At 38.0% G+C, this 120,338-nt stretch overlaps 3 protein-coding genes across 5 annotated transcripts; 1 reads left to right on the plus strand and 2 right to left on the minus strand.

The window, feature by feature from the left end:
• Positions 1-5,839: 5,839 nt before the first annotated feature.
• On the plus strand, positions 5,840-46,231 carry LOC5571433 (cholinesterase). The gene is given in 9 exon segments (XM_021845049.1): positions 5,840-6,601; positions 21,101-22,037; positions 35,324-35,459; positions 41,312-41,491; positions 41,493-41,744; positions 41,803-42,729; positions 42,785-43,219; positions 43,285-43,454; positions 43,695-46,231. Coding segments are annotated over 8 exon segments (2,982 nt in total). The 5' UTR covers positions 5,840-6,601; positions 21,101-21,735; the 3' UTR covers positions 44,275-46,231.
• A 5,780-nt stretch (positions 46,232-52,011) lies between these two features.
• Positions 52,012-83,020, minus strand: LOC5571432 (G1/S-specific cyclin-E). 3 transcript variants are annotated; one of them, XM_001659634.2, is made up of 8 exons: positions 82,786-83,020; positions 81,463-81,727; positions 65,610-65,700; positions 54,743-55,316; positions 53,810-53,997; positions 53,334-53,734; positions 53,043-53,274; positions 52,012-52,972 (listed from the first exon to the last, which is right to left on the minus strand). In XM_001659634.2, exons 2-8 carry the CDS (start codon positions 81,474-81,476, stop codon positions 52,793-52,795), a joined length of 1,680 nt encoding a protein of 559 aa, XP_001659684.1. In that variant the 5' UTR covers positions 81,477-81,727; positions 82,786-83,020; the 3' UTR covers positions 52,012-52,792. The 3 variants fall into 3 exon arrangements, with proteins under 3 accessions (XP_001659684.1, XP_021700744.1, XP_021700743.1); XM_021845052.1 differs by lacking the exon at positions 82,786-83,020 and adding an exon at positions 82,006-82,746; XM_021845051.1 differs by lacking the exon at positions 82,786-83,020 and adding an exon at positions 81,862-82,746.
• Positions 83,021-112,446: 29,426 nt separating this feature from the next.
• LOC5571430 lies at positions 112,447-114,174 on the minus strand. The gene is made up of 3 exons (XM_001659632.2): positions 113,174-114,174; positions 112,984-113,105; positions 112,447-112,910 (listed from the first exon to the last, which is right to left on the minus strand). The coding sequence occupies exons 1-3, from the start codon at positions 113,267-113,269 to the stop codon at positions 112,556-112,558; spliced, it is 573 nt and encodes a 190-aa protein (XP_001659682.2). The 5' UTR covers positions 113,270-114,174; the 3' UTR covers positions 112,447-112,555.
• Between the last annotated feature and the right edge of the window lie 6,164 nt (positions 114,175-120,338).

Consider the following 120,338-nt stretch of genomic DNA (forward strand, 5'->3'; position numbering starts at 1 on the left):
GGTTGTTTTTTTTTTGGGATTTTTCGTTGATGATGATTTTTTGTTGGGATTTTCGGTAGATGAAGAGGTGGAATAGAGGTTTCCTGTGGCGGCAGGGGTGTTTCCATATGGCATGAAACAATTAGAACGATTACTCGTTCGTAGTATGAAAAGGGGAGAAGTTTAAATTACCTGCTACGATATTGGTATAGAATTTTCCATTCGAAATTGAAAAATTCGAACGGCTACCCGTCGGAACAAATTGGCTTGCGAATGAGCATGATTATAGTTTCCCTGATGGGTATGAATATAAAGCAATCGATCGATAACTGAAAAATGAGCATTATTGTAAATTCTGCCTGGGGAATTCCGGGATCGAAAAACGTTACCATTCATCTATCTGGTATGAGCCTCGACAATTCGTCTACGCGAAGGGCAATCCCAAATGCACGCTATGTCTGAAGCAGATGATTATAAAAATCGAATGTATATCAGATTTTTTCGAGCTAGTAATCAGTATTTGATCTAAATTTTCATAATCGGAAGGTTTTAAAATATTCTATCGGTGAAATTTTTCCCATATATTTTGTATGAGCTGAAATGCGTCGAAACATGGGGTTGACATAGGTTTCAGTATGAAAAACAGCAAAAAAGTGGAATAAATCAATATTTCAAAAGTGGAATATTTTGAAACCTTCCGATTATGAAAATATGACCCAAATACTTAACCTTAGCGAGAAGAAACCCGATGTACATTCGATTTTCATAATCGTCTGGTTCAGACATAGCGTGAAATGTAAGACTTATGATTGCCCCCGCAATTTGCGCATACAAACTTTTTAGTATCTTCGTTCACAGGACAGACGTCTTCGGCATGAGAAGAACCTTCGCAAATCATGCATTTAGCATTCAAGCGGCAATGGTTTGTTCCATGACCCCACTTTTGATACCGACGACACTGAGTGTGTTCTGGAAATTTTCTCCAGGTTTCTGGAAATGTTTCCATATCACACGGACATCGAACATAAGTCTTGCTTTTTCTGAAGCTTTAATATTATTTAAATCACTTTTTTTAGAGTGGGATTGGTGTTATTAATTATTAACATAAACCATTTCACCCTTGGAAGAAAGCGCGCATTCCGAAAAAAAACGTCCTTTCTTCCATTTTTGCCACGTTTAGTGACAGGTTTAAATCCCACTTTTTGGAAGGAAGTTGTGAATTCAGAAATTCACCCTTCCTTTTGTTTGTAGTTGCAACCATGTTTAGTGAATAAATGAAAGAAGAAGAATCCTTCTAAGAGGTTTTTTTTATCCAAAAACGGTGTCGAAGAAAGATTACCACCGCTAGCTTTCACTAACGTGTCTAATGAAAAATCTAAGGCATGGGTCCTAATAAGGATCATAAAGGGATCAATGCTAAAACATAGTACTGAAAAGTGCTGTTTTTGTAGCACTGAAAAGTACCGGATTTTAGTACTGAAAAGTACTGTTTTATTCCTTTAGGTAGTTTAAAAAATAGTATTGTATCGACAACTATCGATGTTTTTGGTCCTCCAAGAACTCAATGGATAATAGGCGTAATCATGTACAAGCTAATTGAACGGAGTATTCCATTGATTTGTACGGTTGTTCCTGGTCCTCCAAAGATTCCATAGACTATAGACCACAGAGCCTATAAGCATATCACGTAAGTAAACGGAGTATTGTTTTGATTTATACCGATGATCTTTATCCTCCAAAGACCTCAAGACATATATTCCAGGAAGCTTTCGGATGACTCAGAATTCTCTTAAATGCAACACATCAATACAACAACAAAATCAATGCAACATATTGCTCTGAACTTCTTTGCATATACAACAGTTTTAAAGGTTCACAGATCACGCTTGCAAAACTGGAGACTTTATTCTAGAGTATACTGAAGTTTTCGGCAGGTATGACCTATAATATGTTATTTCATAGATTAAACACGTCTTCACTAAACTACAGAGCTTAAGTTGAAAACAAATCAGATTATTTCCACAAAGCTTATCATTCTAATACGTAATTTCCCATTCAATCGTCTCTACCCAATTTACAAACTTCGTTAAGGTGAAGATGAATCAAAGTCAAACCTCCAATTTTCAAGCACAACTCTAAAAAATTATATTGCGGTTCAAGCAGCGATTGTCCAATCGATTAGGTTTTCAGTTTGATCCAATGCTTGGTTCTCTAGATTTGTGCTATTGAAAATTTGAGGTTTGGCTTCGATGTACCTTAAAAAAACAAATGAAAAAAGCTATCAGGCTCGTAACAAGCTCACGGTGCTCCCCTGACCGTTATTAGAAAAAAATCTCCATCAAATCTATGCGCACCAGTCGTTTTCTATAGCTAAGCCGCATGTCTGGGCAAAATTTGGAAAATCTGAGATATTTAAACGGGTTTTCCTTGGCCGTAATTATCACAAGATGTATACACTCCCGTGCATAAGTTTGGGTGCACCCCCTAAAAAACATACAAAAGTGTTCAGTCCATATCTCTGTGATTACACGTCCAATTGAAACTCTTTAAGCCGCATTCGGAAGGCAAAGAGTTATTTTTACTTCGTATGTATTTTTCCAAAAACAGTTTTTGAACTTTGAATACTAAATTTTTACCTAAAGCTGTGACATTTTTCAAAAAAACACTCTGAAAAATCATGTCTAATTTCCTCAGCATTGGATCGACCAAAATTTTGAATCAAAGTGTCATTAGAATCGTAATCTTATATTCTTTGAAGAGGCCCCACGAAATGTTGGCGGAAAAATTTAAAAAATATTCAAAATCAATGAAACAGTCAGTCAAGTCATCGTGCAAAAGTTTGGGTTTGGATTCTAGAAACTGGAGCTTGAGATGAGAATCTTTGAAAAGATAAATAAAATATGGTAAAAACAGAGTTGTTTACGAATTCTGCGTAACTTCCAATTTTTGTTACCAAAAAATCATAAATTTTTCTATGGCCCTGTTAGTTACCGGCTGGTCTAGCTGCCATAACATGGTTTGAATCCTACATAAACTGAAAATTTCTTTCTTTAAACTTTCATTTTTTTCGATCGCAAACGTTAAGACTCATCAGCTGCTATAACCAGTGAAGACAACCAACCATGATTTGGGAGCTACACAAACATTTCCAAGCTGATGAAGACAAACATTAAAAAAGGGTTGTAAATGTTACGATTTATAGTTCCATTAAAAAATGTAATAATGAATGTTCTACACCAGTGATTCCCAAAGTGGGTGAATTCGTCCCCCGGGGGGCTATTTGCAGGCTCATAGGGGCGAAAATTTGTAAAATAGATTTTGGGGGGCGAAAAAAATAACACGGGAGCGTTTGAAAATAATTACTCATAACCTTTAGAGGACACATATCTGAAGAATAATCAATTACAAACTTATCTAATTCCCGGACTATTTTACCGTAGATCGTTATATCTCTAATTATGGTTATTTTAAAGTTACTAGAGACATTACTTAATGATTGTCAAACACAAAATGTCAGTGTTATGCATGCAGATTTTTTAAAATCGTGTGCAATTTAAAGAATGATCGATATTTGAGATTTTTACAAGGTCGGACTAATTAGTCACAGATAACAATTAAAACACCCAACATATTTTGGATGTACAAGACATGCTTCTAAGAATTTTTAGAAATATTTGCAAATGCCCAATATTCCATAAAAAGATTTTTTTTTGTATGGGGACTTTGAGGTTAGGAAAGCAACAGTACCCATTTTTAAGTTTTAATTGAAAAAATTAGCAGACAAAAATCGGATTCCAACGACAAAACCACTTGATTTTGAAGACGTACAACACTCTATTTAAAAATATATTTGAAGAAACATCAGAGATGTGTCGGATTTAAACCTCCGAAAAAATCTGAAAAAACGATATTGATTTATTGCATCGAAAAATTAGTTGAAAACCATTCTGGATTTTCATATATTTTTTCATGGTTTTGGATTGGATAAAAAAGCGTACCCAGAAACGTCAAGCATTTATTATTCTTAATTTCTGAAAATTGTTGAAGTAATCTTAGAAATATGTAGCAGATAAATCAGTATGAAATCGTAATGAAAGAATCATATTACGGACCTTTCAAAAACCCATAGTTTCAACATTCCCAAAACGCACAAAATCAATGCAGTTCACCCAGACATGACATATTCATGTGAACAGAAGTGCGTTTGCTCGAAAAACATTGCATTTGGTTCAACTTTGAAGAGCTTTAACACAAGTTAGCACCTATGCATACATTACATAGTTGAAATGGAGCCGAACTTGTAACGAAAACTTATTGCTTTTATTAATTACATTTCAGTAAATCATCCCTAATAATGGTGGGTTATTCAAGAAAATATTTTAAACTAGTGGTCCCGGCAAACTTCGTCCTGCCGTCAAGTAGGCTGTTGTATAACGTCATGTAATCCCCCTTTCAAAATGACACATTAGTCTTCCCCGGTTTTCTCGATTATTTCGGAGACTTTCCCCAACTTTTTCCTCACACGAACACGTCGCATCCCTTGCCGTGTGCAACTGGGAAAAACTGACGCCAATCCGTTCATCCGTTCCCAAGTTATTTCGTGACATACAAACACCACTCCATTTTTATTTATATAGATAGATGTACGTAATAGTTATTGTGATTTGATTCTATGGATATACGAGTCGCAGACATTTTTTGGCGAAGGCAAATATTTGAAACACATATCAGGGGAGTGATTCCAGATAAATATTGACCTCAAGGGGGCGAAAGTTTAAAAAGTTTGGGAAGCACTGTTCTACACTTTGCATTATTTTCTTCCATCGCTGCTTTCTACGCCGATATTTTCTTTTTTTTCATACACTGCTACCAATAACCGAAAACTCAAGTCCGAAAGTATTCTATGGCGTATATTTTCGCTTCGATACACAACAATACTTTGCTTGTACTTAAAGTAATCTGAATCGTGGGTACATGGGTTCACCAAACTATCCAGAATATTGTTCTGCAAAAACTAATTTGTTTTCATCATGAAATTGGCTCCGTAATGCCTTACAGCGCTTAAGTCCATGGAAAATCTGTTAATTAAGAAAGACTTTTGCGGCATGTAAGAGCAATGTGTCGTTGAAAATATTTGACAAGCTTATCAGCACTGTGATGCCTAATTAATCTACTTAATTTTTAAGAGTGTTTCAATGTTTACACCTTCAAAATGGCGTAACTAAAGTTTGTTGATCTTTTCATTGAAAACTCAGCCCAGAAGTTGCAGATAACTATATAAACCAACTTTGATTCCAATTTGGATGGTTACATATTTTCGGATAATCTCAGTCTATAGAAACCCAGCTTACTATCTCAGATTTCCTTTGAATTTGTGATCTTCTACTATCAAAAGGGCGTAAATCCAAAACGGACCCTAAGATTTTTTTTCTAATTTTACCAAGCATGCAGCTTACCTATATAAGACGACTGGTGAGCACAGATATGATGAAGATTTTTTCTGATTATAACGGTCAGGAGAGCACCGTGAAGCTTGTAACTCCGTAAATTGAATTTACGTACTTCGTAAATTGAGGCTTTAGTATAAATTTGATAATTTTTGACTTCGACACCATGAAACGAAAAGTTGCTTTCAAGCGTTGATAACCCAAAACGCAGGTGGTCAAACTGTCCCACTTACCTCTGCTGTCCGCAAATGATTCATTCATGCTAGCATATTCGCGTATCGCGTGTTTGGGTCACCCTTCGCGTATAAGTCTATAAGCACCCAGCTCATCGGCACTCAACACCCCCCATACAATGCTTAATGTGTATCGCTTATACTGTGGTTTGGTTTGTGTTGCCTACCGTTGACTTTCGGTCGGTTGCCAGGCTTCGTCAGTCATGAAGTTCATCGTTCAACCTGCGGACGTGTTTTCTCGTTAAGCTCCGCGAAGTGTTCAACTCAATCATCACCATTGTGGGACCGGGGCCAGTTTTAGTAGCTGGCCGTCGATGTGCTTTGTGGTTGTTGTGGGGTAGCCGTTCGTAGCAGCCCAGCGTATAAGGCAGTCAATGGTAGCACAGGGCGTTGGCAATACAACCAAGTGGCGTATGGTGGAAGTGACCGACATTTGCTCGGCGATCTCAAGCCAAGGGAAAAAAGAAGACCAGCACCCTTTCACGGCCCTTATAGGCGCAAGTTGTATTCAATGTTGGCGAAATGAGACGGAATCTTATCAGGAACGTCTGAGTTAGATAGCGAAATTTGCTGATAAGCTAGCTAGTGTGTATAGTATCAAGTGGAATACCGAAAAAATCGATATAATACAGGTGAATGAATAATCACTGTAGTGTTGGGTGTAGACTGGCTTGCATTGTTTTTTTTTCCACGCACTCCCGCGGAAATTGTGCAACAGTGATTTGAGAAAATAGTTTAGAAAATAAAAGTTTATTGTTCGATGCTGGCAGGCATTTTTTCAAGTTTACGCATGGAAAACTTCGGAAGAAAAGTGAATGGAGGCCCGATTCAAGACCGTTATGTCCCACGATGAATAATGTGCACTTCAAACAAACAGCCGTGAGAGGATGACTGAAAATTAATCCACTATAAGCGTGATTCAACGAATAGATAACCGCTAAGGTAAGTGCACACTATAAACCAGGTGAAATAAGGCCCTTTTGAAATTGGTGACGTCACTTGAGCCATCAACGCAGTAGCCTACATCAAAAACCGAAAACCACCTCTCGGAGCATTTTAATCTTAATCGAACGTGAAACGTTATTAAGTCGGGAAGAAAGGCAGAGATGGACAGCGAAAAAAAGGTTCATACGAGAGCTCTTTTTTTCATTGGTGATGGAAGTCAAAAACCTGTTTTCCACCTTTTTGCGCTTGGTTGCGGGCATCAGTATGAGTGCTATCCTACGCCCCACGCCACAGCCGACCCAAAGCATTGCTTTATTCAGTTTACTGTTCAGAGGTATTTATCTTTGTGTAGATGAAACGTTAGTTACGTACAACCAGGTTGACTTCTTGTAGATTCAAAAGAAGGCAAACAAAAAAATGGTGCAAACAGGAGTACAACAACTCAGCAGGTTACTCGTGGAATCAAAACAACGTACTGACTTTTTGATTAGGCTGGGATGATAAAATAGAGGCTCAATTTTTGGTGTCTGTGATGTTATGAACGTTGCGTAAGTTATTATTGTTTTATAAGATTGCTTCAACTGATTTAAACCTAACTTTACTAATTCATGAAATGGGTCTCGTACCCATCCTGTGGATTGTAACTCAGATTACAAAAGGATTTCTACAAATCTTGTTACTAAGTTAGCTCGTTTTTCTAACAAAATATGTCATAATATAAGCTCGTTAGTAGATAAAATCGCAAAAATTAAAACAACATTAAAAAATGGAAACAAAATATTATAAATTAATATTTTTTAAACTCAATAAGTTTTTTTTTTCAAAGAAAGCTATCAGACCATAACTGTTGAAGTGCTCATTTAACACTAAACTGAGTGGCAGGTTCTGTCCCAGTGGAAACGTAATACTAAGAAAAAAAAAAGATTATTTTTCATAACAGGATTACAAAAAAGTTATTTTTGCAATGCAAATAAAATTGTCAGCAATTGGTCTCAGATTTTCAAAACAAATAGTGTTTTAATAATGTTTCCATTTGAAACAAATGTATCTTTTATATTACCCTATAACTAATTTTGTTTGAACTGCGTTCAAATTTCGTCCATTATTTCAAAGTTAAGTTGAAAAATAACCAATGCTAAAAGTGCTAAAATTGAAAGAAAACAATGTGGTCACTAGTTGGTGGTGACCAATCGATTAAGTTTTCAGTTCAAACGGGTGTTCGGTTCTCCAGATCCGTGCTCTTGAAAATTTGAGTTTTGGCTTATTGGCGATTTATCTTCACCTTAATTTTCACAGAAATCATCCCCTGCTTAAGTTACATCAGTACGACTACAAAGCGCTGTGAGTGACTTAAAGAAGATAAAAATTCGCAACTAATATATAAGCGAATGTTTGCCAATAATAACAACACAAAAAAAAACTAAAAATAACCCAACTTTAGGACGAAGAAAAATTTCTTATGAAATACTTAAACGTCGACATTAACACACTGTTAGTAACCCAAAAAAAACAACTAAGAGACTCGATACGATGTGTGGAACTCACAGCTTCGTTCTAAACTATCATAAGCATATACTGAAAATATCTCTTTTTATTTTATTCAAGATCCATTTTGTACAACAATATTTCGTACTTGTTACGCTATTTTCATTTATCTTACGAATTATTTGTACTTGACAAATTTTTGCGATTAAGTTACTTTATGAAATATTCGTAAGATGCCCGATTCACAATTCGAAGATATGCTTTTTCGATAGTTTTGCTTTTGTCTTTCATTTACGCTACTCGCACTAGATGAAAGTTCTCGAATACCTATTCAAACAGCCGTAAGTTGGAAGATTAAACAAAAGTAGACGAGTAGACTGTAATTAGCACACTAAAATCTCGTTTTACCAGATCTTTGTTTACGTGATTTCAAATTACGTTTTTTTCATGTTTGTATATTGATTTAAGACGATTACCCGAGCAAAGTCGAATAACAATCGCATAACATAGCGATAACAAGATATTTATCATGAATTCATTTTGTTATTTTTTGTTATAAATAGAAAAACATTGTTGTCAACAAAGTTTGAGATGTCAGATCGAGGATGCCATCGACGACGGGTCGTCATTCATTGTTTGTTAACTAATTGACACCATAATATGTAATCCAAGGGCGCGTCCACGTTCAGAACCATGGGTAGGACAAACATTGTAAAATATTTTGTGCACGATGAAGCTAAGAAAAATTTTAATTCTATGGAATCTTTGGTTGGAAATAGAAAGTCACTATATTTTAGGGGCCCAAACGCAAAGAAGTGTAAGTGACATTTTGGTTGGTTTTGAGTTGAGAATACTAACAAAAATCTGCTGTTTCCTAGCTTTTCAACAATATCTTCAGGTGATTTTTCCGAGCAACAGGAAAAAAACCTAATTTTTAGATTAATAAAATTGCTGAAAACGCTCAAAGTAGATTTTCTCGAAATTATGTTTTTGTCCATGACGCCCCTTTGCTTCTAACCCCCTCATTCTCATGCCAGTCGTTATCACAAGATAAAGAAAGCTCTCTCAGGGTGTCTTCTCATTAAAAGAATTGAAATTCCCCGATATTTTCAGGTTCTTCCAGGTTGAATAAAATATAAACCTAAAAGGAACCACGACATATTGTTTTTACAATTTTTTTTGACAATTTTGACAAAAATCCTGAGATCCTTTGTAAAAATTTGAATTCTAGTTGAAATTCTTCCTAGGATTCTCTTAATAAATTGCTAAGATTAGGCCGATACAAATTTGAATTTGATTTTTTGTCTCCCCCTTTCAAAATTTTCGGGGGGCAGTTGAAAAATTATTTATAAAAATCTGTATGTTTCCACAAAATATCCTAAAAAATCCGATGAGTTTTGATATTTATTTTCAATTTTAATGCTTATTTTTTAATTATCCCTCCATCTGAACCGTCCGAATGTTGATGGGTCCAAAAGCCAATAAAATATGTGTGTCTACCTTACTGAAAAAACGACATTCAAATTTCGATATCGTGCACATTTCTATAAGAAAATCGGACAGAATCTTTTTAGAAATTTATCTTTTAATAATTACCTGGTTTGGAACCTTGAAAGTTTGGAAAAGTCCATTGGGTTAAGAAATTTTATTTATTTTTGTTTTTAAAGGAACGTTTGAACCGCAGTAATAATATTTTAAATAAAATGCTTGAGAAAAGTCGAGACAAATTTATGAAGGAACTTAATATCGAATCCCAGAGGAATTCTTGAAAAAGTTTATAATAGATTTCATCGGATAATGTTCCTATTTTTTTAGCAATTTCTAAGAGTAATCGTGGACGAAAATATAAAATATTCCTTATGAAAGTGCTTGGAATAAATGAGATAATCGATGCAAGAATCATTGTAGGGTTTCTTTGAAAATTGTCGATTTTTTTTATTTTCAACTGGAGAAAACGGTGGAAGAATCAGTGAAAAAATCTGTGTTTTAAAATTACTGGAGGTAGTAGCGTTGAAGTGCTCTGGTTTGCCTAAAAATACATTGAAAGAAATTTCAAACATACACAGTTCGAACGAAACGTGTAAATTTCTGAGACATATAATGCACATAATTGGAGCATGGAATATCATGGATATTTACATGATATGTCATGTAAACTTCAATTATATGTCATGTAATCTAGCAGGATTCTGAGTGATTACATGACATATAACACATTTTTACATGATTTCAAACTGAAATTTACATGACGTCATGTTTACATCGCATAAATGAAGTTTACATGACGTGTAATCTTCATTATTTTTAACTGTGTAGGACAGTTAAAGTTAGACCAAAAACAAGACAAAACGATAAATTAATTTCCCCTGAAGAAGACACAATCTCCGTTTCGAAACGTTAAGTTAAAATAGTGATAGTTCTCTATGGATGTTCCAGAAGCTTCACAAGAATTACTTCCAGAAATGTTCACGGCTATTTGTCCCAGAACATATAAAGGGTTTGTAGTAGATTTTTTCTTCATAAACTATACATTAGTTCTTTTAGAAATGCCATAGAGGGTTATTCCATTTGTTTTTCTAACCGTTAAAGAAGTTGCTTGTAACAATTCTTACAGTTAGCTTACCAGGATTTTGATTGATATTCTCAAAGATCTTGAAAAGAGCCGCCAGAACTTTCGGGGGTCAGCAACAAATCATGTCACTAGGCATTAGAATATAATGGAAAACCTTATTGTGTCATCCATACTCCATAAGAAACAGTATAACCCTTATCGAGTTTGTATGTATATTGAACAGGTGATAAATAGTTTCTTCTGAACATTATTTTTTTGTTGAATGATGGGTAGGACAATCCTTTGACTGTCCTACCCAGCTGTTTTTGTGCGTTGTACATGTCCTACCTTTTCTACCCAGTTCCCGCGCCACTGATGTAATCAATTGAGAAAATTTGATGTCTAACAGAACTTGTTATCAAACTTTTTTAAATGATAACTCAATAAGAAATTTAAATAATATTTTCAGTATATACTTTTTTTATCACGTTTGTTATGTTGCCTGCTTATTCAACCAAAATGAAATCGAACCCAGATCGGGCCCAGATAGCCGTAGCGGTAAACGCGCAGCTATTCAGCATGACCATGCTGAGGGTCGTGGGTTCGAATCCCGCTGGTCGAGGATCTTTTCGTACAGGAAATTTTCTCGATTCCCAGGGCATAGGGTATCTTCGTACCTGCCACACGATATACACATGCAAAAATGGTCAATCGGCAAAGAAAGCTCTCAGTTAATAACTGTGGTAGTGCTCATAAGAACACTAATCTGAGAAGCAGGCTTTGTCCCATTTGGGATGTAATGCCAGGAAGAAGAAGAAATCAAACTATGTTATCAAATGCTTGTTGTCGGGTAACTCAATTTGTTTTGTTACTCACATTTGCTTGGGTACACTTATACTTGATACTTGTTAGGCAACAATTCCTTAATGTTGCGTTTAATCTTCGCCAAATAAAGAAGCCTTCTCGATTGGACCCGGTCCTAGGTCAATCGTCCTGGACGTTTAGCCACCGTAAATCCTCCTCAACTACAAAAAGCCATGTTTGGCACGGTCTGCCACTGAAGCGACGGGCTCTGTCTGCTTCTCTGCTGACTATTAGTTTAGCTTGACGTTCGTCCGACATGCAAGCTACGTGTCCAGCCCACCGCAACCTGCCGTCTTCAGAAAATGGAAAAGTATTTCTATCGGAAATAATGTGATTTATTTTGATTTTCTGATTTTTAATGTAATTCAGCAATGTAACATCTATGAAATGGTAATACATATTCTTGGTCATACGTGCACTGTACTCCAGAAAGCTCTGGATCTACAAGTGTACTCCCTTGCAAAAGTTTAGGATCGCCCCCTAAAACCTCCCAAAAATGTTTTGTCCATTTATACGTCCCATCCAAGTTTTCTTGCGCTTGTTCTAAAGCCAATGAGTTAAACTTACATCGTAGGTATTTTATTCGTAGGACAAGAATATTTATTTGAATTTTGTTTACTATTTTTATAACTTAAAGTTGTAACATTTTTCAAACGTGGGCTGAAAACACATGGCTTATTTTCGAAGCATTGGATCCACCAGAAGTTTAAACCAATACGGCATGAGCCATATAGAGTTTTGATTGGACGTATAATCAATGAGATGCGGACAAAAATTTTCAGCATGTTTTTTAGGGGTTGACCCCAACCTTTTACACAGGAGTTAAAAATTCACATGCTCAAAATATCAAGAAAGTAATTTTTTTCGTGGACAACCTGCTTCATCCCATAGTTTTCAGAACTAAAGATCTTTTTTAAACATTTCAGGACAAATTCTAAAAGAATTTTCTGAAGCACCAATTCAATTTACAGAAATTCTTGAATGTATTTCAATGAGGATCTATATAGAAATTTCTCAGGAATAATTCTTGAAGGAATTCAGACAATATTTGATGGTCGTATAAAAAAATTCTAAAAGTATAGCCCATGTAATTATCTTGAGGATATGTACCGTCAAACGGGGTGACTTGCAACACTTTTCAACTTCAATCAACCAAAATCATGATCTAAACGTCATCTAAAAATCTAAATTCCTTTATGAACTTTTAATAGTCGACCCGCCTACAGAATGAGGTGACAGAAGATTGAATCGAATTATTTTATCATACCAAAAATCATAAAAAAGGTGAAAATTTTCAAATTTCCCTACGCAGGGTGACTTGCAACACTCTATGCTAATTTAGTTTTTGCCATCAAAATGTTGATATTTTTTATTAGTTGCACTTGTTAAGAATTATTATTCATGTATTTGAAGCATTCGAACCATTACAAGAGCATTTTGATTACCTATTTTCAAGATAATGATTGAGACATTTTTGTATGGGAAAATGAGGCGTAAAATCATCAAGGTCAAATATCTTAATTCAACAATACATTTAACGAGTGTTTGAAGATGATTGACCAATTATGACTCATTTTATTATAAAGTAGACCTAATACAAAAGTTTTCCACTTTTATAAAACTCTAAATTCCATGGAAATTAGGTGTTGCAAGTCACCCCGCATAGGTACATATTTATACAAAGTATTTATATTAAAAAGTTGTTACTAAAATTTCGTAAAATAAAATTCGTCATATTATAACTTATTAGTTGTAGAAACAACATGTAGAGTATTAGTTTTGTGGATTAAATCTATATCATGTTTTCAGGCCACGATTTCGAACCTCCATCAAGTATCAGTTTTAAAGGCATTTAACAGAATTATGTTCAATTTGTAAAAATATTTCTAATAGCTGCTTTAATTGTGGCTACTACATGAATTATAAGTGACACGTGTTGTAGTACCGATTAATAACAAATTTTCAATTTGAATGTTGTGTTTTATAGTGATATTTGGTTGTAAATTACTATGTGTTGCAAGTCACCCCGCCGTTGCAAGTCACCCCGTTTGACGGTAAATAAAATAGTTGTGTACAATTTGGAAAATTATCATAGAAAAATCTTGAACTGATTCATGGACAAATCATCGGAAATATACTTCAAATAATCGCTATAGAAATGTGTAGAAAGGTATCGACCGTGATGATTTTATTTTGAAATTGTTTATCGGCATATCGGTCTATTTTGCTCGAAGTAAGAGGGAGCATGGAGAAGAAAGCAATGAATACTAGATGGATAGGTACCGTAAGGGAACGGCGAGAGAAATTGGATTAGATGTTGAAGAGGGCATACCATATGAAACAGTATTACTTGAAACGTCACTTCCTTGTGGCTAACGTCCCCTATGGGAAGCCGTTCCCATAGGGGACGTTAGCCACAAGGAAGTGACGTTTCAAGTAATACTGTTTCATATGGTATGCCCTCTTCAACATCTAATCCAATTTCTCTCGCCGTTCCCTTACGGTACCTATCCATCTAGTATTCATTGCTTTCTTCTCCATGCTCCCTCTTACTTCGAGCAAAATAGACCGATATGCCGATAAACAATTTCAAAATGAAATGTGTAGAGAACGTCCGATTGTAAAATCCTGGAGGTGCCATTAGCAGAATTCTTAAGTAAATACTGATCGTAATTCTTGGAGGAATTCATGAGTAATTCTTTGACTTATTTATGGAACATTGGTGAAAATTCCTAGTAGGACTCATGAAGCCATTTCTTGTAATTTAAAAGCAACACTTTGAAGGAATATTTTAAAGAATACCTGAAAAATTTCTTAGAAGAGGCTTCGTGGCCGTCCGGTTAGTGTAACCAAGCATTTAGCCGCATCGAGTCAAGAAGTGTGGGTTGGATTCCCGCTTCAGTCCAGAAAACTTTTCGTCAGAAATGTATTTCGACTGTGCCACTGGGCGTTGCATGCTAGTTCGTTGTCTAGTGTGGTGCTTCCTTCAAAGAGGCAATCGTCCATTGGAAGCATTAACGTGTCAGTGTGTTTTTTAGGAGTCCGGGAAGTAATATTCTTCAGAAATACAGTAGTTCCTCGGTTTTATAACTGTTGAATTTTATCGCGCTTGAATACAGCACGGTTATATTTTAAATTATACGACCCCACGGTGATCGAATGAGTTTTACACAATTTATTGAACTAATAGAGTTATATATTTTCCCAGTCGAACTTTTTCTTATGTTCTTTCTACTTTATTTCGCTTAATTTCTTCTATAGTTTAGATAGATTACAGTGAACGACTTACCAAATCCCACTCCCGAGATAGTCATTTATGACTAAAACGTTATAGTGACGACTTCCTTCGGAAAGGGAGTAAAGCCGTTGGTCACGAAATGAACTAGCCTTACACCAATGTCGATAATAAAGATAAAAAAAGTGAAAGACTTATGGCAATAAATATATTTTACTTTTTAGTATATCATGCAAAAAATACATTTTTTCTTTTTCTTCACATAACGTCTTCGCCTCAGAGCTGGGATAGAGCCAGCGTCTCAGATTAGTGTTCTAAGAGCACTTCGATAGTTATTAACTGAGAGCTTTTGTCGACAAATTTATCAGGAATTTGTCCCCGATACCTTGACTAAAACTTTGTTTTATAGCCGCATACGTTACCATTAGGCTAAGGAAGGCTTTGTGATACATTATTTGATTAAAAACTACTGCAGTCAAAAAAAAAAACGGCGGAGGAATATATCTTATAAAACTCATTATTAAACTGTGTGAAATACTAATCCAATAATCGTGTGCAACATAATTTGATTCCAGGGCATTAGCTGCCTAGTCAGTGCGTCAGACTTTCTTCAGTCGGGTTTGTCCAAACCGTTACCTGGACCAGTTATTCAGCCGAACGAAGTCAAGTTTTGGATTCCACGTTACGCAAGGTTAATGAAAGAGGAAGATGGATGTCGTTCATAATGCAACGTAAGAAGCGAATTTTTGAAGTCGCCTGATGGAAAAAACTTGCTACGCGCTTAATGAGCACTCCAAAGTTTCAATATATGGTGTCATTGTTTGTATTCAGTATGTGGTAGACCCGATGAAACTACTTGTTCAGGATTTCCAACACTTAAAGCTCTTTTCTAACTGATCTGAGATCCCTTCATAATAGTAAGGTGGGACAAGAGTTAGACCTTAGTGGAATAATCAATATTTTCAGAGAAACTTTATCTGTTGAAAATAAATAAATTGCTGAAAAAACTAGTGTCGAAATATTTACCCATTTTTGTTATAACAGTTTTAAAATTGATTATCTTAAAGGAACTTTTGCCCAACCCGTGGGACATGAGTTTGAATCTAGTGTGGGCAAACGTTCGTTGGCTGGAACACAAAATATTGATACTTTTATGACAAGCATACTTTATGCCAGCCATAAAATTATGTTTGCAAAAAAAAATACACACAAAATTCTCATCAAAAAATTGCCCACAATAGGGTTTATTTAATATAATCAAAACTAGCAAAAACGTGAAATGTTGATGACTTTTTTTGCACGATCAGACTTATTTTGTGAAAATTGAAGGTAATTCATATTTTTAAGGCAATTTAACTCTGCAAATTAATATACTGATCGAGCTTTTGCCCCGCTGATTCACAAAAGCTAATACACCTCAAAGGGTTATTATGACAGACTTTAAAACGCCTTTACACAAAAAATCGAAGAATTGTTTTCCAAACTTGTTCAATGCAATGAGAGTTCGATCAATTAATTACAAGTTTTAAGTTTGAAAACAACAAATAAACATAACTTTTTCAAAACCCAATCGATTTCAGTAATATTTGGAGTGTTGGGGGATTTTGAACAACATTCAAAACACTATGACATTTACAACATTTGTTTTAAATTGAGCTAGAAATCTTAGAAAAAAAACCCAATTTACTATACGAATAATTTCCATCAGTTGAACACAACGGTTAAATTTATAGTTTTTTGAACGTTATTTGGTGAAAAACAATAAAAATGGAAAACTGGGAAACACTAATATGTCCAGCATAGTAAAACTTCAGGGCCTAATTACAGCGTTAATTTAAGAAACTGTTGACATTTGTATGTCGCTCTTTTAATGTCAATGCGATTAATAATGGATTTGTTTGATTCAAATTAGGCCGATACAAATATGTTTTTAATTTTTTGTCCCATCAACCATTGGGTGGTCGAGAGATGAGAATAATAAAAATAAACCATAAAAATAAATAAAAATAAAATAAAATAAATAAAAATAAAATAAAATAAATCGGATTTATGAGGAATTTTTCTAAAAACCTTCAAATGTTGATAAATAAATTCCAGACTGTCCCCTACACAGGAGGAAAATTTGGCCGAAAATTCTGAAGGGGAAGGGGAGAAAGCGTCAAAGCTAAATTTGTATTGTCCTTAATGGTTTCTGTTACGAAAAGTTCGGCTGTTGAAATTTCGGTAAAAAAAAATATGAGTGTGTAAACCAAAACAGCTGTACTACAAATTAAGTAACAAACTTTAACCTCTATATCGGCAGGGTTTTTAGGTCCGTTGCCAAACCAACTCTTGTTTAAATACAGGTGCCAAATATTTTCCTCACACTCGAATGTTATGTAAGACGTATGGCTCATTTCTTCAAAACAGTTTCGCTTTTACCTGCCCGTTTGAATCTCCTTCCGAAATATGCCAACAACGGACAAACCGCTGCTTCCTTGTTCAATATTTACTCTACTTCACGCTTTGCACATTTTGTTGCTGCTTCTCTAGCAAATGGTTGCATCGCCCATCTATCAGAACGAAATTCCACCGACGACCGTGAGTAACATTTCCGATTTCTTTCATAGAATAAACACCGCGCACTCGGTAAACAGCACCGCTAACCTACATTCCCCCTTCGGGCTTAAATAACAATCTACCGGCAAGGTAAACAGGGTTTTCTTCAGAATGCAGTTTGTGCACAGGTTGTTATGAGAAATCACACAGGTGCTTATGCTGGCCACACGTCTACCGGGTTTGGACGGGTGAATCACAGTCAACATCATGGAGGAAGTTTGATTTCAATTTGGGCAGCAAGTCGATTATAGACCTTGAACTAGTTTCAATCCAATTATGTGTAAAGATAACGACGGGTGCAAGTTTAATGTTGCTTGATGGACGTTTTCGGGTGTTAAGGTTAGATTGCGCTTTTCAGTGGCAAGCGATAAGAAGAAAGTGGACTTTTATCGATTGGACTTTCATTGTTTGGCCGAGAAATTTTGATAACAAAAACCAAACATTGTCTTAGATAGCCGGGCCTGGGCCACTAACACGTGGTCAGTAGCTGTGAAGTTATGTTCTTCTCATGTCAAGCATTACTTCCTTGATGGAACAGAGAAAACTTCTCAGCTTAGTGTTTTAAGAGCATTTCCACAGTTTTTAACTGATAGCTCTCTTTGCGAACTGACCATTTATGCATACCGTGTGGCAAGCACGAAGATATTCTGTGGTCTTGGAAATCGAGAAAGTTTCCAACCCGAAAAGGTCTTCAATCGGCGGGATTCAAACCCACGGCGCTCAGCGTGGTCTCGCTGAACAGGTACGGCTTAATTGATCCCTAAAATTATATTCTGACTTTTGGAAAGCTTTAGAAACGAGCTTCATTATTATGATAGATCGGGTGTACCAGTATTCGCCACCCTAAGGATTTTTTTTTAATAAGTCAAAAGTCCTTTGATAACTGCCAATGCGTGAAACGAAAACTTTCCATCCTTGTTTAGCAGGAAAATATAAGAAGTAGTCAGAAAATTTGTTTTTGCATTGAAAATAAGAGTGACAAATACTAGGGGGTGGGACATTTCGCATAAAGACGTTTCGCATGAGGACGTTTCGCATAAGGACGTTTGGCATAATGGACATTTGGCATAATGAGAATTATATGCCTTCTTTAAAATGCTGTTCTTGTATGAAATTGATTTATGCGAAACGTCCATTATGCCAAACGTTCTTATGCAAAACGTCTTTATGCGAAATGGGTCACCCCCATTTACTAGACCACTTGCACTAGTATTAGCCATGTTTTTAATTTCCGTTCCTGAATACGTCACCTACGTTGATTTCTTATGGAGGTTGTCGAATTAATAAAAACGATAACCAAAATATGTGCAAAGGAGCAAATATTTTAAGCAAACTTTTTTTTATTATTATTTTCTGAATAAATGAGATTAGCTAGCCTCGGGCTGCAAATCTCGTTCATAAAGATAAAAACTAACAAGGTGAAAACTCATTCTACTACTTAAAACCAAGATGGCGTCGTAATCCAAGATGGCCGCCAAGTTTTATCACTCAAAATAATACTCCTAGTCTTCATCTGTCTCAAATAATACACCAACGATTGAAAGCTTATTTCTTTGTTGTAAAAAAAATGATGTTTGCATCGATTGCACTCGCCATATACGTCAAAATAGTAGAACATGATTTAGAAAATCGTTCATATCATAGGGTAGATACCTTTGCTCACCTAGTTTCTGTAGTCTATCTCTATCGCAATTTTTCCTCAGCTTTCTGATGGTGATCTCAGAATTCAAAACTAGCGGTGCGCTAATGGTGAAAAAACGATGTTTCTAACAAAATTCAAGACGGCGGCCAAATTCATAACGGCCGCCAAATTTTTTACAAGTTTAAATGAAACCTATATCTTTTCTCTATACGATGCCACTAAGTTTGCTATGTGTTCCAAGCAAAATATGAGACATATCACGTGAAGAAATACCCTAGATTTATCAAAAAATGAGCTTTTTCGCAAACTGTTCAGCTAGCTGGCGTACGAGGGGTCCACCAATTTGAGAAAACAGAAAAGACAACCCTTAAGTTCATGGGGCAGGACACTAGATCCAGTATTAAAATATTAATATTTATTAATGATATTAATATTGATATTGAGAAGATTATCAAGTATGCATGGAGCTTTGCTGTTTGCCTGTTGCCGGAGTTGCCAAGGTAAATTGATTATTTATGTGTAAAAACAAGTTGTGTTTATCGTCAGATCGTCTGAGCAAAATATATGAGAAATCCGTCCTATGCAACATAGACCACACTGTTTGATGCCAACATCCATCTACCCGGCTAGAAGGAGACTGGCACCTTGTACGATGCATCACATTCAGTGAAGCTCCATTGTCATCAATGCCCCGCATCTTTCTACGGGCCATTCCGCAACTCGATTCTGATGCAATTTGTCTCCTATGGTATGTCAGATCCGCAAGACATACAATCCACGATCCTCTTGTTTATAAACCCCCACCATTGGTTAAAGTCAAGATACTTCTGTCAGATGTCTTTAGAAAAATCGTAGGTAACTCGATGATATCATAAAAATAATATACATTAATCCGTATTAACGAATATTAATACCAATATTAATGAGTGTCCTGCCCCATGCTTAAGTTTTATCGAAAACTAGCGATCAGTAACATAAAATTGGAATTCTAACGATGGGTGCCGATGGTGGCCTGGTTTCAGCGAGAATTGCTCATTAATTATAACAAATCATATTTCATATATGACATTCTTATTCGGATGAAGCGACTTAACAAAAAGCAAAACATAACTTGACTAATTACGGGTTTGCTATGGAGTTTTACAAATTCTATATAACACTTATAAATTGACGTATGGCAAAAAAAAATTAAGTCGTGATATTAAAGCAATTTGCTTCAGACATTTGAAAAGTCATCAAAACCTTTGAACTAAGAAATGATTAAAGATCATTGAAGGTATTGTAGAATATCACGCTGAAAATTATTAACAGAAGTTGAGGTGTGCATACTATCAAATATGCTTTCTTAGCCTGCAAACTTAGATTTTTACTGACAATTTACTGACACTCGGCTTTTATTTTCTGAGATCTCAGGAAACTTGTTTGCCGACTACTCAACTGAGCGAATCTCGGTTAAAACTAACTAATATTGAAGAAAAAAGCATTAAAACTTTGCAACTTGACAAATAAAAATATGTATTTCTTACTTGAAATTGACCTTTTCATGAAGATATTTACTCTTTTATTCACTGTTCATGATGCCTTTCTATTTTACCATAAGACTTGATAGTGAGGAAAAATGAAATTGTTTTCCTTTAAAATTTTGTGGTTTTCATCGAATTCCACGTACATTTCGGGAAACCCGGGATTCTCGAGATGTCAAAACTAATATCCCGGGAAACGGGAAATCCTGAAATTTGTCAAATCCCGGGATTTTTTGTCTCGGGATTGACATTCTATACATGACAAATGTTATAATTAAAAAACTGTAATATCTTTCGATTTTATGCGAGGTGCATGATAGATTTTTTTAAGAATCACTCAATCGTCCAAAACAGTCGATTTACTTTTGTGAGTAAGTCACCTACGTTTCATTCCCAAAATTATACTTATTTGTCCATCTCTATCCTCCTTACTCTCGTCATTAGTACTTTCTGATAAAAATAAACATGTTCTTTAATTCTGTTCAAGCACGTCTCAGGAAATACGCAAACGCCATCAGTTTATTCAAAGAAATTATTGAAACTATAAATATATAGATTAACTATCGTTAGCTAATTTCCATACTTGTTCAATTTACAGATTGCTCATCAATGGCCCGTCGTAGATTCTAGGAATTTTATGAATGAGCCTCTCCACACCAGACGACGACCTCAATTAACGCTCACTTCTACGTCCGAAAAAGCGATATGCGACGCACCTGAAGGGCATGGGCGATACGTGATAACGTGACAGTGGAATCCAAAGTGGTGTTGAATGAGTGAAACGATACCTGCTTGTAAGCAATGACCAGAATGTGACTCACAGAATCACCGTTGTGTTTTCGTCACTTTGTTTTGAATACGTAAGTTAGTGCTATATCGTGCATTCATTCGCTTATACTAAGGCGTTACTAATGTTGCGAAACATAAACAGTGTGATATCACCTTGAAAATGTTATAATAATAGTAGTGCGCTAAGTAATAACAACGTGAGAAAATAATACGAATACTCATTTGCTGTACTGCATACCCCGCTGTCGTGAATCGCGCCAATCGCGCACCTAAACACCCAAAGTGGGCTAAGCGCGGGTGAATCATACTGCAATTACGTACCAACCAACCGAACCCGGCATTAGCAGTTTAGTGAGTCGGAAACACCAGTCTTGTGAATGCTGCCATCGTATCGACAAATGTGTTGCACTGCTGCTGCTGCAACCCGTTTCGCATATTTCAAGAATGGCTTTAAATACCAACTGCGGGGCAGCAAAGCGTTACCAACAAGCCAAGCATTCGGCTAAGACTACCAAAAGCAGTGATGGCGGTGGTGGTTGTAGTGTTCGGAAAAAATGTGTTCATCTGAGTTCCAGTACCACCGGCAGTGAATGGATTCATGCGAAGATTAACGTGCTTTTCCTGTGCTTCGCCGTGTTCATAAGTTTAGTTGACGGACAGTACCACACAACTCGCGATCCACGATGGTACTCTCGCGAAGGAGACTTCAGCTACCACCTACCCAATCCGGGTGATCCCGACTATAGGTAAGGTTTTGAAAAAATGCTAGGCTTAAGTAATTAAAAATTGATACATTCAACTTACATTGCTTTCAATGGTAAGGAGTTTATTTGGAACTAGCTATGGGTAAGTTTCAAAGACACATGTAACTGAAGCAGCAGTCACTTTTGTATAGATGTTCGATTAAAACTATTATCTTTTCAATTATCAAATACACTCTAATAGTTTTCAAACATTTTTTATTATTTTTAAAAACATGACTAAAACCTTATTTTGTAAAATTTGGCTTTCCTAATTTTGAAATGATTATGATTGATGATGGGGCCTTCCTTAGCCGAGTGGTTAGAGTCTGCGGCTACAAAGCAAAGTCATGCTGAAGGTGTCTGGGTTCGATTCCCGGTCGGTCCAGGATCTTTTCGTAAAGGAAATTTCCTTGACTTCCCTGGGCATAGAGTATCATCGTACCTGCCACACGATATACGAATGCAAAAATGGCAACTTTGGCAAAGAAAGCTCTCAGTTAATAACTGTGGAAGTGCTCATAAGAACACTACGCTGAGGAGCAGGTTCTGTCCCAATGAGGACGTTAATGTCAAGAAGAATAATTTTGAGATGAAAGTGACTATAGAACCTTCTTTCAATTCCACTCTAACTTATTTTTTACAGAACTTGGCAAAAAAAACCAATGTCTCAATTTTTTACTCAACTGTTCATGAATTTAATTAGAATGTCATCCTACAACATTTGTTTCATTCAGTTGTAGAAATTGTTGATAATTGATTCCGAAACCAAACAAATTTTAGAAAACCAATCACTTTGGAAATGTTGGAGCATCAATGACACTACTGTATTTTAGAAATGCGTTGTGCAAAATAACAATTAACCTGAACGAGAATGTTTGGTATAATGTAGCTGAAAAAAATGTGAACTTGATTAGTATGCAGTAAAAGCAAACAACCTTTCCCATCATCTTTTTTTTTTCCTAAAGCCGCTGGTTGTACGACTATAAAGTTCTCATTCAAAAACTATTTAAGAACAACACTCAAAAATTATAACTCTCAGATGGAATAGTGAGTTCAATTAGGTAAAAAAAAAATAAAAACAAATTATTCGCAGTGTATACAGCCAACCAGAAAAATATTTAGTTATTTTTATTGATTTTTGACGAAATGCGTTAATGAAGCAATCAAAACTTGCTAAGGTAACAAAATAATTTCATAGAAAATCACAAAGCTAATGCCTACATGTTGAAAAATCCCTAAATTAATTTGGTTGGCGTTGGTCCTGAGAGACATTTTTCATATTTTGAGAAAAATTGGTTTAAAGTTTAAAGCTCTGTAATTTTTGAACTCGTTTAAATTTTGGTTCAATACTTCTACACATCTTTGTGTTACTGTCAAACAATATGATGGAAGTGCTAATCATAAAAAATCATAATCCAAACCTCTGATAAGTAGAACGATTTTCTGAAGGACTATGTGTTCTTGGTCCACTCTGACTGAACTAAAGACCACCGTTCAGTGAGTTGGTTCACTCTGACTCAATAATTTCTAGGAAAATAACAATCATTCAATGCTTGTATAGTCAAACTGGGTGCATATCCCGTCGACACCAGTATCGTGAATTCTTCAATAATCTATATCGTCAATACCGAAATCAATGGCATTACGATAGCTGGAAAATTAAGGTTTTGCAGGGTGAGGGTATTGAATGCCAGAAATATTCATATATGTGTTCAGTCAGAGTGGACCAAATGAAAATCTTGAGTACCGACCAAAATATTCTGGTCCAATAAGCAGGTCCTAGCACATTCCAGACATACACCAAAGAACTACCATAAACTTCTATCGGACTCTGAAATTGTCTCAAAAAATGCAATAGGGCAAACGCTCCCTTAGTGGAGGTAGCTCCAATAGTGGAGGTAGTGTGTTTTGGCATGTTTCGCGCTAATAAATGATTATGTGATATTTTTGTATTATGTACGATGCAAAAATGATACAAGTAATCGAATAATATTCATGAAATTTAACCGTAAAACTATTTAAAACAATTATTTTGCTTAATTTTTTTGCTCCTTTGCACCTATAGTGGTGCATCAGTACCCATAGTGGAGGGTCCCATAAGAAATCAATGGTTTGCGCCACTAAAGGAACCATCCTTAAAATATACCTCCACTAAAGGAACAGTGTACCTATTATTGGTGCAAGGCTTTTTGTAGGGAAATTTCAAATGAATCGTGATTTTTATACATTTGAATGATAGAAGGATTTGAGATCTATCGAATGATACGTTAAAATCATATATTTCATGATCTTAACACCGTGTTTTAGCAGTTTCCCCTTAGGTGCACCACTAATGGTACACTTGCCCTAATCAATCAGATTATTGCTTTTTGACACTTGGTCCGCTCTGTCTGCACAGAAATTGTTGCAAATATGGTAAATGGTCAAAAATCAAAATCAAATGGTGGGCTTTGTAGCCGTGCGGTTACTGTCACCAAGGCACTTAGCCGCATCGTGTTAGGGAGCGTAGGTTTGATTCCCGCCTCAGACCGAAAAACTTTTCGAGAGGAATGTTTTCCGACTGTGCCACAGGGCGTTGCATGCTAGTCCGTTGTCTAGTGTGGTGCTTCCTTCAAAGGGCAAATTGCCCACTGGAAGCATTAACGTGTAGTGTCTTTAAAAATGCATCGAATTAAGTAATATTTAGGGTAGAAGCACCGGTTTTGGCCATACGCCAGTTGTAGCCATAGGATTATACACCGTTTTACATATCCAATTCTCATGATAGAGCTACATTCATTTACTCGTCCAAATTGATTCAAAACATAAGAAAAACAATTCATTTTCCTTATAATTTTAACTCCCATAAACCTAATTTGGCCACTCTCATGAGAAATCAATGCGATTGGCCAATTTAGGAACCGAAGTTAAATCTCTGGCCGAAACTGGTTCCGTTGGCCTATATTGACCAACGGGGTTTTGAAAGCGAAAAAATAGTTATAGCTCAGTTTTGATATTTTACACACATAATATGGATTGAAAGCTTGCATTTGACATATTTGTAGTATAAATACGGCTTCCCATTTAATTTTTATTGACATTTTCTCTTAGGCTGGCCAAAACCGGTGCTTTTACTCTATACATTTCTATTGATGGAAAAGCAGAAGAATCATTCGATGTCAAAAAATCTGACAAATTTTTTGAAATGTTTTTCATTTCTTCGCATTCCTGAGCGCGTTGATCATTCTTGCTTATATGGTAATAAGCACTTGGTCCACTCTGACTGCACTATTTTATCGATTTTTATTGATCATCCAAAGTAAATTTGCTATATATCTCTCGCAATTCACAGCATTCATCATATCTGATCAAAGTGAAACGGAGGTAAAGTAATTTCGCATCTAATGACAGAATAATCCAATTTTCCCAAAATTAGTACTTGGTCTCCTCTGACTTAACGCCGACCATTTGATCTCTAAAAGTTTCAAAAATAGCTTATTTTTAGACACAATACTTGTTTTAATATGCAAATTTAAAATTTGATGTAGCATAGTACTCTTGAACAGGTAAATAGGAAACAGCATATAAAACGTGACCCCAATTTTTCGTCGTTCTATGGCATCAATAGCTGATGTGAGTTCTATGTTACATTCAACAAAATGTTACAACTAGGGGGAGATCCCCCAGTACCGGACAGCACCCAATACCGGACAAAGTCGGAACATTGAGAAATCATGGTCCAATCAAGATGAAGTATTAGTAGTAAAGAAAGCTAGAATAATGAAAGAGAATAATGTTTGCGTAGAATAAGACATCCTTGAAATATGTATGCCTTTTTAAAAAAGTGAAAAAGTTTGAAAATTTCAAAAAAATTGACGTATTGCCTTGATTTTGAGCCTATTTAGTAATTATTTCGAATATGAAAAAAATACTTTGGATCACGCAAGCATATTCGAACATAATCCTAATTTGATAATAGGAATGTATTTTGTACCATATTTGGACTAAATATGGACAAACTACAATTTTGGTTAAGCACCTCCTGTCCCCCAGTTTCGGACAGCTTGATTTATTATATGATATCTTTGTAATTATTGCTCCAGCGTCTCAAAATACATTCATTTTTCATGTATTCCGTCGATCATGGTATCAAACATGCAATAAAATTAAGAAAAATGAACATTCAGAACAACATTGTTAAATGTGCTATTTTGCATCATATAAGAAAGAGGTTTTTGATGGACATCTTTCAAACTAAGAAATACTCAAATTTTTCTTGTAAATGTTGCAAATGCATTGAATTGGCAATTAAATACTATTCATATAGTAAACACATTCAATGATGTTCAAATTTACAGAATTCGAGGCATTTCCAGATCGTGTCCGGTATTGGGTGCCACCATTCAAGATTGATCAATTTGGTACTAAAATACATCATCAAAATGCAATGTCAAAATTCATATTTATATTTTCAAATTTATTTTTGTACACTATAAAAATGATAATATTTATCATAAATGGGTAACACGAGCACATAAAACCATTATTTTTCGAATCATGAATTTAGTGGCTTAAATGTCCGGTACTGGGGGATCTCCCCCTATAGGTTGTATTCTAATGCATACTACATTTCTTTTCATGTTTAAGTTTTGAAATAAGATTTAGATAAAGTATAGAAAATTATCATGTTTATCATTGGCTGGTTTCAAACCGGGGACGACTATAGTACATATTCTATTTCGTGTATTAACAAGGCAATACGTCAATTGGCAGTGTCGGTTCTGTGGGGAATTCAATGAAATCAGTATGAATGACACTACCGCCACTATAGGAACACCCACAACAAATGGATCACTTACCCTATATGTAGCTAGAATTCATTGAACCAAATGGATGAAATATACTAATCTTTGCGTTACACCTTCAGGGAGAAAAGAGTTGCAAAAATAGATGGCTTTTCAAAAAGCGCCACGAAGAAGAGGACATGGATATTATTTGGACATGACGTTATTGTTGGATGTTGCCTGAGAGCATAGCTTCCCAAACTATCAGCATCAGAGGTATCGCGAAGTAAAATCAAATTTCGTAGTTTCGAAATGATTCATAGACACTTGTCAGCTGTTGCACAATAGTACCAAGACAAGAATTTTGAGTTAGGCAAGGAGTTAATTAAATTTGAATATACATAGGAAGTATACATTTTGAGATCCTTACATAATCGATTTAAAAGATTCTGGTGGATTGTTTTTACTTTGATGCTTTGCAAATTGGTATGTTTCTTCTTTGAAACTTGACAGTTCTCTAACAATTCGTCAATGAACGGAAAATTATCGAAGAACATAAAATATATGCAAATCATTTTTGTTGGAAGAATCATTCTGGAAGAAATCCACAGATTTCATAGATATCCAACATAAAACTAGTAGAATATCCAACAAGTATCAGACAACCCATTCAATTAAGTTGACAGAAAGATTCTCCAACAAATCCTCAGTACGACAGAAACAGACCAGAAATTTCTTCAATATTCAACATAAAACACGTGAATATTTCTAAGATTTACACTTTAATCTATTCGTTTATTATGTATATATCAAAAGCGCACCAGCTTTGGCCAGCTTAACAAGAATCAGTTTTTTTTTTCTAAAAAGTTTAACATGCCAAATTTTTTGTCAACCTAACATATGTGATCGTGTGTTTACTGGGTAATTTGTGCTACATTTTGATTCTTTAGAATTTGAGGTAGATAAATTGTAACTGTACTAAGGGCCGATTTCTTCACCTTCGCTTAAGCCGTAAACCACATTTACTCATACGATTAAACCAGGTTTAAGGCCTAAGCGGTGGTGAAGAAACCGCTTATAAATCAGTTTTATCTTTCGATAGGGGCGTCTTGGAAAAAATAAACCATTTACTGCAAAGTTGTTCATTGCATTATTTCTGACATTTCTTCTGAAGACACTTAGAGTAAAGGGGGCAAAAGTTCGAGTAGACTTTCGCTCCAAATATCATAACAATCGATTGAGATTTGGGAAAGTTATGGATATCTTCTTCTACGTTATAGACTAAATACACTAAGATTGAAAAATAAAGATTTTAGATTTATATTTAAATCTTTTAGATTAGGATTTAAATTTTTTAGATTTAGATTTAAAGTATTCAGATTTTTTTTTGGTCGATCTTCCATTGCATGGAATAAAATCTAAATGGAAGCTTCTGCAAATATATTGGGTATATTACATTTACTCTGTTTTGCGGAAATTTCTGATTGAAAATTAGTTTATATTTTTTGTAGAAGATATTTCGTGTTTCAATCAGTGAACTTTTATCCCACACTAGATACGAACTCATGCCCCACCGGTTGGGCAATAGTTCGATTAGGACATTCAATTTTGAAACTATTATAACTACAAAGTAAATATTTTGACATAAGTTTGTTCAGCAAAGTTGTAACCCATGTGTTGAAGTTCCATTATGTGGTACCGTAAAACGGGGTATCTTTGATAATGCGGGTAACTTTGATAGTGCGTAACCCACCACATACTAAACAAAATATCATAATTTTTGTTAATCGGTTAAGCAAAACGAATGCAAAACTGAAGAATATTAGTATGACACTCCATATTAAAGCTGTTTTCATTTGAATTGAGACCATTTGAGGCTTTTTACACGAATATTAAAAATTGACACAATTTTAGCATTTTTGAAACGCTTCCAAACAATCTGTTCTACGATCACTATTTGATGTACTTTTGAATAGTTGGCCACGTATATTTGGCAGCCTAGTTATCATAGAACTTGAATACTGTCTCAAATCTCTTAGCGAAAAGCATTTTCACAAACTGGGGCCATTTTTGTAATCTAAGTCAGAAATTTCCATATAACGTAAAACGCCTATAGGTATGCAATGCCCTACAAATGTTCGTTATTCATTCAATTTTGTTCGATGCATACTCCATTATCAAAGTTACCCCAAAACAGAAAACCGACTTTCGATTATATGAAAAATTCTACATCCATTCAAAATAAATCTTTTGGCAATCTATCAACAGCAATCGATAGGTAGGATGCCAGTACTTGTTTTAAAAATATAAATTATAATTCTTTGAAACAGCATGCATAAATATTCAAGTTTTCTTCGAAAAAACTATCAAAGTTACCCCGTTTTACGGTACCGTAAAACGGGGTAACTTTGATAATGCGGGTAACTTTGATAGTGCGAGACCCCCAACATATCAAACGGGATAACGAAGTTTCTGCCAATCAGTTAAGAAAAACGAATGCAAAAGTAAAGAGTATTAAAATTACACTTCGTGTCAAAACTATTTTTGTTAGAATCAAGTGCATTTGAGGATTTTTATGCAAATATTAAAAAATTACAAGATTTTAGCATTTTTGCAACACTTACAAACATTCTGTTCTATGACCACTATTTGATAAAGTCCTAATGAGTTTGTCACTTACCCATGACAGCCTAGTTATAGTAGAACATGAATTTGGTCTGAAATCTCTTAGCGAAACCCATTTTTACAAACTGGGATCATTTTTGTAATTTAAGTCAGAAATTTCCATATAGCTTTAAACGCCTAGAGGTATGCAACGCCCTATAAATGTTCCGTAATTCATTCAATCTTGTTCGATTTATACTCCATTATCAAAGTTACCCCAAAACAGAAAACCGACCTTCGATTATATGAAAAAATATAGAGCCATTCAGAATAAATCTTTTGGCAATGTATCAAGTGCAATCGATAGCTAGGATGCCAGTACTTGTTTTAAAAATATAAATTGTAATTCTTTGAAACAACATGCTAAAATATTGAAGTTTTCTTCGAAAAAACTATCAAAGTTACCCCGTTTTACGGTATTTGTTTTTTTTTTACAATTGTTGTAGTTTCTCTGGAAATTTTAATTATTACACAAAGGTCGAACTTCCCGAAAACACCCAGAAATATGCTGATGATTTTTTTCATGCAAAAATAATTGTCATCAGGTTTTAAAAACAATAGCAAAGTAAATTTATATGATCTTCTTCTTCTTTTTGGCATTATGCCCCCATTGGGACAGAGCCTGCTTCTCAGCTTAGTGTTCTTATGAGCACATCCACAGTTATTAACTGAGAGCTTTTTTTGCCAATGTTGCCATTTTCGCATTCGTATATCGTGTGGCAGGTACGATGATACTATATGCTCAGGGAAGTCAATGAAATTTCCATTACAAAAAGATTCTGAACCAACCGGGAATCGAATCCAGACACCTTCAGCATGGCTTTGCTTTGTAGCCGCGGACTCTAATGTCTGAAACTAACTTTTTATCGGGAGCGGCAAGTTTCACAAAAAGGCAAAATTTTATCTAACGAGTTTAGGTAAAAATCAATGTTGACGCCTAAGATTGATCTCTAGAAACCACTATATGTATAAAGGAATTCCTGCCAGTGATTCTCAAGGAATTGTGGTAATATCTTAAGATGAGTTCTAGCTTCATGAAAGAAAAATACCTGCTACAAAAATAATATCTAGGCGATTTCTTAGAGTTGCCCTTTGCAGTATTGTGAAAAACTCAATTTCACATAACTCACGCTTGAGATTTTTCATGCGTGAGTTGTCAATCACGCAACTCAGCATTAAAAAAAACCATGGATGAGTTGGCTCACTTTTTTGACTCATTGTCTCGTATTTTCACAGTTTACTCATAAACGGAAATAATTTCTTGTTAGCCTGGTAAAATTATAGTAATCCTTTCTAACGTGATCAACAACATTCGGTTTTCACGAGTTTTTGACGGGTTTTGCGACTGAATCATTCTTTACGGTTTGAGTTGATTGAGTGATTTTGCATCAAAATCTCAAGCGTAAGATTTGCAAAGCAGATCTCTAATGAGTTTGCTCTCACGGGAGAGCGTATTGATTGAGATTTGAGTGTGAGTCTATCAACACTGGTCCTTTGGAGTAATCTCTGCGTGGAATGGTTGAAAAATCCTTATTAAGCTTTATATTTTTGAAAAAAAAATCATACAATGTAATGCCGCATTACAGGGGAAATTCAAATAAGTGTTCTTAGATGACCTATTGATAAAGTTGCCTCAGGATTTATAAAAAATTCCCTTTTTTATTTTTAAAACCCCTGCAGAAAAAAAAATATTAATTTCAGAAATTGCCTAATGCTTTTTTGGGGAATTGCTTGGTAACTCCTTAGATGACTACTGAAGAGATTTATTGATACATTTTCTAATAATTTCAAGTGAAATAGCAGAAGAATACCTGAAGAAATCCCTGCATGTAAATGTTCTTTGCAAAAAAATCAAGAAATAGTTTTGGAAGACTCCGAGAAGGGATCGGATAAAAAAAGTTTAAGACGAATGCATAAATAATCTGGACAAAATTCTTAATAAAATGACGATCATATGTCCTCCGGTCCTCCCTTGGGCTTACAATTTCCTCCTTTTCCAAATTATTCGAATATTGAGTTTAATTCCTAGTTTTCATTAGAATCCCTTGGATGAGGATGAAGAGGTTATAATTTAGTCAATGTTACGTTGAACGAATTTTCACTACTTCATTTTTCTACACGTTTATATTTTACATCATTATTTTTAGATATGTAATATGCACAATTTCCAACACATTCAAAACGAGTATTAAAAGTAGTATAGTATTTTTTTATTACAGTCAAAGCTTGTTATAACGACATCGCAAGAGACCGTCGTAAAGTCGCTGTAGGGAATAGTTTTAACATTAAAAAATGTTTCAAGGGACCGAAAAATGTCGCTATAGAAAGCTTTTGTCACTATAAAAGTTGTCTTTATAACGAGCTTCGACTGTATTAGAAAAAATAGCCTTTGAAATGATACCTTCGTGGCTTCGCCTTCGTCATTTTGTTGAACGTTTCAGTCAGTTGAGTTTTTCGAAAAACATTTTTCTACATATTTTATTTTATGTATATAGTATTTTTTGCTTTGCGCATTGGACTGATGCAAATTTTGAAGTTTTTGCTCCCCTATGCTTAAATAGTGTCAAATACAGTCAACTCTCCCTTACTCGATATTGAAGGGACCATCGAGTTAGGGAGGTATCGAGTCAATGTGATATAGAAGAGGTGAGGAGAAAGTCTGTGTGTGATTGTATTAGTGCAATGGAAATTCAAAATATTGAGGGGAAGATGGGTGACGTCATACGGTTCCAATGGAATGCTAAGAATGGGTACAAAACGTTCCATATCGTAAAAACAAGCTAAGGCTAGACCGAAAAAAAACAGCAGCTAACACCTAGACGTACAAGTTGTACATGTATATTCCAGGAATATGTTTGTTGGCAATAAATTCGTGGTTTAAAGATACTTTTTTCCATTTTCCCAATCAAATTGAATAAGCACTACAGCACTACAATCACGAATGCATCATCTAACACAAAGTGTTAGTGAAATTCATGCACATCCACTAGTGACTAGCAACACAGCCCCAGAAACTTTCGATAACGAACTGTATGACGTCACACATAGTCATAATGCAATGGGTTGCTGAGTGAAAAAAAATCGGTGCACTAATACATACAAACAGTTGTGTGTTATACAGAATCATCTCCTCACCTGTATTATAGCACATTGGTATCGAGTTACAGAACACAAAACCAGTGCAACTGCGATCCAAAGGACCATCGAGGTAGCCATGAAAATCAACTTTTACTATGGTTCTCTAACTCGATATCGAGATACGGAATATCGAGTAAGGGAGAGTTAACTGTATGTCAAAATTATTCTCCCAAAATTTGAAGTAATTTGGAAGAAATTTGGTTGTGCACACGCCATTTGAAGTTTACATGGAAATTACTATGGAAAATGCAAACCTTTTCTATTCAGTCTTTTAACTGCTCGTAACAATAAGCTATCGAAAAATGAACAAACCCTTCTCATGTGAAATCTTCCCAGCTACAACTTTGCCAAAGAGCACATTTTGATGGGACGTAAGGATAATTTGTTACTATTGATAACAAAGTCTAAATCATGCTGAGATGATCATTGAATTACTTTCACAGCAACACTGCTTTTTTCCTGTAAAACATAGTAGCCTGGATGACTTTGATCTATTCTACCCGCCAGGAGCACCACTGTTGCATGCCGAGCAGTTGGTTACGCATGCAAAATACAAACCCAGTTATAGAATATGAATAGCAAGTTTTAGAATGAAAAATAGCAAACGTCAGGATGTTCAATCAAAATGTGGTCTGCGGCAAAGTTGTCGCTGAAAGGGTTTCACTTGAGAAGAATTTGTTCACTTTCACATAAAAAAATATGACGAAGAGATAGAGGGCTCAACACAAAAGGTTGGCGTTTTCTATAGTAATCTCCATATAAATTTCATATAACAGTCAAATTTCTTCCGAATCATTTCAAACTTTTGGAGGATGCTATTTACCATAATATAAATCGTTTAAGCATAGGGGAGCCAAAATTTTAGAATTTTCATCACTCTATTGTGCATTTATGTAGCATTTCTCAACAAATAATACAAAATTTTTAAACTATCATTTTTCATTTTATCAAAGTTCCTATTTTTGTTATGTTATGGAAAAACTTTGAAATGTCCTCCTTAGAAACTAGTAATGGGAAATATCTTCCTTTCTGACATAACCTTCTGGTAGGACTACACCACCACTATCGTTCGCCTGTACACCGTGGATAGTGATCGCACAATAATTTTCACACCTCTTCTGTAGATAAGGCTTGTCTTTAAGATCCAGACTATTAATCGGTGCGGGAAGATGGCCAACCAACCAATAACCCAAGTAACCACTAGCCCGCTTTTGGGCTTATAGGGCTATTATACGGCTAATACAGGGCTTGCCAGCTGTATAATTGCACTATATTAAGCCGCAGGATGAAATAAAGTGCTATTTGGTTACTTGGGAAGTCCAGCATCAATATCATCCTTCCCAGCTGCCTTATGGTATTTTCAGAAAAATCATGTAGAACGTATTATGCTCAAAACGGACCAATAAACCGTATGATGCGTCAGTATAATGTACATTGCGAATTCATTGGCATTACTATGTCCAAAGAGCAGCTTAAAACACGACTAAAGAACAATAGAAGTAATCCATAGCATGTAAGAAAGTATTGTAATTATTGTATGTAGTCTACCTATGCTAGACGAAATAAATTAAAAAAAATAAATAAATAAATGAGCTAATGTGGGAGCAGATTGATTTTCAACAGCCGCAGTGCTGATATAGTCATTTAATCCGCTTTTTATCTTAAGAGGCTAATGTACAATTCTGGTTTAAAACCTCTCTAATAAACGCAAAAAAATAATCCGCTATCTTGACACATTCGTACGTGCTTGCGTTACAATACAAATGACGCAGCTGCTTGAATAAATTAAACAAGTTATTTCTGAAAAATCCATGGCATTTTTTCTGACATAAATCTTTACACAATATTTAGTAACATTCGCACAAAATCAAGCTCTTCTGGACCAATACATTATTTTTATATTTTTTCCACGTTTTTAAAATGCCTGCTACTGTACTAATTTCTTTTTCCTTTTATCAAAATATATGACACTTAGAGAGGCTTTGCAATACTAAACATATTTGTGTGTCGTTAAATTTAGGAAAATCAAGCAGACATCAGCACAAAATCAATTTTACAGAATATAATAAAAGCATATGACAATTTCGGGCTGAAATCATTTAAATAAATGAGAACATGGGAGTGCAATGATGTCTTTACTCCCACATTCTTATTTAGTTCAAGTAGGATAATACTAAATATAAAAAAATATACATTGTGGTGGAACACCCATGAATCCTACCGACACCCCCACCTATTGTTACATGTGCCTCTATCCATGTTTTTGTAGCTTTTTCGTCTTAAGTTAAATAGAAATAATGTATTAAATCAGTTGCGGCCGATCGAGTTGCTTGAAATGATAAGGAACCTTGTGAACCAATAACAAATATTTTCCTTTAAATTAAATAAAAAAAAAGTTCACTGTTCACATAATACATTTTTGCTTGCTACTATTTTAGTTGTCACTATTTTTGTATTCTATAACGAAGCAGTTATTTGTATCAAATTCCAAACATGACTTATATTTCAAACAATGACGATTTCAAAGTTTAAAATTGTTATTTTTAAAACATGTAATAAACCTGTACCGTGAAAGATTAATCAACTAGTGAAAAATGGAGAGATTGCCTTGAAAGATCATTATTTACAGTCAAGCGCTTGAAATAAGAGTCACGTGCAGAATTTGAAACAAAACAACATATGCATAAAACCTAATAACTTAAAAACAATAAATCTTATTTACAGGACCTACACCTATAACAACCGAAGGTATGGCTACTATCAACCGAATGGATATGGTCAACAATACCCTGGCCAAAACCTACCTGGTCAGTATCCTCAAAATACCGGCCTTGGAGAAGATCGATTCAAGTATGACCCGGTAAGTGAAACAAAACGTACATTTCAATAAATACAAATCTCATTGACCCAGCTGGGACGATGAACATTCAGAACGAATGCATTCTTAAACCTTGCAGGCATCAAGCGCCACTTTTCTAATGTTCCATGCATAATTAGCAATCATTCATTTTCTTATTCATCTTCCACCATAATAAGCTTGCTGTACAGTCAATCCGCAAATCCTCCAGTAACTGCCCATCAACTTATAGTAGGTTGCATTCATATAAGCGGGTGTAAAACAACATCTTTAGCATCGTTTTGCGCTACCTTTCAATCCATCGGAACAATCTGTTTACCATTCGGCATGGTTGTTCAACATATGCATAATGCTTTCCATCTCGATTGAAAGTAAAAACTAGCAATCTGCGATAACAATGCTCTTCATTCTTATCGCACCGCATCACGTTTGAGATTGGCCGGTTTCCCAACGCATTAAGGCAGTGGTTTTCAACCGGTGGTTTGCGAAATCGTTACACAAATGTTTATTGTTTCTCGATTGATAGACAAATTTCAGTGCAACATCTTCAAGTAGGTTTCATCACCAGGTATTTTTTTATTCCTTTATTAGTATCATTTTAAACATTTTCAAAAATGTTTAATCATTTTTAACATTGATTGTGAACCCTCTGCAGAGCTTCCTTCCTGGTATTACAACAGCTAGTCCATATTGGTACAGCATATGTTTAAACATGTGTTTGAAAAGCAAAAGCTTGTTCTTAAGGCAAAGTGATTTTCTATTAATAATGTATCCACATATTAACCTTCCAGTCGTCGCGCGGTTTGCCACCGTTAGAACCACCGCGCTACAAGCTTAAATTTAACATTTTATAATTATATTACATTTGGCTTGAATGCCCTCAATGTGATTTATGAAAGTTAAATTTTTATCTAGCATGAGCCTTAGATTCTTAACTTCATCTGACCAATTTATTGGAACCCCTCTCATCGTGACAACATGTCTACTTGAAGGTTAAAAAAAAGCTTTAGGTTTATGTGGGAATATTATTAGTTGAGTTTTGGAAGCATTAGGAGAAATCTTCCATTTTTGCAAGTATGAAGAAAAATTATCCAAACTTTTTTGCAATTGACTACAGATGACACGCAGGTTTTGTCCTTTAGCGGAGAGGCCTGCATCATCCGTAAACAAAGATTTTTGACATCCCTGAGGTAACTCAGGTAAGTTAGATGTGAAAATATTGTGTAATATTGATCCCAAAATGCTACCTTGAGGAACACAGGAAGTCTTACAGACTTGAAGTTCTGATAATTAACCTGAAGTGTACAATTTGACAGATAACTTTGGATTACTCTAACAAAGTATGTTGGATTTTTTTTTATAATCAAGCCTTCATGCCAAACCCTGTCGTATGCTTTTTCTATGTCTAGAAGAGCAAAACCAGTAGAATCGCCTTCAGATTAGATGGAACGAATCAAATTTGTTACATATAAAAGTTGGTGAGTGGTCGAATGTCCATGGCGGAATCCGAACGTTCGTTGACAAAAATTGAATTTTTATTTATGTGGACCATCATTCTGTTCAAAATGACCTTTTCAAAAAGTTTACTCATGGAGGAAAGCAAACTGATTGGACTATAGCTAGAAGCTTTTGCAGGATTTTTGTCTGGTTTTAAAATTGGAACAACCTTAGCATTTTTCCATTTTTCAGGAAAATATGCCAATTGAAAACATTTATTAAATATAACAAAAAAAATGATAAGCTACTCTCTGGAAGTTTCTTGATGAGGATGTAGAAAATTCCATCGTCGCCAGGGGCTTTTATATTTTGATAATGTAATAATGTCTCACTTCTTCCAAATCAGTCTCCCAGGAATTTTTGAAAACGTTTTCTTGATTGAGAATGCTTTCGAAGGCCTGAGTTACTTGATATTCAATTGGACTAGTGAGTCCTAAATTTAAATTAGAAGCGCTTTCAAACTGTATAGCAAGTTTTTGAGCTATTTCGCAATTAGTTAGTAATATTTTTTTTCTTTTTCAAGGCCGGAATTGGCAAATGATGTTTTTTTTTTCAAAATGTTAGATAATTTCCTTAAGGGTCCAATTGAGAAATCTTATTTTCAAAATTTTTGTTTCTTAATTGAGAAAATATGTTTTTAATTTCTCATTGCAGATCCTGCCATTTATTTTTTATCGCTAGGACGAAATTTCCTTCTCCTCACGTTCTTCTTGACCCGAGCTTAAGATCATCGTCTATAATCACGGATTCAAAATTTACTTCACATTTTGGAATTGCAATGCTCCTGGCTTCAACAATGGAATTTGTTAAAGTTTCAAGAGCATTATCAAGTTTTGTTTGTAAAGAAATGTTAACATCAAGATTAGAGTCAATATATGTCTCATATATATTCCAGTCGGCTCGAAATAATTGAAAGTGGAGCTGATAGGATTGAGAATCGCTTCATGGGATAGTTGAAATATAACAGGGACAGGATCAGACTCAAAATCAGCATCAGTAACTAATTGGCTACAAAGATGACTAGAGTCGGTTAAAACCAAGTTAATCGTAGATGGATTTCTAGAAGAGGAAAAACATGTAGGGCTATCAGGGTATTGAATTGAGAAATATCCTGAAGATCACAAATTAAATAAAATTCTGCCATTGAAATTACTTTGCGAATCATTCCACGAGCGATGTATGACAAAAAAAGTTGACTTATTAAGCGAGTCAATTTCCGCTAGTTATTTTGAAGCAGATTAACTTTTTGCCCAGTATATTGATAAGGCAAATATGCAACTATGAAAGTATTTAAACCAAGCTGTGTTTCAACAGAAACACTTAAAATTTCAAAAACTTTAGTTTCAAATGACGAAAACAGTTGATGTTTTATACTTCTATGAAAAATGATTGCAACTCCCCCCCATCAAGTCGATCATTACAATAGACAAAAAAGTTAAGATCTTTTTTAGTTTGGATCCAGGTTTCAAATAGGTTTCAGTAATAACTGCTACATGCACGTTATTAGCTGTAAGAAAATTAAACAACTCCTTCTCTTTACCATTGAAAGAACGAGCATTCCAATTTAAAATTTTTTAATTTATTATTTATTGGATCCATTAGAAAAACGTAATCCAATAACAATTTGATAAGTAAATTTTACACCAACTTGGACTGCTTCAGTCATAGTGGTGGCTTTGAATATTGCATCAATCATTATATTCAATTGTTCAGTTAGAAAATTAAAATCAGAGGCAGACATATCGCTTGAAGTGAGTACATTATCTGATGATATTCCGTTAGAATTTTTGGTAGACGAAGAGGCGGTGTTGATGTTACCTGTGACGGCAGGGTTTTTTTCCATTCCATTTGAAACAATTAGAATAGGTACTCATAGTATGAAAAGGGGAGAAGTTCACATTACCTGCTACGATATCGGCAAAGGATTTTCCTTGGGTAGATACATTCGAAATTAAAAGATTCAAACGGCTACCCGACGGATTAAAATTAGTTTGTGAATGAGTGTGATTATAATCTTCCTGAAGGGTATGATTCTCGATCAAGCGATCATTAACAAAAAATGAGCATTGTTCAAAACTCTACCAGGGAAATTCCGAAAACGATCGTTATTATAACGGATATTACTGTTCATCTGCCTGGCACGAGTCTCGACAACTCGCTTACGCGAAGGGCAAGCCCAAAAATTTGACTTATGATTGCCCTCGCAATTCGCGCATATGAACTAATCGGTATCTTCCTTCACTGGACAGACGTCCTTAGCGTGAGAAGAACCTCCACAAATCATGCATTCAGCATCTCTGGAGTGGGGTTCTGGAAATTTCCTACAGGTTTCTGGAAATGTTCCCATGTCACACGGACATCGAACATAATTCTTGCTTTTTCTAAAGCTTTAATATTATTTAGTTCTTTTTTGTTAAAGTGAACTAAATAATATTCATGAGAAAGCCCTTTCCGAACAATGCCAGATTGGGTTCTCTTTTTCATAATGATTACTTGGACTGGGGAAAATCCAAGTAAATCATTTATACCATTTTTGATCTCTTCAGGTGACTTATAGTCACTTGAGAGACCTTTCAAGACAACTTTGAACAAACGTTCAGTTTTGTCGTCATAAGTAAAAAATTTGTGCTTCTTCTCTTCAAGATGTTTGAGAAGAATTTTCGCAATCTTTAAGAGTTTCCGGCAAAACGCGACAGTCTCCTTTCTTTGCGATTTGGAAGGAACCCTTGATTCCCCTAATGGAGTTCAAGAACTCCTGCCTAAATCCCACAAATTCGGAACAACTGACCACAATAGGCGGCACTCTTTGCTTCCTCACTTGAATCAAAGAGCCTGGGCTAGAGGCTGCTTCGATTTGGTGTTCGGAAAATGTGTCTAGAGCATCGAACTGATTGCTCATTTCGATGCAATTATCAACATTATCCATTTCACCCTTGGAAGAAAGTTCGCATTCCGGAGAAACGTCCTTTCTTCCATTCTTGCCACGTTTAGTAACAGTTTTAAATCCCACTTTTTTGGAAGGAAGTTGTGAATTCAGAGATTCACCCTTCCTTTTGTTTTGTAGTTGCAACCAGAGTCTATAAATGGAGAGTTGCGCAAAGAAAACTGGCAACAGTTCCCCCAATCACTTCTTCTTCTTCTTTTTTCTGGCGTTACGTCCCAACTGGGACAAAGCCTGCTTCTCAGATTAGTGTTCTTATGAGCACTTCCACAGTTATTAACTGACAGCTTTCTTTGCCGATTGACCATTTTTGCATATGTATATAGTGTGGCAGGTACGAAGATACTCTATGCCCTGGGAATCGAGAAAATTTCGTTTACTAAAAGATCCTCGACCAGCGGGATTTGAACCCACGACCCTCAGCATGGTCATCCTGAATAGCTGCGCGTTTACCGCTACGGCTATCTGGGCCCCAATCAGAATTCATTTTATTATTCTGGCCACCTATTTTACTGTGTGCGCTTTCCAGTGACTTCACTAAAATGCACTCTCAATTCGAATGTTTTTTTTTACAAAGTCGCGAAGAAATTGATCTCTGGTTTTGTAATCATAAAGTAATAACAATGAAATGTTTAATAGAGAATTGCAACAACACATACGACAAACAGCATGAACTCAAAATTGTGATCTTTTTCGGTTTCCACGCGACGAGCAACTGAAACAGTGAATTTCTTTTAGTCGTTTTCTCTCTAGGCATTGACCGAAAACAGCCGCCTTTGGAGCGTAAATCTGGGTTGAATAACTAATATATAGTTTCCAAACTATCTAATTTTGTATAGATTATTAAATTTCAGTTGCATTTCAACTATGAAACGGAGTTATATATTTCCACTGATGGAGAGAGATAACTTACATTACCGTTACATCACAAGTAACAAGATGGAGGTTCATTCACAAAATATTGCGCTTCAAAATGAAACTGTTCTATATTGCCCCCGGACCCTTCTTGCTCCTTCTCAACCTATCATTTCTTTTTATTATTTTTCTTATTTCAAATATACTTAAAATGATTGTTTTTTTTAATGTTCCACAAAAAACATGTTTGTAAGAGTTCGTGGAACGTTTGCAGAATTTTGAAAGGGGCCTACACTCTGAAATGGTTGGGAACCACTGCATCAAACGATGCCGTGTGTAGGTTCGGCTAACTCCGTCAACGGTATTCATGCCACCTCGAAATGTGCTTTTTTACTTTCATGCTCGCTCTCGATGATGCATCACGATAATTACCGCCTCGTAGTAGTTGTTTGCATTCTGATTAATTCCACATGTGCGCGGGGTTGTGCATGCGATACTTAAATGCGAAGCGATGCGGTGTTTTGTCTTACATTAACGGCTCATACACGTTTCCCCATTACAGACCAACCCAAACAACGTCCAAACGCCGTTCCCAGGAGTGCTGGGAGGTTGGCGCGAAGATCTGCAGGGCAAACTGCGACGTGACTCAATCCAACTGGATCGGGATGTTTTTGTAACAACCAACTATGGTCAGGTGCAGGGTTTCAAGGTACATCTGTACGACAATCCCGATCCAAAGTCGTTTTTTCCGACCTTGGCACAGCCCTGTCGATCGAGTCATGGGTACGTGTTCAACGTTCTTGGGTATTCCGTACGCACTGCCTCCAACATTCGAGGGACGGTTCAAGCCCCCAAGGCCGCACAGAGGTTGGCAATTACTGCAAGCTGTTGATTACGGACCCGCGTGCCCACAACCTGTCCAGTACACCGGTGCTACCAAGGGAATCCGCGATATGGACGAAGATTGCTTGTATCTAAATGTGTTTTCGCCAAATGTGAGTATTCTGAAGATTGAAACGTTAATTGAATTAACAACCTTTTCATTTTTCGTAGACTCAGTCTGGCGTTGCACAGAGATTCCCTGTAATGATCTATATTCATGGCGGCGAGTTTGTCCGGGGTGCTTCGAATGTGTTCCCAGGACACATGCTGGCCGCATTCTACGAAGTGGTTGTCGTCACGTTCAACTACCGTCTTGGTGCACTCGGATTCCTGTCTACGGGAGATGAGAACTCACCGGGCAACTACGGCATCCTGGATCAGATCATGGCCGTACGCTGGGTGTACGACAACATAGAAGCCTTCAACGGCGATCGGAACTCGATAACTCTGTTCGGACCTGGTGCCGGAGCTGCTTCCGCAGGATTGCTGATGGTGGCGCCTCAAACTAAGGACATTGTCACTCGAGTCATCGCACAATCCGGTGCTGCCGTTGCTGACTGGGCATTAATCGTGGATAAGTATCGTGCGCAAAACACGAGTCGAGTTTTCGGTCAAATGGTTGGATGCTCAATCGAAACTTCGTGGAAACTAGTCAACTGTATGCGGCAAGGTCGAAGCTTCTTCGAGCTAGGAAACGCAGAGTTCGCTCCACACGTAGGGCTATTCCCATGGGGACCCGTTCTAGATATCAATTTCACCTTCCCGGGTGATGAGTGGTATGAGGGATGGAGAGAACGGGATTGGCATTTCCTTGCTGAAACTCCTGAAGAGCTCATCCGAAAAGGGCACTATAATCGAGGGCTGCACTACATGAGTGGCGTGACTTTACAGGAAGCCGCGTTCGTGATTTCCCAAAACGAATCACTTGCACCATACTTCGAAGTTGACCAGAAGTTTTTCGAACAAAAAGTTTGGGAGCTGGTCTATCGATATAACTACACGCTGAATTTGAATGGCACGTACGAAGCCATCAAGTATATGTACACTCATTGGCCAGATCCAAGGAATACGACCTACATTAGAGAGCAGTACATCAATGTAAGTGCGATGCAAGTTTTGATCCGATCTGCACATCTAACTCCTTAATTTTCAGCTTCTTTCGGATTTCCTCTACCGCGCACCGGCAGATAAGATGACCAAACTTTTGGTCGAACGACGTGTTCCAGTCTACAGTTACGTTATGAACACCACTATCGAGGGACTCAAGCTCCCCGAATGGCGGAAAGTACCGCACGACATCGAGCATTACCTGCTGACGGGTGCACCCTTCATGGACGTAGAGTTTTTCCCCCGAAAAGCTCGTCTTGATCGTCTGATGTGGACCGATAACGATCGCAACATGAGTCACTTTTTCATGAAAACGTTCTCGGATTTCGCACGCTACGGTAATCCGACACCGCAACAGGTATTGGGACTGTTCTTTGAACCGGCTAGAAATGGTGAGCTGAAGTATTTGAATCTGAACACTACGTATAACTCGTCTATCAGAATGAACTATCGACAGACGGAAAGTGCTTTTTGGACGCAGGTAAGTTTGTTTTGCACGAATTCTAATCATGATGATGGTTCATAGAATCTTTCTTGTTCTTATAGTACATCCCCACAGTAGTCGGCGTAATGGTGCCAACGTATCCTCCCACTACGGAGTTCTGGTGGGAACCGAAGGAACCTTTGCAGATCGCCTTCTGGAGTATGTCGGCGGCGTGTCTGTTGTTGATCGTGATGGTAGTTATTTGCTGCATACTGTGGCGGAACGCAAAGAGGTACGGATAGGTAGGAGATCTTAAGATTCTATTAGGCTTGTGACCCCCGCAGTTGAATGGTAGTTACCGCACCTCACAACTTGTTCGAATGGGTTCCGTAGGTTGGCAAATTAATGGCTTTGCTCTTTGTTAAGTAGTTTTATTATTAGAGTTTTTTGAATTCTGCTTGTATTGTGCATGATTTCATTGTGCTTTCCTGACACATGACACTAAATTTTTTAACCTTTTCCTAACCCACAGACAATCCGATCGTTTCTACGACGATGGAGTTTTTGTTGTAGACAATCCAGAATCTGAACGCGACGTCGGCATAGACAACAACGTCCTGCAAGCTCAGCCCCTTCGAACACGAGATAACATCTACGAGTACCGCGATTCTCCGACAAAATATAAATCTCCGCCCACCGACGCCACTTCGATACGGGCTCCCAGTTCCCTGGCAATGACCCAAACCACTGCCAAGTCAATATCCGGAAGTCAAAGCTCGCTACGTAGTGCCATTTCGATGAAAGAATCGACCAACATAAGTCCCATTCCCAGGTCCGAGTCGAACTTTGATCGTAACATCAAGTACGCCGAACGGGGAGTGGACACCGAAATCAACAAAAATGGCAAATACCCCCGAACGGATTCGAGGGGTGCCCTGAGTGATACGAAATCGAGGGAGTTTTCCGCTAGTACACCAATTGAACCGGCTCCAAGATCTCAACAACCCTCTTCGCAGCCGGCCAGCCGAGGAGCAAGTCGAGCCGGGTACGATCGAAGTAACAATGCAAGTCGAACGAATTTAATCGAAGGAATCCCACAGACCGAAGTTTAGATATCGAAGAATAAGATAGAAAACGGTAAGTTTAGGATAAGTTTGTTTAGATCAAGTGTAACAAAGTTTACCAGTTACATTATGCCACGCGTCCCCATCACAAAACAAATCGACCTTGATAATCGCAACATATCAGGTTAGGTTATTATAAAGAGTAGATAAATTGCTCTACGTAGTTTTAAGACAATCGAAGCCGTACTGTAGTAAGTTTACAAAAAAAATCTACAATAGATTGATGTTGTCGGATAAGTGAAACGAAAGCACCAAGTGCCTTAAATTTTAGATAGAGTTTTAAGGTAATAGATGATTAATGGTCACTGGGATAGGGTTGCCATGCTGAAGCTAAGAAAATCAGTTTCATATAGCCAGAGAGAACAGACGACGAAAAAACATAATCAACTCATTTGCTACTTTTTCTCCAGAGCACGCTTCTTTGCTTTCTTATGAACATTTCCCAAATAACCACTTGCCCGCTAATAATTAGAATTATTCAGCTTTTTGGCATTATAGGGCTGCACAGGTCCTGTGCATGACAAGCGAGCATTTTTAATCAGTGTTGTACAAAATACAACGGCGTGGCCACTTAAGTGTTAAGATTTTCCCAGGGAAACCTTCAAGAACCTCCATGGAGCTGCAGCAAATATTCAATTTTTTTCTTAGATTTCTCCGTAATTTCTCTAGGAATTTTCTCAGGAGTTCCTCTGAGAATTCTGACAAAAAATCTTACAAATTTTTACAAAAAAAATCTGCGGATTTTTACGATTTTTTAATTAAAAAGACTTTTTGAATAATCCTCCAATACTCCATATAGAAATTTAGATATAAATTTTCTTCAATAATACTAAGGAAACTCTGGACATGGAACATGAACCTTTCCAATATTTTTCGCAAAGATTCATTCGAAACATATATTTTTTTACTATTATTAAGGATTCCTTCAAATATTCGTCTCCAAATCGTCCATGAATTACAACCTGAATCCGCCAAGGGATTTTGAAGTTACTTTAGGCATCACTTCAAGAAATTTTTCAACAAAGTCTTGAAAAAAAAATACATTTTTATGATAACTTTAGTAATTTGCTTCCTTCGAAATCAAACGTACAAAAAACGCCACACTCAAAGTTGTAAAAGTGACCTAGAAAATAACTATTCCACGCAGCTGGTAACCCTACTTCAACTGGTATTTTCTTTTGACTATATCGTAAGATTTTGAAACATTATAGAAAAGACTCTCAAACACAAACACGAGGTAGCGAAATGCGTTTGGAGTCAACTACGTACTGATTGTTATGCCTAGTAGATAAAGTCAGGTTTAGCCAATTTTATTAGCAGTAATTTTAGCTGTATGTACATAAATGTGCTGTGCATGTCCATATGTTTCAGTGTCTCCGTCCAATTTTGTTTTTAGGTGTACCGTGTCAACGTCCTTTTCTGTTGTCCGTGGTCCATTAGTTTATTTTAGATTAATTAGCCGATATATCTTATTGAAAATTCGATTCTACTTAGCTCCTAGAGGTACTTATTTCACTCTTATGTGTTCTTTCGCTTTCGCGTGAATCAAAGCAGAACAAATTTAGGCCAATCCGTGCAAATATTCTTATTAAGCCAACTTTGCGTTAGTTCGATGTATATACCTATACGTTTATGTTGTCTTCCATTCCATACATTCCCGAGCAACTTCAGCTTACTTCTTCATCTACTACAAAGCTGTCCATTGTGTTTCATTAGGTTAACTTACTTTGTGTTATCATGATTTAGAACAGCAAGCATTTAAAACATACTGTACATATAGTGATGACTATTTTCGATTGATTACCATTTAAGTATTAAAAGATATAGGTTTTACTGCACAATTATTTGTGAGATAGCTACGAGAATATTTTTAAAGATGTTTAAGAATAACATAGTTTTTAGTCGATAAACGATGCGAATAAAATAAAGAGCTCTTTTATTACAATCCTTTATATTTTCATCTGTCCGAAATGCCAATTTTATTTATACCTTCAGTAAAATAAATTGAAATTATATTCAATTAACCTTCAAGAGTCATTCTTCGTAATCATTGTCATCATCGAAACTTCAGAAACAGTTTTTCTGTTCAAAACTAAAAATTGTTAGATGAAAATGCGTGCACTGTGTTTTGGTAGGATAATAAAATACAGTGAACATATTTTCATGTTAGTTTTCTTGATTTTGAACGAAAAAACTGTTGAAATTCAATAACAGATTCTGTCTTCTCTGATATCAATTACACAGCGTAACAAAAATGACATTTTTGCGTGTCTCAAGGATCAAATTATGTGTCTCTAGTAGATTTGGGGTTGCTGAATCTGGTGCCATTCTCAGAAATGTTCCAGCACGTCACAATTTTTAGCTACAGGTCGCCAAAGTTGTACAAAACACTGGTTTTATTAATGTTTACATGAAATTTAAAGTACAATTTATCATACTTTTTTGTAATCTTATCCACCAAACATGCAAAATAGAACTTGAACTTTCATTTCAGACATAATTTGATTGAAATTGCGCGATTAAATTTCGATTAAACCGATTTTTTCAACATGTTTGCAGTCTCCATACAAAATTCTTCGTTTCTTCTATATACAACAAATACAACAATTCTCTAAACCATCAAAATACAACTTTTCCGTATCGAAAGTATTACAAACTTTGATGATAAGTATTGTTATACACATAAAGTTTGAATTCTGTGGCAAATTAAGCCAATATATTACCTTGCAAGCTGGCAAACTTGCATGCAAGTTGGCTGAAATAGTCATTTTTTGAATTTTCAACAGTCAATATCTCAAAAACTAGACGTGCTATGATATTTCTGAAAACGGCAATGGATTCAGCAACCCCTAATTAAGTGAATAGCGGTATTTTGGTGCTGGAGACAAAAACGTGTTCCGCAGTGTTATGGATCCTGCCTCCTCGAGGTAAAATTGAATCAGAGCAATGCCTCAAATATTGAAGAGCAAAAACAACAAAACCCCAATTGGGAATGAGCCGGTGGTAGGTCATTTGGCATCAAGTCGTTTGGCATAAAGCCGTTTGGCATAAAGTCGTTTGGCATAATGGTCATTTCACATAAATTCGTTTGGCATAAAATCATTTGGCATAATGGTCCATTTGGCATAAAGTTGTTTGGCTTAATGAGTCTGAAAACAAGAATTTCTTAAAATGGCATTCGTTTTTACGTTTCTATTGAATCTTTCTGATGGCATCAGGCTTGTTTTAGGGTCAATTGAAACAAAATAACACTTTATTGAACAATCATTTGCTCTTGAATTAATTAAAGCATATTGGGAAAGTTATTGCTAATAGTATCTTCTTATTTATCCAGAAATTACCCTTCTTTCAAATATTAATGCTTCTTTTGAATTTCACTTTTGGAATATTTTTTTGCACTGAAGATTTTGATACTTCTTCATGGTATTAACGTCCCCACTGGGACAGAGCCGGCTACTCAGCATAGTGTTCTAAGAGCACTTCCACAGTTATTAGCTGAGAGCTTTCTTTGCCAAAGTTGCCATTTTAGCATTCGTATATCGTGTGGCAGGTACGATGATACTCTATGCCCAGGGAAGTCAAGGAAATTTCCATTACGAAAAGATCCTGGACCGACCGGGAATCGAACCCAGACACCTTCATCATGGCTTTGCTTTGTAGCCGCGGACTCTAACCACTCGTCTAAGGAAGGTCCCATGAGATCCCAAGATTTTGATATATTTAGCACAAATTTCAAACATTATATTTTTTTTTTTTCTAAATATGATGTAACCATAATTATAAGTATAAAGAGTGTTGATTTAAAATTTAAATAAATTTCACCTTCTTTTATACATAGGCTGTTCTTTGGAGCTATATTGTAGATAAGTTTTGTTTCCAACTGACAGAAGGGCGGCAATCGATAACATTGATCTGCTCAAGTTATTGACGAAAAGATAAATCGTTTACTGCAGTTACTTCGATGGGTTGTGCTACTTTTCCCCGAATGCCAGTTCCAGTTCCCTGAATATCTCGTTTCCCCGATTATCCCACGTCCCCGAAAAGTTTTTGACACTCATAATTGTCGTAGCTTTACACATTTCAGGGTGATGAACGAACTAACCATCTATTATGCACCCTTCTTTGTTTAATTGGCGGTTCTTTTGATTGGATATTATTGCATTATGCTGCAATAATAGGTAGGAGCTTTAAATATTTTGCAAATGAATTTTCCCTTCTTTTATCTAATAATTTTCATCAAGTGTTCACGTCCAAACTGGGACAAAGCTTGATCTGCAGTGAAATATTCTACTGCGAACTTCCTTTGCCAATTTAATATTTTCAATTTTTTTTTGCTATGGGCTCGGTGGTGTTGATCTCAGTAAAGGCTTCAACAATGCCGATATTCAATCTAAGTCAATCATTATGCCAAACAGCCATTAGGCCAAACGACTTTATGCCAAACGGGGTAAAATCGAAAGAGTCTGCTTCTCCGCTTAGTATTCTCATGAGCACTTACACAGTCATTAACTAAAAGTTTTCTTCCACTTGAAAAATCAACTGGGTTTGTACAATAAATCACCTAGTTGTAGCTTGAGATCGACTATCCATCTTCAATGTACCTACAACAAAGTGACCCCCAGTATCGTACAGAAAAGAGGACCAAAGTCGTTGTTCCATACAAAATGTTCAATTTTGATTATCCGTCAACAATTCCATTTCATTTTATGTAGCAAACTACAAATCACTTGTTTTTGAACAAGTACGGCAAACACGACAAACAAGAGAAAACTTCATTTGACAAAATTTATAAAAATGCTGAAAAATTATGGAATCTTCAAATTTTGCAATATTTCTATTATGAGATTATAACATCCGCATGGTTTCCGTCTTTTAAAGATCAGGAATGAATGAATGATTTTTCAAAATTAGTATTTTTTTCGTGTCGATTTTTTACCAATGGGGTAATGAGCACCATATTGTTGGTGTGGTTTTGAGATTCAGTGGAACCTTCATGAGTTGATATCTGAAGGGACCATCGACAGATGGAATAGAAGGCTGATTGAGGGGACCATCATAGTAGCCATGAAATTTCCTCCTTAGTATAGTTCCTTGAGTCGATATCGAATCATGGGATATCAACTCATAAAAGACACGGACACCGTCTTCAGCCATTTAGCTGCACAGACTGTAACTTAACACTAGACAATGGACAAGCAAGCTCCAGTGGCACAGCCGAGAAACATTCCTGACAAAAAGTTTCAATGGCTGCAGCGGGAATCGAACCCACACCTCATGACACGATGCGATCAACTGCCTGACGACACTAACCGCACGGCCACGAAGCCCAACTCATGGAGGTTTCACTGTAATATACAACTAAAAATTAAATTATTTTTCACTACACTTGCAAATTGTCAGTATTTATGAACAGTTCGTGCAAAAAGATTAAATTTTACCGGGCATTCTGACAGTCAAACATCATCCCGTAACGCAGGTAGATCATTTTTTAGTGATGCATTACGTAGTAAGATCTACCGGGGCAGGGACGAAAGTCCAGGGGCTTAACGTGTTGGAGATCAGGTGCATCACCAACATCGATGTAACTCGACCCAAGTCCGAGGTTGGAAAACAGCGCTCTTCCACGGCGAAGTACACTGAAGCCCTGAGACGCGAACGCAATACTCTGGACCTAAACTTACATGCCGAGAAAAGCCCCTCCTACACCGAGAAATTGAAATACTCAAAAGTGAGTTCATTCCACTCAATTTGGGGGGTTCGTGCGGTCACCTAATTTTGAGTTGGGTTAAAATACACTCAACCGGCAGATCAAATTACTCAGACGGCCTGTCCAACAACCAGTTTGGATTCAGGCAAGGTAATTCTACTCTAGACGCTATGCAGTCGGTGGCAGCCAGGCTTGACAGAAACTCCTCTGCGAGGCAAAGGGAAGTCGATTTTGCCGTTTTACTGAGGAGAAAAAACTGAACTCAAAATTTTCAACACAGATCCTCAAGCGATTCGAGTGAGAGTGCAAAAAAATCTCTCTCTTTCTCGTAGCGATGCTCACCTTTACTCACACTTCAATAGAACTCTTGAGTCTGCCGCCCGAACAAACAGTCCTCGGGGAGTTGTGAGAGCACCCTTTTTTGATGGAATTTTACTCTGTTGTGTTTTGTGCTGCATCTTCCTAGCTCATTTTTCGTTGCCTCTCTGCTTAGCATTTTTTCGCTCCCTAGCAAAGAAGCAAAGGCAGTACGCTGCTCTAGAGTATTTCACCGAACTCTAATTATGTTGAGGAGCATTATCAAGCCTGGTGGCAGCTGAGGTGGCAATCGAGCATAAAAGGAGCGGCATCCGTTACTTCGCGGTTGTCACTCTGGATGTGAAGAATGCGATCAACAGCGCAAGCTGGGAAGCGATAGCCCACGCACTTCAACGCCTCAAGGTACCGGTGCAGTTGTGTAAGCTTCTAGAAAGCTATTTTGATGGTAGGATATATGACACAGAGGAGGGGCAGAAAAGCGTTCGAATTACCGCGGGAGTACCTCAAAGTTCAATCCTGGGCCCTATGTTATGGAATGCGATGTTCGAAGACGTACTGAGGCTGCCCCTTCCGACGGGTGTTAAGATTGTTGGCTTCGCCGGTGATATCACCTCATTGGTCTATGGTGAATCGATGGAGGAAGTAAAGTTGACAGCAGCGCACTCTATTCCTATAGTTTAAGAATAAATGCTGTCTAGGAAACAAGGACTGGCCCGTCACAAGACTGAGCTGGTGGTGATCAACAACCGCAAGTCCGAGCAACGGGCGCTTTTCTCGGTAGGTGATTGCACCAAAGAGTCCAGGCGATCCCTTAGGCATCTTGGGGTAATGATCGATGACAAGCTCAGCTTCGCTAGCCACGTTGAATATGCCTGTAAAAGGGCATCTACGGCTATAGCGGTGCTTTCGAGGATGATGTCTAACAACTCTGCTGTTATCGCCAGCAAACGCAAGCTACTGGCAAGCGTGGCGCTATCCATAATAAGGTATGGAGGACTCAGAAGTTGGCAGCAGGAATGGGATAACTCCACTAAGGGTAGATGAACCCATCGGCTAACACCAAATTTGTCAGATTGGTATGGACCGATGCACGAGTTCACTATCTGACATTTGAGCGGTGCCGTGTTATTTACGTGACCATGGCAACGAGTGAATACGGCACCGCTCAAACGTCAATAAGTGAACCCGTGCATAGGTCCATAGACAGTACCTGCATAGGTTCGGGCACTTAGAATCTCCTGCGTGCCCCATTTGTCCTGATGTGGAGGAAACAGCGGAGCATGTCGTGTTCGATTGCCCCCGTTTCATGCGGAGGGGACACGTCCCCGACAATATAATGGCCCCTTGTAACACCCTCAAGCATGCTCTCATTTCGCTTATGCGATTTTCCCTCTTCAAGGGATCCCACCCCTTTTTCCACTTATCTTTCCCTTTCCTTTCAGAGGTTTTTTTCCGTTTACCCAATGCCTTTATGCCAAGTGACCCACACCCGTAAAAACAAAAGATCATTTTCTTCAAAAATGAATTATCATTAACATATTTATAATTTAACATTTTTATTTTCTTTTTATTATTGTCCATCCTTAAGCGTATCTTATCAGACTAAAGGAAACGGTATGGTTTATATGTTTTAACAAGGAATAGCTTATCTAATAGAATGACATTTGAAAAGCTTGTTGGCTTAAAGTCTGGCTAACTAGTTTCCGATAACAGTTAATTTAATAAGCGTCTTTATTCTCTTTCAATAACGTTCGAATCTACTACAAGGATACACGCGCCTTCTTCCATACATTATGTACAATGTTCACACCCTGTTCAAGTCAAGAGTCATCGGTCAGAGATTATTTTTCGGTATTACGGGCAATAGCGCTTTATTCTCTTGATGGTTGGATATTATCCCATCATTTATCACTCACGTTGAGAGTTTTCCAAGGGAAGGAAAATTAGAGAGTGTTAGTTGTTAGTATTTGGGGGTTCCATGTTAATTGATTACTGGGACAAGCATCGAGATGGTTAAGTTCACTTGGTAAGTTGGAGAGGGAATGCATTTTGAGGGAGTATCGTGTTAAATTGTTAGAAGTTCTTTGAGAGGTGTTAGCTGTTAATGGGAATTTGATGGGTAGTTAAGTATTAATTTGGATCAGGATTGTTAGGGAAAATTCAACGTACGAGTTTTGTACTATATTGTATGGTAAGGCAGTATGAATTGTAATACTTGAATGAATTATTGCTGCAATAAATATGTACATTTGAAGTCAACGAGTTTTTTTTATGAATTATCATGAATTTAAACATATACCTGCTCTAGAGTATGTGAACCGACGGTAGATTGCTATTAGGTAAGAAAAGTTACGGCTCCTATCAATCTATCGTCGATGCAGTTCCGTACAATGTATCTCGCACTAGTGGAACGTTTATAAGAAATTTTGGTACTGTTTAAAATATCATTAGAGCTTACAAGTAGTTGGGACCTACGAACTATTAAGTCTTGTTCACCAGTTTATTTGTCACCTCGAGAGGATTGTTTGCATCAAGCGATTTCCGGCTGGAGGCCGGTGGAGTTAATAGACCCTCAGGGTCCAGTAGTGGCGCAGGTGACGCTTCCTGTTGTATGATACAGGCCACCACCTCGAGATGCTCCCGGCGGAGAGACGCCCGATCCTAGATTGGAAAGGTATACGTTTTGGTCATTAGCTAACCAGCACAAATGCATTATCATCGAGGCACTTACGAACATATCCAATGAGGTACTGTGTGTTTGAATGATGTGAGAACTGTCCGACACCAGGTTGGGGCAAACGTGTGCCAAGCCGAAGCTGCCCTTCACCTGTTCGTTGGACTCGAGTAGCGCGAGCGGAGAAACTTCATTCTCGTCGCAAATCACTAGAAAGTACGGTTCCATCCACTTGGCGCACGGGGCAATCGCATCCCAGTCCAAACCGGACACACTGGTAGCGGTTTTTCTGTAAAAGATTTGCTATGTACCAAAGTAATGTTGTGTATTTGAATAGTTTTAGTTTACCTATCGAAAGTATGACTAACTGCAGCCGCGGCAATCACAGAGTAGGGAAAGTTCGCCAGTCCGACGTCCAGCGAACAAAGATCAATTAGTTGAGCAGTTTGCGCAAATTCCATACCGGAAAATTGCGGATAAACGAAGGATTCATCTAACTGTGGCTTCGAGGGTGTGGTTTGTTGCTTCCGGCAGGCTCCAACGGAATGCGGGTGCATCATTTCCATCTGCCGGCTGGTTACGTTGACTTGCATGTACGTTCCGAGCCAGCCCATCACCGTCACCGGATTGATACTCCACTGGAGCTCACTCAGCAGGAGCAGTTCCTCCCGAAGAATGTCATCTTCGGAGCAGGCACCGTCTGTGACGTAGGCAAACTCGCCAATTTTGGGGGGGTAGATTTCTTCGACCTGTTAGGCAGAATGGGGAATGGAGACTGTTAGATGGATCGGTTCGGAAGTTTACCTGACTATTAGCCTAATTACCTTTGCCGCGACGAACAAAGCCGTTATTCCCAGGAGCTGGAGATGAGTTTTCTTCTGTTCCTTCTTTCGGCTGAGAAACCGATCGATGTAGTCAACTGCCAGATAGTACGTTTCCCGGTGTAGTTTGTACACTTCACACACCTCGATCAGCCAGTCTAGTAGGATTGCACGCATTCGTGGTTGGAGACCTGATGGAGTAGAATAAATCAGTTAAGTACATTTATTCAATGAAGGACACTTTGCAACTTGTAGCATAAATGACTATTTCAAGAATTTTTCAAATAACTCTTAACTAACTGAACAATAGTTATCGCCTAGATCCCTGTAGGATTCCTGCAAAGATTTCATCAAGAATTGTATCTTAGAAGAAATGTTTAATAGGTTTCTTACACATTCTTCTTCTCTCATAAAAAATCTTGTCGGGAATTCCTAAGTAACCTTCTAGCATTGTTTCAAGTATCTCATTGATGCTCTACGTCTCATTCGATTATGCTTAATATTTCACGAGATATCTACAAAGTAAGCATGGGGGTTTTTCTCAAGCTAATTTTTGAAAACATTGCAATAAGAAGCACTTCATTATGACGCATACTGTAGTCAAATATGAGTACAATAGCTTCAAAAACCCCACTGTCGAAGTGAATCTAAAGTGCTAAGTATAGAATACGGCTCCCCATCTCACAAAGAATCGGTAAAGACTATATTGTAAGAAAAACTGCCACATATCGTTCAAGGAAACCAAACATTTTTTCTACGTGATTTATCTGAAAATACTAGAAACCGGTGGTTTTTCGAACTTTTGTATTTCCTGGTACGTTCTACAATTTCCCACAGTTTCAGGGTCAATTCATTCCCTGATTTTCCCCGCTTTTCCCAGATTCCCCGGATGGACATCCTGTAAACAAAATTCCTATCAATCGGCAAAAGCCTCACCTGGATGTTGGTCGAACATGTTGGGCTCCCGCTCGAGTGATGCCTTTTCGTCCTTCCGACACATGAGCTTCCACACCTGATTGGAGTCTGCCCAGGCGAACCGTGGCAGTGGGCAGGATCGCAAATCGGACGAAGGAGTGACACAACACGAAAGGGCGGGTGGTACATTGGACGACGATTTACTACTACTATTGTTACTATTCTCATTGTGCCGCTGCTGCTGCTGATTGCTGTGAGATGATGACTTCCTATTGGCATGCGGCGTTGTGTCACCCTTGGTGTGCCAACTGCCGTGTGATACTTCACATGATGGGCTGAGGATGATGCTGTTGACGGAGGGCGGACTAACCAGCGGGTAGAGCTCGAAATCCGCCGTCGTGGAGTAGCAATCCGACGAACTTTGCGTGTCCGAGGTGTATTCACTACTGCCAATGTTGATGCTGGGTACACTATTGCTGGAAGCTGCCGAGCTGGCCACGCTCGGAATCGGCACCGACGGAGCCGAGGAGGCTGCGATTGGGGATAGTCGCCGGTCACCTCCATGCCTTTTGCTGGGTCGCTGGTTTTCTATGTCCTGAAATGATCGAAACGAGAAGAGATGTTCTATGAAGAATGTCCGGTTGGGTAACACTGTTTCTGACCAGGTAGTAATCGATCACAAACAACCACGTGAGCCACATTTCCTTCGACAACGCACAACCTAAGACTGAATGATGGAGACTAATTTCAGTAGAATGCATCGCATCCCAAATCAGCTGATTTGCAAAACTCCGGAAGCATATACAGTCGAAGCTCGTTATAGCGACATCGCAAGGGACCGTCGGTATACGGAGATGTCGCTATAAAATCGTCGTTATAAAGAAGTTGGATGTCGTTATAGAGCATGGAGGAATAAAACGATCATAATATGTACTAAAATAGCTAAACGAATGTCGTTATATTGAGTGACTATTGAACAAAACACTAATGTCGCAATAGAGAACGGTCGAAACAGAGAAACGTCGCTATAAAAGTTGAAATTAGTATGGGAATTTGAAGGGACCATCGGAAATGTCGTTATAGAGAGATTTGTCGCAATAAAAGTTGTCGTTATAACGAGCTTCGACTGTATTTGCACATTCCTGAAACCGGTTCCAAAACTCATTTACCAAATTTAAAGGGCCGAAACGAACTTCCTTATTTCCATTACTAAGGAAGGAACATCCTGGTCGCAAGCGCGATAACGAACATCATTGTTCACTTCGCGCCAGGAGGGGTGTTCTTCTTGGGAGATTCAGCTACGGAAACCGCGTTCATATTTTACGGCATGCACAGGAATGCCACAGAAAGCAGAACAAACAAAAGGACACCGCGTATCGTTCATCGACGTTGTGTGCATTGCGGGGCGCCCTGTGTAACGGCATTTTGAGGAGCACTTTTGTAAGAACGACGACGGGAGCGAGTCAAAAAAGGGCAGCTGTCTAGGATTGTAACGACGTAGGATGCAAACATACGATCGTCATTATTAACTGGTGCATGATTGAAGGAGCATTTCGATTCACAATGTGGTCGTGTTCGTCTTGCTGGGAAAAGGCAAATTGTATGCACAATACCAACTGCACAACCAACAATTAAATGCCGGCAATTGTTTGTCAATCAATGTACCCTTCTATAAAACATAAATATCTAAATCCAATCGACACTTGGTTTAGTTCTTTTCATAATATGTATTCGAAACATTAACGTGATTTGGTATAACGGACATTTAGGATAACACCATATCTTTTGTAAAGCAAGGGTCATTTTTCATAATGCACATATTTATGATAACCTATAAATGCAGGGAATCGGTTCTTCTTTAGAGTTATTCGTCGAATCACGTCGTGAATCTTGTTTACGCGTTTACCGCACTGTTATCTTGGCCCTCTAAATCTTATCTCCTAAGCCTTTTTTTCCAGGATGTCTAGAAATTTCCTCTATCATCTATTATTATGGACCAAAAAACCTAGAGAACTGCCCTAACCCCCCTAATGTACTTGAGCCACTCAACTCGGATGCAACGCCGGTAGCGATTGAGTGAAACAAAAAAGCAAAAGGGCTATCATTATTTTAGCCAAGAAATTCTGGATTTGGCCACTAGGCGGCGCTAGTGAGCATGAAACTTTTGTTTCGCAGATCTCAGGATCCTGACCACTTAGAAAGATGGCGTCTTCGGCAAAGTTGTTCGGTAACTCCAGGAATATCATTGTTTGAGCTAGTTGATTCAAAATGTTGCCACCAGGAGGAACTAGTGAGCATAAAACATTTATCTTGCAAATATCTCAGGAGCCTGAGATAGAAAGATGGCATCTTCGGCAGAGTTGTTCAGTAGCCTAAATTCTTTCTTTGTTTAATCCTTAAAGTTTGTAAAATAATGATAGTCCCTGAGCTACCCTGAACAACTTTGCCGAAGGTGCCTGTCTAAAAAGTCAAGACCCTGCAGTATCCGCAAAACAAAAATTTCATGCTCACTAGCGACGTGGCCTATTTTTTTTGGTTCAAATAATGATAGCCCTTGAGCTACTGAACTACTTTGCCGAAGACACTATCTTTCTAAATGGCCAGGCTCCTGAGATATTTGCAAACAAAAAAATCATGCTCACTAGCGCCGCCTAGTGGCAAAATTTTTGAATCAACTAGCTCGAACAATGATAGTCCTTAACTTACTAAACAACTTAGCCGAAGAGGACATCCTTCTAAATGGTCAAGATCCTGAAATATCTGCAAAACAAAAGTAAAACTTCCATGCCCACTAGTGCCACCTAGCGGTCAAATTCCGAACTAGATGAGGTACCATCAGATAGCGCTCCACTTCCAGAACAACTTTACCGAAGACCCCATGTTTCGAAATTATTTGGATTTTGAGATATATCGATTTCAAGTTGTAGTTAACTTGAACCGTATATAGTGCGTTCATTATTATGCGACTTCCATGTACATTTGTTGATTTTACCGTATTATAAAGGGCCATACTTTAAATAAAAACTGTCGAGTATTGTTCTTAAGAAGATTATTGAGGAATACATTTTGGTTTGGTTTCGATAAATATCTTTGTTGCAAAATGATAGCATATAAATCACAACTGTTGAACAAAGTACAACAGCGCGACAGCCCAAAGGTTAAAAGTTATAGTGACGGCTTCCTTCGGAAGGGAAGTAAAGTCGTTGTTCCCGAGATGAACTAACCAAAGGTTAAAAATCTCGTTAATAAAGACAAAATAAAAAAAAACAAATGTCGATTTAAATTGCCAGCGGCTAAATTTTACAAATTTACTTTGCTTAAACTTTTGTTAGTATGGAACTGTATAAATTTATAATTTCTGAAAATTAAACAGATTCCGTTTAGCTAGCAATGTGAGTTCATATGAAAAGGTATGCCTGGAGTGAACGAGATAAAAGTTTGCAAATTCTAAATTTTTTAGATTGGTAGTGGGCTGTCGACTCTCCGACAATCAGGAAGGAGCGACCAACACAGCTCTGGTCCTCACAAGTTCCTACCTCGCGCTTCCACGGGTCAAATGATGACAAAGACCGCCAGCTAAGGGTTGCGTACTTAGCTGGTAGTGCAGCCTGGGCACTGTTGTCCTTCTGACATCAGCTAGAATGAGGAGGTACGTTCTGAGCGTCTGTACACCAGGAGGTGCGGCTCAAACAGCGTCTGTTCTGGCATCCAGCGGCAGAGTATGGAACGCTGTATCACGTCAGCTACACCTAAGATGGCAGTCCCATCAACGTGATGTAGGTAGCGCGACCCCGGTAAGGTAGCATACCGAATTCATTATCCACCACGAAAAATGGAAAAAGAAGAAGAAACGAACGTTATTTTCGGCAACCGACCTGGCAACGAAATAAGGACTATGATTGGAAACTCGGTACCTGGAACGTCAGGACCTTAAATGAACCTGGACGAGTGAGTCTTTTGGCTCGTGAATTGCGAAAAGTTGGCGTGTGCGTGGCTGCTATTCAGGAAGTGCGTTGGTTAAGATCTGGAGAACGTGAATTCAGAGCGGTAGACCCTGTCGCTAACACCGCATTCAAATACAACATCTACCACAGCGGTGGCGATAAAGCTGTCGATTTCATAGTGATCGGGAAGCAGATGAAAAGCATTGGAGGCCGATCAACGAGCGGATCTGCGTATTGAGGATTCGGGGCAAGTTCTTCAACTACAGCCTGATCAACATCTATGCACCGACTAAAGACAAACCCGATGACGTGAAGGACGCGTTCTACGAATATCTCGACAAGACCTATGGAGAATGCCCAAAACACGACGTGAAAATTGTCATCGGCGACGCTAATGCGCAGGTCGGAAAAAAAGGACTTCTTCCGCCCTATCATTGGTAAAGATAGCCTTCACTCTGTTACCGACGACAACGGCCTACGTTTAGTGAACTTTGCTGCCACCAGGGGGATGGCCATCAGTAGCACCTACTTTGCACGCAAGGATATCCGCAAGCGCACCTGGCAACACCCAAATGGCGAACTTTGCAACCAAATCAACCATGTTCTGGTAGACGGTCGACATTTTTCCGATGTCATCGATGTTAGAACTTTCAGGGGTCCTAATATCGACTCAGACCACTATCTCGCTGTAAGCAAAATTCGAGCGCGATTATCAACCGTTTCGAGTTCTAGAAATCGATAATCGTTGCGTTTCAATATCCAACGCCTGTCAGCACCTGAGAGAGACTCGCGAAGAGGAAAAATATCAACGTCATATGCAGCCCAGATTCCCCTCTCACGAAACGTCAAATGCAGCCCACCGTTTTTATGACTGAAAAAGTGAAAAGTATTGTGTTAAAAGTAAATTATTATTAAAAACCTCAGTCAGCGGAGCAGTTTTTTTTCCAAAGTTGCTGATAAATCTAAGCAGAAGATTAATTATTTCTATTGTCTGCTACGCTTGCTGGCATGAAATTTCACTCAAAATGTCGTTTATGCTCCGGTGTGATGCAAACGCAATAGTTTTTTGGTGAGATGGTCATGTGGGAGTTTGAACGGTTTGCGCAAGATTGATGTAAACACTGAGTGGAATAAGAAAAAAACTCAGCAATCGAAGAAAAAGAAGACCGTCTCCGCGAGTCTCGTCTCAGGTCAGCACATGGTGTAGCAGCGGACTACCATCAAAAGCTCGACGAGCGGATTAGCGAAATCGACGAAAGCGTTAACCTCAGCGATCTGTGGGAGTTAGTCCACGGAGCGGTGAGCACAGTAGCGCGAGAAGTAGTAGGTACTGCTCAACGAAGACCAAGGCACGGTTGGTTCGAGGAGGAGTGCCAGAGAATGACGAACGAGAAGAACTTGGCTAGAAGCCGGATGCTGGTGTCTGGTACCTATCAGAGCAGAGAGTGGTACAAGGAAGCAAGGGCAGCCGAAAAACGGATCCATCGCAGAAAGAAAAAGGAGCATAAAGAGGCAGTAATTGCTCAGGCGCAAGAAGCTATGGAACAGAACAACATCCGACGGTTTTACGAGTCCGTAAATGGTGTGCGGAGAAAAACAGCGCCGTCTCCCGCCATGTGCAACGACCGCGAAGGAAACTTGCTGACAGATAAAACAATGGTGGCCGCCAGGTGGAAAGAGTACTTCGAGTCATTGTTGAACGGAAATAACGGAAGTCGATCTGGTAGCATGATTCAAATCGATGACGATGGACAGGCTGTGGAACCTCCAACGCTAGATGAGGTAAAGAAAGCTATCAATGGGCTGAAGAACAACAAGGCTGCTGGGAAGGACGAGCTCCCGGCCGAACTTCTCAAACACGGAAGTGAGCAGCTGCACGAACTCCTTCACCGTATCATTTTGAGGATATGGGAGGAAGAACAAATGTCTACTATTTGGTGCGCCAAGGTATTAAGGAATTCGGCGTACAAAATCATGCTTGGAATTCTGTTCAACAGATTAAGACCATATGAGGAGTCCTTTGTCGACGAATACCAAGCTGGTTTTCGAGAGGGCCGATCAACGACGGATCAAATGTTTTCCCTGCGTCAAATCCTAGATAAATTCCGGGAGTACACTAACTTGCAGACTCAACATCTGTTTATAGATTTCAAAGCAGCGTACGATTCAGTGAAGAGAAATGAGTTGTGGCAAATTATGTCCGAACATGGCTTTCCAGCGAAGCTGATTAGACTGATTCGTGCAACACTTGATGGATCGAAATCAAGTGTGCGGGTGGTGGACGAGATTTCGTCATCGTTCGTAACCTTAGATGGATTGAAACAGGGTGACGGTCTTTCTAACTTGCTGTTTAACATAGCGCTCGAAGGTGCTATCAGGAGAGCCGGTGTGCAGAGAAGCGGTACCATTATCACACGTTCTCATATGCTCCTTGGCTTTGCGGACGATATCGACATCATCGGGATTGGTCGTCGGGCAGTGAAAGAGGCGTTCGTGCCTTTCAAAATGGAGACAGCGAGGATCGGGCTCATGATCAACACCACAAAAACGAAGTACATGGTGGTCAACGTGGGTCCGGACGTGTTAGTGATAGCGAAATGGTGCTAGGTGGTGAAAAGTTTGAAGTGGTGGAAGAATTTGTGTATCTTGGAACACTAGTGACATGCGATAATGATGTTACCCGCGAGGTGAAAAGACGTATTGCAGCTGCGAGTCGGGCTTTCTATCTCAAAAACTAGACGTGCTATGATATTTTTGAAGACGGCAATGGATTCAGCAAGCCTTATTTAAGTCAATAGCGGCAGTTTGGTGCATGAGACAAAAACGTGTTCCGCGGTGTTAGCGTAGGAACACAGTTTTTTGTAGGCTTTCCTGAAAAATCCCCAAGGGAACATACAAAAATGACTTCCGTCGTTTGGTTCAACGGAAGTGTGGAAGTGTACGTATTTGGTATTGAAAAATGCGTGAGAAAGGGGAAAAAAGGGGGGGGGGGGTTAGAAAGTCCTAAAAACGATGGATGAATCATTGAAATTCCATCAAAAACTCTAGAATAAAACTTTTTAGGCTATCCAGAAAGTACTCCTGCACAAATCATCGAAGGATCTCCGGAAGAAGTCTTTGGAGATAACCCATGGAAAAATGTATAGGGGAAACCTTGCGAAAGTCCTTGGGGGAATTGTCAGATTAGCCCCTTTCGAAATTATTGGAGGTAAAAGGCTCGGATTGCTGAAGAGATTTCCGAAATAAATTTCAGTAATATCTTGAAGCATTCCTTTAGGAATCGCTGGAGGAATATCTGGAGAAATGCCTGGAAGAATTTCTGGAGGAAAGTCTAGAAACATGTTAAGGAGTCGCATAGGAATCCAGAGAGGCTTTTCGATCTTATTTTTTCGAAGCTAGGCAGGATTTTTTATGATCACGTTCAAAAGGCACAGCTAAAATCCCAAAAGGAACTCCAGAAGTTAACTTGGAATCCATGGATTTCAATTTCTGAATTCCACTGGGAATCCTCAGGATGACGGTATATGTTAGTAACCCCAAGGTTTACATACAAATCCTCTGGATTCGCCCGAGAATCCCTACAATATTTTGCTTTGCTTATGCCTTATTGTCAGCAGCATCGATTAGCTGAATTTCAGCAATTTTATACTGATTTTCAACAATTTGGTATGCTGAAAACTTCAGCTCGATAAATTTCAGAAAAATGTAGCTAAATAGATTTAGTGTGTAGAATCTACACTGTAGATTTTGCTAGGATCACGCCTTAAATCGGCAGTAATTTTCATTTCAAACATTAATACGTCAATAATTGAGTTGGGATCAATCCGAATTGCTTGATATTCTCAGGATTCCGCTAGGCAAGCCAGAAAAACCGCTACGAATTTCCAGATTCAGCTTAGATTGCTCAAGGCACATCATCAAACTATCAAGAACACGCTGATATAGCCAAGGTTTTTGCTAGCAATCCACAGAATTCTGCTAGTAACCTTAGGAGTCTGCTAGGGTTGCACTTATAATCGGCAAACAATATCTAAGATGACTGAGGAATAGGGACGCATCGATGTTATGAAGTTCCTTTTAGTAAACTCCAAGAACCTGCTATAAATATTCAGAATTGTTAATTCCGCTGTAACCCCTTAATATATTATTGAAGATTCTCCGGAGCTGAATTGGAATCTTGCAGATACCGCTAGGGACTCCTAGATTCTGCTGAGATCACGCTCATAGTCCAATATTTCGCATGGTAACTCTAACGGCTCTGTTAGAAACCTCCGAGATTCCCTAGGAATTTACAGGAACTGGCAAATAAACCTCGAATGCTTAGAATATGGAACACTATTGATTTTTTTAGGAATGCGTTAAAGATTCTACAAATTCCACTGCGAAATTTCACATCACATCAAATCGATAACAGAAATTAAATTGAAAATCCTAATTTCTAGAAGAAAGCTAAGAAACCATCAGAGGCATAATTCACATTCTAAACACTCAACTGCCAAACGACAACCCCTGGCAGCTATCTACCCAGCTCTACTAGAGCACCACTTTTTGGCGGGAAACTCCTGCGGAACGCCTCAAGGTTCGCGCCAACTTCAGCTTTCTCCCTCGGTAGTCCAATACTAGTCACATATGCCGCGCTTGTGCGCTTCCATGCGTCATAGCAGTACATAGCATAGCCGATACTTTCGCGCAACGGGAACCCTCATTCATTCCGATGCAGCGCATTCGAGCCAGCTACACTTATATGAGAGCATTTAGGCAAATGACTATAAAGGAAGCATGCAATGCACAAAAACAAATAAAATATTGTGCCAGTATGGCCTAGCTTGCACCCTGGTAATATCCTTCCAAAGTAAACGCAACAACGACAGCAGCAAGTCAATTTGTTCGTCGTTTTTCATTTTTTAATGAAATTTAAAAACCCGTACATAGACCCGTTCCTCGGGCGCAAAGTGCCTCTGGAGCTAGTCCAGGATGCGACTTCTGTATGGGTGCGCACGCAACTCGAGTAATACCTAAATATGCAAAGAATAAGGTAAATAATAAAACTGAAAATGACGACGACGAAGGGAACGATCGGCGGACAGGATGCCGATGGTAAAGTGCGATAGGCATCAGCGAATAAAACAACACACACCGCCAGAACTTCAGAATTGGAACTGCCAGACAAGCCACCCAAATTCAACGACCCCTTTACATAATAATTTGAATCGGACGGGTTTTTTACTGGGTGAAAGGAGTATATGGTGGCGAGGAATGTGCTTTTTTGAGGGGGAGGTGTTGGCGACGCGTGCCTTGTGTTTTGTTTTAGAATTGAGAATAAATTAAAAGAAATTGGATGTTGGCCCTTTGAGGCATTAGTTTTGAAATTTATTCAAACTATTTCAAAGTTAGAAAGCCTAAATTCAATGAAAACTGTCAATAAAAGCCAGAATGAAGCATATTCAAATGCAACAGAGATACTGCGCAATCAGATTCAAGGTCAACATACAATCTAGTCGAATTAAACCTGATCAGAAGAAGCTTGAGTAAAATAATCAAGCAATACATTTGTTACATTCAAGGGTTTGCTACATTTATGTATTTTTAAACACATTTGCGGATTATTAAACAAAAAGGCAGCTTAAGAAAATCCTATATGTTATGTAGGTATATACTTTACTACTGGCTTCCTGTTGAAAGCAAATCGAACTTTCAGCGCGGTTTCCATCAAGCTTTACTTTTAGACAATAAAATACCTTTACATGAACGGCTATCCAAAATACCGGTTCCTGATCTTCTTCATAAAATCCAACGAAACGAGCCTTCTCGGCGTTTTTATTTTGGCTCCTCGTTCGTCCCGAAGTTCTGATGGTGCCTTCATCGTTCCATTATGTTTTAAACTCCCTGCTGAGCTGAAGAAACCTCGTACGTCGCCTGGTAATTTTGACCTCTTCTCCTACGAATTCGTGCTCCTTTCAGCGGCACTACTTTTTGCCTGCTGTTAGCCTTTTAAAATTGTCGAAGGCAAAATATACTGCAGCAGCACAGGGAGAAAGATTGAGTAAAGCAACGGGAGAAAAAAAATCTGGAGGGAAAGCCTCGTCATAAACCATTAACCTCTTCCTCCCTATTGCTGATACAGAGTTGGTACCATATTCAACGAAGGAGGCAATCTCTAAACGCCACGGCAAAGAGCGCCAAAATTCAGCTGTGTGACGCTGCCACATCTACAATGATCCGATTCACCGGCTTCAATCCAGATAGACATGGGAACAGCAAACAAATCTAGGATTTACATGCAGGTTGAAGTGATCCAACATCAACTTCCGGACTGAACACCTTCGATGTTCTGATGTGCTTGAATTCGTTATCTTTTCCAAATCAAACAATCATTCTTGATAGATAGGCCTTTGAATGAGGCTTGACAACTCGCACATCACCTCGTGCCCCCTTAAAATCTATGTCAGGGACACTATCTTTGATTAGGTAGCTTAAATAGCCAAAGTTTACGCAGACACAACAAGGTAGTTCAAGTACATCGATTCGCAAGATCATCGAATTGTAAATTTCAACACCACTACCGATTACAGCCAATCCAATCTAATACAAATACCCATACTTGATCGAAATAACGATGTGCGCTAAGGGTAAATTATTCCATGTGGTTGGCACGTCGCAACGTCTTCAAAATTATTCACCCCGCTGCAAAAACTGGGAAATGTTGATGAGCCTAGTTATTTAACTAGCGCAACATCTGCACATTTCGGTTGGACATCCAAACTGTTTCCTTCTTCCTTGCGATGCGCTCGTCCTTCTGTCGGCGCTGAAGGAATCGCGCAAGCAAGGACCCGTCGTAAGGATATACTGTTGCGGTGTAACGGCTTCTTTCTTGTATATTCGGTTGAATGGAAATGTGCACGTCTCGTTGTTTGTAAAAGATGTAAGTTAGCGCATGGACTTACCGCATCGTCCGAAGTGTATTTCCGCTTCCGGCTGTTTCTGCTTCGTGGCTCTGTAATCTCCGACGTTGACGATCTGCTGGCATCTTCGGAACTGGGGAAGATTGAAAGAGAAGATTTTTTGGCGATTAGATTTTGACTAAGCATGATCACAAATAATTAAAAAAAAATCAAAAATGGATTTTTCATTTTCCCCGTGTTTAAATGAAATTGCATGAAACGATGTTTTCATCGAACAACTTGTGTTTCCGACTAAAACGTTATAATGAGCATGATGAGTATTAGCCTGATGACCGGCACTATTTGAAGTTCCCACTATACGATTGACCACAATAATCGAAATTGATCAAATAATCCACAAAAGTAGATATTAGCATACCATACTCAGTTCCAGGTCCATGACACTTTCGAGGGCTTCAAACATTATAAAGTCAGTAACGACGCAGGTCACGTCCTTACGGTCATTAGAGTAGTTCACTAATAGTTGAACACTACCCAAAAGTGAAACGTTTTTTTAAAACCTAATACTAATACTACAAATCACTAGTAAGGCGAGCAAATATCTTTTTAAACTCTAATATGTTGCTTATCTTGACAGGCCTATTTCGTATGCGACTTACAGACTTTTTCAGACTTCTTACAAGCACTCGACACTGAAGAAGCATGATGAGTCACATAGGAAATAGGCCTATCTGTCAAGATAAGCAACATATTAGATTTTAAAGGTATTTGCTCGCCTTACTAGTGATTTTTAGTATTTTATTTTTTATTTTGCAAAAGTGAAGTAAAGTGTTAAAGTTCAATTGGTGGTTTTCTTAAAAATATTTGTGTCTGATGATTATTAGGCTTTGATGAGAAATTTCGTGCAATACTCTTAGAAAAACAAACATTTCGAAATATTCCATCACGCATTGAATGTCTCCTTTGTAGCAGTTTGATAAAGGACAACCATACCGAATGGCTGGTGCTCAGTGAGAACAAATGAACAAATTTAGCTGATGAGCAAATGAATTTACCGTTCTAAGTTGTACATCATGTTATGTCATGTTCTAAGTTGTAAATCATATCATGTCCACTAAGGCGATAACTGATACAAATAGTGTATGAGGACCCAATTATGGCGACACTTTAGAGGTGGGTTGTTTTTTTTTTTGTCCAGTGAAATAAAAGAAGTAAACTTATTTACGGGTGATTTCCATGACTAGATGGTTCGGTAAGGCATTATCTTCAGGTTGCTCAATTACTAGGATTATACATACGTTCGAAAACGTCCGCAAGCGGCATCTGTTACTTTCATGACAGAGAGGCAGGGTGGCCACCGAATTTCGATTTTGAAATTCCCGCTTTTTTCCCGGTTTTCCCGGTATGTTTTACATAATTTTCCCGGTTTTTAATTCATTCTTTCCAACGACTTTAATTGATTTTTTCTATATCAAATATCGTTTCTATGATAAGTACTGCAGCTTTTTTTTTTTTTTTTTTTAAATTGGTTCAACATTCACCAGTTGTTTTTTTTTCCACAGTAATTTGATTATTTATCAATAGTTTCACTATTGGAACAATAAGTTGACTATTAGATTGTTCTAACCTATATGGAATCTTATTCTGAAAACTATGGCTATAGTATTCATGTGAATCGATTTGTCTTGCATTCATCCAAAATTGATGGAGCTCTGGAGCTATCTATCATGGGAAAGAGCTGTGGCATATATTGTGCTAATAAAACAGATCCTACTCATGACATGACAGGGATTTAATTTGAATGATATTTGACCCATATTTACAAACAATATGCCCTTTAAGCCAAACTTCGAATTGACAAGATCAAGTTTTAAGATCAGAATCAAACAACCGTTCGCGGTGAAGATTTGGTGGATTGGTTGCATTCTGGTTATGATAAAACGATCACAATTTCAGCTCGGAGAACTGTTTGGTTCTAAAGACTCGTGCTCTTGAAATTTCGAGGTTTGGCTTTGGCTTACAATCATCCTAAGTGCATCTTAATGCTGAATTTCAGATATTTGGCCGACAAAAGCCCCAGGTGCCAGGTGCCAAGATGCCCAATTAGTGATGAAAGAGGCCTATTTCAATTCTTAATCTTCTGAATTTTCTTCATAAAAATAAAGAGCTCTCTAAAGCCAATAAGTTAAAGGTATGGATGAAACAACAAGGCCACACATGTAGAAGCACTTACTTAGGGCTCACTCACAATTTTAATAACACCGAAAATTATCAGTTTTGACATCCACACACTCTCTCGTAATGCTTTTTGTATGAATATTCTACACATTTTATACGAGCTGTAACAGTTTGATGGGGCCCAGATAGCCGTAGCGGTAAACGCGCAGCTATTCAGCATGACCATGCTGAGGGTCATGGGTTCGAATCCCGCTGGTCGAGCATCTTTTCGTAAAAGAAATTTTCTCGATTCCCAGGGCATAGAGTATCTTCGTACCTGCCACACGATATACACATGCAAAAATGGTCAATCGGCAAAGAAAGCTCTCGGTTAATAATTGTGGAAGTGCTTATAAGAACACTAATCTGAGAAGCAGGCTTTGTCCCAGTTGGGACGTAACGCCAGAAAGAAGAAGAAGAACAGTTTGATCGTTATTAAAATCGTAAATGAGACCTTCTTCATAACTTTGTCGATTAGATCACTAGTGACATATTAAATGCATTTATAAATGGGCTTGTTTTCCAGATAAGTTGTGGTATTGAGCAATTACAGAAGAATGCTAAACCAATCTGGAATAAGTAATTAAACTTCGATTCACAACGTGAGTAAGCAAAGTTAGAGAAAAGTTCAAAGAATATTAGGTCTGACAGTTCCAGGACAAAATTAAAAAAAAATGTTTCGAAACATTGCTAATATAGAAAAGAGTGAAACATTTTTAAGGAATATGGTGTAGCATAGTAGAAATTAAATCATTTATGTTTGAAGGCAATTGGTTCAAAATTGCGGATGCCACATGGAAATATCATTAAACATAACCACTTTCTATAACTTATTTTGGAGGTTGGTTTGTAGATTACAGCTTGAAGATGTTCGTTCAAAACGATTTTCCCGGTGATCGTCTCAAATTCCCGGTTTTTCCCGTCTTTTTCCCGGTGGATTCAAATTCCCGTCTTTTTCCCGCTTTTCCCGTTTTTCCCGGTTCGGTGGCCACCCTGGAGAGGGTAATTTCAGAAATATTCGATTTTCGAATTTTCGCTCTTTTTTCCTAAAATCGCGAACCGGGAAGGCAATGTGTGTTCACTAATGCTGTTTTGTATCATATTTTGAATTTTCACATTATTTCGACTCATTTTTGAAAATCTACTCAGTATAAAGTGAACTTTTTTACTGTATGTCAGTAATTTTCATTAAAATATTTGTTTATTAAACGTTCGAGCCCAGTCAAAAGATTATGCAACGCCTAAATCCTGGATAAGTGGGTAACATTTGTCGAACACTAGCATAACCTGCAAAATAAGTTTTCATCAGCATGATTGCCAGATTGTTTGTTTTGCATAAATCAACATTCCAATACTGAACATAGTACATATTGTTTTCAATAAGCATTGCAAATTTATTATCAATATTTTCTTGAAAGAATAACAAATTCAATGATGATTTAAGAAAGTATATGCTTATTTAACTATATTTCCAATTTCAATTTAGTTTCAGTACACTTTTTGAAGCTGCGATTGTTTTTAAATTTTATCACAAGTATCTTTTTAAGAGTCCGTTGAGGAACACCCAAAACAAAAATCCTACCCAAATCTTATAAAAATTAAAAAAGTTTTTGAAGTTATTGAAAATGAAAACCCAGAGTTCGCTAAAGGATTAATCTCATAAAAGATTTTTCAAGATTTGAAAGAGTTTTTCAGGTGTCTTCCAAGAATTTCACCAGAAATCTTGCAAAACAATTTCCAGATAATATTGTTAGCAAACCACTGGACCATTGGTAGAATTCGGTAAAATATCTTCCAGGAACGCTCCAAGGAGCTTTTCAGGTATCTGTTAGGATTTTTTCCAGAAATCAATCAAAGATCACTACTGCAGGGCAGGTAGGTAATAAAATCGAGAAATCCTGCTGATAATTTTGAGTGAATTCCACCAATGATTAAAGTGGAAATCTAGAAAAAAAAAATCAAATTTCAAAGGTTTCAACCAATTATTTATATAGAAATTCTCTAGGCATATTTGAAGGATTTCGTCATGAAATTTGCACAGACATGACTAAGGTTTAACTGAATTCTAAGAATATTCTATTGAAACCTCCAGGCAACGACATAAGTTAAAATTTCACATGAACATTTCTAAACATTACACATTTTTTGTCCAATGAATGTAACATGATCATCTAATGATTTCCATGTGTTGTTTAAATGTAATATATTTTTTCTGAGCAAATTATTATTTATTGTTACCTCTGTAGAGTGGAGAATCAATACATTTTCACCTCAAAATTGAGAAAGTATATTTGATGTAATAAAGATTATTCCAATCCTAACATTCTATCAATGTTCCTGTAAACTCTGGTCCTGCTGGAATCCATTCTATCGTCCTTCTTAAATGTATCTTATCTGTATCACACGCATACACTGCCCCTGTCTTGAAATACCATAGAAAATGGGACAATCAGTGGTGGAAAAATCTCAAATTTACACAGCTCAATTTTTTCACGTAACGCTCGCTCTGGTCACGCATGTTTCAAAATTATCGTTTTACATTCAGCTCAGGCGGATTTCTCAGTTTCAATTAGAATTAGACAAATTTGAAATTCTAGTTAATGGAAAACCAATATATGTCAAAAGACTAGTTATCTTTACAAATTAGATTCTTTTGCAACCAGATTGAGTTACTAGGGTTGATGTACCAATAGCCGCATAGCTAAGAACAAAAATTCGCATAAAATCGAAAAATAACGCTAGCGTCATTATTTTTACATCATTTGATAGCTTTTTACCTTGGTTTTGTGGGAAAAATATGAAAACTACGAAAACTCAAATGTTTGTATTTATTATTTCGTGAGCCACTATAGGAATACATGTGCCTATAGTAGCACTATTTCTAATTTCTGTTCCTATAGTAGCACTAGCATCACGGCGTTGGCAAAATATCTATCAAAACCGTATTTTTACAAAACTTTTATATTTTTCCTACAAAGTGTAGATCAAAAGCTTTCGTTTGATGTGAAGTTTTTAATTCATCAATTATTTCGTAAAATAAAAAATAGTTTCTCTCAGTAGTGCTACTAGGAACAATAGGTTTACGATAGGCGCAAGGGAGCTCAAATTTTAAGCAAAACTAATTATTTCGATCATTTTTTGAACAAAATCAAGCTGTAAATCAATGGAACTTAGATAAATTGCTCCTGACCTCCATGTCAAAAAATGTTTTGATAAGGTTTATAGCAAAACGGCCGTAAAACACACTAGTGCGACTATAGGCTCAATTCGCATTTTTTTCTATCTTTATTAACGTGACGAGCACTGGGCTAGTTCTTCTCGGGACCAACGGCTTTACTTCCCTTCCGAAGAAACTTAATTTTTAGTGGCTATCTCGGGGATAGGATTCGATCCCAGGTCCTCGGCGTGAGAAGCGTGTGTACTAACCACTACATCAGGTCCATCACCCAAAGATAAGATTGTTTCACACTTTGTATCAAATGTTTGTTGAATGAAAATGTCTTTATTTTCACTAAAATTGATTTATTCCAATCAGTTAATCCATACAACCGTTACAATGCGTTACACGCAGAAATTGAAGACGTCAGACATTTTTCAAATGTAAACAAATAAAAATAAAAAAAAAAAAACATAAATAAAAACACCGGTGTCCAAAATATATACTTTGAGGGTCCAAAATGTCTTGGAGTGTCCAAAATAGTAAAAAACAGTGCTTCATAATTGGTCGGTGTTCAGACAGACCAGACAAGATGATACTTAGGCGTTCTGAAGATACGTTAAGGACTGCATCAATTTCGATTTTTCTGAGGCTATTTTCATACAGACGAATCATCAAATATGTAAGTTCCATTATTATAGCAAATAATGCAAATATTTTGATATTTGGAATGCCTAGAGTTTGTTTTCCTGAAACTATGAAAAAGCACTTGATCCAGTCTGTCTGAACACCGACCAATTGGACTACTTTCGACGTATTTTGGACTATATACGACCATGTGAGCATTTTATTTCACAGAAGAAGCTTTTCTCTACGTTTTGACATGTTCATTGACCAAGTGTAAATAATTATTTGATACAAAAACCCTAAATGACTTCCTTAGAGGGTCCAAAATACGAACGTTACCCTATTTATTTTCAAAAAGTCGGTCATTAAAATCATGACAAATTTATCTGTGTCTCTTCATGTTAATAGTCGAAACAATTATAAGTTCAAGACCAGTTCAAAACATTGGTTGAGCTTCATAAAATTCTCAGAATGTTGAAGTTTTCTAAATTTGAAAAGGAAGCTTTATTCAGAGATAAGTCTTGACAAACTCAGAGCTCGTCTTTGTGTTCATATACAAACAAAATAAATGTAATCCCATCTAAAGCCGTAAACATGAATCTTTACACATCTTGTTGTCCGTGTGTTGAAATTCTTGAGATGGCCGCATGGTCAGATATGCCGAGGACCAGTGATCTAACCCTTGCTTTCAACTGCAAAAAATCCCAATAAATTGAGCTTTGGTCGTAATGCAAACTTCTTCAATTGTATTTTTATTATGTCATCTAGTGCTTTTTTGTCATTCTGAGCTTGAAATCAATGAACCGCTATACAGAACGACGAAAGCGAGACAAAACTGTATTACAATCCAAAATCCCATAAAAATATTAAATCAATTGAGCTCGTGTAACAACCGATCGAGTTAAAACATAGAGAGAGACATTTTCTTACCCGAAGATCCGAGTTGAGCTATTCAACTTTTTAAGGTCCAGTCAAACAGTTGATCGATTCGCTAAAGAGCGACGCGGCAACCCTGATGATAAGTGTATAAAGGTGAGCGCAATTCAATGTATAAAGCTGGCTTGCGGATCAGATGAAACCAGATGTTATATGAAACCACTTGGTCATTGGGAGTGGGGGATGGGTTAGTCAAAATACCACGGTAATCCTCATTAGACTGGCCCAGCTCAGTATGTGAGAAAAATAAAGTTGTATAATTCCACGGGGCACCCCCCAGGATTATTCCATAGGGTTAGAGGAAGACTTCCTGAAAATTTCAGCTCATTTGGTCGTTCCATGAGCTGGCGCAATTGAATTGAAGTTAATTTGGAAATTTCAGCTCAAATATATGGGAAATAGAACATCGTCTCCTGTTCGGGTCAGAAAAATTGTTGATCGCGTTCAATTGAACTCAGAATGTCAAAAACACTACTTGATACCATAGTGAACAATATTGTAGAAGATTGTATGATGATTAACATTGAGAAAGTTGGTTTTTTAGCCATCTGAAGTAGATTTGCAATACTGCTTAGTATTTCTGCAACATAGTCGGGTGGTAGCCACTAAGCGCATCATAGCCACCTATGACGTTGGGCGAGCTGCGGTACAAGGTGCATGCATATAAGTGATTGTACGGGAGTGCTGATCTTAGCCTCACTTTCAACAACTGAAAGGTTAATGAAAATGAGCTTAAATCCAGATACAACCTTCTCCAACTATGTTCAATAGGGTTTCAACTATTGAATTCGTCATTCTGGGCTCAATTGAACGCGAACAACTAGTATACGGAACGAAGCAGTGACATAGGGTCAATTTTCAATATATTCCATACAAACTTCGAATTGAATGCGCCAGCTGGGGGAGCAACCAAATGAGTTGAAATTTTGAGAGAGCATTTTTCTTACCCTAAGGCACATATCTAGGGGGTGCCCCGTCGAATTTTACAACTTTTTTTGTTTAAGGGCCAGTCTAATCCTCATGAAGGAGACGGTTCTAAAACTGATTTAAGTAGCACCATGTAGTTTTTGGACGACCCCTACAAGGTCAGATAGATTAACACAAAATTGTGTTGATGAATGTCAAATTTGACCTCTTGTGGACCAACTCATTATGTGTTAAATTTAAACATGCTAAAAATCTGCTCCTGGGACGATTTCTTCTTCTTTTATTTTGCAAAGTATATGCACAAATCGATTTTTCAGGATGTGTGAAAATAACATACATTGTGTGTTGGCCAAGAAGAGCTCGAATTAGTGTAACTTTTTTGAGAGAGTATACTATACAGAACAAGCCGTCTAGCAGAAATAAGAATTCTCAAGTTAATAAACATGCTCATAATATTATCACAAGATCCTTGTGCTTCACCATCCTTAAATTCATCTGTTGATTTAATGGGAATTTGTTCACTTATCGACAACAGACTACCACGCGGCTCCATACAAATCAAAGCAAAGCACATTGAACCATGTGGCAGACACGGTGGAGTGGGAGGCGGCAATCATATGATCGGTCAACAACTTTGGCGGGAGAACGAATGAGACCAACCCATCACAGGCGCAAGACAAAGAAGGCGCGAAAACAAACGCTGCGGGAGGCCCCCGAGATCTTCCTGAACCCGCGCGATAACCCCTCCTCTTTGCAAGGTGTGGAGCAAACGAGAAGATGAAAGGGATGAAAGAGATCCACGTTTAGCGCGCGCAGCGATTCGATTTCGCTCGCTGTTTTGACATCTTTCCTATTTTTAAGTGTTTTAGAAACAATCCCAAATAACTATTACTTTCAAGCCCTATACACCATTACTTTATAAGTACAATTAGAGTTGATTTAAAGGGTCCCACTAGAACCACAATAAAATTATAATTTATAGCATTAACACGACTTTTGTGGACCCCTTTTCCACTTTAAATTAACTTTATTTGTACTTACAGTAATGGTAACTTTATATGCATAAATTGCAGCCTTTGCAGCATAGTTACTTGGGAACACTTTAGGACCTTTTACGACCACTAGGAACTATAATAAAAAGCTCTCGCGCCTAATTATCCACTAGCCTACTTCATTCATATTTTTCCGTGGCGAATTTTGAACTCGTAAAGCGAATGCGATCAAGAAGGGAGCAAAACAAGCGCGAAAAGAGTGCGCGCTCCACTTTGCTCTCTCTCTCCGTCGCTTTTGTATAGGCTGCTGCGATGTGAGCGAATCGTGCCCCAACTCAACTCGTTCGTCTTCTTGATGTTTCGGGGGTGAGATTTAAATGCCCTGGGTCGCGTTTTTCGCGTTCGCGTGACGTATTTAAATACACGAAAGCGGCAAATACCGCGATGGAGAGGCAGAGCAAAAGAGCACAAATCCAAGAGCGGGAAATCGCGCGCGCGGAAAACTCCATCGTCTGCGCCTTATTGCCCTGCTAGGCTTCTTCTATTCACTATCATGTATCGATATGTGGCGAGGAAGAGGAAGTCAACGCGCGCGCGAATCCATATAAAAGCAGTAACGCAACAAAAACATTGCCACACTCCGAAAAGGGGGAACAAATCGAGCGCCAATATTTTGCTGGCTGCCTCTGGTGGTTGATGTTGGCGTTTCGTTTTGGTACCTACAAAAAAATAGGAGGGAAAAGAAAGCCAATGATTAAAGTTCTGGCGCGCTGTCAACCAATAGAGGTGCGGCGGCGATGTGGTTTTGCACACGAATGACAACACTACAAAATATCTTTTCGGGGGTGTTTGAGCAGTGCAATTTTCGAGGAAGGTCGTCAAAAGATAATTAACATCTCTGCGGGCAGTATCTTTTTACCACAAATAATATTTAAATCGCGAGAATTTTCTTTTATACATAATGTAATATAACATAAATATAATGTAATTGTACAATTTTTTCTCACGTTCTAAAAACACTCGTTTATTGTTAAAATATGTGTTGATTTTGATCATTTGCCGGTCAACTGGTTAGTGAGTGAATTTCAATAGCGATCGATATCGATTAGTATTGAATCGTTGGCGATCTCCATGGCTGGACAAAAATCTATAAGGAAATTGTAACACTGTTTGGGCGGGTTGTTACACAGTTTTTAACATATTCCGATGTTCCTTGGTAGACCGACACCACCCAAAAAAAAATTCTTTAATCACTAGTTTTGGTCAATTTACCCAAAAATTAAATGAGCCATACAATTCAGGAGCTTTTCTAAAATAAACAATCGATTAAGTTTTCTTAAAAGGAAACTTTCTAACTGATGTACTTTTTAGTTTTAATATATTTATAGGCTAAAGTGCTACTAGAAAAGCCGTTTGCACCAATTTACACTAAGCCTTTCAAAAAAGTATTGTTTTGAAGCGCGAATTATAAAACATGACAAAAATTCTGTGGCCTAAGTGTGTCATCCCCAAGAAATTTCAAATTATCTCCGGAACCAGATGACCAACGACCAAAATCGACACAAATTTTGAAAAAAGAAGTTTTTTAAAAATGTATGAGAAAATAACAAAACATACGCCATGGGAGAGGAAAAGGAGCGTTGAAGCGGGTAGCATGTTTAGCGGAACAATATTAATAATAAATCATAGAAGAAGAATGTCGCTGGTGTTCCCTTTGTATTCGCTCAGAATCATGTTGGGTACATAAGTGTCAAACTACATACATAAAAAATGTTGACATTTATAGCCCCGCCTATCTTCGCCAGCAAAAGATGTTCCGACAGCGACACCAGCGACATTCTTCTTCTATGGTTTATTGTTTATATTAGCGGAATACATATAAGTAAATGCAAGCCAAATTTAGTACTATACCATTTAATTCCACTAGAGTTTGTATCCTTCAACATGCCTTCTTCAGTGTCGTGTACTAGATTCGATAAACTCGGTTTACATTTACTTAATTCCTGCCTACATTGGAAATTTGAAAGATAAATCTGTTTGAAATCGCTGAATTCAAGAGAAGAAAAGTTATAATTACAGTAAACTCTTCGCGATTCGATATTCAGGTTGTCCATTCAAAATCAGTTTTAAAATTCCCGGATTTTTCCCGGATATCTAAAATTAGCAGCAGATGACAAAAAGATCCTGCGACTTCATATTGTTCGCTTTATTTCATCCAAAATGGTCAAATGTGGAGAATTTGATTTAACGTCCAACGCTCCGTCATCGTAATTATCGTCATTATCGAAACTTTAAAAGCAGTTTTTCTGTTAAAAACTGAAAACTATTCGATTAAAATATGTTCACTGTGTTTCGGTTCGAGAATAGAATACAGTGAACAAATTTTCCTGTAAATTTTCTTGATTTTGAACGAAAAAACTGCTTTTGAAAATTCCGAAATCAATAACGGATCCAACCCCCTTAAGTTATTTATGAATTATTTTCGACGAAATTTTTAAATTATGTGACTTCAAAACGGTTTGAACTTCAAAATAGATTTGAAAAAAAAAATAAAAACTATTTGTTGAAATATCTAAAAAACCATCCATTTCCAAGAATTTATAGATATTACAGAGTGATTTTGGAATTGTATGAACAAATTTCTGCTCTGTGTATCTAACGATGTTCAATTACCAACCTATTCTCTCCTAAGAATTCCTTCGTAATTATACATTAGACATAGCCTGGCTGGTTCCTGATAAAACGTTTGATCTGGTGAATCTCTTGTTGAATCCAAAGCGAGATCTTTTTAACATGCCAAAAAACATTTTATTGTTCTCATATGAAGCTGGCTTTTATACATAAATCCAAAAGAGCATCTTCCAAACGATCAATCATCGTGTTTGTCAAAAATCTCGTTAAGATCTTAACAAAAAACTGTACAATAATGCAAAAAAAGAGCTTGTTGTATGTTTACCCATCAAAGATCTTGCAAAAAGTTTTTTGGGAATGGTTGGAAGAATTCACTGTATATCTGCAGAAATCTCGCCAGAAGCGTTATTAGAACTTTGTCATAGATCAAGGACTTGCCAAACTAGTAATCTAGACAGGACTTCAACAAGAATCAGTATCATCATTTATTCCAGGATTCCACCAAACGGAATGTTTAATGAATCTGTCCAGGATTTCAGCAGACCTCCCCAGAAAATTTGTCAATTTGTTTTATTTGGTTCAACTTTTCGCCAACCTCTAAAATTATCAAGAAAAATCAGCCAATTTTTTTTCTAAAATCTATTTAAAAAAAATAGCTATCTACCAACTACCTTGCAAGTGATCTTTCAAAGAACTTTCAAGAAACTGTTAATTTATTACCCCGATTCCATTAGGATTCCTGCAAACATTTCATTAAAAAAAGTTAGTCAATGTCAGGCTGTCGTGCACTTCCTGGCAAACATTTCTAGTTTAGCTCATAGTGCTTGAAATTAAAACTATCAACTCTCGATTACATTTTCAAATCGACGTAAGTAACTCCCATACGGTTTCGAGAAAATTAATTGAGAAGAATCACAACCTGTCTTCTAAAACTGTTTCAGAATGAATCACCTTTTCAACATTTTCTCGTCGTGTACATCGCTTAAATTTTGCATGTAATCAACTCGCGTTCAAAAACTTGGTAGTTTTTATTGGTTCGTACAAAACTTTGATGACAAAATGATACTACGACGTTTTTGTACTAGTATAAAATCGATTCAAGTAGTGTTTTGTTTTTATTCGTGGTTAAATCACTTGGTCCCTCCATATAATGGAGCGGTGAAAATTGTGCTTAGGTTGCGAAAGTTAAAATTTTACTGACGTCGTTTTGTGAATCTGGTGGTAAATGAACGTGTTAAAAGTGAAAAATTGAGTTGGTTCATAGCAGAACGTGTAGAATTCGTCTGCAAAACACGTAGGATCGATAAACTAATTCTGTTTACTTTTCTGACCTGATGCTACTTGAATAAGTTTTCTAGAAATAGTAATATTGATATGAACAATAATACTAATTTTATAATTCCCAGCAACAAAAGCAGTACTACTTTTCAGCACTGTTTCAGAACGGTGCTTAAAGGTACATAGTAAGTAGTTCTGTTTTGGAAGATGGCAAATTATAACAGAGTGTCTCCATCGAATTGCTCTGGACTCTACATCTGATTCTGAGTGAAAACAGGATCAATGCTTCTAGAAATAATCAAAAATAAATAAATAAAGACAAACTTCAGAATGGCCAAAAAAAAATGTATGTGCAACTCGTTGTATTTATCTAACTCGGTAAATTTCACTGCAGAAAAATAAAGATTCGTGCTTCATTTTGTAACTGTTTCATTAATAACTATTGACACATTTACCATAATTACCTACTATTCGGCATCAAAATTATGAAATTGTATCACCCTGAAATGGGTTTATCATACAAATATCTGGAGAAGATTTAGAAAATTTCATGAAAATATCGAGTTAGAGAGGTTACAACTAGCAAAAAAAAACAGATCGCATCTCAAAGTTGGGAAATTATGGACTAAGAGCTCTCTACCAGCAACAACCCTTTTATTCTCAAATTTGGTGATCATTCCATGTGTTTCCGCGTTTCAGTTGCCTACTAGATTGAAGATGCTTGAATCACCTCGTCACCGTTTTGCGATCGCTAGAAGCTTGAAATGCAGTTATTAAGAGTCAAGCGATGAACTGCAGAGGAGTTTTGAAGAAGGTAATTGTCACTTTCTAGTAAATTGGTCATCATTTTGGTACTGAAAGAATATTGTATACAATTTATTGGAATAGCTATGTCTGGTCACTCAAAATCATTTAAGTCACTTTTTTCACATTCATTTCTGGCGGCTGAATATTTTGGTGAAAATTCAGCATCTATAGTTTTGCCATGGTTCTTTTAAAAGCTTAGAATTCCGGGTTGAATTTCTGATATTGTTTAATACTGTTGTTACTGACGAAATTTTGAATGAATTGCTAACAAAAGTTCTAGATGTATCTTCGACAGAAAGCTAGAAGTAATTTTCTAACTACCTTCTGGATGAATCTGAACAAAACTGCTTCAGAAGTAGGCCAGAAGCTTCTCTGGAAATCCAAATTCGATTCGGCAGAAACTCTAGTAAGAGTAGAAGTTTGGTAAGAAATTTGTTTGATAATTTTGACATTTATAAACTAGAAAAAACTCAATTTTGACGGTGCTCAAGAGACGTCAGTCATTCGCAAGTCTGCCGTCTTCTGTCTCAGCGCTTTCATTTCAGAATTTCATTCATAACAACTCTTGACCTATCTATAATCGTCTAGCTGCAATAATGAAACAAACCGATATGTTCAGTTAAATTGGGCAAGATAGTCGAAATATCAAATATTGAAAACAATCAACATAATAATTCCACTACAAGTTTGATTTCATTACCATTTTTCGTCAAAAATGTATTTTTTCTGGCATTACGACCCAACTGGAAAAGCTGAGAGCAAGCCTGATGGTACCTTCAGTATAGCTTTGCATGAAAGCCGTAGACGTCACCGCAATGATGAGAAAGGTCTTCTTATTGTCTATAACAAGTTCATTTTTTTATTACTGACGCATAATTCAACGAAAAATACAATAGATAATTCCCATAATTGCTTTGAATTCCTGGAGATTGTCTATTGTTTTGAATTAAGCTTTTTAGTCGCAATATTAATTTAACTATAGTAGGTATATATTTTTTATCAATAATTGATCAAATTTTGTCTTTATATGTTATTGGTACATTACTGTTTGAACAATAACAGCCTCCTGACACCGCCCATACAACCCCATTGAAAAATAACGAGCAAACATCTCTGGTTCCCATTGGGAAGTGGTTCCCACTGACAGCTCAATGTTTGTAAACAAATAACCGTTTGAGGAATAACAATCGATGATGGCGAAATCTTTTTCTTCGAAAAATTTCTTTTTCCGCAAAACAACAGTTATTCGAACAAATAAACGGTTACAAACTATTGGATTGCAATACAGCAAGTCAATTTGGGTTGATGTGATTAGCTAGAAACACATTTTAGTATTGGAGGAAAAATTCCTTTATATGATTAAGTCAATGTACGTTATTGCTCTTGAGTATGATGCTGACCACGAAAAAAAAGACACTTTATCTGATCCGATTTACAAATATATAAAATTCTTCGGTAAGTATTTTTTGTAAGTGAATATAAATCAAAGGCAAACCTGAAAGTTTCAAGAACACAAATCTAGAGAACCAGGCTGTGACCATTAAATCAAATGTTCAGCTTGATCGATTATTTTGTTCTCTAGATTTGTGCTCTTGAACATTTCAAGTGTGACTTCGATTCATCTTCACCTTAATGATTGCAGTAATTTAATGTGTTTTTCTGAAAAAGTTGGAATTATATCTGAAACAGAGTTCATATGTCAAATGTCAGTGCATGGCTATTGCTAGTGTTCATTACTTCATAGAGAATGATTACTGAGCGTTACAAAGGACCATAACATTCTGGAATAGGCAAATTGCCAGTAGATTTGCTAGTGAACCATTTTATCGCGGAATCTTTCTGCAGGTCATTGAGATATTGTCGAATAACAAAGGACATCCCACAAATTTATTATTGAATTGGAAGTGAGGTAGGTCTCAGATATCGTGTTCACTTAGGGTGAAAATGTTCAGGCATAAATTGTAATTGTTCTTTTTCAACGATGAATTTTACTGCCAGAACTTCAAATACTAAGGGTTTCAAAAGGAATAGGGTAAGTTTTCCTATGGTTTTATGAAAACCATTCAATTCTGAAAACGTAGACATGTTAGGTATACATAGGATCAATCCTTAAATTTCATATAATATACCCAAAAAAACGAACTGAATACCTCCACTGGGAAAAACTTTCGCACGTCTATTCAATTCAACGTTGCCTTCAATTTATTTCCCATGGTCCCAAAAGACGAAGGACTCGACCAAAAGGAAAAAGGACCACCCTCAGGTAGAAAACAGGATCACATTCAAAGTTTCAAATCCCTGATGACGGTTGTCTCCAGCTTACCTATACAAATCCATCGTCCACGGATCTCGGATTCACTGCTTACTCCTTCGAGTGGCCAACACCTCTACGATAAGGCCGGGGCGCTCGCTTGGACCGTTTCCACCAAACGCCTAACCCCGGAACTACTGTCTGGTTCAGTATAGTAATCCACTTTTACATGAGCACAACGCGGACTGCTTTTCCTGGCCGGACAACTCCCGAGGCGGTTTCTCCCGCTGCTGATGCTCGACTCAAGCGTAGGTACTTCTTATTCCCGGTAAAATTCCTAGAGAACCGGCACCAAGATATGGTTAAAAACTCTACAGGAATTTCGAACCCCACCACACACACGGACAAACTCTCGACGAAACAAGAAGAAAGGCAGGAGAATGAAGGAGGTGGAAAAATTAAATGGCTGACCGTGTTCCCGCACGGGAACTACCCTCGAATTTTCGGGTTTCAGGCTCGAGGTAGGCCACTGGCAGTGCAAATTCCTACGGATTAGGATAGTGCCCTAACTTGGGAACCGTTTTTCCACCAAACCGGCTTAATCCGTCCACGCACTTGCTCCGAAAGCTTCCGCACAATTCCACTTCAACGAGGCAACACGTTCGAAGTTCTAGCACCAAATGAGTTTTCACCTCTTCTTCTCCGATGAACCGCTAAGCTGCTTGCGCAGCTCTCGAAGAATGTAAAAAGAGGAAGATGTTCACTTGTGAAGTTAGGTCAATTTTGGCGCGTAAACTTTTCAGGAAAATCTCGGAAAATTGCCACTTTTTTCACATCACTGGATAGTGCTCTTCAGCCGCAACACGAAAATATAACTTTCTTCGAGCTCCAATGTCCGGAAGTAGTTGAAATTTAGCTTTGAAAAACGGTCTCCCGCCAAAAATTAAAGGCCATATAAAGTAGACACGTAATCGAATATCACTATTCGAAGCCAATTACTGATTGATAAAACCACTTTGCTCACAAAGTTTCACGGTCACACTAATCATGCTGAATATGTTCCCCCATTTGGCCAAAATAATCAATTTCCCTTGGAAAATGAGCCTTTTCCAACTGATCGAACCGGATTTATACCGGGAAACTTTCCCGCACTTTCACACTGATGTCACTGTCAAAATTCCTAAGTGAACGGATTTTTTTCGCACTGACTCTAAATTTTATAACACCTTTGCCTCAACTGATGTTCGATTAACAAAATTCCAAACTTTTCAGATAAGTTTTCATTCAGAAATCTTGAGAAAATCTCCTTTTCCGCTCATTATCCCACCTTTATTTTGTTTCTAGGTTAGTCTCATGTTTGTGCCGAATTCCACTGAAATAACGAAATAAATTTACCTCTTCCTCACAATTCAATCGCAACTCAACACCATTAACACAAGAAACTATTGTTCTGCACAATAACCACCGACTTCCACCTAAATTTCCACAAAAATGATCACAAAATTTCCATGATTTTCTTTCGGCTGATGATTGGGCTAAAGAATCAAACGGAACGCAGATCGTCAACTTCGTCTGACAACCGACTGGCGATGATTGGCTGGCCCGCTCGTATCAGCACCCCATCAGTGTTCAGCGGCTGTAGAACTGTCAGCTGCTCCGTATGCCGTCTCGCTTCACCACACTCCGTCTTGCGAAGATGGGATGTAAACATTGAACGACTGTTTCACTCGCACCCATGCGCTGTGCGCGCTCTTTTGAGTGGTGAGCTTTCTGCGCAGCTTTCGTCAGCGTTGCCAGCCACACGTAATGCTTTTTCGAGCATCACGATGTCCCAGAGTCGAAGCAAGTGATTTTTACAAGTTCGGAGAGGGGATGTGGTCACCCGATTCAAAAATATACTACACATAGCTGTAAACCTGAGACGAGACTCGCGAAGACGGTCTTCTTTTTCTGTGATTCAGCAATCACAGTTTTTTTTTCTTATTCCACTTTATGTTTAAACCGATCATGCGCAAGAAGTTCAAACCAGGTCCGTCGCACTCGGGCTCAGATTGGGTACCACTTCTAGTACTGCATTTGGTCCCTCGGTAGTGCAAAAGGTACCCAAGTTTGACAGATCGCAGTACACTTTGAACGGCATTCTAGATTACCTTATGAGCCATAAAATTTTGGGCAACTGCAAGGGACATCGGGGTCTTTAATTTGTCTTTGTTCAAACCCTGACATGAACCTCTCAGCAAAAAAATATTGCTTTTGCATCACATCGAATCATAGGGTGTTTTATGTATTTTAGACATAGCGTTACGCGTATATAATTTGGCCACCTCTATTTGATTTTGCCGTAAATGGCCAAATTATATACGCGTAACGGTCTGTCCAAAATACTTTAATCACCCTTTGCACCTGAATCGTAAAGCGCTCAAGTAAAAGTTCTCTTTTTTACCAAAGTAATTTTGACAGCCGATCCAGTATGGACCTATGCACGGGTTCACTATTTGACGTTTAAGCGGTGCCGTGTTATTTATGTGACCATGGAAACCAGTGAATTCGGCACCACCCAAACGTCAAATTCGTGAACTCGTGCATTGGTTCATGGACCAGTGCACGAGTTCACTAATTGACGTTTGAGCGGTGCCGAATTCACTTGTTACCATGGTCACGTAAATAACACGGCACCGTTCAAACGTCAACGAGTGAACGCGTGCACTAGTCCATTGAGCCCTCGCCGAGCGGTGTCACGAACACGTGCTCAAATTTGCTGGTTGAAAACACTTCCGTTTGATTTTGCTGGGAACAGCTGATCTTTGTTTATTTTCCACCAGCACTCTTTAAATAATGTTGGTGACATGTAACGTGTATGTATACGAGCGCAGAAACCACTATGGATCAATGCACGAGTTCACTATTTGACGTTTAAGCGGTGCCGTGTTATTTACGTGACCATGGTAACGAGTGAATTTGGCACCGCTCAAACGTCAAATTAGTGAACTTGTGCACTGGTCCATGAACCAATGCACGAGTTCACGAATTTGACGTTTGGGCGGTGCCGAATTCACTGGTTTCCATGGTCACATAAATAACACGGCACCGCTTAAACGTCAACGAGTGAACGCGTGCATTTATCCATGGGCGAAGTGTCACTTTTACTTGCGGAATAATTGGGTCCTAAAATTTTTAATGAAATCTTGTTTTTATTTAATAACACGAAAAAGCATGTTACTGTAACTACTTTAGCAATTTTTCCCGCTCAAATAATGGCTATAACATGTTTAAACTTTAATTTAAAAATTTGGTCCATAAATGAACCTTGACACTTTTGATCATGTTTGACGTTCGCTTAGTCGACAAAAACACCACAGGGGTTTTAGTTCGACCACTGGGATTGTTCCTATCTGACATTTCGTAAGGGACACGGAAAACAAAATACACCCAAAATTTGAGTTTAAGCCAAAGGATGTGACAAAATCTAAAAAAAATGTTTTTTGGACTTAAACCAACGGAAAACATTAGAAAATTGAGTAAACATGTGTTTTTGGCCTAAACTTTAGCGTTTGGTACTAAAATTGGGACAGGGCTTTAGGACCCTATTGAGCGGCACATTTTTCCGTACGGAAAAGTGACAGCTCCATTTGATTTGTTCGGCATGCGTTACCGACGTTATGAAATCAGCTCTACTTCTCAGCAGCGTACAGCTCAAATTTCGGTAGCGGAATTATTCCTTGGCCGTTTCTTGTCCTATCCTTTTGCACAGTACTTATGATCAGCGTACCGCCCGGATAAAAACGTATCATTCAGTGAATGGAATAAACCATTAATGTACAATTTAACGTATTGGATACAATACAGCGTATTGTAATTGAATGTCGAAGCAATATTATTCATGTTTGGATATACAATTCAAAAACAATATAATATATTGTAACAGAACATTGTATTGTTTTTAATTGGTTTTATACCTTACAATTTTGGTCAAATTCCTATTTTCGCGTAAAACAACTGTTGCTTTTTTCTATGTAGCTTTGCTGAAAGAAATAAACAAAACAAGTTCAAAAAGCAAGAAATGTTGGGTGGAAAATATTCAAAAAGTAAAAATAAGTAGTTTTTTAGAAGTCACTTGACATTAGCTGTAACGACGAATGCAACCATGATACAGTTTGTTGAATTGTTTTTGTATTGTACAACAATACACGAATTGCTAATCAAGACAATACATGAACAATATATCGTATTGTGTTTTAAAAATGTTTGTATGAGAAAATATCTATATTTGTATTGTTACGATACTTAACCACCCATACATTATATTGCAAAAATCTCATATACCATACAGTGAACTGTTCAAAACAATATATTGTACTGTAATTGTATTGTCATTTTACAATATACTGTATTGTATTTCCAATATATTGAATGGTACTGTTTCAATACGTTATATTGTTTTTGTATTGTATTTTTTATCCGGGCGGCCATTACAGCTGTCCGCAAAAAAAAATAAATTTTCCATACAAAAGCTATCATGTGGAGGAGGGAGGTGGTCTCAAATTTACAAATTTTGCGTTAGGTAATATTTGAATCATTCCAAATGCAGCAATCGATCAAGAAAAATAAAATTTGCTGATATTTCAGCAAAGCATATTCTCATTGAAGTGACAGCTGCAGCATTTAGGGGTCGTACACAAATTATGTCACGCTACAAGGAGGGGAAAGTATCAGGCATAGCGTGACAAGCCTTATAAAACTTTTAGAGGACTTATACAAAAAGCGTGGAAAGGGGGGGGGGGGTAAAAAAAGTCGAAATTTAGCGTGGCATAATTTGTGTATCATCCCTTACCACGCGTCTAGTTTTCGTCAGGATCTACTTTCGTATCTTGAAGAAACGTTAATAGAGCAATATTATATTGCTTATAAGTGTGTTCAGTGCATTCGTTTTCAAGGGTATTCAAACCTTAATTTACAATAAAAGCCATAGAAAGATGAAAAATTGATAAATCATTTTTTTTTATTAAAAACGTAAAATTTAAAACCATTTCATATTCGTTCAAAAACAAAAATATGAAGTAGTTAACCATAACATAACAATAAATCCAATATTTCCCAGTAATGGAATGCCTTTTATACTAATGCACAGTTATACACAGCCAATTCAAATTACCGACCCCAGTAAAATTTTACTGGGTTTTGGAACTACGGAGTTTTCGGTAATTTTTACGATTACCGAAAAAACCCAGTAAATCAAAATATGTTTTGATTGATGGAAATTACTGACTTAGCCAGTAAAATTGTAGAGCGTTTTTACTGGTTTTCAGTAACCCATGCTTCACGCTTTGCTCCTCAGGATTCTGTTTTTTTGTTTCAGCAATCAACACAAATAAAAACCCAATCGGCATGGGGGGACATGATTAAGCATTTTTCGAGAGAATAAACAGCTACGGTATGCTCATATCTCAGTAGAAGTTATCGAAAAATGTGTGACAAAATCATTATTATTTGGTTGGTTTGCACACAAGAGGCAAACTCAATGATGCCAGATGAATTTACCTCTTGTATGGAAACTAACCGAATTTACCAACGTAAGCAGTTGTATTCGTGCTGAGCCTTTTTGGTTGCTTAAAATAGTTGAGTTTGTCACTAAATTTCAACAACTTACCACAAGAATGCGCAAAATAGGAGCAGGAAAAGTTTGTGTCTCCTGGCGCCGGATGATTCTACAGCAGGAAATTCTCATTTGACACATTCCCGCATGCGCATCAGTTTGTTTTGATTTGATGTTGACGACAAGTCAGTAAAAAACATCAACTACTGAATAGAGCTTAGTGACATTTGAACACACGAATACTAGCATACGCTCGTCATACACAGTTTGTTTTTGTTTTCCTCAAAGAAACTTGCACACGCTTTCCAGACTCATCAAAATGCATATGGGAATATTACCCAATTTGAACAATTTATACCCGGATTCTGGGTGTTTTTCGAGACAGAGTGCATAATATTTTCCTCTAAGGTTCACAACTACATCTACACTAGGGCACCCATACCATTGGGCGTGATAACCACTATAGTCGGTAATTGTTTTTACTGACTTTTCGGCCTGTTCGGCAATGTTGCAAAATTGGGTCTGACATCTACCGTAGTTCAGTAAAAAGTAAAAAATATTACTGAACCTCAGAAGTTTTCAATCAAAAAGCTGAAAGTTCGGTATTTTTTATGATTTACAATTCGTACCCAGTATAAAAAATTACCGAACAAGCAAATCGTGATTGAGTGTGTAGCACAGAGAAACAGACGTAATATTTAGAACAAATCTCGGTCTCGCCCAATACTAAAATTTGTGGATTTGGCCGATGGGCCAACCGATGGCGGTAGTAAGTAAACGTCAAATGCGAACAAAAACGATGCGAGCGCTGTGGGTGGTAGATTGACCACCTACAATATATTTAAATCGACCGATAAAAAGATGGTCGATGGACAATGATGAGAGTGTGACGTCTGGTCTGTGGTTATAGGAACCATATAGGGATCTGCACGAAAATCCATCTTTCTTTTTCACTTCTTCATGAAATGTGTAAACAACAAGGCCAGTAAAAGTCAAAATCTCAAACAAAATGAAAACAGTGCAGAGCCCCATGCGTGGTATGCACCAGGAACGTAAATCGCTCAAGTAAAATTTCACTTTTTTACCAAAGTAATTTTGACAGCTGATCCAGTATGAGCGAAGTGTCACTTTTACTTGCGGAATAATTGAGCGGCATATTTTTCCGTACGGAAAAGTGACAGCTCCATTTTATTTGTACAGCAGGCGTTACCGATGTTACGAAATTAGCTCTACTTCGCAGCAGCGTACAACTCAAGTAATTTCGGTAGCGGAATTATTCCTTGACCGTTTCTTGTCCTATCCTTTTGCACAGTACTTATGATCAGCGTACCGGCCAATACACAGCAAAAATAAGTTTAATATTACATCGAAGCTGCTGCAACCAAGTCATTCCCTCGGTTGTGTAATATTACACAGCCCGACGTACTCACGGGCTATTGGTGTAATGAAAGCGACCGATGTAATTTTTCCGATGTAATATATTCAACGTACAAAGTAGACGGGGTTGGTGGTCTAATGACTACCGCTTCTGCTCCATAAACAGAAGGTCATGGGATCAATCCCAGGCCCGTCTATTTCCTCGTACTAAACAAATTTGAATCATTCATTACATTTTAATTGCTTCAAAAACTTGTAAATGATGCAGCATAACCAGGTCCGTCCGACTCGAGCTTAGATTCGGTACCACTTCTAGTACTGCATTTGGTCCCTCGGTAGTGCAAAAGGTACCCAAGTTTGACAGATCGCAGTATACTTTTCACGACATTCTAGATTAGCTTATGGGCCATTTTGGGCAACTGCAAGGGACATGGAGGTCTTTAATGTGTCTTTGGCATAACGGCTGGAGCGCTTAAGGTTATAGTCCGAGAACCCTCAGTGGAGCCATTAAAGAAAAAAAAAAAATATATATTATTAATACACTCAAAGATTATGTATACTACATGACGATATATAGTAAATATTCGAGTAGTATCTTAGATGACGAATTCTATACAACAGTTTCATGTCACACACTTAATCGTAGAATTCATCTCACTTAAATGACGAATTCAGCCGGTAACCATATTTTACCGAAATCTCGTTCCTGCAGTGAGCGATATTGACAGATGCAAATGACGAAATCGTGTTTGCATAAATACTGAGACCGTATTTACCAAAAAATCAGCAAATAAATACTTTTACTGAATTTCGGCAAAGTGCATCTGTCAACGCCGGACAAAAATCAGAGCATGCAGGGAATCCAACATGAGCCTCAAATTGTTTTAAAACGCGGCAAGTAACTACCGTATTTTCGTCAAGTTTGCATCCTGTCAATATCGCCTCATCTGTTCCAAAATTGGGAAACGAGATTTCGGGGTAAGAAATATGTTTTACCGGCTTGAATTCCGTTCATTTTAAGTTTTAACCAAGATGACAATTCTACGATTTTACCAGTGGTGAGAAACACCCATTTTCGTTGATTAGAAACAGCCATTACAAATTAGTGACAAATAAAATAATAAATAAAATTTTCTAAACCAATTTTTAATGTTTTTAAGAGAAGATCGCAAATGTTACTCCCAGAAATAAGTATTTCAGGTCTTCTCACATAGTTCATAATTTTTTTTTTGATTTTCTACGACAGTTGTGTACATCTTTAGTCTTCACTAACTATTTTAAATGTTATAAAATCATTTGAATGTATAAAAATACTGGTGTCATTATGACCCAGAAATATATGTCCCTATTAATAAACAAAATATATCCTCCATTTTTATTGGAATTACTTAAGGAATTGCTTTGGAAATTTATCATAGAAATCCTAATGAATTTCCCAAAGGAATACCTTGTTCGAGAGATTATTCCTTTTTTTTTCAGGAGCTTCTTATAAAATTACATAAGAAATTCTTCCTGACATTATAGTACTATAACTATAGACTTGCTTTTGTCTTTTCCCGCAATTGGGTCCTAAAATGTTTAATGAATTCTCGTTTTTATTCAATAACTAGCTTACCCGACGTGGCTAGCCACGTTCCAACGAAATTTTAGAGCAAAATGCTACGTATAATCTTTCAAATCGCATGATACTGATGACCGCAAAATCGCCTAAATTTATGTTCTGGCCATACTCCATCGAGAACGTGGGGTCAATACTGTTGTAGTTTTCTAATCTGAAATAATGATATCCTTATATGCTGTTGTAGTGTTTCTTCTGCTGTGAAATATTTCAAAAGTTACAGAATCTTCTATCATTTTCTCCCGAATAGCTGCTACAAAGTAGTATGATTCATTGATATTTTTCAAAATCACAGTTGTGGTGAAAAGACCATCGACTCAGGAAAATATCGAGTCAAGGAACAGGAATGTTTTGAAAATCTACAATTTGTTTTAAGGCGAAGTAGGTCGTCATTGAAATTTATACGCGTCGTTGATGATTGTTGCTAATTCATATCACGATTTCGAATCAAAGAAAATCAGTTGGTTTAGCACTGACACAGCTGAAAAAGTATCAGCATACTTTATGCATGTTAGCGCGTACAGTGATACATTTTCAAGTCAATATGAACTATCAAGACTGAGTTTTATCACTTTGAAATGCAAGCTGAAAAGTCATCATTGTTGCCAAAATGAATGACGGGCTACTTAGCCTTAAGTATGCATCAAGAGTCGATATCGAGTCATTAAACATCATGGAGATTTCGCTGTAAATTAATAAAATCGTATATTTGGCGAACATTCATCTCATTCATCTTTATCTTGCTTTTAAATTTGTCAAACTCGTTTTTGAATCTGAGTTGGAACTGGAGAAACCCGTTTCACATTTTCAACTCCAATCCGATTCAAGTTCGACCAAATTACAATTTGCTTCAAGTTGATTTGTTCACGTTATAGGCACCAACCAAATTCCTATACAGACGACAATGATGAAGTGTTCGAGAATATTCCATGAATTGGAATGAACAAAGTTACAGAGAACTCCAGAATATTCTGTCAAAAAGCTGTTGTAGTGCTCTACAATTTGCAATTGTAATGTTTCGATATTAAAATTGACCGTTGTAGTGCTCTTAAATTACTGTTTTAGTGTTCAACGAAACTTTTCGATGAAACATTTCAAAGCGTTACTGACAGACAGACAACGCTGGGATTTTATATATATGATACGAAAGAGCATGTTCTTGTAACTACTTTAGCATGTTTTCCCGCTCAAATAACGGCTAAATCATTTTTTAACTTCAATTTCAAAAATGGTTCCAAATATCAACCTTGACACTTGTGATCTTGTTTGACATTCACTTTTTCGACAAAAATGCCACAGGGCATATAGTTTTAACACTGGGGTTGTTCCTATCTGACATTTCGGAAGGGACATGGAAAACAAAATATACCCAAAATTCGAGTTTAAACCAAGGGGTGTGACAAAATCTTAAAAATCATAAAAAAATGTTTTTTGTACTTAAACCAATGAAAATCATTTAAAAATTGAGTAAACATGTGTTTCTGCCCTAAACTTAAGCGTTTGGTAATAAAATTGAGACAGGGCTTTAGGACCCTATTCCAGTACTAACTTAAGAAACAATTCCTTAAACATGCAAAAAGTCACTGTAGTCACGTATTACATATTTATATCCAGAAAAAAACACTGGATGAATAACAAAAAAGTTACATAAATTGATATGTAAATTCTAGAGGAATTTAATAAAACACTCAGGGTGTCGACTACCTGGAAAAAACCTGGAAAGTCAGGGAATGTCAGGGAATTCGATTTTTGACCTGGAAAGTCAGGGAAAGTCAGGGAATTCCATATATCAGGGAAAAATATCGATACTACTGTGTATCATTCAATCAGCAAATTATCGAGCAGGGCAACTCAGCAATACAATCAATGGTCAAATCAATGGTTAATCAATCTTTTAAAACAGCCGTACACCATTGAGAAAATGCTTTTATACATAGGTGCCATTTTACCACCTATACTTATTATCAGAATCCATTTTTTTAATGAAAAGCACCAACAGTGTTCTCTGAACAACTTCTTCGAAGTTGGCGTAGTTTGCTTTAAACATATTTAGTTCTAAATTTACCTAGATCAATTCAATGTCTTCTCTTAAAAATCTAGAGAATAAAATGGAATACACTTCATCAAATCATGTCAATCTTAACAAGTTTATTCAAAATATCCAAGCAATAATGGTAAAACGATGTAGAGAACAACCATAAAGACTCTCGTATTTAGGTGAAGATTTTTATATCCTGTAAATAAAGAATAAAATAATATGTTAATAAGTCCACAGTTCGGGAAGTCTCTCTTCTGCACTAACTGCAGCCAGTACTTATAGCTCAGAAATACCGTAGGTACGAACAGATAAAAGGTACCAAGTCAAAAGGTAAAATAATTAACATCACTTAAGATAGGTAGACATGACAGTGTTGAACGTAAGTATCTTTTTACCACAGGGGCGCTGACCCACTGAACTGGAAATAAAGTGTAAACCCACCTTGTGTTATTTCCGTTGTTCTCGTTCTCAATCGATCATTAAAGTGAACACGTTTGTAAACGCAAGTCACGTCGTCGCGAGTTAATTTTTCTCCGAATCACAATTTCCCCACGCAGTAATCGATTCCCTGTGTTATTCTCTGCTCTGGTGGACAATTCCTTCCCACAGGTTATGGGCCCAGAGAGGAATCGTGGAAATCGGTCGGTTTAATAGTGAAATTCGCGGAAGTTCGTCCGAATAGTTTTGGCGTTGTCGCGTGCATCGAATTCGGCTGGTTGTTGCCTGGTGGTGATTTGCCGGTGGGCACAAAATGGCGGATCCGGGAAAGTTTGCTATCAGCAAACTTGGAAACACCAACTACGCTAGTTGGAAGTTTCAAATGGAGATGTTTTTGATCCGGGAGGATCTTTGGCATGTCGTGGCGGATGCCAAACCGGAGCCAGTAACCGACGCCTGGAACAAAGCTGACCGGAAGGCCCGTGCTACACTAGGACTGTGCATTGACGAAAGTCAATATGTGTTAATCAAGGATAGTGTTAGTGCAAAGGCGGTATGGGATGCTTTAAAAGCATACCATGAGAAGTCGACAGCATCGTCGCAGTTGTCACTTCTAAACCGGCTATGTGATGCGAAATTGAGTGAAAATGGAGACGTTGAGAAGCACTTGTTGGAATTGGATTCGCTTTTCGAGCGCTTAGTGAATGCGGGAAGTTGGCCGAGAAACTGAAAATCGCTATGGTGCTAAGGAGCATGCCAGAATCGTACCATTTCTTGGCATCTGCTCTAGAAGCACGCCCCGATGCGGATGTTACGATGCAGTTGGTGCGGTCCAAGCTCATGGACGAATATCACAAGCGGCAGGAGCGGAGCGGAAAATCTTCATCCGGTGAACAAGTGCTAAAAACGCAGAAAGTAAACAAAGAAAAGTTGTGTTTTTTCTGCAAGAAACCGGGACATTTTAAGAACGATTGTCGGAAGTGGCAAAGTGTAAAAGAGAAGAACAGCGGCGAAGGACTATCCGGTGTGAAACCTGGTGGCAGTGGCCAACAACCGGCGAAGGCTAAGCAAGTGAAAAATCCGGAAATCAACAGTGTTTGTTTTTCTGCCCATACTGAGGGTGAAGCCATCTGTGCAGCGGCTAAAGTGGATCGTTTGTGGACGATCGATAGTGGGGCTTCGTGCCACATGACCAGCAGTGAAGGGTTTTTCAATGAGCTGGAGAAGTCGAGTGTTACGGTTGTGATGGCGAATGGAAATTGCTCAGAGTCTGGTGGTATTGGCTGCGGTTCGTTGAAAAGTGTTAACGGTACCGGCGAACCGGTGGATATCAATCTCGATAAAGTGTTGTTCGTGCCAAACCTCGACGGTGGATTGTTATCCGTGAGTAAAATGGCAGATAAGGGTTACAGTGTGCTCTTTACGAAGAACAGTGTTGAAGTGCGTAATGCGTCGGACACGGTCGTTGCCTTGGGTGAGAGGCGCGGCGGACTGTATTTTTTGAAAGAGCCGGAACGTGTTGCGGTTGCAAATATCCAGTGCCATACAGTGAACTGCCAGCAGACATGGCACCGAAGATTCGGTCACCGTGATCCGGCGGTGTTTGAGAAGATTCAGAAAGAAGATCTGGCTACTGGTATGAAGCTAGTGAACTGTGGTACCAAGATTGTGTGTGAGCCGTGTATGGAGGGCAAGATGGCTCGGTTGCCATACCCGCAGCAAGCTGAGCGGAAATCAACACAGCCGTTGCAGTTGATCCACACGGATCTGTGCGGTCCAATGAGCAATGTGACACCCGGCGGTAAGAGGTACTTTCTAACCCTCATCGATGACTTCAGCAGGTATGTCATAATGTATTTGCTTACTGATAAATCTGAAGCGAAACACTGCATCATGAGTTTCGTTCGGATGGTTGAGAACAAGTTTGGGAGGAAGCCGCAGATCATACGATCTGATCGTGGCGGCGAGTTTTATCGGGAAGAGGGCATTCAGATGCAGCTGATGGCAGGATACGCGCCACAACAGAACGGCGTAGCCGAGAGGCGCAATCGCTACCTGCAGGAGATGGCGGTATGCATGCTTCTTGATGCGAACTTGGATAAGAAGTATTGGGGAGAAGCAATAGCTACTGCAGCTTACATTCAGAATCGTTTACCCTCACGGTCAGTAGCGAAGACGCCGATGGAACTATGGTGTGGAGAGAAACCTGATTTAAGCCGCCTGAAAGTGTTTGGGTGTGAGGCATTCGTCTACATTCCGGACGCAAAACGAGTGAAGCTAGACAGCCGAGCGAGTAAGCTCTTGTTCGTTGGATATGCTTGTGGCTCCAAAGCGTATCGTTTTTTGGATAAGCAGACGAATAAGATCGTTATTAGTCGGGATGCCAGGTTCCTTGAACTCGGATCACAACTGCAGGAGGAGTTACCAGCTGGAGCGAAAGATCAAAAGCCTGCGGATGCGGAAGTTGTTCCGCAGAGGAACACGGATCGGCTCGTGTCTATCGAATCGGTTTCCGCAGAGAATGAAAGCATCGACGAAGAATCGGAATGTGAAGGTTTTGTGGAGGAAGATTCCGACGATGATGTTTTCTATGGTGCTGATGCCGAAGACCCCGATGGAGATCAAGCGGAGCCAGGTAGACCTCAGCGCGGAAATGCAGGAGTGCTGCCGGCAAGATATCAGGATTTTGTAGTCGGTGTTGCGAAGATGGACGATCCGGAACCGAAGAACTACCGTGAAGCTGTGAATAGTGCGTGTAGTGATAAGTGGATAAAAGCGATGAACGATGAATATAAATCGCTGTTGTCGAAGGGTACGTGGTCGTTAGTTGAACTACCGAAAGGGCGACAAGCAATAGGGTCAAAATGGGTCTTCAAGAAGAAAAAGGACTCAAGTGGACAGGTGGTGCGCCACAAAGCGAGGCTCGTTGCCCAGGGATTTGGACAACGGTACGGCAGTGACTTTAGTGAAGTGTTTGCGCCGGTTTCAATGCCGTCGACGTTCAGGGTGCTCCTGGCGCTAGCAGGGCACAAGAAGCTTCAAGTTCGTCACATCGATGTGAAAAATGCGTATCTAAATGGAAGACTGAGCGAAGAACTCTATATGCGGCAGCCCCCGGCATACGCGGTACCCGGTAAGGAGGAGCTGGTGTGCAGACTGCACCGAAGTTTGTATGGACTCAAACAGGCAGCCCATGTCTGGAATGCTACCATGAAGAAGGTATTGTTGAGCTTAGGATTTAAGCAATCAGATTCGGACGCTTGCCTGTTTGCGAAACAGTTGGACAATGGTGAGTGGATTTATCTCTTAATATATGTGGATGACATTGTCGTGGTTAGTGGTGATGAGCGTCAGATGGATCTCTTGGAGAATCAATTAAGTAAGCATTTTGAAATCTCGTCGTTGGGGCCGATAAGTCAGTTCCTAGGCATCAAGGTTGAGAAGAGCAGCGATGGATTCTATTCGCTGAGCCAGAGAGCGTTTATCAACGAAATCGCGGAACGCCATGGACTGGACAAAGCCAAGACATCGAAATACCCTCTAGACACAGGGTACATGAAGCAGGCTGACAGTGAGCCACTGGCTGATAACGTGCAATACCACAGTCTTGTTGGTGCGTTATTGTACTTAGCCACTAACACCAGACCAGACATTGCTGCAGCCGTGTCGATTCTCAGTCGTAGTAGCAGCCGTCCTACGCAGCGTGATTGGGTCGAACTCAAACGCGTCGTTCGATACCTGATCGGAACGGGAGATTTGGTTTTGCGACTTGGGCTCAAGCGTGGAGATGGATTGACACTGACTGGATACAGCGACGCAGACTGGGCTGGAGATACCTCGGATCGTAAGTCCACAAGCGGATTTGTGTTTATGCTAGGTGGTGCGGCGATCAGCTGGGGCAGTAGAAAACAGAATTGCGTATCAATGTCCACCATGGAAGCTGAGTATGTCGCTCTGTCAGAAGCGGCACAGGAAGCAGTGTGGTTGCGACGCTTGTTGTGTGAGTTAGGAGTCGAGCAGCGACAACCGACGAAGATCAACGAAGACAACCGTAGTTGTATCGATTTTGTTTCCCTCGATCGGCAAAACAAACGCAGCAAGCACATCGATACTAGACAACATCATGCGAAGGATTTGTGCTCGAAAGGAGTGATTCAGCTGGGCTACTGTCCAACCAATAGGATGGTGGCCGACATATTCACCAAGCCATTGGGACCACAAAAGATTAACCAATACGTAGCCGACCTTGGGCTGGCTAAGGTAAACAGGGATAGATTCGTTCAGTAGCTCAGCGAGGAGGAGTGTTGAACGTAAGTATCTTTTTACCACAGGGGCGCTGACCCACTGAACTGGAAATAAAGTGTAAACCCACCTTATGTTATTTCCGTTGTTACCTCTCGTTCTCAATCGATCATTAAAGTGAACACGTTTGTAAACGCAAGTCACGTCGTCGCGAGTTAATTTTTCTCCGAATCACAATTTCCCCACGCAGTAATCGATTCCCTGTGTTATTCTCTGCTCTGGTGGACAATTCCTTCCCACAGACAGTTCTTTCCCCTTTAGAAACTTTCTAATAATTAAAAGCCATTTACAAGTTGCAACAACTCATACAACGAACAATCGAAAATATATCCAAAGAATTCCACGATCTTATCTTAAATACGCAAATTTGCTGATTCCATGACTATAACAAAACATTCAAATCATTGGATTTTACTGCTCAACATTACATTTGACAAATTCATCAACACTTAAGAACAATTTCGTTCATCTCAATACAGCAATCGCTTCACAAAAGAACAACTATATGTTCACAATAAACGACAATTTCGTCAGCTCTGAAGAACAATTTGGTTCAACTCAAATTGGCAATTTAACCACACTTTCAAAAATAGATACAATTGGCAATTCGCCACCCCAAAGAAAATCGATTATCTTCAACACACGTTTCCATGATCCTCGTCGCCACTTTTTTATCCTGTAAATAAAGAATAAAATAATATGTTAATAAGTCCACAGTTCGCGAAGTCTCTCTTCTGCACTAACTGCAGCCAGTACTTATAGCTCAGAAATACCGTAGGTACGAACAGATAAAAGGTACCAAGTCAAAAGGTAAAATAATTAACATCACTTAAGATAGGTAGACATGACAAAGATGAAAACCGTATCTCAAAGTTTCAAAAGCACAAATCTGCAGGTCAGGATATTTCTCGAAAACTTATTCATACAGACTCAAGTCAAAAAAGTATACAAACTTACTTTATCGATCCTACGTGTTAAACAGGCGGAATTCTACACGTACCGCTCTGTACCAACTCAACTTTTCACTTTTAGAACGTTTAAATTCCGGATTTACAAAACGACGAAAGTAACATTTTCAACTTTCGCAACCTAACCACTACTTTCGCCGCCCCGCTGTATGGAGAGACAAATGTCGAATTCGTTTTTGAACCCAGGTTGGAACTGGCGCAACCCGTTCTGAATTACAGTTTCAACCCCAACCCGATTCAGGTTCGACCGAACTACAATTTGCTTGACGTTTGTTTGTTTATGTGTTGATTACCGACCCAGTTCCTAAAAACGAAAACGACAAAAGTGACTTAACCACGAATCAAAACAAAACACTACTTGAGCCGATTTTACACTGGTAGAAAAACGTCGAAAGTAACTGAATGAAACGGCTTATCATTTTCTTATAATTATTTTTGTGGGAAATAATAGAAACTACCTAGTTTTTGAACGTGAGCTGAGTGTATGCAAAATTTGAGCGAAGTACACGGCAAAAAAATGTTAAAAAGATGATACATTTTAAAACAGTTTTAGAAGATAGATTGTGATTTTTCCTAATAAATTTTCTCAAAACCGTATAAAAGTTACTTACGTCGATTTGAAAAAGTAATCGAGATTTGCTGAATTATTTATCTGGTTGTTTCTAGAAACAATTAAGATAATACCGCAAAATGCTACAATACTGATATTTATTTTTCTATCTATTTTCTAATCATATTTTTTTCCAATTTATTTTATGAAAATATCATGAACTCCAAGCGTTACTGCAGGATTTTTTTTAGTATATTTCTAACAGATATGTCCAGTGCTTTTCTTCTGAAATTCTGAAGATCATAACATTCCTTGTAAAAAAATTCTTGGAGAATTCAAAAAATTATTGGCAGCAGAAATTTCAGGAATTTTGTTTGAAGGAAACTGCCCGATAATCCATTGAAAGTTTGTGAGATTTCTTGGAGATACTCATTGTAAATACTTAGAGAAGTTTCTTCGAGCATTGCTGGAGGCATGATAAATTCAAGAGCGACATCAGAAAACATATTAATAGCGCGTTGTTCAATAGCAGAATTCATTCCGTTCAAATGGTTGATAAATTCCTCGGTTGATATCGGAATCATAAAATATAAAAAAAAGTTACTTGTAACGAATCATTGTGAAGAATTTAAAAAAAAATATTACATTCTGAAAAAAAAATGTGATTCTTAAAAAATCTGTTGGGGTATTCCTGTAATATTGCTATGATTTCTAATTTACGTTCTTGGAGAAATTCATGACGGAAAGAAATTCTCCAACAATTTTAGGGGCATAATTAGAAAATTCTTACAGAAATTTTTGAACTAGTTTATGAGGGAATAACATTAGAGTTCTTGGAACAATTAATTAAATAATTCTTGGTAATATAAAAGGCATATATTTATAGAAAAAAGAAGGAATACTTAGAAAAATAGATTTAAGAATTCAAACGGTAATTTCTGTTGAATTTCTTGAAGCTCTAAAAAAGTTATTTGGCAGTGGTTGTTATTTTACCTGAAAAAGAAATAGTCAAATTTCAGGAAGAAAATCCTTCCAATAAAAAGGCATAATGATGATGATCTTAATAGATTGACGTCTTATGAATGAAAACTGTATAAAAGGTAGCGGAAGATGCCCAAAATTGTCGTTTATGCCTGAAATTTGTGAAATCATATCTTAGGTATTTCAGTTTCGGAGTAAATCCTTTTTTACAAATTTGAATGTAACTTTTGCGCTTGAAGATTTCAAATGAATATAATCAGTAGGTGACTCAAAATTTACTGAGGTTCAACTCAGCTCAGTTTTGTCATATCAACTTCAATAAACGCTCAAGAAACATATGACAGGTGTATTTGAGTAAAGTAAAAACTTTTGCTTAGTTTATTAATACGACCTAAATCATAACCAAACCAACAAATCAACATGGTCTGGAATTTTTCTGGAAAACGACTGGAAGGTCAGGGAAAGTCAGGGAATTTTATTTTTAAAATTGAGTCGACACCCTGACATTGAAAATTTTGAAATATCCTGATGGAACATCTGGGAAAATTTCTGAAGGAATAGGGTCCTAAAGCCCTGTCTCAATTTTATTACCAAACGCTTAAGTTTAGGGCAGAAACACATGTTTACTCAATTTTTAAATGATTTTCATTGGTTTAAGTACAAAAAACATTTTTTTTATGATTTTTAAGATTTTGTCACACCCCTTGGTTTAAACTCGAATTTTGGGTATATTTTGTTTTCCGTGTCCCTTCCGAAATGTCAGATAGGAACAACCCCAGTGTTAAAACTATATGCCCTGTGGCATTTTTGTCGAAAAAGTGAATGTCAAACAAGATCACAAGTGTCAAGGTTGATATTTGGAACCATTTTTGAAATTGAAGTTAAAAAATGATTTAGCCGTTATTTGAGCGGGAAAACTTGCTAAAGTAGTTGCAAGAACATGCTCTTTCGTATTATTGAATAAAAACGAGAATTCATTAAACATTTTAGGACCCAATTGCTCCAGTAAAATTTATAAATGGATTCTTTCGAGATTGAATTTTTCCATAAGATACCAGTTTTTGATAAGTTCTGCAAGATTTTTTCCTGTGTTTTTTTACACGTTTTTCATGGAATTGTTCCACCTAGTATAAATTCCCAGAATGCTGAATTTATTTATAAATTCCTTTTGAATTTCCTCCAGAATTAACTAAAGGAGTTCATTTTTCCTGTCAGACGTTACTTTGCGAATCCATCCATATGTTTGTTTTACTGACTTTTCAATTTTTTGAATAGGGTTTTCTAAGCAAAGTAGTTGTTTCAATTCTTCTAATATTTTCTTCAGGAGTTCATTTAGAATTTCCTTCAGGAATTCCTCCAAAATGTCCTTCAGCAATTCCTTCAGTAATTCTTCCACAAGTTTTTTTCAGGAATTTCTCCAGGAGTTTCTTCAATAATTTCACCAACATTTCATTGATGAAATAATTTCTCTTAGTAGTTCCTCCAATAAATTTCTCAAGAAAATTTTTAGAATTTAATCCAAGAGTTCCTCCAAACAATCTTAGCCACGTTCCTACTGCAATTTTTTTGGAGTTCCTTCAGTAATATCTTCAGAAATCTCCACGAATTCATACCGGAGTTTCTGCAGGAATTTCTCCAGAAGTTCCTTCTGGAGTTCCCCCAGGAATTTCATAGAGTTTTTTCCACTAGGGGTTCCTTCAGGAGTTTCTTCTAGCAATCGTCCAGAAATTTATTCGTGAATCCCACTAGGTGTTCCTTAAAGAAGTCCGCCAGGAGTTCCCTCTGGCAATCCAGAGTTCCTTCACAAATACAGGAATTACTAAAACAATCTCCAGGAGTTTGCTAAGGTATTCCTCCAGGATGCGACGGCGTTTCAGAAAGCATAGGTACGTATTGGACCAAATCAATTGAAGTAATAAATAAATGGTTTATTATTTCTATTACCAAATCAGCTTCCTTGGTGGTCTCTTCAGCGGAACAGTTTGCATGATGCAATTATGAAGGACAGCATTGAACGAAGCAACAGCACCATCCACATCATTACTTTGATACACTTCGGACCAATCCGCCTGCAAAAGCATTTGATCCAATACATTGAAAAAAGAGAATAATGATTATAGTAATAATCGCGTTCAGATAGATCGATATCTTCATAAAATGATACTGGTGGCAGCGCAGCTACTGCAAACTCGAGGGCAGGGTGAAAAAAAAATCATATTAAAAAGGGTCCATTCACCGTGCATTTGTGTTTCGACTGAAACACAATAAAATATAATTTAGATAAATTCTAAAGGCTCATACGATGAAATACATCTTACTAGTATTATCTAAAGTGAACAGTTGTTGCAATTATGATAAATTTGATACTCTAACGTTAAATAAAAAATGTGATTTCTTGGCGTTTCTACTAAGAGTTTAAAAAAATCTCATTTTTAAACAGAATTCACATAATTTTGACTAAATAAACTAAGTATTTCAAAATGCATCGTGACGAGAACTACTTCATTTTATCTGTTTCATCTTATTTTGCCAACAAAATAATGATTTATAAAAATTGTATGTGAAAGAATCTGTATACGTTCACGGTGAATAGAGGCCGCACGGTGACTGGTGAGTGGTGACTAAAGGATAGCTAATATAGAATCTAAGATAAATCAATTTCCCAATATGTACCGTAATCCGGGGGCAAGTTGATTACAATTTTACAACTTTCCGTTATAGTATTCTTCGGCATTAAAATATAGTCAAATACATTACGATAAAATCAGTACTTCATTGACCTTCAACAGTTTGTGTGATCGATTTTTTAGGCAACAACATTTAACATTCCATAAAACCAGTTTTATTATCAAAAACTGAAAATGAAGCATTGGGCAGAATAATAGAAATAGGGGCAGTGGGGGCAATATGAAAATACGGGGCAATATGAGCCACCCCGGTTTTGACCTCAAAAACAGTGTTTTAATGTCTAGTGTCATTATGATCTGCTAAAGGATGCCTCCAATAGCCACCACAATAAAAACCGTTAGAATATTCGTTTGAACACTCAAGATATATACAAAAATGTCCTTCATCATGAAAAGCTTATAATTTTGGCAGTTTTTAATTAAGCTTATAAGACAATTATATTTATAAATCTGGTAAATTTTATCAATCCATTGAAACTTCTGATCATAATGAACCGTTCGTGAGCGAAATTAGATTTGTTCGTGAACAAAATTAAAAAAAAAAAAAAACAATATATTATTTTCAAGATGAAGGGGCGGGGCAAAATGAGCCACCTAGATTTAAGCAAAACAAACCATTGCTAGAAAATACGTTGAATCAAAAAACTCAATTTAGTACTAGTATAACATGGTCTGTTTACTATGTATTATGTATCTTTAAAAAATAACCCGCTAGAATCAAAAATTGCAAGCAATTTCCTTTCCAAAAATGTACTCTTCACTATTAACTCTTCTCTATACTGTTTTAAATAAAAAGCATTTGATTGAATGAGGTGGCTCATACTGCCCCGTAGGGTGGCTCATAATGCCCCATATGGTTGGTGACCACGTAGAAAAACATGGTTTTCCAAAAAGTTTCTGAAATAATTTGCAAGTTGATGTTAACATTAATTATCGACATAACATGGAAGATAACATTTTATAGTACAAGTCACTTGCATTTAAACCATAATTTTTGCTGTTTTTCTATGCATTCCATGACGTTTTCCTTAGGCGGCCCATATTGCCCCGATCACCCCTATAAGTAGTAGAACGCTAGTGGCGCTGTTACCACAAAACAGAATAATTTAACTAATACTTACTACTGAAGTTTTTGATTGTTTGTTTAGTGCCATGTTGTGGAGAATGTTTTATTTTACTTGTAAAATTGATTTGACACTTATAGACACGGTACTCAAGCTGTCAGAGCGTGGCAAACAAGATGTTGGTCACACGAACAGTCGCGACATTAGCATTCTAAGGCTAATGCTTCTACTGACAGAATTGATTACCAAATGACAAAGCAGATTTACCAGAATAAAAAAAAATCCTTATCTACTAAATATGGGTCTGCTGAATCTAAAAATTATGTCAAAATTCTTAAGTCTAGAGTATTTTATCATTTTATGGTAAAATTTCAATTTGTAAATCTGCATAATACGCCTAAATGTAGGCAATTTCCCTTGAAATAAGCCCGTTGTTAAAGAACAAAAGGCATTATAAGTAAAAAAAATGTGCTTCTAATGCAATATGGTTTAAAAAATGAGTTCAATAGTTTACAATTAAGCTTACTCAACATTTTCAACACTCAAGGTTTGTATGTAGTATTAGCACAAGCGCATTGTTAAATATCGACATTTCTAGTATTATCGGTTACACCTTCAAAGACTATGGATATTCCTATGCAAAACTAACCTTAATAAAAATGAAATTATTCAAAATGATTATCAGACATCCATAATCTAGAAAACATGAAATGCTAGTGATGCCTACGAAACATTAAGCATCCTTGGAAGATAATGCTATTTGGTAATGATCTGATCAAAATCACCTCTGTGATCAATTAGCCCCCGGGTTACAGTACCAACCTTGCCAATTATCGCAATGTGCTTTCGATACTTTGGCAGAAAAATCTATTTTTTAGTGGCTCAAACTAAATTCGCGCCAAGAAAAGCTCTGAATTCACCTTCGCGTACAGTCACCCCACAGTTATGTGCTATCCATATATGGATATGGATCAGAGTTGGATTAAAACGGGAATATCTCATAAATATAGTTGCAATTACGCAGAACACATTTTACTAACGTGAAACATAAATCTGTACAGCATCGCAATCAATTATAATATGCTTAAGCATATTTTTTCCGTTCGTAGGAAATAAAATGTCATCCGTATTCCCAGAAGCGTTGATTCATAACTGTGGGGCATTGAAACACATAACACAGTTATGAATCAAAGATAAGACGATTCCGAAACAAACGCCAAAACGTATGCTTTCACTAGCACACCATTCGTTTACCTCGCAGATAAATTGCTGTTATGGTGTTTTGATCCATAATATGAGTCGGTTTGATCCATAATACGAATCCTTCTCTCCCACTGATCCACATCTGTGGGGTGGACATCGTTTGCAATTTCCATCGAAATCGACACTTTTTCGTAAATAACCGGGTATTTTGAGGTGTATTCTCAAAAACAACTATATTTAGTAGTGCCAGGGAAGTTTTTTTTTTTTAATTTTTTTATTAGTATTATTCCAAACATTACATTCATTTCTTATATCTAGGTGTTCTGTGTTATTTGACAACACTATCATCCTAATTTGGTAAAACAAATTTAAGATTTAATTAACATTTTGTTAACAACATATTACATTTCATTTGCCGTAGCAGTTCAGTTTTTTTTTTACAGGTGAGTTGATTTCACCTGTTTATAAGAGAAAAAAAATGTTTTTAATATACTTAACCTAACTTAACCTAAACATATAACGCATTAATCGTGGCAATAGAAGATTGTAACGATTTTTGCCTGAAATTATTAATGATTGTATTTGACATTTGTTCCAATGTTTCAACATTGGATATTCTATGTAACTCATTGGTACTATACCAGGGAGGAAGCCTCAGAATCATTTTCAAAATTTTATTTTGAATTCTCTGCAGAGCTTTCTTCCTGGTATTACAACAGCTAGTCCATATTGGTACAGCATACAACATGGCTGGCCTGAAAATTTGTTTGAATATCAACAGCTTGTTCTTAAGACAAAGTTTTGATTTTCTATTAATAAGGGGATAGAGACATTTTACATATTTATTACATTTGGCTTGAATGCCCTCAATGTGATTTTTGAAAGTTAAATTCTTATCTAGCATGAGCCCTAGATACTTAACTTCATCTGACCAATTTATTGGAACCCCTCTCATCGTGACAACATGTCTACTTGAAGGTTTCAAATAAAGAGCTTTTGGTTTATGTGGGAATATTATTAGTTGAGTTTTGGAAGCATTAGGAGAAATCTTCCATTTTTGCAAGTTAGAAGAAAAAATATCCAAACTTTTTTGCAATCGACTACAGATGACACGCAGGCTTCGTCCTTTGGCGGAGAGGCCTGTGTCATCCGCAAACAAAGATTTTTGACATCCCTGAGGTAGCTCAGGTAAGTCAGATGTGAAAATATTGTATAATATTGGTCCCAAAATGCTGCCTTGAGGAACACCAGCTCTTACAGGAAGTCTTTCAGATCTGGAGTTCTGATAATTAACCTGAAGTGTACGATTTGACAGATAACTTTGAATTATTCTAACAATATATGTTGGAAAATTAAAGTTTTTCAATTTTACAATCAAACCTTCATGCCAAACACTGTCGAATGCTTTTTCTATGTCTAGAAGAGCAAGACCAGTAGAATAGCCTTCAGATTTGTTGGAACGGATCAAATTTGTTACACGTAGAAGTTGATGAGTGGTCGAATGTCCATGGCGGAATCCGAACTGTTCATTGGCAAAAATTGAATTTTCGTTGATGTGGGCCATCATTCTGTTCAAAATAACCTTTTCAAAAAGTTTACTGATGGAGGACAGCAAACTGATTGGACGATAGCTAGAAGCTTCTGCAGGATTTTTGTCTGGTTTTAAAATTGGAACAACATTTTTCCATTTGTCAGGAAAATATGCTAATTGAAAACATTTGTTAAATACCGTGAAGGCCCCATACTCTGCGCACTTAAGGATTTTCAAATTTCAAACAGCTGTAATTAATTGAAAACAAAACACAATCCTCTGAAATTTTGGGAGCAAATACTTATTGATTTCATGTATAAGGAAAAAATATAAAAGCTTCGCTAAGTAATGATTTTTATTGCAAATTTTTAATTTTTCACAAGGTTGTCCGTGTTCCTAACTCTGCGCACTCATTTTTGCGATGCTCCTTATTCTGCGCATTCAGGTTCCTAACTCTGCGCACTCGATACATTATTTATAACAGTTGAAGTATTTTGCTAAAAGCATTACTAGCATTCAAACTATGAATTAATCTTAATTTTCTTGCTTTATACGGCTTTACGTCCCCAGTGGAGCGTGGAATGTGTCTAACATAGAAGTTTATTAAGTGGAGTGAATTTTATCTTCAATTCAATCCATGATAATTACTGTTACTGAATGCCATTAAGTGCAACTCTCAAAATAATCGAAATCATCATATGATTTCCAAAACATGTAATTAACTTAGTTTTCTAAAATCCAAAGCAACATACAAAAAGAGTACAAACTACGTCTTTTTTGCATTCTCCCTTGGCGTGTAAAGGAAAATTAGCTTTGACTGTTTATGTATTTTCACTAGAAAATATAAAAACCAAATTTTCTTTTATTCGGTTCGGGTACGGGTTTGAAGAAAATTAATAAGAACCTGGTTCTGGTTTGTTATATGTGAAACCCGAACATTCCTACTAAATACGAAGAATAGTTTAAGCGAAAGGGTATATCCATGCTTAATGTATTGTTCATCCCTCAATCGAGAAGTATCGCCGCCCTGTATAAGCGTGACGTTATTAACGATTCATATTTCAGATCAATAACAGTACTTTATTGGCGTTTCTATATAGCAAATACGATTAAACCTCGATGTTCCATTACTCGATATTGACTCATGAAACTATACAAAAAATCAAAATTATTCTATTGCATGGTTAGGGAGCATTCAAAAATTACGTCCATCGTTCAGGGAAGGAGGAGTCTACGAAAATGTGACAATGCATCCATTAGGTACAGTTAAAATCGCGACAGGGGATTGAGGGTACGGAGTGTAGAAATCCTTAAAATATGTTGGACGTCATTTTTTAATCTTCCCTTACTATGATGATACCCTTAAACAATTTACCAAAGCATTTCCATTCCATATCTCGATGGTGTCGACAAGTCGATGGTTCCCTTCAATATCGACCTCTGGAGGGTTGATTGTATGTTGAAAATAACGTTTTATAACTGCTGCGCATAGTAAGGGACATAGTTGAAAAATGGTTCCTTACTATGCGCACTTGAGAAGAATAAGAAAATGAAGAGAAAATTAGGTGCACTTTACCAGTGATGATTGCTCGATAAATAAACTAGTGCCTACATACTAAAAATCTGAAATATATTTTCTTTAACTTGATTCAAATGACTTAAGTGATGAGGTCCCCCCTTAGCATTTTTGCTAACGGGCAGTCAATTTGGACGTTTTTCAATATTTTTAAAGCTATTTCATTTTTTATTAAAGTAATAAACGTAAATTTGTCAAGAAAATTCTTCGCGTACTTTTTTATTACTATTGTATCAATATATAGATAACAAATTTTAAACAAAAAATCAAATAATTTACTAGATTTTGGTGGATTTTGGTAAAAGTGCGCAGAGTTAGGAGCTGCGCAGAGTTAGGGGCCCTCACGGTATATCAACTAAAAATGATAAGCTACTTTCTGGAAGTTTCTTGATGAGGATGTAGAAAATTCCATCATCGCCAGGAGCTTTCATGTTTTTGAATTTTTTAATAATAGTTCTCACTTCTTCCAAATCAGTCTCCCAGGCATTTTCGAAAACGTTCTCTTGATTGAGAATATTTTCGAAGTCCTGAGTAACTTCTCTAACTAGTAAGTCCTAAATTAAAATTGTGCGCACTTTCAAACTGCATAGCAAGTTTTTGAGCTTTTTCGCAATTAGTTAGTAATAATTTGTTTTCCTCTTTCAATGCCGGTATTGGCTTCTGAGGTTTTTTCAAGATTTTAGATAATTTCCAAAAGGGCTTAGAGCCAGGGTCCAATTGAGAAATTTTATTTTCAAAATTTTTGTTTCTGAATTGAGCAAAACGTTTCTTGATTTCTTTTTGCAAATCCTGCCATATAATTTTCATAGCAGGATCGCGAGTGCGTTGAAATTGCCTTCTCCTCACGTTTTTAAGACGGATCAAGAGTTTAAGATCATCGTCTATAATCACGGATTCAAATTTTACTTCACATTTTGGAATTGCAATGCTCCGGGCTTCAACAATGGAATTTGTTAAAGTTTCAAGAGCATTGTCAATATCAAGTTTAGTTTCTAAAGAAATGTTAACATCAAGATTGGAGTCAACATACGTTTTATATATATTCCAGTCGGCTCGTAAATAATTGAAAGTGGAGCTGATAGGATTGAGAATCGCTTCTTGGGATATTTGAAATGTAACAGGGACATGATCAGAATCAAAATCAGCATGAGTAATCGGTTGGCTACAAAGATGACTAGAGTCAGTTAAGACCAAATCAATCGTAGATGGATTTCTAGAAGAGGAAAAACATGTGGGGCTATCAGGGTATTGAATTGAGAAATATCCTGAAGAGCACTCATCAAATAAAATTCTGCCGTTGGAATTACTTTGAGAATTATTCCATGACCGATGTTTGGCATTAAAGTCACCAATGACAAAAAATTTTGACTTATTGCGAGTCAATTTATGCAAGTCAGTTTGGAGCAAATTAACTTGCTGCCCAGAGCATTGAAAAGGCAAATAGGCAGCTATGAAAGTATATTTACCAAACTGTGTTTCAACAGAAACACCTAAAGTTTCAAAAACTTTAGTTTCAAATGATGAAAACAGTTGATGTTTTATACGCCTATGAATGATGATTGCAACTCCCCCACATGCCCCATCAAGTCGATCATTACGATAAACAAAAAAGTTAGGATCTCTTTTGAGTTTAGATCCAGGTTTTAAATACGTTTCGGTAATAACTGCTATATGCACGTTATTAACCGTAAGAAAATTAAACAGCTCGTCCTCTTTACCATTCAGAGAACGAGCATTCCAATTTAAAATATTTAAATTATTATTTGGATCCATTAGAAAAACGTAATCCAATAACAATTTGATTTGTAAATTTTACACCTACTTGGACAGCTTCAGTCATAGTGGTGGCTTTGAACATTGCATCAATCATTAGATTCAATTGTTCAGTTAGAAAATTAAAATCAGAGGCAGACATGTCATGTGATTTCCCATTGGAATTTTCGGTAGACGAAGATGCGGAGTTACCTGTGGCGGTAGGGTTTTTTCCATTTGATTTGAAACTAGTAGAATGGGTACCCATGGATCGAACAGGGGAGGAGTTCGAATTTCCTGCTACGATATCGGCAAAGGATTTACCGTGGGTAGATACATTCGAAATAGAAAGATTCGAACGGCTACCCGACGGATTAAAATTAGTTTGTGACTGAGCATGATTATGATCTTCCTGATGGGTATGATTCATGATCAAGCGATCGCTAACTGAAAAATGAGCATTGTTCGATACTCTACCAGGCAAATTCCGGAAACGACCGTTATCGTAACGGATATTATCTTTCATCTGCCTGGCACGAGCCTCAATGACCTTTTTGCGTGAAGGACAATTCCAAAAATTGGACTTATGGTTAGCCCCGCAATTACAACATATGAATTTGGTGGTATCTTCCTTCACTGGACAGACGTCTTTGGCGTGAGAAGAACCTCCGCAAATCATGCATTTAGCATCCATGCGACAATTTTTTGTACCATGACCCCACTTTTGGCACCGACGGCACTGAGTGGGGTTCTGGTAATTTCCTCCAGGTTTCTGGAAATGTTCCCATGTCACACGGACATCAAACAAAAGTTTTGCTTTTTCTAAAGCTTTAATATTATTTAGTTCTTTTTTGTTAAAGTGAACTAAATAAAATTCTTGAGAAAGCCCTTTCCGAACAATGCCAGATTGGGTTCTCTTTTTCATAATGATTACTTGGACTGGGGAAAATCCAAGTAAATCATTTATTCCATTTTTGATCTCTTCAGGTGATTTATAGTCACTTGAGAGACCTTGCAAGACAACTTTGAACAAACGTTCAGTTTTGTCGTCATAAGTAAAAAATTTGTGCTTCTTCTCTTCAAGATGTTTGAGAAGAAGCTTACGATCTTTAAGAGTTTCCGGCAAAACGCGACAGTCTCCTTTCTTTGCGATTTGGAAGGAAACCTTGATTCCCCTAATGGAGTTCAAGATCTCCTGCCTAAATCCACCAAATTCGGAACAACTGACCACGATAGGCGGCACTCTTTGCTTCCTCACTTGAATCAAAGAGCCTGGGCTAGAGGCTGCGTCGATTTGGTGTTCGGAAAATTTGTCTAGAGCATCGAACTGATTGCTCATTTCGATACAATTATTCATTTCACCCTTGGAAGAAACTTCGCATTCCGGGGAAGCGTCCTTTCTTCCATTCTTGCCACGTGTAGTGACAGTTTTAAAACCCACTTTTTTGGAAGGAAGTAGTGAATTCAGAGATTCACCCTTCCTTTTGTTTGTTGTTGATACCATGTTTAATTAATAAACGAAAGAAGACGTGACCTTCGAAAGGTTTTTTCCCAAGACGGTGTCCAAGAAGGATTACCACCGCTAGCTTTCGCCAACGGGTCCAACGAAAAATCGAAGGCACGGGTCCAAACAAGGATCGTAAAGGGATCAATAGTAGAAAAAATAGTACTGAAAAGTACTGTTTTAGTAGCACTGATTTTAGCACTGAAAAGTACTGTTTTTGTAACACTGAAAAGTACTGTTTTATTGCTTTAGGCAGTTTTTAAGAAAACTTCCAAGAGCAGAGAGAACTCGTGTACGCACAGCACGAAGGTACGATGCGCACTGAGTGCCAGGGAAGTAATTTTGTTTTGTACAGCGTCGCCAGGTTTTTTAATCATATTATGCGTGGTGCGAAAAATTCTCGCGCCGACTATCTTAAAAGACGCTTGTAGATCGCCGCAGGTACTTCAAATCGTTTTGGTGTCTTCTGCGCGATCATGCCTTGGACAATCAGGAATAATCGCGCAGAAGACACCAAAACGATTTGAAGTACCTGCGACGATCTACACGCATTTTAAGAAGTTTTTAAGATCGCCGTCGCGATAAATAATCGCGCAATGCACAATATTTTGTTCTGCAAAATTACCCTTAGCTGATCCCCTGTCCTTTGGTTCAGAAAGGGGTACGGGCGCGTTCTGCCAACTCGGTCGAGGCAGATTTCTTGTGTGAACAAGTTACAACATGGACGTTCTAAAGTGCCAGAATGAAGTGTTGTGCTTGTGGGGAGCACTTGAAGATGGGATGGAAGGTCATTACTTCGCGTTCGTGCTTTACTCCTGCTTATCTTAAAAGTTATATACAATAACCGACCCTAAGTTTAACTATCGAAATTAACAGTTGCAAATACAATAATCGTGCTGAGTTCACTAACATGTCGTCGCGTTAATTTTATCATAATGATCTTTTATCTACATCCGTCGAACCATTCTGAATGGCCGTTGTGAGAATATCACCAAGAACTTCTCACATGCATTAAAGCTGAATTGTCCTACATTGAAACATTGAGGTTTTCGCTCTTTTGGATTCATTTTTTGTTGTTCGTCCTCAGTATTCTTGAGATGTCCTGAATGCCGCACATGGCGTACAGTGATCATTGCCATGGAGTTTCTCGTAAGCTGCATGGGGATTGTTATCATGGGAATCCAAAGAGCGAATTTTCTATGATTTCATTGTAGGCCAATACAGCAATAAAGCATGTAACAATCACTAACATTTCTTCTCTCTTTATCCTTGATTTCATATCTAACCCGCCATTACAACGAGGAAAAATCCATTGGAGAGGAAAGACATAGCAGCGTATTGGCCGAGAAAAGTTAAGTATCATGTTTTTGTAAATATGCTTATTACTGATTGCAAGGTGAATCAGATTAACTAAATTTTTAACTAATAACAAACTTGTTCCACAGAGCTATTTACAAAACATCACCCAAAATCCCTCCTTTCCCATATCCTTAGGCAAAACACTTCACTACCGCTATATGTATGACTGATTCATGTTCTTTTGGCCTTGCATCATTCATACGTGTATTGGAAGTCAAGAGTAGAAGCAAAACTTAAAGAACCTTCTGGTCAAAGATGTTGCGTTGCCTACTTCCTAAACTCCAAAACCCCCCGGTGTATTATGGACGGTGTGAGTTTTCAAACTTATGCTGGAGACTTGGCCCCTGACCCCCTTGTACATCAATAAAATAAAATAAAATTAAAATTACCCTTAGCTGATCCATAACTGTGGGGTAACTGTAGTTATAACAACCCTGGTATTATCAAATATACCCCATTTTACGGTTCCTGGATTTTTTTTATGAAAACTTAATTAAAATCAAAACAAGCTCAAATGATAGGAATACATTTATATAGGTTCATATCATATAGGTATATATATAGGTAATACTTAAAGCAGCTCTTTGTTAGAAATTTTTTCTTTGAATGAAATGAATTAAATTGTCAGCCACATTCTCTCAATGCATCCAGCACATCAGAGCATGTGTTGATACTTCGTCCAGGAATCACATTTTGCTGTTGGAAGAATGGTTCCACTATCAAGTGTCCCGTCTCGATAACGTCCCTAGCCATCGTAATGATGCACTGCGATCTGTCTCCCTGCTTGCGTGAATAATAGCACACCGAATCCAATACCGACGAGAGGAAAACGCTGTAGGAGAAATTTAGGTCCTCGCCACTGCTGCCAGGTTTGCGCAACAGATTCTGAATGGATTCCACTATCACCAAACTGGGTGTGAAGTTCCAGGCTTTGATGTCGTTCAGTTTCAATAGGATTGCTTCAGCCGATTTTGAATAACTTTAATGACCAGAGATATGTAATATTGGATAGTTGATTTAGCTTCGATGTTATCGTATCAATAGTTACTTACACAAAAATGATTTTCTTATAGATAGAGCTGTAGTTGCTGAGCACTTCTGATGGAACACTATCGATTGGTTTTTCAGTTACAAAAATTACATGTTTGTTCCCAGTTGCATATCGTACAGCCGTCTAATGGAAGGAGAAAAAGAAAAATATGTATTCAATTGAAAAGGCTTCTAAAATCATAGAATATTTACCTCGAACAAAATGTGTTGTAGTCGCTTCTGATTGCGCTCGTCTTCGATAATCATTAAATTATTACTTCGAGTATTTTGTATAATATCGTTTGCCATTTCTCCAAATATGATATGATTTTGAATAATATGACCTGTAACCTTGCCTTTACCTGTAAAACTGATTTACTGATGTCATAATGATTAAGAATAACAGTGATGCCAAACAAAATATTCCATTCGCATGACTTGGAGCGATGATAGCAAAGGTTTTCCTCGGATATGGTTTAAACCATTTATCAAGGAGTTAGTTAGAGTTAGTTTGAAACAACAAAAAGTTTTATTGCTTCCCGACCTGGTAAAAAAAATAGTTGTTTTTTCGACATTGAAAAGAATTGTTTGAAAGCCACATATTTGAAGTAAACATGCAGATCACGTATTCTGAACACAACTGTAATTCCACAGATTGCTCCAAAATTCTACCCGGAATTTCTCGAAAAAGTCCTCAGTTCTCCAGGAATTTAATCAATAATTCTTCCATAGAATGTACTTGAGAAAATTTTCAAAGTAGTCTTCAGAGCTTCCTTAAAAAAATGTTCAGAATTTCTTAGAGATTTTAACCCACAAGTTCTTCTTCTTTGTCAGTAGCGATAGGGGTAGTACTGGGACTTTTAATATGCCCTAAGCTTCTATCTTCAATATTCCTTCAAATACCATTATTAGCATCCTCACAATCACTAATTGTATAACGACGAGTTCCACCAAACACATATTTTTATGTTGATTGATCACACGTTAGCTTCGAAACCTAATTACCATTACTGATTAGTACAAAGGATGCTACAGCTCGTGTAAACGAAGTGAAACATAAACAACCAGCACTGGTTTATAAGTAACTACAGAGCCCCGTTCGAAGAGGACATGATAACACTATTATTTATTTTTATTTAGTTGGTGTTACATCAATTAATTTGATAAAACATCGTTAACGATGTTACGCCAATTTACACGGTCCATGGGGCTGTGTCTCTCCAACTTCGATTTTGGCCCACGTTCTCCAGATCTTGTTGCACCTGATCAAGCCACCTCGCTCGCTGTGCTCCTCGCCTTCTTGTGCCAACCGGATTCGACGCGAACACCATCTTTGCAGGATTGTTGTCCGGTAGTCTTGCAACATGCCATGCCCAGCGCACCCTTCCGGCTTTCGCAACCTTCTGGATACTGGGTTCGCCGTAGAGCCTAGCGAGCTCGTGGTTCATTATCCGCCGCCACACTCCGTTTTCCTGTACTCCGCCAAAGATCGTCCTAAGCACCCTTCGTTCGAACACTCCAGGTCCTCTTCCAGCATGGTCCATGCTTCATGTCCATAGGACTACCGGTCTTATAAGCGTTTTGTACATGGTACATTTGATGCGAGGGTGAATCTTTCTCGACCGCAGCTTCTTCTGGAGCCCACTGATGATGCGTCTCCGTATTTCACGACTAACGTTGTTATCAGCCGTTAAGGTGACGATGAATCGGAGCCAAACCTCAATTTTTCAAGAGCACGGATCTGGAGAACCAAACATCCATTTCAGCTGAAAACTTAATCGATTGGTCACTCGCTGGTGGTGACCAATCGATTAAGTTTTCAGCTCCAACGGGTGTTCAGTTCTCCAGATCCGTGCTCTTGAAAATTTAAGGTTTGGCTTCGATTCATCTTCACCTTAAGGGGACACGGGAGACCGTGTTGTTTTCCCTATCTTTCGTCTCACTCTAACAATAATCATCAAAACTTTGTGGAAGCAAATCTCGAGTTTTAGTGAACCGATGAAGCTGAAAATTTATCGGGTTGTGCACTACATATATAGAATCATAGTGATACATTTTCGCATCGATATATGGAGTGGTTCTTGAGATTTGCTTCTTGAAATGGATAGGGTGATTATGATGACGTCCCGTGCGGCCTTAACAAGGATCCGAGGTAGACGAACTCATCAACCACCTCAAAAGTATCCCCGTCTATCGTAACACTGCTTCCCAGGCGGGCTCTGTCGCGCTCGGTTCCGCCTATCAGCATGTACTTTGTTTTTGACGCATTCACCACCAGGCCGACTTTTGTCGCTTCACGTTTCAGGCGGGTGTACAGGTCTGCCACCGTTCCAAATGTTCTGCCGACAATATCCATATCATCCGCGAAGCAAACAAATTGGCTGGATCTTGTGAAAATCGTACCTCGGTTATTGAACCCGGCTCTCCGCATGACACCTTCTAGCGCGATGTTGAACAGCAGGCACGAAAGTCCATCACCCTGTCGAAGTCCCCGGCGGGATTCGGAAGAACTGGAATGTTCGCCCGAAATCTTCACGCTATTCTGCACATCGTCCACCGTTGCTCTTATTAGTCTTGTGAGCTTCCCGGTGGTCCGTTGTCGAGCGGCCGTTGATGAAACCAGCTTGATAACTTCCCACAAACTCATTTGTTATTGGTGATAGATGACGGAAGATAATCTGGGATAGCACTTTGTAGGCGGCATTCAGGATAGTGATCGCACGATAATTTTCACATTCCAGTTTGTCGCCCTTCTTGTAGACAGGCTTCTTCCTTGCTCTTGGCTTATCATCTTTCTCCCCCTTTTAATGATCAACTACAAAAGAGAAGCGATTTTACCCACACACAAACTGAGCGTACGAGCTCTGCGGGATGAAGAGTTCACACGTTTGTGTTTTGTTATTTTCATTCCCACAGTGGTGAAGAGCTTGTTTTGACAACCTCAGTGCTTAAAAGAGAAGGAGATTATTTTCTCCCTTTCTCAGTTAGGGGGAGAGCATGTTTTCCCATTTCTCAGTTCGGGGAAGAGCATTTCCAGACAGCTCTTCGTTGTCTCTTTGTAGCTCTTTGCCCAAAAGGGCAAAGAGGACAGCGAAATCATGCTCTTGTGTTGACGGAGAAACCAACCTCAGTTCATCCTAAAAGCAATGATGATGTGTTTGCAGAGCCTCGCAGTAAGCTAGAGCTGTCAAATGGAAGATGTGCGTTTGGATAGAGCCAACGTTTCTCTCCACTCTCTCAGCCACGGATTATTCAACCAACAGCGAATGCTGGTTCATAATTGTTGTGAGCGTATGAGGTCGCTTCATCTATCAGATCAAGATGAGCAGAATAAAGCCTGCTTGTAGATGGGGCATATGACCCCTTGCTTCCACTCCTCCAGCAGCTGTTCCGTTTCCCAGATTCTGACAATCAGCCAGTGCAGACAGGCTGCCAACCTCTCCGGGCCCATTTTTATGAGTTCAGCTCCAATACCATCCTTACCAGCGGCCTTGTTATTCTTGAGCTGGTTGATGGCATCCTTAACTTCCCTCAATGTGGGGGCAGGTTGGTTTCCTTCATCCGACGTATCAGGTATCAGGTATCAGAAGGCCGGCTCCAAAGGCACGTTCCCCACCAGTTGGGAGATTTGTGCCATCGCCATATTTGAGCCTATTTCATCATCTACCCGATGGGAGAGGAAAGGGAAGGGAAAGATGGGAGGAAATAGGAGTGGGGTCCCTTGAAGAGGGAAGATCGCATAAGCGAATTGAGAGCATGTAGCTCCATACCACAATGGGTTCGAACAGCGCCCTAAAAAGGACACTGCAAAACGCAAGTGCGTAAAGAGAGCCTATAGCTCATTACCACAGCGGGTTAAGAATAACAGGATGTCCTGAAGATTCAGGCTTCTGTATTCAGTTTCACTTAATAAGTGTTTACCAAGTAATTGGAATCGCATTTGCGCAAAAACTGGACAGTTACATATCAGGTGATACGAAGTTCCATAATCGGAGTCACAACTATCACACACAAATGAGTCAGCACGCTGAATATTTGCCATGTGATAGTTGAGTCGGCAGTGGCCTGTCAACGCTCTGACCAAGAGACTGCAATTCTGCTTTGACAGATTTGTTAAATACTTCGCCACCCTTGGAGATGGCTCAGTAATGTACAATTTTGTTTGACGACATGACTCCAAACTATTCCAATATTGCTTGTGCTGAGTTGCCGCCCAAGAATTTATCTGAAGCTTCACCCAGCACTTCGAAATTGGAATAGCCGGCTCAGGGCCAATGAAGTCATGCGATGCTCCATCGCGAGCTAGCTCATCAGCCAATTCATTTCCAACGATGGAAGAATGGCCAGGTACCCATACAAGGTTTACAGAGTTGACTGAATTAGTTCGCGCTCAGCTTTCGAGTCAAGCGCACGGTATTTCTTCTTTCGCTTGGCTACGAAAGTCTATTACGTGCTATACTACTGAAAACGTTATTCGGTCGCTATCTAAATTATCGACGCGTTGAAGTCAACGCGTCAAATCGGCGTCGTAGTAGTTTCGGTTATTCAACGAAATGCAGCGACGTGAAAATACATTCCGCATAGACTATGCGAGCATCCCCAAGAAACCCTCGTACGAGGAACTTCACCACTTTGTGGGCACCGTGCTCGGGTTGAAACGCGAGGAAGTGCAACGCCTGCAGTGCAGTAGATATCATGGTTGTGCCTTTGTGAAAACAAGCAGCCTATCCGTAGCCGAACGTGTCGTTCGCGAAAACGATGGGAAACACGAATTGGAAGTAGACAAGAAAACGTACAAAATTCGCCTGTGGATGGAAGACGGCGGCGTGGACGTTAAACTTCACGACCTCTCGGAGGACGTAAATGATGAGGCCATCCGCGAGTACATGCTACAATACGGGGATATCCTCTCAATTCGCGAACTTACTTGGGATTCCAAGTATACTTTCGGGGAAATCTCAACCGGTATACGCGTAGTACGTATGGTAGTTAAAAAGAACATACCATCCATCGTAACCATCGATGCCGAAACCACGTGCGTTTCGTATTCTGGGCAGCTACACACGTGTCGGTATTGCAATGAGCTTGCTCATAACGGAGTAACCTGCATCCAAAACAAGAAGTTATTACTCCAAAAACTGCATGCAGAAAAGCTCTCGTACGCCAACGTGGCGAAGCAGACCAATCCAGCAAAAACTACCGCAAAAAAGCCTTCCAACAATGCACCCCGCAGAGACGCACATACAGCCGGTATTCACATCCACAAGCGTAGTTCGTCGGCCTCTTCAGCAACAAGTACCTCCAACCAAAATTCTTCAGCGCAACAACAAAGAGAATCGATGCCGCCCCCGGCATTCCTCGTTCCACCGACTTTACCTCACCGTTCTGAAACTGATTTTCCACCGCTAACGAAATCAGCATCGCAGCCAGCACCATCCGATTACAGCCAACAACGATCCGACGCTCATGATTCAGACTGTTCAACATCATCCAACAACAGCCGGCGTTTACGAATCCGTCCTCCCGGCAAGAAAATGCGCCACGACAACGAGACCAACCCGAACACTGAACTATAAGAAACAATGGATCTGATCAGTTACAACATTGCCACCATCAATATCAATACCATCACTAGCGAAACAAAAATAGACGCACTACGCACGTTCGTGCGTACACATGCCCTTGATATCATATTCCTCCAAGAAGTCGAGAACGACAAACTCACACTACCAGGCTTCAACGTTGTGTGCAACGTTGATCAGGCTAGAAGGGGTACGGCAATTGCACTAAAGCAACACATTGAGTTTTCTCATGTCGAAAAAAGTCTCGATGGACGTCTAATCGCGCTCCGGATCAACGACACTACATTGTGCAACTGCTACGCCCACAGTGGAACAAACTTTAGAGCGGAGAGAGAACGGTTCTTCAACCACACTCTTGCGTACTACCTTCGGCACAACACACAAAACGTGATACTTGCAGGTGATTTTAATTGTGTAATACGAGCATGTGATACAACAGGCAACAACCACAGCCCAACACTTCAACGAACTATTCAGCAGCTTCAACTTATAGATGTATGGGAAGCACTACATCCCCGAGTTGAAGGCCCGACGTACATCTCTCACAACTCTTCGGCTAGACTTGATCGTATCTACGTCAGCGCTTGCCAACGAAACCAACTGAGAACCATCAATACACATGTATGCTGCTTTTCCGACCACAAGGCCGTCACCATGCGCATGTGTCTTCCAAACCTCGGAAGAGAGCCGGGTCGGGGCTTCTGGACCCTCCGTCCTCACCTGCTCACGGGGGAGAATTTGGAAGAATTTCGGATCCAATGGCAATTTTGGACCCGTCAAAAAAGAAACTACTCATCTTGGATGAAATGGTGGATCGAATACGCGAAACCAAAAATTAAGTCCTTCTTTAGGTGGAAATCGAAGATTGTCCACGATGTTTTCCATCGCGAATCCCAACGGTTGTATACAGAGCTCCAGCGGTCCTATGATAGATATCAACACGACGCCACAGCACTCGCTACGATTAACCAGGTCAAGGGTAGGATGCTTGCATTACAGCGAGATTTCACGCACACCTTCATCCGAATCAACGAACCTTACGTGCCCGGTGAAGCCCTCTCTATGTTCCATCTAGGAGAGCGAAAAAAACGAAGAACCATCATCACTCACATGCGGAGCGAACAAAACGAGATCTACGACACGTCCGAATCGATCGAGCAACATCTATTGGGCTACTACCAACGTTTGTACTCGGAAAGAGAAGAGCACCAGATGATCGACAACGCTTTTGAGTGTGGCCGCTCCATCCCTGATGACGACAGAACGAATGAAGCGTGTATGGAAGACATCAGCACGGTTGAAATCCTTTCGGCTATAAGAGATGCAGCTCGTAGGAAATCCCCAGGATGCGACGGGATACCCAACGAGTTCTATCTGAGATCTTTTGATATTATTCACAGAGAGCTCAATCTCATCTTAAACGAGGCACTACACCTACGATTCCCTCCGGAGTTCGTAAACGGGACAATCGTACTCGTCATGAAAAGGGGTGGTGACGAAACTGCACGATCATACAGACCCATTTCGCTCTTGAACAGTGATTACAAAATGTTCTCACGAATTCTCAAAACCCGTCTCGAGAAAGTTACTCGAACACACCGAATCTTGAGCGGTGCCCAAAAATGCGCAAATCCTCCAAATAACATCTTTCAAGCTACTCTCTCTATCAAGGACCGTTTGGCACAGATGATTCGACAAAAACAGAGAGGCAAATTGATTAGCTATGATCTAGAGCACGCTTTCGATCGGGTCCGACACAGCTTCCTCCATCGGACCATGTGCTCACTCGGCATTAA

This window comes from Aedes aegypti, chromosome 2 (assembly GCF_002204515.2).
Source record: "Aedes aegypti strain LVP_AGWG chromosome 2, AaegL5.0 Primary Assembly, whole genome shotgun sequence".
NCBI lineage: Eukaryota > Metazoa > Arthropoda > Insecta > Diptera > Culicidae > Aedes > Aedes aegypti.

Coding starts and splice junctions, on each gene's coding strand:
- LOC5571432 (XM_001659634.2), bottom strand. Junction 53,735..53,809: donor CTTTGTTCGTCGCGGCAAAG/GTAATTAGGCTA, acceptor TCTGCCTAACAG/GTCGAAGAAATCTACCCCCC. Junction 53,275..53,333: donor GTTAGTCATACTTTCGATAG/GTAAACTAAAAC, acceptor AATCTTTTACAG/AAAAACCGCTACCAGTGTGT.
- LOC5571430 (XM_001659632.2), bottom strand. CDS start 113,269: ATGGCAAACGATATTATACAAAATACTCGAAGTAATAATTTAATGATT. Junction 113,106..113,173: donor TACAACACATTTTGTTCGAG/GTAAATATTCTA, acceptor TCCTTCCATTAG/ACGGCTGTACGATATGCAAC. Junction 112,911..112,983: donor TATAAGAAAATCATTTTTGT/GTAAGTAACTAT, acceptor TGGTCATTAAAG/TTATTCAAAATCGGCTGAAG.